General features: G+C 36.7%; 8 protein-coding genes, 2 long non-coding RNA genes and 1 other non-coding gene across 20 annotated transcripts; 5 read left to right on the plus strand and 6 right to left on the minus strand.

The window, feature by feature from the left end:
- Positions 1-10,311: 10,311 nt before the first annotated feature.
- LOC113324428 lies at positions 10,312-11,223 on the plus strand. Its single transcript, XM_026572745.1, has one exon. It carries the CDS (start codon positions 10,312-10,314, stop codon positions 11,221-11,223), a length of 912 nt encoding a protein of 303 aa, XP_026428530.1.
- Positions 11,224-43,822: 32,599 nt separating this feature from the next.
- On the plus strand, positions 43,823-49,888 carry LOC113321119 (casein kinase 1-like protein HD16). Of its 2 annotated transcripts, none has more exons than XM_026569001.1 (15): positions 43,823-44,574; positions 45,091-45,219; positions 45,321-45,397; positions 45,506-45,575; positions 45,676-45,731; positions 46,126-46,197; positions 46,355-46,449; positions 46,537-46,603; positions 46,707-47,055; positions 47,176-47,318; positions 47,740-47,914; positions 48,038-48,128; positions 48,328-48,485; positions 48,793-48,981; positions 49,431-49,888. In XM_026569001.1, the coding sequence occupies exons 1-15, from the start codon at positions 44,158-44,160 to the stop codon at positions 49,488-49,490; spliced, it is 2,148 nt and encodes a 715-aa protein (XP_026424786.1). In that variant the 5' UTR covers positions 43,823-44,157; the 3' UTR covers positions 49,491-49,888. The 2 variants fall into 2 exon arrangements, with proteins under 2 accessions (XP_026424786.1, XP_026424787.1); XM_026569002.1 differs by having other exon boundaries at positions 43,824-44,574; positions 45,324-45,397.
- An 18,672-nt stretch (positions 49,889-68,560) lies between these two features.
- On the plus strand, positions 68,561-72,312 carry LOC113322910. 6 transcript variants are annotated; one of them, XR_003347350.1, is made up of 8 exons: positions 68,564-69,202; positions 69,339-69,548; positions 69,653-69,704; positions 69,786-69,875; positions 70,065-70,394; positions 70,485-70,571; positions 71,873-71,941; positions 72,027-72,312. It is a non-coding gene; the product is annotated as an uncharacterized LOC113322910 (long non-coding RNA). The 6 variants fall into 6 exon arrangements; XR_003347349.1 differs by having other exon boundaries at positions 68,561-69,202; positions 69,786-70,394; positions 71,734-71,941; XR_003347351.1 differs by having other exon boundaries at positions 68,561-69,202; positions 69,786-70,394; positions 71,774-71,941.
- A 10,580-nt stretch (positions 72,313-82,892) lies between these two features.
- On the minus strand, positions 82,893-84,926 carry LOC113324429. Its single transcript, XM_026572746.1, has 5 exons — positions 84,921-84,926; positions 84,710-84,826; positions 83,938-84,467; positions 83,632-83,836; positions 82,893-83,445 (listed from the first exon to the last, which is right to left on the minus strand). Exons 2-5 carry the CDS (start codon positions 84,770-84,772, stop codon positions 82,912-82,914), a joined length of 1,332 nt encoding a protein of 443 aa, XP_026428531.1. The 5' UTR covers positions 84,773-84,826; positions 84,921-84,926; the 3' UTR covers positions 82,893-82,911.
- A 2,392-nt stretch (positions 84,927-87,318) lies between these two features.
- Positions 87,319-88,761, minus strand: LOC113324430. The gene is made up of 3 exons (XM_026572747.1): positions 88,501-88,761; positions 87,485-88,032; positions 87,319-87,354 (listed from the first exon to the last, which is right to left on the minus strand). Exons 1-3 carry the CDS (start codon positions 88,661-88,663, stop codon positions 87,319-87,321), a joined length of 747 nt encoding a protein of 248 aa, XP_026428532.1. The 5' UTR covers positions 88,664-88,761.
- Positions 88,762-93,828: 5,067 nt separating this feature from the next.
- Positions 93,829-95,762, plus strand: LOC113322679 (protein PHOTOSYSTEM I ASSEMBLY 2, chloroplastic-like). The gene is made up of 5 exons (XM_026570820.1): positions 93,829-93,964; positions 94,246-94,343; positions 94,686-94,854; positions 95,216-95,308; positions 95,456-95,762. The coding sequence occupies exons 1-5, from the start codon at positions 93,877-93,879 to the stop codon at positions 95,584-95,586; spliced, it is 579 nt and encodes a 192-aa protein (XP_026426605.1). The 5' UTR covers positions 93,829-93,876; the 3' UTR covers positions 95,587-95,762.
- Positions 95,763-95,780: 18 nt separating this feature from the next.
- Positions 95,781-98,111, minus strand: LOC113322678 (50S ribosomal protein L7/L12-like). Of its 3 annotated transcripts, none has more exons than XM_026570816.1 (2): positions 97,367-98,111; positions 95,781-96,214 (listed from the first exon to the last, which is right to left on the minus strand). In XM_026570816.1, exon 1 carries the CDS (start codon positions 98,001-98,003, stop codon positions 97,371-97,373), a length of 633 nt encoding a protein of 210 aa, XP_026426601.1. In that variant the 5' UTR covers positions 98,004-98,111; the 3' UTR covers positions 95,781-96,214; positions 97,367-97,370. The 3 variants fall into 3 exon arrangements, with proteins under 3 accessions (XP_026426601.1, XP_026426604.1, XP_026426602.1); XM_026570819.1 differs by lacking the exon at positions 95,781-96,214 and adding an exon at positions 96,221-96,472; XM_026570817.1 differs by lacking the exon at positions 95,781-96,214 and adding an exon at positions 96,485-96,874.
- A 5,388-nt stretch (positions 98,112-103,499) lies between these two features.
- On the minus strand, positions 103,500-106,317 carry LOC113320341 (metal tolerance protein 4-like). The gene is made up of 7 exons (XM_026568254.1): positions 105,940-106,317; positions 105,525-105,700; positions 105,100-105,298; positions 104,635-104,813; positions 104,387-104,537; positions 104,168-104,301; positions 103,500-104,091 (listed from the first exon to the last, which is right to left on the minus strand). Exons 1-7 carry the CDS (start codon positions 106,154-106,156, stop codon positions 103,909-103,911), a joined length of 1,239 nt encoding a protein of 412 aa, XP_026424039.1. The 5' UTR covers positions 106,157-106,317; the 3' UTR covers positions 103,500-103,908.
- Positions 106,318-111,315: 4,998 nt separating this feature from the next.
- Positions 111,316-116,671, minus strand: LOC113320276 (probable protein kinase At2g41970). 2 transcript variants are annotated; one of them, XM_026568209.1, is made up of 9 exons: positions 116,530-116,671; positions 116,391-116,440; positions 115,893-116,044; positions 114,798-115,054; positions 114,588-114,714; positions 114,220-114,493; positions 113,828-113,960; positions 112,052-112,138; positions 111,316-111,890 (listed from the first exon to the last, which is right to left on the minus strand). In XM_026568209.1, the coding sequence occupies exons 3-9, from the start codon at positions 115,981-115,983 to the stop codon at positions 111,765-111,767; spliced, it is 1,095 nt and encodes a 364-aa protein (XP_026423994.1). In that variant the 5' UTR covers positions 115,984-116,044; positions 116,391-116,440; positions 116,530-116,671; the 3' UTR covers positions 111,316-111,764. The 2 variants fall into 2 exon arrangements, with proteins under 2 accessions (XP_026423994.1, XP_026423993.1); XM_026568208.1 differs by having other exon boundaries at positions 116,391-116,664.
- A 2,516-nt stretch (positions 116,672-119,187) lies between these two features.
- On the minus strand, positions 119,188-120,223 carry LOC113321551. The gene is made up of 3 exons (XR_003346745.1): positions 120,177-120,223; positions 119,370-119,527; positions 119,188-119,290 (listed from the first exon to the last, which is right to left on the minus strand). It is a non-coding gene; the product is annotated as an uncharacterized LOC113321551 (long non-coding RNA).
- A 17,733-nt stretch (positions 120,224-137,956) lies between these two features.
- On the plus strand, positions 137,957-138,030 carry TRNAF-GAA. The gene has a single exon. It is a non-coding gene; the product is annotated as a tRNA-Phe (tRNA).
- The last annotated feature ends 4,963 nt before the right edge of the window (positions 138,031-142,993 follow it).

Below are 142,993 nucleotides of genomic sequence, written 5' to 3' on the forward strand. Positions count from 1 at the left end.
GACAGAGCTGGGCCTGCCGCCCCTAATGTTTCGTCGAGTATGGCACCTCCGACCATCACTAGGACACAGTTACTCCACCATTAGGACGAGAAACCGGAGGATCCAGAAGAGGCCGCCCCTATATCACCATTACTGATTTGATGGAAAGACAAGAGGTTCTTTCTAGAGCCCAGACGGACATGGCTTCGACTCAGAAAGAAGTACTTATCTTTCTCAAGACCTTAACGGAGCGGCTACCAGAGGAACCGCGCCATCCAGAGTCGATGAGGAACACCTCCAATACCCCTGGCACCGGCACCTCAGCAGGGCATACCTTTGCAGACGAATAAACTCACGCCAGAACCCCATTGGAGAGAAATCAACCGTCCAATTTCGTCACGCGAGAAGATTTAGAGCAACTTCTTCGGAATCGAATCAAAAGTGATAATGTAGACATGCATCAGCATCAACCCCCTTATCCGCCTGAAATACAAAGAATTCCTCTTCCAAGAGGATACGCTTATCCTCAATTCACCTTATACGACGGCACCGGGAACGCATGTGAACATATCTCTCGATTCCTGGAGTCCCTAGGAGAATACGAATACAACCACGTCCTATGTCTGAGGGAGTTTTCGAAGTCGCTTACCGGAAGAGCATACACGTGGTACAACAACATCACACCAAACAACATCTCCAACTGGGGTGACATGGTTACGGATTTCTACAAAAAGTACTTCTTCGTGTCTGAGCATGTTTCCTTCTTGGATCTAGGAGAGATGTTCCAACGAGATAACGAACATCCAAATGATTTTGTCAATAGATTCAGGGTTCAAGCGCTAGACTGTCACGACCCAAACGTGATCGAACATCAATTGGTGAATTCATGCATCAACGGTATGGCTCCCATCTATCGCGCCTTACTAGAGAACATGCGGTCCCATACGTTCTCCGAACTCCATGAGGCATCCAAAAGATCGGCCATGACAGCACCAACATTGTTAGAAAGAACCAGGCCAATTTGAGGCGAGGACGTACGCGAAACTCGAGGAAGTAGACGTATCGTCAACAAGCAATACAACACTGGTTCCTCCTCTGTGAGCGTAGTGGACGAAGGAGGGAAAAGGAAGGCCCTAGTGGCAGATCAACAACCTAAGCGTGCGACACCAGCACAACGGGCGTCTCCGCCACGGGGGGCCGCCGCTAAGGCTCCCATGCGTCGTCATGAAGCTGGAGAAACGTCCTGGATTTCCCGTTCCCGATCGAGGAAGTGATCGAACTCTTAGAGGCATGGATCCAAGACGATGTCATCATACTACCACCCCCCAGACGCCCACCGACGAGGCAGAGATGGAGCACCCTAAATACTGCCGCTATCACCCGTTTGTTCACCACCCGACCAGCGACTGCAATAGACTAAAGCATATCTTCAAGGAGAAGGTAGAGGCAGGGGAACTTCAGCTGGGAAATAAGGGAGTGCATAGAGATCCCCTTCCGGTCAGAGATTGCGGAATCTCTGGGGACTCCGTACACGAAACTGTACAATCCATGATGCAGCATGTGTGCGAAATTCTCTACTTTTCCAAGACGCAGCGTCAAGACATCTTCACGGCCCTCAATCTTGTTGTGTCGGGGAAACGATTTTTTACGGTTACGAAAGTAACGCCAGAAGCCCCGACTCTTTTAGGGGACAGCGCTGAAAAACACAACTGGGGACTGCTAACCACGACATATCTAAGGGGAACTGAGCTCGACAATACTTTGATCGATGCAACCTATGACTTCAATATCATTACCATCAAGACTCTGAGAGCTGCGGGAATTTTGAAGCAAGAGGCTACCCACTCCCCATCTATGGTCAAGAATGCAGAAGGAGAACCGATGAACGCATACGGCTACATTAGCCTCGAAATCAAGATGGGAGATGCTATAACGCGTGGAAAATTCCATATTGTCAAAGAACTTTAAAGTTATGACATGATCCTGGGGCGTTCTTGGGAATTCGACAACAAATCCAAATTGGGAGCATCCCCTCTGCCAGTGTCAACGCCCGAAAGATTTTCCAACAAGCCGTCCATCCTGATGCCGTATCAACAACTTACCAATTGAACTCGATTGCCCGAGGAAAGCCCATCCACGCTTGCTCATATATCCCAAACGCAAGTAAGTCTGGTCAAACAACCTTCTCTGCAACCAGTCACTTCTTCTCTTAACCCGTCGTGGGGACTCGATCCGATTATCAACACGGACACATTTGAGAGATGTGAGTGGGGTGCTGGGCCCTTTAAACGCTTCACCAAGAATTTGGAAGCTGCAGTCAAAGATGATGGGACCAAGAGTCAAACGGTTACAGAACACTCAAACTCGTTTCAAATTGGAGATGTGGTAGTCAAGGCGACCTCATTTCAAGTCGGAAACATAACAGTAAGGATGGTTGTTCGAACTGGTTCGCCCGAAGAAAGGGAAGATGAGACATATCTGGTGGCAGAGTCCTCTTAGGTGGTTACTGCAAACTCATCAATGCTGATAAGTTGGAAGGCGTAACGATTCAATCACGATGGCTCAAGCCCTTCAATACCTAAAGAGCTGTGCTGCTTTCTCCTCCAGCGTTCTTTTATTTTTTCCCTTTAGTATTTCCTTCAGCCATTTCCTTTTCCACTCAGTATTTGTATTTCCTCCAAGATGAATGCACCGTTTGCATTCCCAACTGGGGTTTCGATTCCTATTCAAAAATCATACCTTTCCTTTCTAACGAGTGTTCTGAATCTCAAAGGAAAAACACTAAATAAATCGCGAATCATCAGGAAACCATTACCCATCAAATCACGACCAGAAAAGCCGAAGCCCTGCAAAAAAATACTTTACTCGAAACTTTGAAGGGAAGAATATACAAGGAATCATCAGACGACAGGAAAGGTATGGAATATCAAACAACTTATTTTGATGAAGGCTTTTTCGAAAAAGAGGTTTTATTCAAAGAAGCTATAAGCGGGATGTTACTTGGCGAAACCATAACTTCGCCATGAATACAAAGAAGATAAAAATGAATCTGTGAAACATCAAAGCGGCTACACGCCAAAGAGAAACCGCAAAAAAGGAAACTGGTCATCGAAAGCAGACGCCCGGATCGCCAACGCCTCTGTCATAGCCCTTTCAAGCACTTTCCCCAACAATCTTTCGGACAACAAACGTTCCATTCAGAAGCCGCCTCCGTAACAACAACTCCAACATCCCACCCGGAAACCGCCTCAGCAGCAACAGTTTCCGCCTCCTGTCCAATACCCACTTCGACAACCGTCTCAGCATATGCCACCACAACTTCTCCAACGTCCCTGACAACAGTTTCGGTGTCCACTCCAAAAGCTGCTTCAGTTTCGTCAACCGCAGCGGCGTCTTCCTCGAAAGCTTTTTGAGCGGCTTTCGAGGGTGTCCCTGTCCATTCGCATCAGAATCAAGGATTATGACACCATCTCGGGTAGGGAAATTAAGCTGGCTCTTTCCTAGAAGTTTACTCAGTCTTCTGCCGCTTCAACCGAGAGGCGAGTTGTTCAGCCCCAACGCTGGGCTGTGAAGAAGTTTCATTTCCCTGAGGTATCTCAATGTGCTGGGATGCTTCATCATCTCCCCGCTTTTCCTCCATGTCCACCAGAGTCATGAAAGCCTGAGCATGCATCCGCACTCCACATAAATAGGTGAAAGGCATGCCCTGAATAATTTCGCCAGCTTCACGAAACAGAGAATTAATTCTGCCCGATGCCTCCTCATGAGAAGAAAACCAGTTTTCGTCGATCCCAAAGCTTCTCTCCGAAGAGTCAGAGGTACGGTTGTCACTGGAAGATCCCATTATCTACCACAAAATCAAAAGATGGGAAAAGTTCTCACCCTATCTGCACCAGCAATCTACATGAACAAGAAAACAGAGTGAGGAACCAGGAGAAAGCACGAGACGATACCTATAAAGAGGATAGACGTGATTCAAGACGATCTGTACGAACGAAGGATTCAAGATCGCCTCTTATATTCAGCAGAGTAATGAAATCCGAAAAAGGAAAACTTTCTATCAGTCGTGAATTAAGGCGTGATATAGGCTGGAAAAGATATTTGTCTATGCGAGTCAATTAGGGTTTGATAAAAAAACGTGGAAGTACGTGTTTGGAACATGCTGTCCTGCGTTATCGCTACTGCTCTACTGCCAGCCCCGGAACTTGGAAGCGAAATCGGCAGTATAACATGAGGAGGAGATCTAACACCTTTCATATGGACGTGATACTTTGGGATATGAATAAGGAAAGGATTTTCTACCCAAGCCACGCATGGAAAGAGGCAACCGGGATAGCAAGAGAGGCCAACAGTCCGCGCCACGCAGAGCCAACAGCCACGCCAAGCCAGCATCGTGCAAAGCCAGTGCCCATCCCAAGCCGATCCAATGCTAACGAGTCCATCCCAAGCCGATCCAATGCCTGCGTCTCCATCCCAAGCCGCACAATACCTGCGACTCCCATTCCAAGCCGACCAACGCCAGCGGATCCGTTTTAATCCAGACCATGCCAACGGCTTGCCAAACCAAGCCAGCAACGCCAATAACTCCGCGTTCCCTAGCCTGGCCAAGCTGACACCAACTGTTTGCATCCCGGCCAGCAACCATCTCTACCACTCTGCGGCCTAGCTAGCAGCACCACGAGCAGAATCTACGCAAAGCCACCAACACAAGAATCACGAATTCTCCTTACCTCCCGAAAAAGGTTAGACAGATCTTCCTGACCATCTCTTCATGACTTGGCATTTCGATTTTGTCCTTGTCTGTCACCATCTTATGCTTACCTCGCAACAAATCCCCTGTTCCGAGCTAAGCAGGGGACTTAATGTTGATGGTGGTTTTTAGCTTAGGGTTAAAATCGTAAAACCTTTGTCAAACAGTGACGTGACACTTGAGTAATAATGTCTCCACTAGCACATTTATTGAAACATTCAACATGTCTGCGTAAAATTACCGAGGTACCTTTTTTATATATATGCCATGCTCCACGGCAGGGCCCTCAGTACTCACTGGCATCATCTCTACACATGCCAACCATACATGATAGCCAAACATGCCAATGGCATGCTATGCCAGCCACATCTCCGCGCCAAAGGCATGCCGACCATGCCAGCCGCACCACCGTGCCAATGGCCTGCCATGCCTGCCACATCTCCACGCCAAAGGCATGCCGACCATGCCAGACGCACCACCGTGCCAATGGCCTACCATGCTAGCCACATCTCCGCACCAAAGGCATGCCAACCATGCCAGTCGCACCACCGTACCGATGGCCTACCATGCCAGCCACATCTTCGCGCCAAAGGCATGCCAACCATGCCAGCTGCACCACCGTGCCAATGGCATGCCATGCCAACCACATCTCCGCGCCAAAGGCATGCCGACCATGCCAGCTGCACCACCATGCCAATGGCCTGCCATGCCAGCCACATCTCCGCGCCTAAGACTATGCTAAAATCTTAGCTTGGCCGCGCCTAAGCCATGCCTCCATGCCGTTGGCTGCCAAGCGAAGGGTTGCAACAATCAACGGCCGCCCTTCCCTCTAAGATGCAAATCTCAGCCGTCCAAGTTCACCACCAAATGTGTGGCAACTTTTGGCCCAATGCCAAGCCCTAATTTTGGCCGCGCCTTGATGAGCACGAAAGTGCGACACATTTTCCCCCATAAATACATTAGCTGGGACTCATTTTATCACTAATAAACTTGTTTGTAGGTGTTTTTGGGCAATAAACGTTTTTGGAAGAATCGGCTCGAAAAAATGCTAAAGGCACCCCCGAAGGACACATGTTATTCAGACTCTCAGCTTTGGATAAGGGGTACATATTTACTAAGGGGCACCTAATTACTATTCAACACCCACCTGCTAAGGGCGCCTCACTTCCGGATAAGGGGCATCTCATCTTCTTTATTTGAATAACAAAAATTGGCAGGAAAGACTGGTTTTTGAACTGCCGAAATTAGAGTTTTGATTTTAGAGGAGACTGCGTGAGATTCAATGGCTGGAATTGATGGTATGGCTTTATGAGAGCAATATAGGAATGGTGTGGGCTTTGGAATCAACTAAAATTGTCTGGATAATCCACTCGAAGCAAGACAGGGAGTATGCTTTTCACGGGATATTTGTTCGGATTTTCTGCATTGAATTTCAACGAGACTCGGTCGGATTTGTTGCATGTTTTGTATTGATACCACCCTGTTACAACTAAACAGGGATGGTAAGTCTTTTGTTTTTGAAAGAGAAGGGAAGATCCCGTCGGCTAAATAAAACAGAATTTTGAAGATTTACAAAGATTTTGTTGGTGTTATTTTTAGAAGATTCGGAGGAGATATTATCCTGGGACTCTATTCTGCATTGATACGGGAAGATTTGAAGATTCAGAACACGTAATGAGATAAAAGAAAGAAGGTCACGTGAAATAGGGAAATTGAGATATTTTTAGCTATTCTCTGTGATACTTTTGGTAAATGGCGTGTGTCTGTTGCACGTTTGACTTCTACTGGGACTAAACTAAAACATGTTGGAGTGTTCTGATTAAGAGAATAACTCGTGAAGGATAGAAACAAAGAGACTTAATAGCTGCAGATGCGTCTAGGAAAGAAATAAATGAAATAATTCCCGAGAGTTAATGAGAAGATTTTGGAAGTGATTGCTACGAGTTTTGGATCCCTGTTGAGTATATAAAGACTGCTGGGATGTCATAGAGGGGGTATCGAGAGTTGGGATAGGCTACAGAGAAGAATAAGAAGCTGCAGAGCAGATTTCTCTGCTGCTGCAGAGAAGGAGAAGCTGAAGAACAATAAACTGATAAGAATTGTCGTTCTTGACCGTCATATCCAATCCATAAACGTCAGTTCTTCTACGACACCATATAACTATAGTTCTTCGCAACAGTTGCAACAGTGAGTTGTAACGACCGTTAAGCGTTGCAAACTTCTGGTTTATATTATTTTCCTCCCTTTTCTTCTTTGTAAACACCATTTGAGCTATAAAAATATATTTTGAGCGTGTTTTTCACTATGTGGAGCTAAACCTTTCTCTGGGACGACGGAGGAAACCAAAATTCATCATGTGGTAAATTCATTTAATTCTTTATATGATTATTTGCATTGAATTAAAATAGAAAAAAAAAATTCTTAATTAATTGTAATTTCGTTTGATGGTTTATGCTTAGGATTAATTCTTTTGATATGTCATGCTTAAGATTTACCATTAATATTTTAAGAATCTACCTTAGGCAAAGAAATAGAGTCAAAATTCTTATTGAATAAGCTATAACGGGTTAGAATAAATAGGTGAATCGCATGAGTTTGAATATTTGGTGGAATCCCAGTCCCAGTACCTCTTGCCTTTGTTTATTATTTTATTTGTACCTTTAAATTTAATCTCCACAAGTCTTAGAGTTCAAATCTTTATTACAACAACGACAATTAAAAATCAGATCACGCCTAAACTATGCCAAAACCCTAATTTTGGCCGTGCCTAAAACTATGCCAAAATCCTAGCTTGGCCACACCTAAACCATGCCAAAGCCATGCCGGCCATGCCTCCATGCCGCTGGCTGCCAAACGAAGGGTTGCAACAATCAATGACCACCCTTCCCTATGAGATGCAAATCTCAGCCGTCCAAGTTCGCCACCAAACGCGTGGCAACTTTTGGCCCAATGCCAAGCCCTAATTTTGGCCGCGCCTAAACTACGCCGAAACCCTAATTTTGGCCGCGCCTAAAACTATGCCAAAATCATAGCTTGGCCGCACGTAAACCATTCCAAAGCCATGCCGGCCATGCCTCCATGCCGCTGGCTTCCAAACGAAGGGTTGCAACATTCAACGACCACCCTTCCCTCTGAGATGCAAATCTCAGCCGTCCAAGTTCGCCACCAAACGCGTGGAAACTTTTGGCCCAATGCCAAGCCCTAATTTTGGTCGCGCCTAAAACTATGCCAAAATCCTAACTTGGCCGCGCCTAAACCATGCCAAAGTCATGCCGTCCATGCCTCCATGCCGCTGGCTGCCAAACGGAAGGTTGCAATAATCAACGGCTGTCCTTCCTCCTGAGATACAGATCTTAGCAGTACAAACTTGCCACCAAACGACTTGTGTAAATCTCTTGGCTATGGTGCCAACTCTTATCCACGGTGCCAAAACCCTAATTTAGCCACGCCAAAGCCATGTCGGCCATGCCTCCATGCCGCTGGATGCAAAATGGAAGGTGGTAACAATCAACGGTTGTCCTTCCTTCTGAGATGCAGATCTCAGCCGTACAAACTTGCCACCAAACGACTTGTGGCAATCTCTTGGCTACGGTGCCAACTCTTGGACACGACGACAAAGCCCTAATTTGGACACGCCAAAGCCATGCCGGCCATGCCTCCATGCTAATGCTGCCAAACGAAAGGTTGCAACAATCAACGGCTATCCTTCCCCCCGAGATGCAGATCTTAGCCGTACAAACGACTTGTGGCAACCTTTGGCTACGCTGCCAACTCTTTGGCCATGGCACATACTTAACTATGCCAATTCTTTGGTCACAACACCAAACCCTAGTTAGCCATGCCAAGAGCATGCACAAGCCATGCCAGCACCGTGGCCATGCCACCGGCTACTAACAGAAGGTAACCACAATCAACGGCTAACCTTCCTCTCAATATGCGAAATCTCGGCCGTCGAAAGTCACCACTGGAACGGCAAGCCTCTCAATCTTAACTTTCCAAACAATAACAACATGCTACACGTTTTCCACGAAAACACTCGAGACATCAAAACATGTTACAAACTGGGGGATGCTCATCAGGGTATTGGTCTGGCGGTTTACAGCGTGCGGCGTACACTACGAACGTTACAAGAAAGTGTCATAAGAGTGAGGCGGTTAGTAAATACAGGAAGTAATGGTAAAACGTTTCCTTCATTTTGGAAACATCAATTCCACGCGTTACCCGTTACCGCTTTCTTCCATTTCCTCAATCGTTTCCACATCTTACGAGACCAGGGTACGTTTTTGTTGCGACTTGTATAAATAGGTCTCACCTATTTCCACCAAAGGACAAGTTTTGGTCAGGAGAACACAACACTTAGAAATTACTTGTTATCTTTCCCATATGTTAGCTTTCCACTTTCTGATACAAGTCGTCAAACAACTACTATTCCCGAATTAGCTATTCTGGTCTCATCACTCTCTTCGCTTCCCTTCCTAGACCAACCCTTCTCCTTCACTTTGTGACCGAAGCAAGTCTGGAACGGAAATTTCTTGGTTTAGGCCGGATTTGTACAGATTGATCTCTCGAATCAAAGTACTCCCTTGCAGTACATTGTTTAGGGTTTAGATTCGTTTCTCACCCACACACTCGAAATTACCAAAATCAGCAGAAACTGTTTTCACCGTCAAACACTAGGTAAAATCAAGTCTGAACATTTATGGTAATTTGTTGAGTTACTTCAAAGAAGATTGGCAATTTGGGTAGGCCAATTTCTAAATTTTCAAGTAAGAATTACTTTGATTAACTTTGTTCTTTCTAGTATACCCATTCATAACATGTCAATATATAGATGTCCAAAGAAAGTAATACTTGCCTGTGAAAAAAAATAAGGAATTTTTTGTGGAGTGGCAATGCTGAAGACAAAAAGTATATTACTTTGGATTGGGAGCAGGTTTGTGTACCAATTGAATAAGGGGGTTTGGGTATTAGAAGAATGGAAGACATTAACAGAGCTTTACTGATGAAACTTCTTTGCAGAATCCTTAACTCTTAGGAGGTATCTTTTCTTTCTAGCCAAATTTCAAGATTCGAATGGTAATTGGATATCTTATTACAAGAAATCTTCTGTATGGCCTGGAATTAAATGGGTGCTAAATGATTTCTATGACAATATCAGATGGCTAGATGGGAATGGGGAAAAAATCTCCATCTTAAGTGGGTTATTCCTGAGGAAAAATCTCCTTGAAAGTAATATTATCAGTCTTTTTCCCTCAAATGAATACATTCTCAATAACAGTAATATGAAAGTTAAAGATTTGATACAGAATAAACAGTGGGTTATTCCTAAGGAAATGTTGGAATTCTTTTATACTTAAGACTTACATGTACTGTCGTTAGAAAATGATAAGATTGCATGGACTGGTACTCAAAATGGTGAATTCTCAGTTCAAAGTGCAGTGAATATAATAAGGAAGAAATAACCCAAACTTAAGTGGTATAAGAAAATCTGGCAACCTTGTGTTCTTCCTTACACTTCAGCTAACATTTGGAAAATTTCCAGAGGAGTCTGTCCAACTGATGAGAATGTGAAAAATAGAGGAATGCAATTGGCATCAATAAGCTTTCTTTGTAGAAAAGATCAAGACAATTTGGAACACATTCTTTGGAATTGTGATTATGGTCAAATCCCGTGGAAATGGATTGGTGGTATTTTCGCTTTTAAAAATCCTGAATCATTTGAAGATATAATGAATGCCTGCAATAGGAAAAGTTATGTTGTACAGGAAATTTGGTATATTGCAGCTTTCAATGTTATAGTGGACATTTGGTTTAGAAGGAACAAAGTTTACTTTGAGAATGTTACCCCTAACATTTCAGCAGCTAAGAAGAAAATATCAAGAATAATTAAAGACTGTGAAATCAGAATCAAGGGAGATATTTTTAACTCTACTTATGATCTGCAAATTTTAAAAATTTTCAATTTGAGTTGCAGAAAAGTTAAAAACTTCAGAATTATTGATTGCTTCTTTTATCTACCTGAACCTGATTGTACATTGCTTTGCCGTGATGGTGCTTCTAAAGGGAGACCTGGGAATTCTGGCTATGGATTCATTGCAAGAAATAATGAAGGAAATTTTTTGGCAGCTGAATGTGGTGGTCTTGGTGTATCTACCAACTATGTTGCAGAGATTATGGGTACTATTAATGCTCTGGAATGGGTAGTGAAAAATCTTAAAGACAAGGTAATTATAACCTTTGATTCTAAAGATGCTATTTCTGCTTTCAGCAAGAACAAACTTCCATGGTTTATCTGGAATCGTTGGATCCATATCTGTAGCAAGTTATCAGCTATTCACTTTAACCATGTGTATAGACAAATCAATGTCTCAGCTGCTTTCTTTGCTAAGAAAGGAGTAAATTTAGCAAAAGGCCAAGTTATGAAGTTCAATGAAAGACCTTCAAACATGAAGAGAATGGAATTCCCAGATATTACATATTACAGATTTGTGTAACTTTGGTTAGGGCGTATTTGTTCATTGTCCTTTTTCCTTGCTTTATTCTGGACATGTTGTCCTTCTTTAGTTTTCTTTTATTAATCTTTTGTAACTGTGATTATTTTGATTAATAAATTTTGTTTTTTTGGTTCAAAAAAAAAATTGAGAATATTTTCGGTTTTGGAAATTCCTTAGTGTCCAAACTTCCTTGGTCTATAAATATTGAAGTTTGCATTTCGAGCAAACTAATCCTTAGAGCCATCAAAACTACCTAGTTGTGTTGTTATTGGTGGAGCCGTCTATTGGGAGAGGGAAATACCTAATTAGGCGAAATCTCTTACTACTGCTCGTTTTAAAGACTTCTTTGGGATTGGGAAGCTCTACCAGTACCGTTGGTGGGAAACTAGATAATTGCAGTTTATGATTAGTTATCGATTGATTTGGTTGACTAACGGTTGTTGAACTTTTATTGCACCTAGTTTGTTTATGCTTGAGAATCTTCTCTTCTGATATAAGATTCAATCAAACTAGATCGAAGTATCGACGGGGATCTTTAGACTGTTTGCAGATCTGAAGACGTCTTGTGATAATCCATTGTTGACAAACTTTGTTCTGTGTGTGATTGATCACAAGAGATTCAAGTTGATTGTGTGCAGGAGTTTATTGAAGATCTAAGAAGATTTGAAGACAAGGAAGATTGCTTGTTTGAGTTCATAATCTTTGGTATGCACAAAACTTGATCGTTTGGGGATCCAACTATAATCGGTTTATATTTGTGATAACCTTGATTGATTAGTTGAGTAGATCGGCATCAATATATTGTCTTTGTGACTAAGAGTATTGATTGCAAAATCTAGACCAAACTACTTTGGTAGTTGTATTTCTAGATAGATTTAAGAACCCGACAAAGGAGTTTGTTGGGATAAACGGAAGAGCCTTTTGTCAAACTCATATCACTTGTTTGAAAAGAGTTGTTACCGAACAAATTTGTTGTTCCTTTACTGTTTGGAATACGAACCAAAGTAATTGTTTGAAGTGCGTGACTTATTGCAAGTTGGAGGCGCAGGGATACAGACGGAACTATGTGAACTATAAGTTTAGTTGCTTGGTCTCAACTATACGAAGTTGGTTTAGATTTTGTATAGCGGGTTAATCCTAAGAGTATTCAATTCTGGACAAGTTCCCGGGGTTTTTCTGCATTTGCGGTTTCCTCGTTAACAAAATCTTGTTGTGTCTTTTACTTTTCTATTTCCGCAATTATAATTATTTTTATTATAATTAGAAATAAAATACACAAACGTCAATTCCTAATTACTTGATAGCAATCCTATTGTGTTTGTTTAAGTCCGATCCTATTATCAAGTAATCATACTTCGTTATTGTATTGTCTCGATCTTATATCCATAGTTAATCATGCAAGTTATCTTGTCGTATTGTCTCGATCTTGTATCCATAGACTATCACACGAAGTGTGAACCGATTAGTTGTATTGTCTCGACTCAGTCCATAGACAATCACTTTCGGATAAAGGACTTATAGGTGGAAAATTTTAGATAGAGGTATATTTGGGTACCCTCGTCTTTTCAACAAATTACTTGTGCTATAAAATTCCTTTAGGGTGAGTAATTATGTCGTAAGTTTAGAACTTGTTGTTGATTTTATGCCAAAACATGCTTCTAAAATAAATTCCATCGGTTCCTTGGTTCTGAATTTTGGTTCGTCCACGAAAGTCCGTGCACCTGCTTCATGACCGAATGTACGGTTCCAATACTGACAAGTTTGGAAAGATTAACGTGTGACTCCAGGGTCTCCCTATGAAAAACACATATATACATCAAGGATTCTTTTTCCTCTGATATATGCTCGTTCCATATCGTCAAGATTCTCTTGTGATATCATGGAGTGCACAATGGATGGATGCAAAAAGGAAGACAAAGTTGAAGTTGGCAAAGTTATCGAGTTTCATGAGAACCCTCTTCTCATAACCTGCTATCATGCAGTTGATCATGAATACAATCTTCCAGTTCAGATGTCATCTCAATTGGTTGGAAATCTTCTTTGAGATTTTGGGGTTGTACGTGAACAACTTGAAATTGCAAAAAAGAATCTTGAGTTTCTGAAGACTGAACTGAAGAAAGCATATGATGAACTTGTTTCTATTCGATCTTTGTTTGCTAATTATGTCTCAAGTCCTTCAGTTTTGTTCTTCTTAAGTCTTTTTTATGTCTAGGAAACTTCTTATGAGAATTTATTCTTGTGTTTTAAAAAGGATAACTAGGGTTTGGAATAGCAAATATTGTGATTACACATAGCTATTGCCAATGATTTTCATCTTAAAATGTTTTAGATTTATTTATTTAAATTCTAAGTTATTTGGAAGATGATTTTGCAGTATTAATCTTTATGGTTTTATATATATTGCAAAAATATTATGGGATATGTGTGTTTACGTCCGTGAACTATGATTATCTCATATATGTCAAAAGGTAAGTCTATTATGTCTTTATGCAAATATTGATAAAAGATAGAATGAACTTTTGAATATTCCGCAGTATTGATCTTTCCTTGATCCACTTCTATGTGAAAGTACTGTATGGATCCGTAAGTTTTCTTATGTTGAGCGTTTCCGATTAAACTAATCATTAAGGTTCGCTTGTGGTTAATTTATTCGAGTTTTCTGGATAGAATTTCATGTTTCATGTGATTTGTTAATGTTCAAAGACATCCTTCTTTTATCGTAAAAGTAAGGTCACTCTGTTGTTCTTTCGGGAATGACATTTTATGGGGGAGAGTTCTTAATTGAACTTGTGCTTAATTGCCAAATCTTTGTGCGGAGTGCGGAGTGCGGCTGTGGAATATTGTCGGAGTTATCTTGTATCTTTATAAACTCCTTGATGAATACACTAAGTTTCGACTATGTAAAATCATCGAAACAAAGTTGATACGTTCTCTTTTAGTCATGAATAATCTCTTTGAAAATTTCATTATGATCCCGCTAGTTTTCTTACCTTTGCCAATTTATATTGACAAAAAGGGGAAAATTTATTTTGTAGTTCACACTACATACATATGGTTTACGGACCATTATGTAGGGGAGGGGGGTTTCATTGTGAGATGAAGTATTGACTAAAGGGGAGTGATACATATCATCGTGGTATTATTGTCAAAGTTGTGATACAATTGAACTTTGATGTTGTGTAATAATACTATGACACTATATAACAATAGTTGAGAACATTTGTTTTCTTATTGTTATGGATACGGATCTTCAACAACAATGATGCTGAGTTGAACACACTCAGAATCACTGGAGTTCTTGGAGTGACGAATAATTCAAGGAATTTTGAAGAACCAAGGTAATCAAGTATGTTGGATGTGAAGCTACAAAGTTTATTTATTTTGTAACCCATATGTATTGATAGTTTTGTCACTAAAATTGACAAATGGGGAGATTGTTAGAGCATTGCTCGGTCGAACTCGCAAGCGTTTTTATCTCAAGCTTGTTTGTCAAGTTTAGGTAATAAAAACTATAAGTCTTGATTTCTAGTCTACTTATAGCTATGTCTCGGATTCAGATAGAACGTGTAGTTGAGCTTTAGACTTCACGACGTTCATCTATTGAAGATGAAAATCTACTGAGGATAGCTTGGAGGAACTTCATCAACAAAAGGTATGTGAAGACTAAAAATTATCTATCACTAATAAGTCTATTCTATTCTATCACCTAATGAGACTAAGTCGCATAACTATATAGACTTTTATACTCTACGCATTTGATATTTCGAGCTGAGTTTAACTCGCTTATATCTTTCTCGAAATATGTTTTTGGAAACTATTTGCTTTAACTACGTTCATAATTATTCTTGACGAGTTTATTTCGAAAAAAAATTATTTGTTGGAAACTAAATAATGAGTCAAAAGATGATCATGTGAAAATTGCCTTGAAACATCTTACAAGATTTGTGTGAGACAGTTATTTGATGTAGACTCGGAATATTTCGTATTGATCATTCGATCACTTGAAAATTACTTATAAGCTAATAGTTTGTATGAGACAGCTATTGTCGTCTTCCAAGGATGTTTCAATGATTGAAATGGGAGTTTAGAAGAGATAACCATCGTATGGATATAACACAGTATGCAACCAGTATGCAAACTGTTGTAACATGATCCGGATCCGGGAACCAAGTTTGCGTACCAGTATGCGAATTTAATTGTCATAGTCCGGAAACCAAGTTTACATATCAGTATGCGAACGGTTTCACCTGAGTTAGGTCTGGTACGACAGTATGCATACCCGTTTTTGAACTGTCGGACATGACCAAAGTCCGAAACTCTAGTTTGCGTACCCGTTTGCAAACTGAGTTGGTTTAAGTTCTAAAATCGGTTAAACATGATTTCATACTCATGAACAAATACATTTAATAAATTAAGGAATGCAATCTTTGTAAACCGAGGCTAAAATATTCATGAGTTGATTCTCTTGAATCAAATCCGATTTTGTTTCAATTGTGTCTTGTATACTTATATGAGAATATAAACAATTGAACAACTCTATGAGTAACACAATTAGATTCATTTGATTATCATTTGATCTAGAAGTGTTAGATGAATGTGGTTAGTACAAAAGTGTTCATATGTCTAACTTCGGTTAACTGTTATTGAGCCAAGTCAGTATACACGTTTAGGTATGGTTACCCATATCTAAATGAAATTATATTTCATTTGTGTGTAACAAGCTAAGACCATATAACGGTGGAAAGATATTTCTTTGGTTTTAAGCAAACTTAGCTTGAATCTTAAATCAGGATTTCACCTAACGGTGAATATTGATTGCTTTGTTTCAAAGCTATCAAACCCTGATTTGAAGACTATATAAAGGATAACTCTAGCAATTGGAAAACCTAATCCCCACACCTCTTGTGTGATACTAGTTGTGTACTAGAGTCGATTCTCCTTTAACCTAAGTTTTTCCTAAAACCATTATAAGTTAACGACTTAAAGACTTCATTGGGATTTTGAAGCCAGACCCAACTATTTTCTCTGTAGTTGCGTGTTCTAATCTTACTACTTCGATCGTATTGAGTACTATCTTCTATAATATTTGCTCGAAATTTATCTCCGGTAGGTAAGATATAAAAAGTAATCACATAGATCTTCGTCTCATTCTTTGTGATTCCACAATAACTTGTTCTACTACCGTATAGTTAAGTTATTGTGAGGTGATTGATATTTCTAGGCTGTTCTTTGGGAGTATAAGACCGAATTATCAATTGATTCATGTTCACCTTGATTTATCAAAAGACGAAACAAAAACTTCGTATGTATTTATGTGGGAGACATATTTATCTCTTAGAATAGAATTTTATATGGGAGACATATTTGTTTATAAACTCTTCGACTTTGGGTAGTAGCAACTCTTGGTTGTGGGTGAGATCATTTAAGGGAACCAAGTGCATAGAGTCCTGCTGGGATTCAGAGGCGTAAGGAACGCGACTGTACCTTAATCAGTGTGAGACTTGGTTAGGGATCAGCTACATTCCAGTCTGAAGTTAACTTGTAGTAGGTTAGTGTTTGTAGTGGCTTAATACAGTGTGGTGTTCAAACCCGGACTAGGTCCCGAGGTTTTCCTGTATTTGTGGTTTCCTCGTTAACAAAACTTTTGGTGTCTGTGTTATTTCTTTTCCGCATTATATTTTCTATATAATTGAAATATCAGAGGTTGTGCATAGTTCAATCAATTGGTAAATCCAAACATTGGTTTTTGATTGAAATTGATTAACACTTGAACATTGGTCTTTGGTACCGTTCAAGTTATTTCTTATATCAATCAGGCTCACAAATCTCTATCTGTTCGATTGCAGATTGTATTAAGAAATTGAGTCATAACTCTTGGATATATTTCCTTGATTGAATCTAACTGTCTAGTTGATTCTCTTGGAATTATATTGGAGTTAGTCCATACAGATTGCCGAACGAAATATTGGGTGTGGTTGTTAGACCCCCGCTTTTTCAAGAATGAGGATATGCAAGGCATTGGAGCTGATTGTTATAAAAATTGGGAGATGGTTGTTCGAGGAGTTATAACTATTGTCGGGTTATGGTTGGATTTTTGTGTGGTTGGGATCTAGGAGAGTAAGGTGTTCCAAGATATAACCGATATTGGGCAGCGAAGTAGCAGATTCTGGACTGGCGTTGCATTTTGGGTTAATGTCGGGGTTGGTCAGATGTATGCGATGTAAGATAGAGAATGTTGGTAGTCCTTCATTGATTGCTTTCCACAAGAAAAGTTATACTTTCGGTGGACATGGTAGTTTCCACAATTCTGGTAGGGGGTCTGAGGGGGTTTAGCAAATTGATGGGTTAGGCATTTGTATCCCGAATATATAGTGTACTTTCATGTTTTGAATGTGGCCATATAATTTTGTCTTGGGGGATATCTTGGAGTAGGTAGATATTTATGATTTTTTGGGCTGCAAGATGGGGGAGAGAGTTTATTTTTTCTTGTATCCAGTTATGCGATATTGTATCGATGATATCAGCAACCGTTCGAATGGGTTAACATTACGTTGGGTAGTGCTGGATCCAATTATCTTCGATGGGTGTTGTTAGACCATTTCCAACACAATGGAATATCAATTGTTGCATGATGGGGACTAGGGATGTCCATTGCCTCCATTGAGCGCTAAAAGAAAATGGAATAGTATCGATGCCCTGTAAAATTGGTTGGTGATGGAGATATTTCTCATTGCATAGTCTCTCATAGATTGAATCAAGTTGATCATGCAAATTCCATATTCTTTCCAAGAGAAGAGCTTTGTTATGTTCACTATTTTTCCTTATGCCAGACCTTATTTGGATGTTGGTTTTGTTACTTTATCCCAGCCAATATGAGGAAGCTTTTTAATTGATGAGTCATGTCCCTAGAAAAAATTCATGGTAATACAGTCTATCTCTTTGTGAACATCAGTGGATAGGGTTTGTGTTTGCATAATTTGGTTTGTTGTGGGTGTTAGAGAGGTTTTAATGAGAACCATTCTTTCATCCTTGGGTTAAGCATTTTGCCATCCATCCCTTTGGTTTCCATGCTAGTCTTTGGATTAGAGGTGCAAAGGTTTGTATAAAGGCTATTCCTTGTTTGAATTGTACTCCTATATAGGTATGAGGGTTTGATGTGGTTGACATGTTGAAAAAATATTGTTGATCACTTACGTAGATTGGGTCTAATCTCGGGTGATGAATAATTACAAATTTGGATGTATTTATTACATGTCCCGTTGAAGATCCAGAAGAATGAAGAAGGTTCTTGAGATGAATGTTACTTTTGTTAGAGCATTGGTCGGTTTAACCCACTAGCATTGCTATGTCAAGTTAATTTTTCAAATTTAGATGACAAAACACATCCTTGATTTAGTATCATAAAAGGCATTTTCGGAATAGATTAGGTTTAAGAAGTAGAATATGAAATCAAAGCTACCCTTGAAGAATGGAGATTGAAGGATACACGAAGACATCTTGGATAACCTCATTAAAGGTTAATAATAAAATCTTGATTCTCTTGTTTACTCTACCTCTTTATCCATCGAAACAAGTGCTCACTTTATGGAACAATTCTTACGACGGTATATATATATATACACACTCGAGGATATTTGAGACCATGAATTTTGTGAGAATGACATTTATCATTAGAAAGGTGTTAATGTTATAGTGAATCAACATACGAATCCAACAAGACAAGAATCACTCAATTCCGAGTTATAACGAAGAAATTATGAGTGATTTATTAAAGCAACACTTATAAGTGTGGCTAAGGTTGATTTCGTGAATAGGAAATTGAATACGAACTTTTCGCAACAGTTCGCGAACCCAAAACGTGAATACGTGACTTCCTATTTTGGTCAAGTATTTGGTTGTTCCTTTTCCCAGACAAGGTAGCTTTGCTTCCAAGCAACCTAGCCTTGATCATTCATTATAAATAGGGGTTTCATGTAACCACAAATCTATCCCTTGGAAAATTGTGTTTGTGTCACATAAGTTTATTTTCCATATCTTCGTTCTTCACGAACAAGAGTGAGATTTCAAAATACTTTACCCGGGAATCATAAAACATTTATATGTGTTTTTCATAAACCCTAGATTTGACAAATCAAGATATCTCTAGGTAATCTTGTGAGGAAGATTCAATGAGGTTACGTAATCATAAACCCTAATTTTTGAGGAGTATCTTCTAAAGAGAATTAACGTTCTGTTATAGGATTTTCAAGAGTAGGTATTACATCTAGTTAGAAATCTGGAAGTATGTAACCGGTGTAACAACTTAAGCCAGTGAGTGTTCAATCTAGACTAGGTCCCGGGGTTATTCTACAAGATTGTAGTTTTCCTCGTTAACAAAAATCTCTGGTGTCTGTGTTATTTTTTTTTACCACATTATGTTTTTATATCTATATAATTTAAATATCACAGGTTGTATGTTTCTAAACCTAGATAGTATTAACTTAACTGTAAGAAACTACAATATTCATTCTTGTTGAATTCGTATCTTGAAATATAGATTAAAAGACTTGTTCTTGTTGGAATTCGGTTCGTAAACAGTTCGGATATATATACTAGGATCACCTTGTTAAAACAATCCTAAATACAGTTCTGAAACCGAACGTATCGATCGTACAAGGTTTTCTAGGTGTACTAGTTACCGTATCCTTTTTAACTTTGGGCAGAAGCTTTGTAAGTGATTAAGAGGTCGTCAGCTGCATTAAATGGATGATGGGTGGTGTTTTTTTTTTTTTAAATATATGAAAAGTCTTTGTAATCGATTTTGGTTTTGAAGGTTTTCCAGGTTAATAGACAGAATTTTCTCACAAATTATGAAAATATAGGATGATAGTGGGTCTCCTTGCCTACTGCCGCTGGCTGGGGTGATGTACCCATGTGGCATACCATTAATGTTGATTGAGTATGTCATGGTTGTGACGCATAACATGATTTAATCCACGAATATTGTTGGAAATCCAAGTTTGGGGAAAGAAGTTTTGATGAATCCCCAATCTAAGCTACCGTAGGCTTTTTGTATATCTAGTTTAAGTGCCATTTTTGGTTCTTTGGTGAAGCATGAGGTTCTGATATGGTGAAATAGTTCTCCACCAATTGCTATGTTATCGTGAATTGGTTTTTTTGCAGTACAAAGGCGCTTTCGAAGTGGTTTATTATAAAGGGGAGGGGCGGTCTAATTCGATTGACTGGGATTCTTGCAATGATTTTATAAGTGACGTTGCAAAGTCCTATGGGTACGAATTGGGAAGGCTTAGATGGGTGGTCTAATTTTGGAATTAACATGAGTTTTGTATGATTCATGAGTATGTGGATATTCAGATTGTTGAAGAAACTTTGTACCATAACAATCAATTGAGGATGAGTAGTTACACTGAAAACTTATAAAAGCTTATTGGTGTATCCATCTGGACCAGGAGAACTCTCGGAATTATAGAGTAGGGAGCTTGTTTGATTTCTGCTGTAGATACCTCTTTATTAAGTATTTCCATTTGTCTGGTAGTTAATTCTTGGGTTGATATCTGCGAAAAGATCATCATTTATGACTGTAGGCGGAGCCGTGTATTAATCAGAAAAATGGTGAATAATGAGTTGAACCACATCAATCCTTATTGTTAACCCAATTATTTCGTGCATCTTGGAGTTGTTTAATATTGTTACAGGCCCGGTGGACGGTTTTTTAGTGTGGAAGAAAGTTGTGTTAAGATTTGTATCTTTGTCATCAATATGTTGCGTGACATTGTAGCAGATTAGCGTGATTGCTTTTTAGTTATTTTCCTCGAACTAGCCAGAATTCCAGTCTGTTTATCGTTTAGGTAGCACATTGATGCTGAGCTATTCAGATTTTGGCTATCGATTTCTTAATCATAGATGGTAGGTGGCCAAAGGTTTCTTTATTCCATTCTGAGAAATATTGACTGGTTTTATGAGCTTTAGTTGAAAGTCTAGAGTTGGTTCGATATCATGTTGTTGAATCCAAGACGAATCCACCACTTATTTGAGTTGCGGTAAGTTAGCCAGAGATGTTCAAATTTGTAATTTTTTTTTCCCTTCCAATTTACGGATTTCACTTGCAACAGAATTGAGCGTGATCAGATGTTATTCTGAGAAGATGAGTAATTGTTGTGTGCGGATTTTCGGTACGCCAATGTTGGGTTGTCAGAGCTCTATCCAGTCTTTCTAGAATATTATCTCGCCTCAGTTGGTTGTTTGTCCAAGTGAAAGGGTCACCTCTGAATCCTAGGCCCATAAAATACATATGATCCATCAATATGAGGAGTGGTTGAGATTGTGCATATGTTACTTGTCTTCCTCCTCTCTTTTTCCCCCCTTCTGATTGATGTAAAATTTCATTTCAATATCCAGAAAAACGCAAGGCATAGTTGGGTTGATGTTGTTAAAAATTGATGGAAATTCTTGCCATAGGTTTTTCCTTATATTCGGATATGGTGGACCATACATGCCTGTACAAAGTCAAGGTTGCTCAGGGGGTGGTGGGGTGATTATTGCGTGGATATAATTTTTAAAGTGGATTAAAATTTGGATGTTTAGGTTATTGCCCTACATTAGGGAAAAACCACCATGCCTTCCTATTTTAGGGACATAAATGATTATGAAACCGAAGGTATTGGGCCAGGCCTTTCGTATGGTGATCATTTGTTAAGGTTTCGTATGTTGGGCCTGTGAAGGGAAACTAATCCCCTTAAGTGTTGGACACTGATTGGCTGGTTTATTCCTTGACAGTTCCAATCTAGGATATTCATTAGCGAATTGAGGAGAATGATTGAGATATAAAAGGATGGAAAATAAGGTAGGGTTAGATGATAACGGGACTAAGGGGTTGATAAAATTATTTATTGGCTTGGTGAGTTTGGTTAAAGGTGATAGTTGATAAGTGCATAATTCATATGCTTTTAGTATTCATTCCATACTTGTTTAAGATATTATTCTTGCATATTTTCGTATTATTACTCTTGTTTGCTCTTATTTGTCTCTATTAGGTGAATCATCCAAAAAGGAGATACAAAGTGCTAAAAATAGATAGGAACAGAAGTATTCCAAGTATCCAAATGCCCAAGTCCAAGAGAAGTGGAAGAAGTGCGACGAAAAGGAGCAAAACGCTCAAAATCAAGAGACGGGACAAAGACCGAGATTAACTCATTCAAATTAAGGATTTCTCATAACCATCTTGAAGAGAATTTAAAGAGGAAAAGAATGCAAAAAGAATGAGTTCATTCCGTGTTCCAAGGAAGAAGTTGTGGGCAAAACAAGTTTTTTATCGAATACCGAAGACATAAAAAAGTATGCAAACGGATTTTCAGTATGCAAACGGGTATGCATACTTATTTCCCTGGATTTTATTACAAAATTAAGTATGCGAGCGGGTATGCATACTTGTGAAGGCCAAAATTCACGGTTTAGGTCTTTCCTTCGTAATTTCGGGTCGGGTTCCTTAACCGACGGAGATACTTGATTGCCAAGCAATGTAAACCTATATTGTTAGAGCATAGCTCGGTTGAACCCACCAAGCGTTGGTATCTCAAGTTTGGTTGTCATATTTTAGTGAATCAAAACTCATTTAAAGAGTCGCTTGATGATGTACTAGAGTCAACTTCGTATAGGTTAGCTTGAAAGTATTAGGATATGAGACATTACAAGTATTGCGAAGACTTGAAGAAGTGAAGAAATAAGAAGCTACAACGACAACATCATCCTTCCACTTGAGGTTAGTGATATTTGACTTGAACTGTTTCATTCCCTAACGTATCTTTCAAGTCGTGCATATTGAAAACAAAACTGCGAAGTATGAACACTCTAGTTAGATATAGTATTAAGGAATATAATATGAGGTTTATTGCTTAACCATTAAACTTTGTATATAAGACATCAACATAATCTTTTAAATGATATTGTGATTATGTATGGGTATGAAGTGAGGATTTTATCCTAGGAAACAATGTTTTACATGTGTTTTAAGTAAGTAAATTCATGAACTTGTTTTGTGAATCGAAAAGGAAATCACAGGCGTTATTTGTATTATTATTCATTGCATATCTTGTGAACAACCAATATGTGTGATTAGTATAACCGCTCATGACTTGTTTGTGTTCTTGGTAAAACTATCCACAAAGGCCTGACTTTTGTATTGGTATGACTGTTATTAGTGAAACCGATCTTAAGTAATCACCTGAGATGGTACGATCGATTTTGTATTACTGGTAAGACCGACTCTGGGTAAAGGGGAACCGATCCTAGTAAGAGGTGCAACCTATCACAAAGGGGAATCGATCCTTATATGAGGTGCATCATGTTTTAGCAGAAAAGGGAACCGATCCTATGGACATGTCCAACACGTTTTTAGGCAAAGGGGAACCGATCCTATGGACATGTGCAACGCATTCAACTTAGATACCATATATATGTAGGAAATCGATCCTAGTACCTAGTTGTCATGAACCGAGCTTCATGACTATTAGACCAACGGGTTATTTTCGTAGTTTTTTTTATTAGCAGAAGGGTAGCTTAGGTGTTCATGTTTGTGAGTATGTTGTAGCAATATAAGTCGAGTCTGTTGTAAGGAATGGGTATGAAGAATAATAATCAAAAACTTGATTTTCCCTCCCAAACTTCTGTTCTCCCCAGTCTAATCTCTATCCTTAGAGATTCTGAGTTGTTTTTATGCTAATTTGTAATGTAGATCACTACAACTGGTATCAGAGCACTCGATTCTGAGTGACCGACCTGACTATCATGGTGAGACACAAACTCGAGTTGGAGGATTTGGATAAGCAATTAGATGATGTTCTTCAGGTTCATGAAGTAGTAGCTAAGGCTTTGAAGAATAACCCATCTCCTGTGATTTTATCCAGATGCAAGGAAACTTTAGCAGCAGAGACCAAAAGCCTACTATTATTGGAGTATCGGATGTATATGGGTGGATCTGTTGATGAGGAATGGAAATCTAATTCAACTGAAAGTTTTCAATTAATTGGATCTGTGTTGAACGAAGTGACGCTTTTGGAGAAAGAACTCGATTAAAAGCTGGAAGAAACTTCTGTTGATTCAATTTCAGTGAAGAATTTCATTCATAAATCTTCAACTCCTATAGAAACATACGAAGGTAATTATCGATCCAGTTTCAAAACCAAATTTTCAATTATTGATAGAGCTACGGATGGCACTTCAAATCGCAACTGTGAAAAATATGTACCGTTTCATCAAAATGTTTCTTCTCACAAAGCCGGGTCAATTTTTTCCTTATGTGATTGGTGTAAAGTGATTCCACTATTTTTGGACTATGGAGAGGGTAAGATTTTCGATTCCAGAATCGATTCAGTTAATGATTTTGTTAAGAAGAATTTCGTCAAGTTGAGAGAGGAGGATTTCAAACAGGTACTATTAACCCTAAATCACAGACTAATAATGGCTAACTGTTCTTCCAGTATTATGAATTCTTCTCGTAGCTTATTCGATCGTGGAAAATATAAATTGAAGTTTGATTCTAAAGTGAGGTTTCCTTATTGCATGGGTTTTCAATTTTTGAATAGATTATATAGGGAAATTGTTCAGAAGCTTGTTTATCAAAGTGGGTATCAATCAAATGGGTTTTCAGGTGATTCAATTGATTGTATGATAACGAATGAAGGTTTTGTTACTACTGCTTGGTAAAATGCTTGAGTGCGAAGTTATGAGAAGGTTATTTGATAGAGGAAAGCAGTTTGAAGCTATTAAAAGGTTGTATTTCGTCACACACCTGACACAAATTACTTCTATACTTGATATTTCATCTAGTGCTAAGTATACTAGACTGATATTTGATCGAGGAAGAGAGTTAGATGGGTCTAATTTATGGTATAAATATACTGATGACCTTGTTTTGAAGTTACATTCTGCTCATGCTAATTGTTTAAAATTGTTTATTGCGAACTCGAATGAGATTCTGTGTGTTATTTTACCTAGTTTGGATTATGGTTGTATATTGTTTGATCGTGGTAAATTATGTCAGACCCGTTTATGGAATTCCTATTTGGAAGTTTTAGCTGCGGGAAGTTCAGATTTATCTCAGAAATTACTGAACTTCAGGGGAAGTAATAATTATGAGCTGGTTCAATTGAATGCAAGTATATCTGTAATTGGTACAGCTGCATTGCTTGTGAAAATATCTCAAGGCGATCATGAAGATGGTGACAGATTGACTGCTAACGTCGCACACTCAATGGTTACTGTAAAGCTGAGATATGATTTACTTGAAATATCTATTATTATAACTGAATAGATTTCGCAAATGATTGTTAATATGGGTAAGGCAAGTTACAAAGTTAGGATTGATGAATACATACTCATTATCATCATATTTGATCGAGGCAAGGTGTTAGATAGTACATGGTGTTTTTATTTTTGTCGTTACTGTTGCGCTTTCGATCTCATATATCAATGCATAAAGCCACTTTCATTCAATAATTTAGCTATGCACTCTCATGGGTTATTTCACGTGTATCTTCATGCTTCTGTTTATCAACTTCTGCAGCTAGGGCCTGATGGTGATGTTTGTTTTTATCAATTTTCTACCCAGTTGCTTAAAGTATTGATTTCAGATACTTGGGTTGTGATTCCTTCCTATACATATTTTCCGGCTGGTTATGTTCATTCGCTTGGAGTTCATAGTGTGTCAGAATGCTTCGGAAAGGTCACAATAGATAGAGCTACTGAAGATAGAGATTTAATGGCAGTTAAGCATCTCAATTAGAGTTGTCCAACCACATCTGACCTTGCACAGTATCTTAATTCTTGTTTCAACCATGTGGTGGGTGTATTCATTTCTCATTCCACTTGCAACTTACTTCCTTGTAACAGTTTTTTGTGGGGCTGGGTATATGAAACAACAGAAAGTTATAGCTGGACCATATTTCTTACGAGGTTAGTGGGAACTCAGATCTCACACAGGGTGATTCAAATACTAGATGTGCCTACATTGGTGGATTTCTTGAGGTGGAAATTCAAACTGTTTCCAAACAGTTCAAGGAGTACGAGAAATTCCAGTGGGATTGACCGGGTTGTTATTGTGTTATTGGGATTACCTAGCTTTACAGTTTGTAATTGTGGTAAAGGGAGTTTCAGTTGGGTTTAGCATGTTACAAGAATTATTTTACTGGAAAGTACATGTCTAAGCGTGCTTCCTCTGCGAGTTCTCTATGTTCGTCTTTCGAGCTTTGATTGTTCAGTACTTTCACGGAAGTTCTATAAAACCCTTCCAGTTCAAGTTAGAGAAGAGCGTATTGAGGTAATTCGGTATCCCTGTTGGTTTGTTTTTCCCACTATTTTATATATTACAACATGTTGTTGCCGATGGTTGGGGGTTCATAGTGGCCCAGAATACCTAGGCTGGAAGGAAGTCATGGTAAGAGTGGTAGAAGACGTTGCAGCTTTGAAATCAACTCAAATATGCAGTCTTATTAAAGCTTTGGGAGCTATTACTGATAAAGACTGTATTGGGAGTTTACAACTTAAGAACTGTTTTAGTGTGAGGATATGTACAAGGTATTTTTGCTCTCTTGGTTTCGAGCTCAGGCTCAAAAGTGTCCAGCTTCATTCATTCTTGTTGTTGTCTACCGAGGAGTTCGGATGGAGAGAGTGAATGCAGAATAGGTTCAGAGAATCCGAATGGAACGAGCATGCACTCACATTAGATATTCAGTTAGAGGTAATATTGTCCTCTTCAGACCCCCAGGGGTTACTAGTCAGTTGTGGCAGGTTGCATTCTGTAGCATACAGGAATTCTCGACACTTATTGCAATGTCAACTTTTAGTTCAGCTGAATATCACATCGCCAAGGTTAGTATATACAAGTTTGAATAGATGAGAGCAATTCTGGTCACTACAATCTTACATATGAGTTCGGCTGGAGGTAACTACAGTTTATACTTGATATTTTTAAAGCACCACAACCTTGCGATCAAAATCCTCAGGCAGCCGAAGACCAATTCGATGGGGAAGAGTAAAAAAATTGATCTACATCTCAACAGTGAAGAAGTGGACATGAAAATAATGTTTCATGCCTCACCTGGAAGTAGAGAAGAACCTCTTGCATTGAAAGGTATACATACAGTCAATTTCAATGCTAATTCTAAGTTGTTACTCGAGGCTGCAAATGGCGTTTTTACTAGTATCTACCTAGCAATGATTTTGGAAGCTACAAGGTCTGTTTCAGCTTGGTGTGAGAATTCGTCTTATTACAGTTCATTGATTTTTGTTAGAGGAGCTATGAAAGGTGTGGTCTGTCTCTATCGGCTACAACTCTATGTGCAAAGTTCTATTGCAGCTGAAGAACAACTGCTTACTGTACATCAAATGGGATATACTTAGAAGAGTATTTCTTGCTACCATCTTCAAAGCGCCTATACAAACAGTCGCAGAGCCATTTTTAAAGTGGAGAGAAGTCGCATTGTCATTGTATCCAGAAGTGGCTGCAGCAGTTGTGCCTTCTTTAGCCGAGCTCAGCTCTTACTTTCATATCCTTGAGGACAAGGATGATTTGAAGCGGTGGGATTTGTCATGAACCGAGTTTCATGACTATTAGACCAACGGGTTATTTTCGTAGTTTTCTTATTAGCAGAAAGGTAGCTTAGGTATTCATGTTTGTGAGTACGTTGTAGCAATATAAGCTGAGTCTGTTGTAAGGAATGAGTATGAAAAATAATAATCAAAAACTTGCTTTTCTCTCCCAAACTTATGTTCTCCCCAGACTAATCTCTATCCTTAGAGATTCTGAGTTGTTTCTGTGCTAATTTGTAGTGTAGATCACCACACCAGTCAACCGAATTTTTGAAAGCTAGTGTGACTATGCACAGTACTCACATGGAGGTAGACCGAAACTTGTTTTGGTATAACCGTGAAACCCATGATTTGTGATTGAGTGTTCTTGATCAATCACATAGTTCTTTAAAGTCAGATGAACCAATTCTAAACTTGTTTGGAAGTGTGGCAAATCGGTTTCAAGGTTGTAAGTATGAAAGAGGACTTACAAAGTAAGGATGTCGACATACTTTGAACATGTGCAGTAACGCTAATCTTTAATTGTTCAAAGTTATTCCTTAATAGCTAAAGGAAGAAAATCCCAGGATCGAAACATAAATAAGTTAGGAATCTTTTATTCAAGGTTTTTTAATTTTATTTTAGGAAAATGATAATTAGTAATGTGCATTTACTAGTTGAAGATTTTCCAAAGAGATCGGTCATTATTTTGGACAGAGCATTTCCAGGAATTATGGAAACCGAATTTGGAATATATTGCATATCTTGAGAATATTTTCGGTTATGGAAATTCCTTGGTGTCCAAACTTCCTTGTCTATAAATACTTGAAGGTTGCATTTCTAGCAAACTAATCCTTCGTGACAGCAAACTTCCTCGGTTGTGTTGTTACTGGTGAAGCCGCCTATTCGGAGAGGAGAGTAACCTAATTAGGCGAAATCTCTTACCACCGCTCAGTTTAAAGTCATCTTTGGGATTGAGAAGCTCTATTAGTACCGTTGGTGGGAAACTAGATAATTGCGGTTTATCTTTTGTTTTCGATTGATTTGATTGACGAACGGTGGTTGAACTTTGATTGCACCTAGTTTTTTTATGCTTGAGAATCTTCTCTTCTGATATAAGATTCACTCAAACTAGATCGAAGTATCGACGGGGATCTTTAGACTGTTTGCAGATCTAAAGACGTCTTGTGATAATCCATTGTTGACAAACTTTGTTCTGTGTGTGATTGATCACAAGAGATTCAAGTTGATTGTGTGCAGGAGTTTATTGAAGATCTAAGAAGATTTGAAGACAATGAAGATTGCTTGTTTGAGTTCATAATCTTTGGTATGCACAAAACTTGATCGGTTGGGGATCCAACTATAATCGGTTTATCTTTGTGATAACCTTGATTGATTAGTTGAGTAGATCGGCATCAATATATTTTCTTTGTGACTAAGAGTATTGATTGCAAAATCTAGACCAAACTACTTTGGTAGTTGTATTTCTAGATAGATTTAAGAACCCGACAAAGGAGTTTGTTGGGATAAACGGAAGAGCCTTTTGTCAAACTCATATCACTTTTTTGAAAAGAGTTGTTACCGAACAAATTTGTTGTTCCTTTACTGTTTGGAATACGAACCAAAGTAATTGTTTGAAGTGCGTGACTTATTGCAAGTTGGAGGCGCAGGGATACAGACGGAACTATGTGAACTATAAGTTTAGTTGCTTGGTCTCAACTATACGAAGTTGGTTTAGATTTTGTATAGCGGGTTAATCCTAAGAGTATTCAATTCTGGACAAGTTCCCGGGGTTTTTCTGCATTTGCGGTTTCCTCGTTAACAAAATCTTGTTGTGTCTTTTACTTTTCTATTTCCGCAATTATAATTATTTTTATTATAATTAGAAATAAAATACACAAACATCAATTCCTAATTACTTGATAGCAATCCTATTGTGTTTGTTTAAGTCCGATCCTATTATCAAGTAATCATACTTCGTTGTTGTATTGTCTCGATCTTATATCCATAGTTAATCATGCAAGTTATCTTGTTGTCGTATTGTCTCGATCTTGTATCCATAGACTATCACACGAAGTGTGAACCGATTAGTTGTATTGTCTCGTGATAATCCATTGTTAACAGACTCCGTTCTGTGTGTGATTGATCACAAGAGATTCAAGTTGTTGTGTGCAGGCGTTTATTGAATATCTAAGAAGATTTGAAGACAAAGAATATATTAAAGATTTCTGATTGGGGTTCATAATCTTTGGTGTGCACAATACTTGTTTCGGTATAGAGGATCCAACTATAATCGGTTTATCCTTGTGATAAATTAGATTAATTAGTTGTGTAGATCGTCATCAATACAATTCTTTATGATTAAAAGTATCGATTGCAAAATCTTAACAATTACCTTTGGTAGTTGATCATAAGATAGATCTAAGAACCTGACGAAGGAGTTTATTGAGATAAACAGAAGAGCCTTTGTCGAACTCATATCACTTGGTTGAAAAGAGTTGCTACCAAACATATTTGTTGTTCCTTTACTGTTTGGAATACGAACCAAAGGAAATGTTCCAAGTACGTGACTTATTCATAAGTTGGAGGCGTGGGAATACAGACGGAACTAGGTAAACTATAGGTTTAGTTGCTTGGTCTCAATTATACGAAGTTGGTTTGATTTTGTATAGCGGCTTAATCCTGAGAGTATTCAATTATGGACAAGGTACTGGTTTTTTTTTGTATTTGCGGTTTCCTTGTTAACAAAATCTTGATGTGTCTTTTACCTTTCTATTTCCGCAATTATAATTTTTTTATTATAATTAGAAGTAATATACACAAACGTTAATTCCTATTTACTTGATAGTAATCCTATTGTGTTTGGTTAAGTCCGAACCTTTTATCAAGTAAACATACTTCGTTGTTGTATTGTCTCGATCTCGGATGCATAAACGATCACACGAAGTGTGAATCAATTAGTTGTATTGTCTCGACTTAGTCCATAGACAGTCACTTTCGGAGAAAGGACTTATAGGTAGGAAATTTTTTATCTTGAGGTATATTTGGGTACCCTCGCCTTTTCAATTGGTATCAGAGCAGGCAAACACGAAAAGATCTAACAATCTGTGTTTGGTGCGATCCAACCTATAAGAATTGAATCTATGTCTGATTCAGTTAACGTTATGCAAGAGTATGAATACTCAAAAGTTGAAGATGTTACTACTTCGTTGACTCATGATCCAGGAGTTGCGAAAACATCTATGTCCATCTCTGATGGAAAGGAAGATGCTGATAAAGAGTTGGTAAGACTCCTAAAGCCTATAAAATCTTTGTCTTCTAAAGTGCTGATATTAAAGATAGAGACAAATATTATTAAACAGGAGATCAGAGATAAAGACATTCAACTGAATATTCTAGCTATAGAGAATATGGATCTTACTATCAAATTAGAAGCTCTTGGTAAAACTATTTCTTAAGAAAAAGAGACACATCCTATGACTCTGACTAATGATGCTATTGTGATTTCTTCTGATGTTGAAGAAACTAAAAGTCCTTGATGGACTTTTACAGATTGTGATAAAACCGGTTTAGTCACATCTGAAACAGATCAAGATGATGGTAGTTTTCCTAACTACATCAAGTCAGGAGAGAATAAGAAACCATCTTCTATATCTACTGATGATCAAACGAAATCTTGTCCGAAGGAAACTTTGAACCGATTCCGTGAAAGTGATCTTAAGGAATACAATTTTCAGTCACTTGACAGGAAACTTATACTTCTTCAACATATGGTGGTAAAAATATTGAAGGAAGTTTCTTGTCTTAAAAAACTGAAAGACCATTCCTCAGTAGAAAGACAAATCATACACTACCCGATAAGATCAACTCAAAAGAATCAGAGAAAAGAGTTGATAATCGCTTATGGAAAAAGATTCCTCCTCATCCATATCGAAACAATCCTTGTTTTGATGAAAAACGACTCCAAAAGAAAGATAAAGAGAGAATCTCTGCCAAAAGAAACAATCAGGAATCTCCGATAATTGTTTCAGATAATCACATTGATGTGGATCATAAGGAAGTCCTTAGAATGAGAAAATCATATGAAAATCTCGTTGAAATAATTAAGAGAGATTTATCTATCTTTGAAAATTCTCACGTCAGTATAGTTTCTCCACATGATCATATCTCTAGAGTTAGAAAAGATCATCGTCTTGGGAGAAAATATTTTGGGCAGAAATTCCCAAGGAGAAACATGAACTATGTTTCTGACATTAAATGTAAGCCAGAAAAGGCTTACCCCAGTACAACCTAGTTGTAGGGAGACTGTGCTAACTCATCCATTTTGTGCTCGTAACCCTGGATGAGAGCAACACATAAAAACAAGAGCACAAGTGGGTACTGATTTGTTTGATCGATAATAAGGGATAATGTCCTTTAATAAAAAGAAAAGTTCCGTAAAATAGCCTATTCTCGGAAACCCTGTTTTCGTGAATCGAATATGTTCTTATCTTTAGAAGAAAAATCTTCTCTTAAGAATTAGAACTTCCCTGAAAAAGTCTCGAACTAAAAATCATGTCTCCTATAACTCGAAGTGTTACAAGGAGTAATAAAAGGGAAGCTCGAATAGTTAGAAACTATCCAGGTTTTGTCTCAAAACGAAGAATCAGGAAGATTGTCTCAAGAATCGTTTCTGACCACAACTATGATAGATCTCAAGATGAAATAAGTCTCTTTGCGATCGATGATTCAGATTCTACCAAGTGGTTTCCCATAGATGGTATACATGAAGCTATGCATGGGTTTGGAGAACTCATAGGAAGTCTTTTTTCCTTGTTACAAGATCGAGACAGTCTGAAAGATATAATGGAAGAAGCAAAAAGTGAGCTAGCCGATTTGAAGCTTCAAATTGAAATACTTGGAAAACAGAAAGTGTTTGCCAACAAAATCCTTGAGACATACTTAAACAGTGTGAATACTGATGAAACTTCAGTAAACAATAAAAGCACCACTAGAGATTAAGTTATATGCTGTAATACTTAATCCAGGAAAATATACATCATTTTTTGATCTCTTTCAATGATTGTATTAGGTCTATTATGAATAAAACTATCTTATTATGAATAAAATTATTTGATTTATAATTTTTCTTGTGATAGTTTTTGATTTACATATCCTGTGCTTGAATGCTTTATTATTGCTATGTATGTTTGTGGGATGTTTATTTTCGGTTTTACTATCTTGATATTCGATCTCATAATGTTGTGAACCCTTATGGTTTGGGTGACTTTTTGATTTAGCAGGATTAAGTTATAGCCCATGTTAGTAGGCTTTATCAAAGAATCATGAGGGGTTATGATAGAAACAATATGTGAAAAAGTCACAATATGTTGAATCGGTTTTGGTTTAGCATAAAAGCATATGTGTTTCGAGAGTTTTCAACTTTTGCTTGCAATAGTTAAAAATCGGTTTTCAAACTTTATTTGGTAAAGGTTGGTTGTTGTTATTCTTTTGTTTTGCATAAGGATGACAACATAATGATATTTCGATATCAATTCTCCCTGGAAGAAGATGCAAACATATTGGAGAAGATGATGCGAAATTTGAGGTAACAATCTTGTTAGTTAATTGTTTTCTTGTTTAAGAAAAGTCTGATTTCATTTCATATATTTATTGCTTTTGCTTAACAAAATTTTGGTACAATTGATGTTTTATTCAATTATGTGTGTATGGATGTGTGTGTGTGATTCAATTGGTTTCGGTTATGAAAAACTATTGTTATCTTGCTTTATTGTGTGGTATCAATTGTTTAGGCTTACAAAATTTCAGTGCAATTGCGGTGCTTTAATGTCTATGTTGTTTCAATTGCTTCCGGTTGAGGTGAATAATTATGCAACTTGATTTATTTTGGTTTGTATGAATTATTTATGGCTTAACGAAAGAAAAGGTATACGGGGTGAATTATTTAGTCCAATTCGATTCCGGATAAGAGAAACTAAGTTAATTTTGATTCGGATGCCTTAACAAGAAATGCTAGTTAACTAACCTAGTACTTGTCTTGTTTAAAAGTTAAAGGTCTAAGTTATATAGATAATTAGAACCTGATGAGAAAAATAGAGTTATCTTTATTTTTGTATTATCGAACAAGCGATTGTATTTGTACAATCGGTTTAGCAAAGGAACTAAGGTGCTTAGTTAATTTTTGATTTGCTAAACTATTAGGGAAAATTGCTTCGGGCAATTGTTTCCTTGATAACATATCAAAACATAATTACTTTGTAGTTTCGGTTTTGATATTGGTTATCAAAAATGGTGTGTGGAACCCTCGTGGTTAACTCTGTAGGTTGCAAGTCTATTTTGAGATTTGTAAGATCCTTTTCGGTTTGTCCTTTATTTTATCGTTTCTTTGTCATTTAGAATACAAAACAAAGCTTGACTAAGTTAGGCTAGATAAAGAGCGGTCCAGATTGATCCTCACAAAAGATAAATCCATGGTTGTAATTGTTTGTCATAGGTGATGGTTGTGATTGGGATTATAAATGCATCTAACGGTCAATATTTACTTACCATATCACTAATGTTCCATTAATTCTTTATAATAAATATTTTATTAATGTTCCTTAATAAATGTCAAATTAAATCATAAAAATTTGCCATATTAATTTTATTACTTACCATAATAAATATTTTATGAAATAATAATTGAATATATTTTTATCAACTATTATTTAGGATTAGTTTGATATTGTGTGTGAGTTTCACAAAAGTGTTTTTCAAATACGTGTTGTTGTGCCAAGCTATATAAAAAAGCAATTGAACGTCTGGAAAAATATAAACCAAAGTTAGTAATTTTTGTTGTGCCAAGCTATATAAAAAAACAATTGAACGTCTGGAAAAATATTAACCAAAGTTAATATTAAAAGTGATCAAATTGTTGTAGAAAATGACAAAAACAGACATATTTCTGAAAATTATTTTATTCAATGTTACTGTGTATAAAAATTAGTAATTTTTTCACTATTAAGTATATATGTAATATTAAATTCACCAAATTAATATTATTATTAAAAAAGTATTTTTTTTTCTTAACCACCACTTTTTAAAAATCAATATTTATATAACAATTCACTTATTTTTATTGTTCATAAATTAGAGAATCTTTCACTAAAATGGCATACAATAAAATATAGTTTGAAAATGAGAAATAATTATCTTTAGTGAATAAAAAATAGTGAATGAATAAAAATTGGTGATATATAGATTTAAGGGTAATCGTCGTCATTTATAAAATATAAATGGGAAGAAACATAATATATGAAATTAGGATGGACGATAGCTTTTGTTTTTGAAGTTTTAAAAAGCTCCTTTCTCCACCACTTTTAAAAGTTGGTAGATTTTGGAAGTGTTATGCATAAAAAGCACTTTACAAATTTTTTACCAAACACTAGGATGAAAAAATATTATTACAAATATAATTTCAAAGTACTTTTTAAAAGGAAAAAAAAAATTGTACCAAACTCAATTTGATTGTTTCACAATTATATGAGTAGACCATAGTGGTGGTGGCAAGTATTGGTGAGCAGTTGTGCGCAGTGAGTAATTTCGCATCGTCTCACATATTTCTTAATAATGGTTTAACGTTATTTTTATTCAATGTTGATGGATAACCAAGTCTACTGTTATTAGGTAAAGTGGTTGACCATTTGACTTACTAGCTAATCGTGGTTTCATTATTTTTAATGCAACGAATAAACTCACATTTGGAAAGCCAATGTCGTAGAATGTGATAAACCGACTCTCCAAATGTATTGTACCCACTTATCCACTGCGGTTATCCGACATTGTGGTTTTTTTAATGGGTATCGTTGCGGTCATCCAATAGAATCTCCCCAGGAAGTCACCCATTCCTGGATCACTCTCTCCTGAGCACGTTTAACTATAGAGCTTTTTGCCAACTCTGAAACTAATTGTGATAAAGAGGACTCAGTGTTAGGAAAGGACAAACCATTACCTATATTCCATCCGGAAAACCTTACCTGCCGAATCGGGGTACTACAATAACACCACCTTAAATTGTAGCTAGCCTCTCTCGGCTCTAAAATATATTCAAGCTCAGACTCTGATATTTCCTGTCACTCATGAGACCAGTACAAGGCACAACCCGTCTAACATCCGTTTCACCCTCGACAAGTAACCCGTCGTCGGCTCTGATACCATTTGCGATGACTTGATAGCCCACTGATACCATTCCCACTTAGCCACTGTGGCTATACGACATTGTGGGGTTTTCAATGGGCAATACTGCAGTAATCCAGCAACATATTCCCAGTAGGTAATCCATCCCTAAAATACTCTCTCGCCCGAGCACGTTTACCTATAGATTTTTTTTGTCAACTCCTGATCCAATTGTGCTAAAAATAACTTCGTGTGAAAAGACAAACCACTACCTATATTCCACTCGGTAAACCCTACCTGTTGAATTGGGATATTACATAGAATATCTGGGAGTTTTAAAGAACTGTAACTACATCTTATGTGAGTAGAATGAGTTACCATCTGAAATGGCTTAACATTTTAAAATATAACAGTTAAGTGAATGAATTAGTTTTTCTTTATGTTATGTTATTGAAAGTAAGAACATATAATATGATATGTATTGTTTTGTCCATTCTGAGTTTTAATCTTTTGAGACCATTCTTAAAGCGGACAAAATCAACAAGGATCTGAACACGGTTAATACCTACATAATTATTCTCGAGAAGAATGAGTTCAGGTGATGTAATTTTGTTACAGCCTACATAGTTTAATGTTTTGATTCCGCCAGGTCACTAAAATAAGGAGATACAAAAGAGCAATACCATTTCAAATCATCGATAAGACATCTTTGTTAAACTATAAAACATATCAAATGATGGTTTTTATTTTATTTTTTTTGGAATAAGCATGTAAAAATTAATTCTGATATAAATCCATGGATGGCTTGATGATACAACTTGGACAAAGAGAGACATATTTTGGGAGAATGCCAAAGTAGAAAATGCTAGAAAGTAGTCATATAGTACATGAGAAAAGATTTGTGGACTGAAAAATAGAATATATATCAGTTTTTACTTCATTTGTAACAATAAGAAAGGTAAACCTGATAACTAATAAATATTATATTTAACGTCACTACGTCAAAAAATACATAACCAATTAAAAACTACGCCCGCACCGTTACGACACGGGTTAAGCCCTAGTTTTGTGACAAAAAGGGGGAGAAATATATGGAGTAAACAAGTGATGCTGGCATTGATTTATATTGATTGGTATCACTAAGAATAAGGACATTGGTGCTTAAATGTTTATCTAACGAAAGAGTAAAATCATAGACTAAGGGGGAGTAACATATCATTACAAAGGGAATAACAAAGACGTGCGGATTTATAAAATCTACCTATCTTACCTTTAGGGGGAGTAATATTCTTTATTATCACAATGTCAACGACGACATTTAAGGATTGAAAAGAGTTCTTACCAAACAGATTTGTTGTTCCTTTACTGTTTGGAATACGAACCAAAGGAATTGTTCCAAGTACGTGACTTATTCATAAATTGGAGGTGTGGAAATACAGACGGAACTAGGTGAACTATAGGTTTAGTTGCTTGGTCTCAACTATACGAAGTTGGTATGATTTTGTATAACGGCTTAATCATGAGAGTATTCAATTCCGGACAAGGTCCTGGGGTTTTTCTGCATTTGCGGTTTCCTCATTAACAAAATCTTGTTGTGTATTTTACTTTTCTATTTCCGCAATTATAATTGTTTTTATTATAATTAGAAGTAAAATACACAAACGTTAATTCCTATTTACTTGATAGTAATCCTATTGTGTTTGGTTAAGTCCGAACCTCTTATCAAGTAAACATACTTCGTTGTTGTATTGTGTCGATCTCGTATCCATAGACGATCACACGAAGTATGAACCGATTAGTTATATTGTCTCGACTCATTCCATAGACAATCACTTTCGGAGAAATGACTTATAGGTAGGAAAAGTTTTAGCTTGAGGTATATTTGGGTACCCTCGCCTTTTCATATATAAATAGGTATTAAGCATTCAAAAGAATATCAATCATATCATATTAGAAGGTAGGTTTTATTCGACATCAAAAACCTAGGGTTTACCGCTTTGGGAGGAAACCACCATTATTCGTCTTCTTTGTAATATGAGTAGCTAAATCCTTTGTTGATTAAGGATGAACTCAATGTTCTAAGCGTGAAGCTTTATTATTAATACAAATTCATTGAGAATTTTTATCATCATCGTTTGTCTTTAACATATCTAGGGTTTATGAGTGATTCTTAGATTGATTTGGGATGCATACTTGATTACTCTATTGATTGTTCTATCGCTAGTAGAAGTTATGAGATAAGTAATCGTCAATTAACTCTCTACACAAGTATAAATCGCGAGACCTTACAGAGGTATTCTATGGAGCAATCGTGTGTGAAGACAACACCAACAAGTAAACCTTGATCTAAGAGTTTAACTAATGGGATCAACCTAAATTCACAAAACTTAAGGCTTTCGATTGGATTACACCTTGAGTGATCTACTACTTGGTGGTTTATTGGATAAAATCTGGTAGTCGAGAACTTCCGTATCCAGTGATTGAAGGAGTTTTGGGGATAATACTGATCTAGCTTTTATTCAACGGTTGGTGATGAATGGTTCTTGATAGATAAGTATACTAATCCAGCTATCGCTTGGTAACGGTGAAGGATTCCCTTATCATCTATTTTATTTCTTATTGTTTTTATATTTATCTCACAACCAAACGCCCATTTGTTATTTACTTTATTTTGCTAATACAAATAACCTATCAATTACAAATCTCTCTGTGGGAACAATCTCTTACTACCGCTATATTACTAGTTAATTAGTGGGAAATATCTTTATTAATTTGTTGAGCCTACGACAACCCATACAAGAGTGGGTAGTAAAGAACGTCAAAATGGGAGAAAAAGAAATTAGAGATAAAGATGATAGAAACGTTAAGGAAGATGTATAAAAGGTGCTTTGATATCTATATAGAGGTAATGAAGGTGCGCTAGTCTAAAGTTGGCAATTAATTGAAAGTAAGAGAGGAAAAAGGTCCAAGGTTGTTATATTGTCATAGAATCAGCTGGCAGTGTGGTTAAGGTAAATGAGGAGGAATTTTGGGAGAAAAAATATCATACAACACTAAAAGGATGAGCTGACAGACTGAAAACAGGCAATTGATTTAAGTTGAATAGCTATCTAGCTAAATATGTCTAGAAAACCTATATGGAGAAGAACTGTTGAAGTATATGAATTTACTGGTAGTAATGAAAAACCAAAAAGAGGCAGACAAGTCAGAGTATTCTAAGGATAACCCCTACGGGCTAGATATCTAGCAGCTAGATTGGTCATCCACGTCAGCTAGGGCAACCTCCTAAGTCCTATGGGCTAGATATCTAGCAGCTAGATTGGTCATCCACGTCATCTGGGACCACTATAGAACGCTGTTTGGTTCATCTTTTTAAATCTCAGCCGTTGGATCATAAAATTTATCTCCCAGCGTTCGACATTAAAAACACTTTTTGAGCGCTGAACCATTCAACGTTTCAATCTCGCTGCTAGTTGAAATGCGAGCACTTGCTAGGAGAGAGAACTATCTAATGCTAGAGTTAACTTTTTTTCCCACACTTTTTTCATGATTTGCAAGACTTTTGGCCAATCTGCCAGTTAAATCTAGCCCATAGGGGTTAGCCTAAGGACAAAATCAGATGCGGTATAAGAAGTTTTGAGCAGCTAAAAGATTGAGTGGCAACACAAACATGATATCAGAAAAGCCGAGAACTCAGGGAATTACAATTTACCGAGAACAGTTGATTAAAAACATAATTGTGTACTAATAGCTAGACAAAATTAGAAAGCACTCACTGAATGTATTATTTTTTTTAATGAAAGTAATACATATGAAATTATATCAGGAAGCAATGAGCAAAGTAAACCAAAGAGGCACAACGACCCTGACTCAGAGAAACTATTAAAATTAGTAAGACTATTTCAATAAGTTAAAACCACAAAATAAAGGATGCTTTGATATTAATTAAAATTATGAATTCAATATAGGTATAGTTGTGTTCAAAATAAAAATGCTGAAGAAAAAAGATTTCAAGATATGTAGATATTAGAGGTTCATGTAAAATTATTGGATAACTATGTAAGATGCAGTTGTAGATGGAAGTAACAATGAAAGAAAAAAACAAGCAGTCGTAACAAACTAATACTAGTGTGGTATTTTAGTACAAGATATATACAAAAGACATATTCATAGGGAGATTAGGACCAAGTTTGTAACAGACTAGAGATGAAATTACAATAGCACCTAATTACATAGAGCTGAAGCAAAAAAGTGGTAAGTCCAACAACTCGACAAAAAACTTAGATATTATTTATACATAAAACAAGCTTAAGCAGATTAAAACAAGCAACAAACAAAGTAAGGGAAATAGATAAACTATTATCCTATAACATTAATAGACTTTAAGGGGAATGAAACCAAAGTAAGTGGTAGATAGATCCACCGACCCTTGAGAGAAGTCACTTGGGAAACTGGGTGTGGCAGTTCTATATCCCGGAATTAGAACTGGCATTATTTGTTATCACAAGCAGATGTGCTGCAGAAAAAGCTTGATGCAAAAAACCTTCATTTGCAGAGAAATTTTGTTGAGTTGTGTCCTCGCAGATGGATACGGATGAAAAAACGTATTGATCCATGCAAGCTGATTTGAACTTTTTAGGTTGATAATGAGAATTCTATTGTTCAAGTTCTTCAGAGGAGACTCTTCTAGAATTATCAGTACCTGAAAAAAATTCATGCGTTGGGAAGATGCGATTGATGGATTTTGTCTTTTAAGGCTGGACTTTCACGAGTACTTGAATGTCTTCATCAGAAATGAGCTCACTTTCTTAAACGTATGAGACTAATAAACTGGAATGGCTGAATTGCTGATGTTGAGGAGATAACTGTGATGGAGACACTAGAGATGACATAAATTGCTTCTCTAAAACTTGATTTCCATCTATGTTATCATTGTCTCATAAAATCCAAGCATCTGAAGTTGTTCTTTCAAAATCAGAAGATGTATCACCATCTGAGAAAGAGACTGCAGATTTTTATCTTGGCCTGAGGATGCAGGAGACACAATACGGTATGAATTCTATTTACTTCAATCACTATCGGGTGCTTTTACGTCGAAATTGTGAAATATTTCTTCATAGTAGTCATCGTCATAGCTATCATCATTAATGGGATCAAAAACATGATCAGGGTTTTGCTGAGCAGGTTGAGGAGGGGCAGGGATATGCACCTCTTGATGATATTGAGAAGGAACATATCAATATAATCCTCATGTAGGTGACCTAAACAATGACAGAAGACGCAGAAAAGTCTTGGCAGTTCTTGAAAGACAAATGCAATCCAGTTGACACTATTAAGATCATTAAAAGCAAGAGTGCCAAATTTGAGAGGATTAGTAAGGTTAATCTGAGCCTAATTCTCATGGAGCTGTAACCATGGTGAGTCGGTATAGGATCATTAAAAACAATTAGTTCTCCCAAGTTCTGCGTGTTTTCCATAACATTTACTACCCTATTTTGTTTAGGATACATGTTGGGAAGGGTTATTTCAAAATCCTCAAAGGACATAGAGAAATTTTCAGAGAGGATATAGAAATTACATATTTGAATCATAAAAATGTCACAACATACTACTCTAGTTCCTTGCCGTAGTACTTTAAACATTTCATGTTTACATTCAAGATTAATAAGGTAAAAAATCTACCCATTTTACTAAAAGAAAGTTCATCGTATAACTCCCATCTGAAATTTAAAGCATTTCTCAAAAAGAAGGAATTTGTGTCCATTTTTGTTAAAAAACTACCTACGAATTGATCTTTCCATTGTTTAACAGGAATAAAAGCATCCATAACATGATTATTAAAACGACTATTGAAGAAAACATCTCTAGATCCACGACTAGACATAGAGAAACTAGAAAAACCAGAGAAACAGGAAAACAAACACATTAAGGCAAGATAACAGAGAAATAGTTGAGACTGGGATGAACAAGTATAATGAGGATTTTGGGGGTATTTATAGGGGTTTTGGGAGATAGGTTATAAAAATTAAGAATATAATGATTGCAATTAATTAATATAGAGATGAAACAGGGATAAAAAGAATTGCACGAAACATGGAGTTGCAATTGAGGTTTTAAGTGGGTACAGCAAATAAGAGAATCAAAGTTTACCTTTACTTTTGTAATTTCGCCACCTAATGTTTCTGCATCTCCAAGGTTGAATAAAAAATTTCTTCTGCAAAAGATGAGATGTCCAAGAGGAGGGACGGTAAAACCTTGGTAATTGATTTGTAGACCAGCTGCAACAAAGAGAGTTGAGGGAGAGATAAAGCATCATGATGAAGAAACTTAATTCAAATGGAGGCGCAGACTAAAACCCATAATTACAAAACCAACTAGGTTTTAAAATCCGAAAATTAAACTTTTTATCCAACATTAATGAAAGGGGGAAAAGGTTTTCGATATCGTGTCCACGGGGATTCAATCATACGAGATTGAATCGAGTTATTGGGTTATACAACACCGAAGAAATTAGGGTTGGAATTAAATGAAAACCAGTTGAATACTGATTGCAGAATAGAGCCACACCCAGAAATTATATGACCACATTGTGTAAGGGCCGGTGGATAATAATACTTAGCCGTAGGTAAAACGGGAGATCATGGTTGTATTGTTTTGTGAATTCAAGGTTTGCAGAGTTTCATTTTTGATGAGAGAGAAAAAATTGAGGGGTCATGTAATAGATGTCTTAGCTAACCAATCTAAAAACTTTTTTATGTAATGCTGGAATCAAATTCTATCTTCTTTTTTTTGCATTACACAAAAACTATAAATAGATAAATCAAGTATCAGGATTCAAATATTCTCTTCGTCTATGTTACATGGCTCTACTAACAATATTGAATGTTGTTAATGGTTTTAGTTAGCCTTTTATAAATTACCTATTTTCCTTAAAAAAGAATTCCATTACGGTGCTCTCATAGAAAATGCATATAATCTTACTTTAGTTCAATAAAATGAAAGCTCTAAAGGTATCAGAGGGCAAGGGAAGTCAACTTGAGGCACGAAGGAACAATAGCCCACCCAATTCAGCTAGCTCCCAAGCTTAATATTTTGGTAAATTAAATGATCCGAGCTTAATTATCTTTAATTGTCCACCCATATAAATATTTTGCTTGCATACAAAAAGAATATTGTTCCACGCTAGTTCTAGGGCAATCTAACACCACACAAGAAATACCTTTCCGAGGGAAAAGTCATATGTTAGATTGATTTCAGTATACCCTTCGAAAGCAAAAATAACATTCTAAAAGTGACAGGGTATTTGGATGTACATTCAAAAATTACTTTTCGATTTTTGGAAGTCGAAAAGTCAGAAGTCAGTTTGGCAATAATTTTTCAAATCGATTTCTAGAAGCATAAAAGTCAGTTTTTGTGAAGTTCGGATACACATCCAGAAATTGCTTTTTAACTTCCGGAAGCAGAAAAGTCAGAAGTTAGTTTGGGTAATATTGCGTTTGGATACAATTCTGCTTCACAAAAAGTCGACTTTTATGTTTCTAGAAGTCAAACAGCTACTTCTAGAGATGTATCCAAACGCAATAAACAATTTCAGAATGATTTTTAGAAGTAAAAAAGTTAACTTCTGGTGAAACAGAAGTATTTATGCTTCTGGTATCCAAATACGCTGAAGCGAAATAGTTCTGCTTCTGACTCCTGGTATCCAAACAAGCTATAAATATACCTTTGCTTTCGACTTATACTTCAGGAGAAACAGTTGCCAAACAGGCTCTTATCACGGATGCAATCCTCAGCTAGCCCATGAGCCCCACGATCGGTACGTGTTAATAATAATACCATCCCACACCCAACTAATTCGAAGAAGAAGAAAAAGAATAAAGTTGAGTTCAGATTCAATCTATCCCTCTATCTCTTCACACGTTTTAGAATAGGAGTTCCATTTCATTTTCGATCTCTTCCTTCAACCACATCGACATTCAAATTTCTTCTCTCTTCCATCGACAAAAAAAAGAACAAAGGGCAAATAAGTCTTCGTACAACCCTCTCTCTCTCATCAGAAAATCTAATTCTAGGGTTTTCTTTTGGTGTTGTTGCAGAGAAAAAGAATCGATTAATTTTTATTGTTTTTCCAGTAATGGTGGGAATTTTCGCGCGAAGGTGAAAAAAAGAAATGATTAGGTTAGTGGAAGGAAAAATTTCACTTTGTATGGATGAAATATGCCTGAACTCCGTAGTGGAGTACGTAAACGCCGTGCTCCAATATTAGATCATCAACGGCGTAAAAACACTGTTATAGATAACCTAGATAATCCTCAACCTCTGGTTAACAGAAACGCACGAACCAGAGCTGGTGCAGCAGCAGCAGCAGAGGCTGCAGAAATCGTTGGTGGTAAGGAAACAAACCTGAAATCAGTTTCAGGACCTAGAACTAGAAATCAAGCTAAAGCTGCTGTGGTTGTGATTCCCGAGGAAATTAAACAACAACCAGAAGAAGAAGAAGCTGAAGAAGAAAAAGAGCTTGGGTTAGAAAGTAGTAAGAAGAAAGAAATCATGGGTGATGATAGCGATGGTTTGAGTGCTAATAAGGTTGTTGCTCAAGAAGAAGAAGGAAGTACTGCTCCTTTTCCTGAAAGGGTATTCTACCTACTTTTTTAATTTATGATTTTTAAGTTTAATCTGGATTGGGTTTGATTTGGTTTTGCTTCTGTTGTTTCAATAGCTATGTTGTTTTGTTCATTCTATTGTTTTTAAGTACTTTTTCGAGGTTTATTTCTTCATCTGCAGTAGATTTTTGTATCATTCATCTGTGTCATCCTTGAGAAATGTTTAGAGCTGCGGAAATTGTTAGCATTGGTGCTTGTTCAAATGTTATAAAAGATATAGGTTGGGTAGGTAACATGCCTATGGCAGTTGGTGCTAATAGTTATTATGAGTGTTTGAGCTCATGTAATGGTAAACTGCCCTTTTTATCCATCACTGAGATTCTTGTTGCTGGGTTGTTTGTCTGTTGAGATATATGGCTACTTACTGTCATTTTTGAACTACTGCGATCCTTATTTATCTACAGCTTTGTTTTGTTTTATGGTTTTGCTGTTGTCCCTGACCTCAGTCATATCCTTAACTTAATCCTTATCATCTTTGTTGGTGCAGGTTCAGGTTGGAGGATCACCAATTTATACAGTTGATAGGAAGCTAGGTAAAGGTGGTTTTGGGCAAGTTTTTGTTGGCCGTCGTGTGTCAGGAGGTAGTGAAAGAGCAACAGGTGCTGGGGCCCTGGAGGTAATTTGCCTGGAATATCATTCAGATAGGTGATTGGTTTATACATTAATTATTAAGGTTTGATTTAATAAGACATTTGTTTCGGCTTGTTCTGTCATCAGCAGGTGGCTCTAAAATTGGAGCATAGAAGCAGTAAAGGTTGCAATTATGGTCCTCCATACGAGTGGCAAGTTTATAAGTACGGCTGGAAGTTTTTAATATACAGATTATATTTTTCATGTTTTTGTGATTTTTTTTCTTTCTTCACAATCCTCATTTGCTAAGTATATAATTTTTGTTTGGCTAGCACTCTTGGCGGCAGTCATGGAGTGCCCAGAGTACACTATAAAGGGAGGCAAGGTGACTACTATGTAATGGTAAGCCTAGAAACCTATATTGCTTTTTTTGTGGGGTAATTTGGAGTTGCCAAATTAAATTTTCTTTCCATTCTATTGATTTTAACTGCACTTTGATTAGGTTATGGACATGTTAGGGCCTAGCTTGTGGGATGCATGGAATTCTTCAGGGCAAGCGTGAGTTTTCATTTCCTCAGTATTGGACTGTTTTATATTTTCACCTATTTCGAGTTACTGTGTTTGAATATTTTACTTGTATGACGAATCCTTCTGATGAGCATCCAGAATGCTCCTGACTGCTGCTAGCGTACTTAGGAGGCCTGTCAAGGGAGGGTTCTGAAAAGAAAACTGTTATGCATTTAATATCATTCTTAAGTTTTACTGGTTATAAAATAAAAGGTTTTTGTGCTGGAGGAGGTCAACAAGAATTTTAAGATGGTCTGGCTAAATGGTTGTCTGATTCTTTAAATGTATAGATTTGTTAAATGGAGACTGTATTTATGGAATTGATTTTACTTGTTTGATTATTAACTTGTTATACATTGGCCTTGTATGGCTTTTAAATCTGCAGGATGTCTTCAGAAATGGTAGCTTGTATTGCTGTTGAATCTATATCAATCCTGGAGAAGATGCACTTAAGGGGGTAATAGCTACATGTTCATTTTGTTTTACTTTTGCTATTCCCTTATATTCTTATATTCTTTGAAGGAAGTAGCATTGATGTGATCCGGCATTTTTTTTATTCCGATAACTATTTTCTACGGTGCTTTATTTCTCATTATGCCTCTTCCTGATATTAGTTATGTTCATGGAGATGTGAAGCCTGAAAATTTTCTTCTCGGTCAGCCCAATACAGCACAAGAGAAAAAGTTGTTTCTTGTTGATCTCGGATTAGGTTAGAACAGTGCCCTACCTTTGCTGGAAATTCCTACTTAATATTTTTTCATACTTTTTTTTTTAACTGGCATATATGATCCTGCAGCAACTAAATGGAGAGATAGTGCTAGTGGTCAACATGTTGAATATGATCAACGCCCTGATGTCTTCAGGTAAGTGGCGTAATTTTCTTTGTCAATGATTTGTGAATTGCACTTTTTAACCCTTTTATCTCTTCCTTTTATGATATATATTGTATTCTTTCAATCAATGTAGGGGAACGGTTCGATACGCAAGCGTTCACGCTCACCTGGGAAGAACTGCTAGCAGAAGAGACGATCTTGAATCCCTTGCATATACACTTATCTTCCTTCATCGGGGAAGGTTACCCTGGCAGGGCTATCAGGGTGACAACAAATCCTTCTTAGTTTGCAAAAAAAAGATGGCAACATCTCCTGAAATGCTGTGTTGCTTCTGCCCTCCACCGTTTAAGCAATTTCTTGAAATAGTTGTGAATATGAAGTTTGATGAGGAACCCAACTACTCTAAATTAGTTTCTTTATTCGAGGGTTTGCTTGGACCAAATCCTGCTGTCAGGCCATTAAATACAGATGGTGCTCAGAAGGTTAGTTGTAACTATTTCCCGTAACGGTTTAGTTATTTTACCTTTCAGTGTCATATTTAAGATTATAATTGTTTTTAAGGTTGGTTTTTTATATTGTGTGATTATGGAATCATTTGCTAGATTATTATCCAAGTTGGTCAAAAACGGGCTAGGTTGACAATAGAGGAAGAAGACGATGGGCAACCAAAGAAGAAGGTCAGGTTGGGAGTTCCTGCAACACAATGGATCTCTGTTTACAATGCTAGGATGCCTATGAAACAGAGGTAATTTGCTTTCTTCTTAAGACTAATTACTCTGGAGTTTTGCATGCAGATTAAAAAATAGCGAGAGAAACCTTTACCCTCCCTTTATATTCATGTTTACAATACCCTAGGAAGAGTACAATATTCAACATAAACAAGGACTTTGCTGAAACTTTGACTTTTTGTGATACATAAAAAGGCCCCTAAAAAGCGTCGCTTAAATTGATTCGGAGGGATTATTATTGTGGTAACTGTTAACTAAAAAATGTCTTCAAATTCATCTATGAGTTGGTAACTGAAGAAAAGATCTTTGCCTTTCCCTTTCATCATTTCTCATTTAGGGCTAATCATTTTTAGAGATACTAAGGTGTTAGTCCAAATCAGCCTCCTCATTTAGCCCTATGCTTGTTGAATGTTGACATGGCTGTTTTCTTTCTACTAGGTACCACTATAATGTTGCAGATGCACGATTAGCAGCGCATGTAGAGAGAGGAAATGAAGATGGTCTTCTTATAAGTTGTGTGGCATCTTGTTCCAACTTATGGGCGCTGATTATGGATGCAGGAACTGGTTTTACAGCTCAAGTTTATGAATTATCACCACACTTCTTACACAAGGTATGGTTTATTGATTTGTTCAGTTTCACGTTTTCCTATCTCCAACTTCAAGAACATAAATAGAGTAACACTTAGATTAAATTTTTCTAAAATTTAAGGTGCGGAATGCTTTCATGATTACAGGAATGGATCATGGAGCAATGGGAGAAGAACTATTACATTAGCTCTATAGCTGGTGCTAACAATGGGAGCTCTCTTGTTGTGATGTCTAAAGGTTCGTCTCTCTGTGTCTTGTCAGATATCCTATGTCGGTTATTAGTTACTAGACACATAAATGAAATTAGTTTTTCCTGCTCTCAGATTCAATGGTTAAGTCTTAATACAGCGTATAGTTCACATATCTGTAGATTTTTTTTCCTTGTGCGCGGTCTTCAACTTCAGTTACTGAATTCTATATGATCTAACTGTAACAGGAACTCAATACACACAGCAGTCGTACAAAGTTAGTGATGCTTTTCCCTTTAAGTGGATAAATAAGAAATGGAGAGAAGGATTCCATGTAACATCAATGGCAACTGCTGGAAGCCGATGGGGTGTAGTCATGTCTCGCAATGCAGGCTTCAGTGACCAAGTAGAGTTTAAACTTGATATCGTATCATTATTTTAAATGCATTATCATTCTTCTGTCTCCTACATGCTCCGTTGCAAATATAAAATTATTTGAGATTATTGCCGCTTGCTACCAGGGTTTTTCGTGTCTTTTACTATTTGGGCATCAAATTTTGTTCGACTTCGAGATCCCTGGCAACCTTCCAAACTGTCATCACCTTTGATTTTTACTCATCAACTCTTCTTTTATTTCATTTTACTCATTGGTACTGCGGAAACTGCTCTTTTTATGTTTCTGATAATTCTTTCTTTTGTGTATTCTTTTTTAGGTCGTGGAGCTTGATTTTCTCTATCCAAGTGATGGTATCCATAGACGGTGGGATAACGGTTACCGGATAACTTCCACAGCTGCTACTTGGGATCAAACTGCTCTCATCTTGAGTGTGCCCAAGCGTAAACCTGGAGATGAAACCCAAGAGACCCTAAGGACATCTGCATTCCCAAGTACCCATGTTAAGGTGATTGACATTTATCTCACTAATTCTGACATGCGTATAATTTGTGCATTAACGTACAAGAAATTCTGTCTTACCTAAATTCTCTCGATCATCTGTTTTGAATTTGTCCAAACTACCAACTAGTTGTACTCCTCTACACCACTACATAAATCTCTTGTCTGTCATATATACCTCTGAATCAGGGTAAAGTTGGCTTAAACCATTAGAATAGAGCATTTTTTATATTTGTAGAGTCAGGGTAAAGTTGGCTATTAGAATAGAACATTTATATTTGTAGATTCCCTCTTTAGGAGAATGGTGATGTTGTTCGTTGTTGATACCTGATGGCTGATACGCATCTCTCAAGGTTAAAATACGCAGATTCCCTAATTTTTCAATAACAAAAGCAAAGTCGATTTTTTAGTTGACTGATCCAAGTGTTCTAATGACTAATGGGTTGGGATGTGCAGGAAAAATGGGCCAAGAATCTCTATCTTGCGTCTGTCTGCTACGGGCGGACCGTTTCTTGATTTTGAGGAGCCTAGAGGCCAAGGCCATAAAGATCTATGGTCATTATTGTGACTGACAGTAGGGAGAAGGAAAAGGTATCAACCTTTACTGGTGGAAGGTTCTGGTTGGGTTTGCGACCTTTTGTCTCATTTATGTTTTTTCTCCTGTTCAAATTTGTACTTCCCTTTTACTGGAAAAGGCTGGGTAGCACAGAAGCTTAAATTGTAGTTATAGAGAAATATCTCCCCATATGTTGTATCCTTATCTATCTATATTACAAAACACACATCACAGCTAACTTTGCCTTAGTAGTGGCTGAGATTTCTTATTGAATTCGGGTGCGTCTCGTCAGCTTTGCCTTTGTTAGTAGTGGCTGAGATAACCTCCTATAATTCAATCCGACGTTTCCTATTCTCAATCTCTGTTAGTAGGTGAAAAGTTTCTCAAACTCTTTCCTACCTAAACTATATCGAAATCTTTGTTAAACAAAAAATCAATTAAGCAACAGAATTCAAATATTCTAATAATCAATGCAATTAAGCCAGACTTCAATTTAGTTTTTTTTCTTTTTTGGTTAGGCCAAGCATTATGGTTGGTGTTTTCGCTTAGCTAGCTTCATTCTAGCGAAATTTAACTGAGTTGAAAGAACATAGTCTTCCTCGATCCATCTAGTGATGCCGGGAGGAAAGTTTGATACATAAAAATAAGATAAAACTTCAAGCTTAGCTTTTCTTGCTAGTTCATGAGCAACACTATTACTAAGCCTATTAACTACTTTGCAAAACCAAAGTTTATTTCTTAAAAACTTATTCTTAACTGTAAAAACAAGATGCTGATTGAACCAGTGAACTTTCGAGTCTTCACATGTAATGGAGTCCACCACATTAGCACAGTCCATCTCAAAGATAACTTTATTGAAGCTACATTCCTCCATCCATTCTACTGCTAAAACCAGAGCTTTGCATTCAAAATGTTCAGCTCCTACCTCTTCATCCACCTGTTCCTCCAGATTAAAGCCTTTCACTCCTACTACATGACCTGCATGATTACGCACTATTAGACCAATACTACCTCTTTTTTGTTTCAGACATATAAGAAGCATCAATGTTAAGTTTTAGAAATCCTTCTTCTGGTGGTACCCATTCCTTGATACCTGGATGCTGATTACTGAGAACATGAATATCATTATCATTAGGAGAACATTGTATTATAAGATGTTGAATTCTAGATATGGTGCTGCTCCTGTTAGGATGAATATCTTGAAAAATCAAATTACATCTGTCTTTCCATATGTACCAAACAATGCACATTAGCTTAATAATATACTTTTCATACTCTTTTTGAGGTTGTTCAACTGTAGTGAACCAAGAAACAATCCAAGCCTGCAAGGAGTTAAAACTTTGAGTAACAATAAGAATATCAACCTGTAAGTAGTTCCATATGACCCTAGCATAATCACATTCAATCAACAAATGTTCAATGGTTTCATTGCTGTTGTTACAGAACTTACAGTGAGGTTCTATATCAGAAATGTAGCTTGCTAATTTATTCCTTACAGGAACTATGTTTTTTAAACATTTCCAGAAAAAAATCTGTACCCTATGTCGAACTCTATATTGCCAGAGATTCTTCCAAACTTCTTTAGGAATGTAATCACCTGTGATTAAATTAGTCACAGTATTAGCATTGAGAGTATGATAAGCACTCTTAACAGTAAACTTACCTTTTCTACCAGGCTTCCAGATTAGCTAATCATCTCCATAAGAGGGTATATTCATGTTGAGGATAGCAGTAGAGGTCTCTTGGTTGAAGAGAGAAAATGTGAGCTCATGGTTCCAAATTCCAGTACCAGGCACAAATAATTCACAAACCAGAATATAAGAAGAGAGGCTAGATAGTCTTACAGTTGGGACAGGTAGGCTATTGAAACCAATAATCTAATTATCAATCCAAATGTTAATTTTAGTGCCACATTGAACAATCCACACGGAGTGTTGTTGCACAACTTCAATGCCAGAGTAAATACCTCTCCAAAGCCAAGAAGAGTCATCTTTTAGCTTATCAAGGTGGAGCAAGCTGCCATTCCTCCCATACTTGGCTCTAAGAATTTGCATACAAAGAGATTCATTGTCATTACAAGCTTTCCAGGCCAATTTAGTCAACATAGCAGTGTTAAACTGTTCAAGGTTTCTAAAGCCTAAACCACCTAAAGCTTTGGGTATACTTAGATTGGTCCATCCTAGTAAACAGAGACCTCTATTATCACTATGCCCCCACCAAAAATGTTTTTGGATTGAATCCATTTGGTCAGTCATAGTTTTGGGAACTCTAAAGAAGCCCATATGATAAGTAGGTAGGGCGTTGAGAACATGTTTTGCCATAGTGGTTCTAGCAGAATGATTCATAGTTTTACCTTTCCAAGTCTTAAGTCTGGTACCAAAGGACTGAATAAGGGGCTTAAAAGATTTAGTCTTATTCTTCCTATTAACAAAATGACTCCCAAGTATTTATCAGAATCTTTCCTTACATCCATTTTAAGTTCTCTAGCAAGTGTTTCCTTCCCACTAGGACTAATGTTGTGACTAAAGTAGACACTAAATTTATCCAGGTTAAGAACCTGGCGAGAGACACTACCAAAATAGTCAAGCACATTCATAATACCAGCAATATTATGCATGTATGCTTTTGTGAAAATAAGAATATCATCAACAAACATAAGATGGGTAATACATAGAGCATTCCTAGCTGCTTTAACTCCTGAAATTTGGTGATTAGTTTCAGCATTTAACAACAATCTAGATAGAAACTCCATACAGATGATGAACAGATAGGGTGATAGGGGGTCACCTTGTCTAATACCTCTTGAAGGATTGAAACCACGTAGGAGTACCATTCAAAAAAAAAAAAACAGAGATGTGTGTGGTTGAAATACACTGGTTTATGTACCCACAAAATTTCTCATCAAAACCAAATTTTTTTAGAATTCCTAGCAAGAAAGGCCACTCTATCCTATCAAAGTCTTTGGAGAGGTCAAGTTTTAAAGCCATAGTACCACTATGTCCTTCTTTGTGTTTCATTGTGTGAATCATTTCATGAGCAACAATAATGTTGTCATGAATATCTCTCCCTGGGACAAAAGCTGCTTGATAAGGGGATATAAGATGTTTTAAATAAGGTTTAATTCTATCAGCAAGAATCTTAGTGACTTTATAAATAGTATTACATAAACCTATTGGTCTAAAGTCAATAGTTTTAGTAGCACTGTCAGTTTTAGGAATCAAGCTGGGGTAGGTTTTATTAAATGTAGTTGGCATAAACCCTGTCTCAGAAAAGCTTTGAACTGCATTAATAACATCTTGCCCTACTATATCCCAATTATATTTGTAAAACCCTGGTTTAAAACCATCAGGGCCAGGAGACCCCCAAGCATTCATATTCTTTATGGTTTGAAAGATTTCATCACCGGTAGGGGTTCTATTGAGCTGAGTGTTATCACGGGTGGAAATAACATTTGGGATTATATCAAAAGTAATATCAGTAAAACTAGAATTAGAAGTTTTACTTACTTGTTCAAAATGGGAAACAAGCATGTTAGCAATCTCCTCACTATAATCAATCCAAGAACCATCATTAGCACATAAGCAATCAATATTCTTTCTAGACATTCTCCTATTATCAAGAGTGTGAAAATATTTAGTATTTTGGTCCATATCTGTGATGAAAGTATCACAAGATTTTTGTTTGTAAAACTCAGTTTTAATATTGAACCAGTCTTCTAGTTTCTTAGTGAGCTGGACAATGTTGTCATGCTGAGTATCAGATATATGATCATTTTGGGCAGCTTCAAGTTGAGTTTGTAGATTATCAATATTTCTATCAATATCTCCAAACTCAATCCTGCTCCAGTAAGAGAGTTTTTTCCTACTACTTTGTTGCTTAGCAATAAGTTGGAAGCCTGCAGAACCAGAAATATTAGTATTCCAAGCAATAGTTAACTGGTTTCTAAAAGCATGATGTTTCATCCACATTGCAAAATATTTGAAAGGTCTCCAAGAGTTTCTATTTGGAATTTGTGGAACAAGCAAAATAGGGCAATGATCAGAACCAGCCTGGACTAGATATTGAAGTTTTGCATGAGGAAAAGAAGTACACCAGTAGCTATTACCTATAGCCATATCAATTCTAGACTTTCTGCTACCTGTGCCAAAACTATTACCGGTCCAAGTATAGTGTTTGCCACTATAACCTATATCCATAAGACCACAACAATTCATTTTTTCTTGAACATACCTATCTTCCATAGAAAAATTAGCAGCCCCAGATAACTCATGCATATGGAAATTTAGATCACATATTACCAACCATGGTTGCATTATATTTTCACTAATCCTTAGGAGGTAATCCCAACGGTCTTTCTTTTTTTCAAAGTAAGTTGAGCCATACATAAATGTAATAAGGACTTCAGGTTTACTAGGATTTAATTTAGTGACCACATGAATCATATCATTAGAAACATCCCGAATCTCACAATTTATACCGTCTTTCCACATAAATAAAATGCCTCCATCCAGGCCAACTCTATCTATATGGACATAATTGCAGTAGTTCAGAGAGTTTGCTAGGGAAATCATTCTTCCACTATCTATCTTAGTCTCTTGGAGAAATAAGATATCAGGGGATTGTTGGGGATTGTTTCTTGACTAAGGCAAAAAGATGGTCTCTTGTGAATTTTTTAGCTAAGCCTTGAACATTCCAGGCCAAGAGTTTCATATTTTCAGAAAGAAAGTAAGAATAAAAAGAAAAATTAAGTTACAAAGGGAGAGTAAAAAAATTAGTTACCAGGGTTATAGAAGCCTCAGCCATTTCATGAGAGTACTCTCCAGCAGGTGGTTCTCCTTCTTCAGTCAAGTCATGCTCCATGCCATCAAAGTGTTCCAATCTATCATTAGATCCAGTATTAAGACCAATAATGTTTTGATGAATATCATGAGCTTGCAAAACAGGACTACGAGGAACTCTGGAATCAATATGTTCTTCAGTATATTCACTTCTTGACCTCTTTTCCTTCCTTTCTTCTTCTTGCTTCTCAGCTTGTTCTCTTTCTTCTAATTGCCTTTGACTAGCTTCACAAACTCTTTGCAACAACAAATCTAGATCCTCAGTTATTTCAACACCATATGCCCTTGCAAGGTTGTGAAAATAAGTTACGTATTCCTCATTTGTATATCTTCTGATTTTTAAGTCTAAGGCAGTGTTTTCACATTCCTCATCATCATGATCTATATTGTAACATTACTTGCAAAGTAAATGTGGCTGCCTTTCCCAATGGTATCTAATCCATGTAACTCCACCAGAAGTAGTGTTCCACCATCCTCCCCTATGCATAAGTTTCTTCAGGTCAATTTTGACTCTTGCAGTAATCATCGAGCCATAACCAGGTCGACAGTTATCTGGTTCTGTTTTAATTTTTGTACCTAGATCAATTAAAGCTTCATCAATTACCTGAACTGAATGATGCTCAAGAAGAATGTTCTTGAATTGGAAATTTCATTCTTGGTGAGTAAATGTTTGATCCTTCACAGCAATGCTTGGGTCGTACTTTTTGAGATTGAGATGGTATTTTTTAACATTCCATGGACCCTTCTTGAGAATTGCTTCAACAACTTCAATTGAAGTGAACTTGAACAGAAAGATATTCTTATTCAGAGCACGCATATTAAAAATTCTATATTATTTCCAGAGTTGTGTTACTTCTTTTCTAACTGCATCTGTCTCAAAAGTATCTTTGGTGAAAAGCTTTCCAATAAGAGTGTTGCTTAAATCTTCAGTAGCTGCTGAGATAGCTCCATTCGAACCAACTGATCTTCTTACTTGTCTAGTATTGATATCTCTAAGTTTAGTTGCCTGCATCTTTGAGATGATAAGAGAGACCCGAGTGTTTGAAAACGAAGCCATGTTTCTGAGATTCCAAAGTTGTGGTTTTACTTGGGAAAAGATGATAAGAATAAGCCTCTCTTTCTTTGCATTATATGCATGAAGATCGAATATATTATAACTAAAATTAGTTATACTGGTGTAACTATTTTGAGATATTTTGGGAAGGGATATCTTCTTTTGAGCCGGAAGAATAAACTTCACATTGACTTCTATCTCCTTCAATGCTAAATCATCAAGTGATCTGATGGATTTCATGCTCTCTCCCACTGCAGAAGCAGGGATTCGAACTCCGTAATTGCGAAACAAACTCCCATTTTAAGGAGTTTGGATGTAGTCTAGAAATTCTACCCAATAAAAAAAAAGTTAGTTTTTTCTTTTAATTTTTAATTTTAAAATACTAGGAAAAGAGATATATTAAGATTTCGAGAAGATTACACAGTTTCGAAGAAAAGTGGGTTGTGTGCCATCCATTCACCACAAATGGTATTCCTTATATGGTATTTTGGAGCCTTATCACCATAGATAAACAAAATAAATTCCTAGTATCATATTTGATAGGTGTAAACAACCATCCATAATCGTGCTACTAAATCAGCTACTCTGGTTATTATTATTCATCAAATAGGTAACAAATATTAAATCATCACTATAGATGAAAACTCTAACTATGATCTTAATGATTTCCCAGTTAGTCTCTTCGAATATGGCCAAGTTTTGGCTTTTCCCACGCACTGTGCTACCTCTGTGATGTTTTTACATCCCTTGTAGTTTCCTGCAGAGGCAGTCACATATAGCCCAGTTCCATTACTATCAGAATCCTGAATATAGGAAGCATCATAAAATATCTTTAAACAACTATTCAGAAGTTTTTTGGATCGTCGTAAGAACTGGCAGTAACTCAGATGAGCTGCAGTCTCTCTCAATAAAGAATGCGTGAGAGGTTTCATCAGATAATTTAGCTATATGCTTCAAAAAAAAAGATGATTTAACTACTAACCTAGCAGTATTACTGTGATGATTTTTCCCTTGAAATAACCTGAAACATCTCCTCCAAATTGTCCAGCCAGTAGTGAAGATGGTACATAATTCTTTGATTCACCATTATATTGTGTAAAAACTAATGGCTATTTTTATTTTAATAAGAAAAGGTTTAAATGCACATCCAGAATGTACATAAGTTGGGCACCCGTTTTTTTTAACCGCTTTCCAAAGTACCCTTTAGTTGATCGTTTTTGTTGTTTTATTTTTAAATAACGGTTAACATCCAGGTAAATAGTAGGTGGCGGTTATCTCACCTATTAAAATTCGTGTTTATCCCTGAACAAGATGGATAACTATATTGTGAAGGTACTTTTAAAAAATAAATTTTTTTCGAGGATAATTTTTTGTTGGAGTAAAAACACAGGGTACTTTATCAAATGTTTCATTTCGAATGATTTTACAAAGTGGTGATCTATTTTTCTTTTTTCTTTTTGGGATGTCGGTAATTGTCAATGAAGAGAATTGTCAGTAGTGTTTTCAAAAATGGAAACCATAGTGCATAAAAATCTTAGTTAAGTTAACCGCAGTATTTTAGTTGGTAACAAAAATACAATTAAAGATGCGGCTGAAAGAATTCTAAAAAATAAAACTTAGCATGATACATATAGAATATGTAACTACCACAATCATTAGCAGGCACAGTCGAAACTGTACTATACAAACTTCTAAAAGGTATTTTTATACCATGAGAGACCTAGTGTTGTCATTTGCAGGCCAGCAAATGAAGCAAAACTAATCTTTTGAGGGAACAAACTGGCGACACGAGGAAATTAAACTACATTGTTAAGATCATAATCACGGAATCATACCCGTACACGACAAGGTTAATTCATTTGCCGGAGAAAGTTACAGGTATCATGTGGATTGCAAGTTATTAAGCTATAAAACTAATCTGTGACGTATTATATTTGAAATACGTTCCTTGTACCTGAAATTTAAGTAAACTAAGAATTAACTTTTGCATTAAATATGATCATTCGCCTGTATTAAAGAAGATATTCAATCAATTTCATCCTGAAATCAGTTAATTTGAACTTAACAAATTGGTTGAACTAGAACGTAATTGATGGGTATAGTTCACTCTATCCATTAACATATGATTTGTCTTTTTCATATCCTAGGTATGATAAACTTGTTTTCACTTAAAAATTAACTTTGTGTATCGAATTTGTTCAATTTCTTAGCAATCATAAAACGCCATGTCATATTTATGGTTATTAAGGATGAAAATTTCATGTGATTGTATGAATTAGTGATGTCCCTTAACAAGATTTCTTTGCATATTGTTGAAGATACCACATTGTTTCATGTTACATACCTTCACAAAGAACTGATTATACTTATCTTAATTAGATTCTTCCAGTTAACTCAATCACCATAAACATTCATCTATGTTGGTTAATTTATGAAAAGGAAAGTGTACCAAGTACACCACCAAATTTTTCGTTCGGCAACCTGTATGGACAAAATCTAATACAAGTGCAAGCAGACCAACTTAATGATCCTTGAAAATATGTATATATAGTTTATATCTCCATATCTTCTCAATTAGAACGTATAGACTATGAATCCCATGAACCAGATTTTCAAGAAGATTAGTTGGACGATTTCAAAAATTAATATCCAAGATCAATCCAGTCGTATCCAAATAATACAACCGGAATTATGCCAAGTAATAAACTTGTTATCTATCTTTCAAGATACGAATTCTACAAGAAACTAGTCTCCTAATCGATCACAATTATATGGACGTATCTACTAAGATTGAATACGTACTTCTTGTGTAAATTCTATTATAAATATCAAAAATATAATGCGGAAAGAGAAAAATACAAGACACCTGAATTTTTTTCTAATGAGGAAGCCATAATAGCAGAAAAACCCCAGGACCTTGTCCATATTTGAACATCAAACTGTATTAAGCCGCTACAAACACTAGCCTAGTATCATACTTCGAAATGGAATGTAGTTAAGACCGAATCCATCCTACAAGAGGTTCAGTTACAGTCGTTATCCTTACATCTCTTGAACCTCGCAAAACTCTACGCAATTGATTCCCTTAGCTGACTTTCTTTACAACCTAAGAGTTGCTTCAACCTAAGTGAAGACTTTTTATACCAATTTTCATCTAACAGATAAGCCTATTTGGTTTCCCTTTAAATCAAAGATCAAGAGTTGGAAATCTATTTGCAATAACCAAAGCTAGCAAACCTCACAAATCCGGAACACTTACACTCATTTAGATGAGATGCATGGATTCTCTACCACCTCTCAAGAACAATCTTCAACTTATCAATTAAAAATAGTTTTCAGACATCTATCTTGAGGGATCAGAAAGTCTGAGACGAAGAAAACTTTGCGATTACTGTTTATCTTGCCCGAAAGAGATTACAAAAACCTCGATAACAGAAAAGCAAGATCAGGATACACGAACTATCAAGGTAAAAGATAGTTGGACCCGGCTTTACGAATACCCAAAGCGAAGTCTTTTGTCGTATACCTAATTATGTTTCTCAGAAGAAACCTAGGTCAATAGAAGACGACTCTAACTATAAATTAGGACACAAAGTGTCAGGGACTGAATTTCCAGTTGAAAGAACATCTCCCTCTATTTATAGTTTTTCAAGAGATTAGAGTTCAAGCTAAGATAACTTGAGATTCAAGCAAACACTTTCTCGGTTTAGATGAAACTTTGATTAGGGTTTCAAGTAAGCATGTGAGAAGTTTTTCTTGAAATCACATAGAAGAATATACATAGTGGTTCGGTTATAGAACCGAGTATAATGATCGTTCTAGCAAATGTTCGATCTCCACTCCAAGTTTATACCTAAAAACTTTGAGCTCATTCTCAGTTCCAGAACTTAGATCTCTAATCACCCAGATTTCAAGTTCTATCTTAGCTCTCAGCTATGGAACTCTCCAGTTGTCATGTCAGTCTATATTTTGTCATGTACATAGTTGTTCCAAATGTAATTAAAACTAGTCTAATACTTAATTTATTTAAACCAAGTTACTCATCGCTTGAAATATCATATTCTTCAATTTCTCTTAGATACACCAGGTCTTGTTAGCCAGGTTTGGAAGTTTGATACCTCAAGTATATTAGGAGAGGTATTAGTACCTCTCTCTTTCTCTCAAAAGAAGAGGTATCTTTGATTTCTAACGATATTTTGAGCTTGCATGTCAGTTTTTTTCTCATATATTAAGCCAGGCCTTTCAAATTTGCCAAGTATTATTTACAACTAAGTAGCTTTTCAAATTTATTTTTGACGTTTCTTATATCAATTTTTATTGATAAAATTCATGGTTTAAAATTTATTACCGTAAAGCATTTATTGTTTAAGTAAAAGGATATAAGGGATTTAGAACGGCTTATAGTAGGTTCAGAAGTTATGTTCACTCCTTTTCAGAATATGAAAATTTTAGTTAATGGGTAGGTAACGTCACCCCTTGTTAATCGTGAAACTTATTGATCTTTGGTAGTGGGATACCAATACACATGTATTTCATGTGGTAATTATGAATCAGGCAGTGGGCTGCATTAATCGAATTATTTTGGCTTTCTTTATATCAATATGAAAACAGAAGTTCTGTAACTTTTAAGTTGACGTAATTTTTTATTTTCTGCAACACTTTCATAAACTTTCTTTTTAGCTTCTCCTTCTCAAGTTTGAAACTTCCATTAACGGCTCCTCTTATTCTGCCTCATGTCAATTATTTTTTCGACAGGTATTCAGTTTTTTAAAATTGAACCTCAGTGTTCTTCATCCTGTCCATTATGATCTAACAATAGACAATGCCAAGATTTATATCAAGGGTGAGCTATTACTCTCAGAATCCTATCTCTAACACATTCCTCTACCGAATCCACCACTTATGCGTGAATATTTGATGCTGATAGATCGTGCTCCTGGTTAGATGAACTCTATTTTGTCGTTCCATGGATAAAGACATTTAATATAATAGCAATGTTGAAAACTCCTTTGGAAATAACATACCATTATATATTTTTGAAATATATATAATCAATTAAAAGTTGTAATAAGTCAAAAATTTCTTTAGAGCATATAAACATTTCTGCAGAAAATTTCCTCTAACTACATTTGGGATCGAGGTGTTTGATAAATGGGAATTGGCTATGTCACTTTTAATACTGGGCATGAGATTAATCACATTATTAATTCTAGATATCTGGGATTCGACCGAGATCCTAGCCCAGGTGAACTCAGGTTCATGGCATTCCGCAATTCATTTTAATTTAATGTAAGTATTATGCTTTTCCAGTTTTCTATAGTTCACGTTTAATAACTTTACATTGTTCATAATTATAAACTTTGTTTGGTTAATGATTTTTTAAGTAATACTGAAAGATATTAGTGTCTTCTTTCAAACTTTGAGCTTTACTGTCTTAGAGAATGAAATAGTTTTGAAAGATATTTTTGAGCATCTCTCGGTCGAATTTTCAAGTTTTTCCATCTCAAGCTTGTTGTCAATGTTAGATGTAGAAAACTATATCTTGATTTCTAGTCTATCGAAGTCAAGTCTTGGACTAGGATTTGAGTATGGTAGTTGAATATAAGACATCACTAAATAAACCTCGTAGATTGAAGACTGAAGATCTAACTAAGACATTTGCGATAACTTCATCATCAAAGAGATATGTGAAGACTGACTTATTCTATTCATTCAAAACATTTACCATTCCATCTTATGAGACTATGTCGTATGATTTTTAGTAGATTTAATATTGAAAAAAGTAAATTTCCAGTTCAAGCTTGTCTTGGATAAAATCTCTAAATATATTTCAAGCAATGGATGTTCTTAGATCCTTAGCAATCTTATCTAGAACAATTTATTTTTCACAAACTATTTTTGTTCAAGTTGATCATTTGGAGATTTACCAAGCAACGGTGCATACTGTCTATGAATGTTGGGAATATTTCGAATTAAATTATGAGACATTTCGAACTGCTTGGTGCAAGGTACACAGACTTTTAGATATTACCTGGTCAATTTTCACTAAATTTGTTGGGAAAACCCACTAAGTTTCAGTATTACCAAATGTTCACGAACTATTCTATATGACTATGTTCACATTTTCTACAACTCTCAGAAACACTTATAGGACAATTTTATTCACAAATTCACTTTCGAATCGTGGATTATTGTTTAGTATTGAGTGTTATTGAACATTTCTAGTAGTTGTAAGTTCAAAGGCATACTTGCCGCTATGGACGATCATTGTGCACAGCTCAGAACCCTGGACCTTAACGCATATTCTTCTATGTAATTTCATTGTGGACTCTTCACATGCTTAAATGAATTATTAATGATAATTTCATCTAAACTGGAAAAATATTTGATTGGATGTTAGCTTGAGTTCAAAGCTACCCGGAGCCTTGAAAATCTATGAATAGAGAGACTCTTGCAACAAGATTTCTTAATCCCTGACAACTCTTGTGTCCTAGTTGCAAAGCTAGAGTCGTCCTCTATACCGTAGGTTCTTCATAGAACTGTGCTCTAGGTTACGACTTTGAAGACTTCACTTAGGTATTCGTGAAACCTGGTGTAAGCACATGGATTTGGCCAGATCCGAAGACATGAAAATTGGGGCTTCGAGTAATGACCAACCGAAACCACCATTGATATGACGTGGTCACAAAGGTGATGCGCCCTCAGTAAACGGTTGTTGTTGTAATAAAGCTCATATTACAAGGAGGTTGTCCACTTGAGATCCACACTAAGCCAACTTCTCCTGTAAAATGAGGTTTGCCCAAGATAAAAAAAGGAAGAGCTAATAAAATATTTTAAAAAAGAGAAAAAGAGCTTTTCAGAGAATTATAATGTGTATTGGGATTAGTCTCCTCATAATCTTATATATTAGGGTGTTTACATTTGGGTTACCTCCACCACCGTCTTCCCTCTATCGGAATTTGTTTACTGTGTATTGGGACTAATCCTCAATACCACTACGCAACCACAAAATCATGAATTCGGGTTACCTCCACCACCGTCTTCCCTCTATCGGACACTGCTAGCATGTCATCTCCACCACCGTCTTCACTCTAGTAACAGATCGCAAAATCTCTTTACACCAAACCCTAATCAATCACCGTATTACCATCTTCAATACTCATTCACATTAAAACCCCCTCTGTGTAATAACTTACTCAAAATCACCATCACTATCTTCTCAGCAGAAAACCTTCAACATCAACACGAACCCTAATTTCTCCAAAATCTAAAAATCCATCACCACCATCTTCTCAATCTCTGCCTACACCGAAAACACCACCAGAAATAAATCTCTATGAATTATACCTTTTTTCTTCGTTTGATTGATTCCTTCATCAATCCCAGATCGGCAACAGTTGATAGAGCCGCCGTTTCCAGTTTCAGATGGAAGAGAACAGCGAGGGCGCCACAAATAAGGGAAGTAATGATACTTGTCGAATAGCACCATCGGCAACAATTTCATGTTTCTTCCACCGTAACATTGAGCAAGCTCCTCTACTTTTACCCGAAGACATCACCAACTCGAGACCTGAACTAAATAGCTTAATCTATCTTCACTACCGTATCCACTTCACCCGAAAGCATCATTCCACTGCCATCCGAGGACGCTACTTCTGATACAGCTCTGGATTCTTGTTAGGACTTTCGGCTTCGATTGAGAAGAGAAGACCCGATGAGGTGATGAATAGCCACAGTAACGAAGAGTAAGATAATGCTATGCAGAACAACCTGAGCTTTCACCCGATACCACCATCAACACTTCATCGGCAACCTGTACAGACTCCATAGTGAAGAGCTTGCAGAGGAAATTTACCTTTGCACAAAAAAAACAAGAGAAGAATTCCCCTTATTACCTGAATTGAGTTGTATTTTCTACAAGGATCGAAGCTGCAAATAAAAAAGCCAGCCGGAGGAACCATAGGCCAGATACACGTCCGACGAAACGAGACGATACAAGAGATGATACCCTTTCTGGACAGACAAAGGACATAACAGCAAGCCGTGATAGGAGCAAATGCAACAATAATCGATTAGTGAGACGCATTATAGTCGGTAAGAGAAAACATCATTTTGGTTACCAATGAAGCTGGAGCTACTGACATCGACCTCCTCTCCTTCTTTGTCTACGTTTTACACCTCCTCGACAGCACTGCAGAAAGGGATGGTGAACACCTTTTCTCAACATTGCACCTTAGATTCAATTCGCTCTTTCGGCAAAATTAGAAGTTGTAAACGAAAGGTTAAGCCTGTAACGAAAAGGTGCTGCTTCTCGATAGGTATGTCCAGGCGACATGTATCCGTAAAATCCTTAAAAGATTTTTACCCCAGGTTCACAGCAAAAGTAACTTTACAGTGAGAGAACCATCCGGAACAGCTACAAGTCGGATGCGTCTAAGAAAGTCTTTGTTTAACTGGCTGTTTGTTTTGGTTCAGCGGCAAAGAACTAGAACATAGACACACTGTTGTATTAACAGTGAATTAATGAAAGAGATTATAGAGTACTCAACGGCGTCGAAAAGAGAAGTACGGTTATATGAAGCTGGCATTCCTAGTCTAACATCGGATGTTCTATGAGTCATAAGAGTGGCCTTTCAACCAAATGTAAATAACTCAAAGACGACGGCACGATTTGAAACTACTGTCAACAGTTCTCATAGTGTCACCATTTCTGTATTTACTAGTGATTACCACTGAAATATCCCTTCATCTTTTCACCAACAAAAAGTACAAAGATAACTGTGCTTGATCCGGCAGTAAGGAAACTCGAGTGTTGCAACACTGAAGCCATACACGTATAGCGTATTGGTGTAAGAATTTGAAGAAGGAATTTGAAGAACATTAAGTAAACTGGAGCCAGAAGTGAGCTGGAGTAATGAGAGGTCGACATATACATACCAAACACATACATACCAACTCCACTCCACACCACAGATCCACATACGAGTGAGCAATGGTCTTACCATCTCAACTCTTGCCAGTACCACCAAGCCGATAACAGGGTCATTGTCACTTTATTCTCACTATTACGAGTAATGAACAAAAGTAAAGAATGCCATCCGACTCCTCTACTCCAAGATACAACCTCGGGTCTACTACCTCCCGCCATGACAGTGTTCATCCCACTAGCTCAACTTTCATCCCAAGCATGGAAGCTGACATCTTGAAAGATGAGCAAATACGAATGCTCAAGTTCCACCTTATTGTTAACTTACTGTTAACACTAGCTCAACTTTCATCCCAAGCCGTTACTGACTCGGCCCGACATTCAATTTTGCCAAGCTTGAGACTACCTAACACTGCTCCTACACAGCGGGTTACTCTTACCCAAAATGCAAGGCAGGATAGTTACAACTAAGAAACACACTTTCAGATGGAGAAAGAGATGTAAAGCAAATAGACGCCCCGTGACACAAGTTTATTCTTCTTGACACGAGATGGCAGAAGACAAAGCCGATGATACAAGTTTACTCTTCTTCTCGATGACACAAGAGATGGCAGAATAAAAAGCCGTTGACATAAGTTTACTCTCCTTTTAATACCCAATGGCTTGTGACGAGACACCATGTCGTGAAAGGTGTGAGTCTGAAGGCTCCAAAAGCACCGGATGGGATGGAAATGACTAGCAAATAAACATTCTTATCCCAAGAAGCGGAGAGTGCGGGCTTATGACAAAGACGCCACGCTGAAAACCAAGACAGATGACTGCGGGCTTTGATGAAACATCACCAGCTTCCACCTGTTATAAGCGCAACATTTGCTGACAACCGAAAAAAAGACGAAATGACGAGTCGACAACATGTGCAACTACTGTCAACAGTTCTCATTGCCAAAGCCAGCAGTGATCCGAAGCAGTGAAGAGTAGCTTACTCGGGTTCTCCATCCTTACAGCTCTAACTCGTCATCATTACCAACATTGATGCCAGAAACACCATAATATGCCAATACGCAAACCTTCACTATTAATCAATTACCGATGATGACAAACCACTACAGAATCACACCATCTTCTCGAGAATACCCATGCTCCTACTCTTCTCGACTGCACCATCGAAACAGCATCCATCTCCATCACGAGTAACAGCAGCAACCCATTCAAACAAATTTCAACTCCACTGAATCGAAATAACCACCATCAGAATCCACTCCCACTATCCACCGGTGGAAAATGAATTTTTTAAGTCTGCTGGAGATTTATAGATAGTGAAAACTACAGGGAGACCCATTCTCCCAGATTTTTCCACTGTCAAACCCACGGACAGAAAAGTTCAGGCGCGCACCCATTTTCCCGTCAAAAATTCGTAGCAGACCCATAATTTATGAAATTCTGCTTCTCAGTTTTTAAAAGGCCAAACTACCTTTTCTTCGAGCGACGAACAGAGAGAAGCGAGAAGAAAACAATGGTGAACTCCGATTCTTCGTTTTTAACATTTGGATTTTTCCCTTTGTCAAATCTTTTCCCAAATCCTTTTCTGAATAATCTTCTCAATAAAACTAGGGTTTCTGTTTCAAAATCTGCGGTTTAAATCTGGGGATTTCGGGTTTCTGTTGTCTTCGATTATTCGAGAAGTAAAAAGAAATTAAAATTGAAGTTGAAAAGGGTAAGAAGTGTGTTGCAGTATTTCGATATCAACTGAATTGAAATTTTTCATACCTTATTTGTCTCCATGTTTTTGATCTCAATCGGAAATTTATGATTAGATTTGAATTAAAGATGTTATGCATAATGTCTTATGCATAACATCAGTTTTGTTTAGATGCATAAGACATTATGCATTATTTTGTTTTAGCTGCATAATGTCTTATGCATTACTTTTTCACTTTTCTGGTTATGCATCAGTTTTGTTTAGATGCATAAGACATTATGCATTATTTTGTTTTAGCTGCATAATGTCTTATGCATTACTTTTTCACTTTTCTGGTTATGCATCAGTTTTTTTTAGATGCATAATACATTATGCATTATTTTTGTTTTAGCTGCATAATGTCTTATGCATTACTTTTTTTCACTTTTCTGGTTATGCATCAGTTTTTTTTAGATGCATAAGACATTATGCATTATTTTGTTTTAGCTGCATAATGTCTTATGCATTACTTTTCTCACTTTTCTGGTTATGCATCAGTTTTTTTTTAGATGCATAAGACAATATGCAACTAAAACAAAATAATGCAATTATTTTGTTTTAGCTGGATATTGTCTTATAAATTACTTTTTTCACTTTTCTGATTTATGGATTTTTATGCACGTGCATAATGTCTTCTGCATCATTTTGTTTAGTGCATAAGACATTATGCCATTATTATTTCTGCATAAAACATTATGCATTATTTTTGTTTTAGCTGCATAATGTCTTATGCATTACTTTTTTCATTTTTCTAGTTATGCATCAGTTTTGTTTAGATGCATAAGACATTATGCATTATTTCGTTTTAGCTGCATAATGTCTTATGCATTACTTTTTTTCACTTTTCTGGTTATGCATCAGTTTTTTTTAGATGCATAAGACATTATGCATTATTTTGTTTTAGCTGCATATTGTCTTATGCATTACTTTTTTCACTTTTCTGATTTATGGATTTTTATGCACGTGCATAATGTCTTCTGCATCATTTTGTTTAGTGCATAAGACATTATGCCATTATTATTTCTGCATAAAACATTATGCATTATTTTTGTTTTAGCTGCATAATGTCTTATGCATTATTTTTTTCATTTTTCTGGTTATGCATCAGTTTTGTTTAGATGCATAAGACATTATGCATTATTTCGTTTTAGCTGCATAATGTCTTATGCATTACTTTTTTTCACTTTTCTGGTTATGCATCAGTTTTTTTTAGATGCATAAGACATTATGCATTATTTTGTTTTAGCTGAATAATGTCTTATGCATTACTTTTGTCACTTTTTCTGGTTATGCATCAGTTTTTTTTAGATGCAAAAGACATTATGCATTATTTTGTTTTAGCTGCATATTGTCTTATGCATTACTTTTTTCACTTTTCTGATTTATGGATTTTTATGCACGTGCATAATGTCTTCTGCATCATTTTGTTTAGTGCATAAGACATTATGCCATTATTATTTCTGCATAAAACATTATGCATTATTTTTGTTTTAGCTGCATAATGTCTTATGCATTATTTTTTTCATTTTTCTGGTTATGCATCAGTTTTGTTTAGATGCATAAGACATTATGCATTATTTCGTTTTAGCTGCATAATGTCTTATGCATTACTTTTTTTCACTTTTCTGGTTATGCATCAGTTTTTTTTAGATGCATAAGACATTATGCATTATTTTTTTTTAGCTGCATAATGTCTTATGCATTACTTTTCTCACTTTTTCTGGTTATGCATTAGTTTTTTTAGATGCATAAGACATTATGCATTATTTTGTTTTAGCTGCATATTGTCTTATGCATTACTTTTTTCACTTTTCTGATTTATGGATTTTTATGCACGTGCATAATGTCTTCTGCATCATTTTGTTTAGTGCATAAGACAATATAAGGGAAAATTTAGCTGCATAACTTTTTTTCTGTTTCTTCTACTTGATTTTTTCTTCTTCGCCTGTTTCATCCATTTTTGTTTAAATGTATTCTAGGGTTTAGTCAAAAATGATTTACTTCTTTGAATCATCGATTTTAAATGATTTATTTCTTTAAATGATGGAGAAAAAATCTTTGCAGATCCGTTACAGAGATTAATGGAGGAATAGGGAAAGAAACCGGCGTAGAAGAAAAAAAATTATGCCCAAAAACGATGAAGGATAATAGAGTCTTTCAGTACGTTTTAAATATTTTTAAATAATTATGGGTGCGACTGTATCAGAAATTAATTGTGGGCCTGGCAGTAAGAAATTTTTTTTTTGGGCCTGTGCCTAAGTTGATAAGACTTCCTAGGACTTTCTTTATAGATTGGGCTTCCAAAGGCAGCCTTTTTTATAGAAAAAAACACTGAAAACTAAATCAAGCCCGGTAGCACACCTAACGCTAGGGGATACTTTTAGGAATTATAAAAAATTCCACGTGTATTTCTATTAAGTCCGCCAGAAGCAATATTTTCTATGGTCCTACTTTAATTAGTCAGCGGTGCTAAATGGTTTCCGTAAACCTTCTAGAAACAAATCTTCTTCTTTCATCACTTCTCTCTCAGTTATCCAAAACTCATCTCTCTTTTGTTTTTTCTTCCGAGTTCTGCAACTCTTCTCCATCTATCTTCATCTCCTCCAAGAAATTAGAATTTGAAACCCAACTTCAACAATAATAGTGAAATAGAAGAATCAAGATAATCATCGTTTTTTTTATGATATCCCCAAACCCTTTCTTCATCTCCTCTACCAAAGTTTCTTTATCACCTACACAACTAAAACCCTATCTTCTAAATTATGTGCATCGTCATTAAACAAGCCCTTTACTCCACCTCGTTCTTATTGATGTCTTCTATTAATTTTTTCGTTTTCTGGAAACAGAAACAGAACCATTTCTGTAACCAATTTCTTAGAATTGTAACATCAAATTCAATTGTGAACCATTCTTAAATCCATTTTTTTGCCTTTATCTGTTAGGGTTCTAATCAACTATTCTTCTATTTCGTAAATGGAACCCCCTTTTATTTCAACATCAGTAGTATATCGGAGAAGAGTACCACAAAAATCAGAGAAGATGTTCTGGTTATTATCATTGGATTTATTTGTGTTATGTTTTATTCGAAGTAATACATCTACAAAGCAGCCATCAGGGTAAGCAACCGAAATTGAAAACCCTAATTTTTTGATTTCTTGCAATAAATAAAGTTGATTCATTTCTATCAAATTCGTGCTTTTATTGGTGTTTTAATGGTGAGTTTTGATCAGTTTGATTGTTTAATGAACACAGGATCAGCTGGAACACATGATTCTTGGGGACCTCAAATTAAGGGTCTTACTTGAGACACCAAATGATGAGATGAACATCATTAGAAACGATTCATTTAGTTTATTGATGATCTCAGTGGAGTAAGAAATGGAATTGACTATTGAGGTTTGTGCATTTGATAATTGTGGAATGGGCTAGAGTTCGATACCCACTAGAAAATCTGAATACATGGTAATTTCTATCACCCCCTCTTGTGAATTCGATTTGATTTTTGTTAGGTACACAAAAATAATGTGATTTTCATTCATTTTTTGAAAATTGGTGTAATGATACAGGACAACAATATGGCAAAAGATGCATTGGCATTAATTGATCATTTAGGTTGAGGTAAAGCTCATGCTTTCAATCATTTAAGTTGACAACCCCCTTATTTTCATTTGGATAACTTGCGGTATAATCTCTGCTCAGGGATGTTGAAATTCTTCAAATGGGTTTCTTGGTATGAAACTCAAATTGGATATTCTCCCAATTATGGAGCTCATGGTCTGAAATATTTTGGTTAGTCCTATTTTCTGTAGGCATGCTTCGTATGATTTGGTTGCTCTGAATTTTGGAGATGCTTTAAATTGAGACCGTATGCTATGTTCCAGTTGTACCGAAGAATTTGTGACTTATTGGACTTCTGGTTTTGTAAATATAGAATTTGTGATTGATAAGTTACATTACTGAGAGCTCCACATGTACCAGGGGCCATCAATTATTTCATGGAATTCCTCATGTGGTCATTTATTTTGCATCCAAGTGATGATCTGAAAATCCTAACTATTTCTTCTTATCTGATATATGATATCGGGCATGCCAAGCTTGCAGGTTTGCTTCCACATTACAGGTTATGTAAATTTCATTTTTCTTTTCCTTGCCTCGTTTTAAAGTTAATCAACATCTGATTTGTTGTATCGTTCTTATGTCTTATTGGATATGTTATTTGTATTGGTTTCTGTTTATCTTGCAATGCCACAGACTCCCGTTTCACTCCATCCTTGATTGACAGGAGATATTGCGATTGGACCCCTAATGGTATTGATGATGAGTTTGTGTTTTGTGTTAAGAGTTTCTTCTTTAGTTTCTTGTAGTGTAGTGTTAAAAATTCTTTAATGTTTGTTGTAGGAAGAGAAAGTTGAGGTGGAGGATACTGTTGCAGAATCGATTCTGGATATTGTCCACGATTAATATGCTCACTACAAGAAAACTAAGGTTAATCTTAACACTGTTTTCCGCTCTTGCTTATTTCAGTTTTGTTGTGACATTGTTTGATTTTCCTGTTCCATTTACTCAAAGTGTACGATTGAAAATCAACTGATTCATAGTCTTACTTGCTCTAGTGACATTCTTCAATATGAACCTTCGTATGCTTTCACATTTGTTCCAATTGAAAATGTATTTTACTTTAATATACTTGCTTTATTACTGAAATCCTAAAAAACTTCAAATGGAAGAATGCAAACTTTGGGTAATGTTAGATGGGTTAGGCTTGTAACACGGAGGTTGAGGTAATGACTAAACCTTGCTTATTTGCATAATTCTAGCTGTGTATCTACCAACTATATGGTTTAACAGTTAGACATCAACGAGAAGATGAGGGTCATTCTAGTTGTTTCGGTAAATGTTTCACTTCTATGTCGCAGACCTCTTTTCAAGTATGCTTTGTTTTTCCAGCTTCGGCATTAACATTCTAACACAGCATAAACACGTATGCAGAAGAAATTGATTCTAAATACATTACAATTCTATATTTCAGTTCTAACTTCATATGTATGTATGAAAAAAATCTTTAAAGGGGCTTAGTCTGATAAAAAGGTCTGTATAGTTCGTCTTCCTTTAGATTAAACTGTTGATCCATAGTATTTGATAACTTTTATAACTTAGATACTTGTACATTTTCTGCGTCTTGAACCACATTGAGCTTCTCTCTTTTTCTTTGATCAAGCTTTCGTTGGTTGAGTATGACATACCTAAATTCCCACCAAGTCTATTAGCTGATGCAGCTATCCTTTATATACTATTATTTTCCAATGCAGATCCTTGAAAAAGTTAAACTTGCATATGGCGTCCATTAGCATTGTTTTACTTTACTGCGGGGATGGGGTCTCTTAGGAGACCACTTGCTATTGTTGCTTCTTTCATGACTGTCATTAGCATTTCTTTCCTAAATGATAGATATCATCGTTTTTTTCTCTAGTTCTTTCATTTGATATATAGAAATCAAATTATATGTGTTGTGCATTGTCACCAGCATACCATTGTTGTTAATCTTTGACTGCTATTTTGCAAGAAGTATATGTGTTGTGCTATAATGCTCTTACAATTGACAGAACTTCAATCATTCTAATTGCATGCGCTTTTCTTCTCTTATTAGCTTGTCCAATATGCTTACGATTCTGTGTTGGGTCATCTAGTTAGAGCCATTTGCTGGATATTATGGAGTCATTGGTCACCACATAAAAATAAATGGCATTGTTCTAAACTTCACCGATTTCCAACTGTACTTATTTCAGGTACCCATACAAAGTTATTTGTGCGGTCACTTCTAATGGATATGCTCTTCTTTTAGAAAGAATTCCATGGTATTCATCAATAGATTGCATGTTTTCTCTTTACTTTGATTATCTCATTTGTCTTGATTTGGTTGTGCTTATGTCCTTATTTCAGGTCGGAGACGAAGAAGGGACAAAAGAGATAGCACCGTGGAAGATGAAAGTCCAGTTTTCATGCAGGTGCATCCTGGAACGAAAATAACAAGCGATCGGTATTGCAATTGAGAGCACAAGGTTGAAAAAACTTTAGGAAGCTATTACGAATTTGTTTTGCTATGTATAAACAATTAAAGTGGGTGTATATTCAAGTTTTCATATATTGTGAACTTGGGTAGTAGTTAGAAATTGAAGTGTAAATTAAATCTAGCTTTTAATGTAAATATTTACTTTGTTTCCATATTGATTTGGGTTTCAATTTTGATCTGATTTTCATATTAGTTTAAGATTCATCTGAATCTGATCGGATTTAGCTGAATCAAATTTTCCTTTTTTTTTAATAAAACATGATCAATATAAACGACTGTCTGTATCAGTAGTATTTAAAAGATGTTGATGGTAGACGTAATTTGAAAATTTAAAAGAATCTCAGAAGCAGTCTTTTGAGAACTAAGACTACGATTCTAGGGCTCCCAAAAACAGTCCTTTTTATCGATTTTAAGTGCTTTTTTGGTAGAATTTTTTTTGCATTTTCCACTAGTGATCAAACTGTCACCCTCACCGTCATCCGAGAGAACTACCACCTTTTCCCATTAGCCGCCTCATCTTGTTTTCCTCTCCCCCGTCCTCAATACCCAAAGCAATAATCACTGTTAAACGTTGAAAGAAACTTCATAGATGTTTCGGAATTAGCTTCTTCGAGGTTGTGCAAACTATGGACGAGCAAACCCAAAGCCAACAATGAATGAAAGTTGTAAAAAAAAATAATACCCGATATACTAACAAGGCGAGAAAGGCAAAAGGAATGATCAACCCGTGAAGACTTAACACTAGGGGTTTCAGAATAAAACAATGCTACTTCCGATGACACGAGTCATTCTTAACTTCGGTTCATACTGAAACAACCATCATTTGATGCGAACTTCTACTACAATATTCTTTGTTTTATGAATAAAACAATGCTACTTCCGATGACACGAGTCATTCTTAACTTCGGTTCATACTGAAACAACCATCATTTGATGCGAACTTCCATTATCTTATTCTTTATTTTCTGAATAAAACAATGCTACTTCCGATGACACGAGTCATTCTTAACTTCAGTTCATACTGAAACAACCATCATTTGATGCGAACATGTGTTCGGAATCAGCTTTTCACAAAAGAAACTAGGATTACATCCCGAAAACGCCGGCTGAGAGCATCTTTCTAAAAGGAACATGACCCCACAAAAGGTATCTAAAGACCTACCGGATGTGAGGACTATAACTCATAGCTCATAATTCAATTCAAACAAGCGCAAGATTGGAAAACTAACAATGAAAAACATGCATGCACATTTTCCCGCTCACTCTCTTCTTCCCATACCACAGTATGTGAACCTTCGGACCTCCCCAACCCCACTAAAGGCACAACTTAATCATTTAAGATTCATACACAATTTACCGAATGCCATATCTGATGATAAGACTATGCAAACCAAAAGGCAAGAGCCAACATAGTACATTACCATCAACCTACCCGACAGATACAGGGGCACAATCAAGCTTGATGATCATACTCCGAGATACAAGAAAATCTCCAGAAACTCAGTTCCACCGAAAGGAAACCTAACACGATAGGGTGCGAACAACATCTTCTTCGGAAAACCCGACAATGGAAAACCATAATATACAATACAATAGACTATATAAATTCTAGCAATCACATCCATAACATTCATTAAACATAAAGTAAACGTTAACATCTTCATAAAAGCAATTCGGAATCCATTATGACGAGGAGTTGAACGCCAGAAGCCGTTGATTGGTTAAGCCTCGAAATCTTGGGAGGAGCAACCAATTGAATGAGACAATTTACTGAATCCTAAAATAAAATAAGGGGGAGGAGATGGAACCAATAATGAAGAACAAGCCAGCTGATTCACCCATCCTTATGCCATCAACTCAACTCTTGATAGAACCACTAATACGTCACATCCTAATGACACCGCCAACATCAACTTCGACAGTCTATGGCCCGGGATAAGCAATCACTCCGAAGGATAAATCAAAAAATTAACATAGAATATCAACAACTCCTTCGACGAAGCAATGAAACAAGAGCTTGACATACACATCGAATCATCTTCCCGTTATCATACAACAATTGAGAAAATCATGAAAACTGAATCCTACTAATAATAAATAAAGAAGTGAAAGAAATACAACTGACACAAGAGGAAACCGTGAGGTGATAACACATCATTGTGAGAAGATACAAGGGGCTGAAGCAAAGAACAAAACCCGAAAACCCGAAGACGGGAGAGAAAACAAAGATGCACCTCCTCAAGAGCATTGAATGCTGTCGAGACTGTTAGTAACATTGCACATGGAAGAAGCAAGAGTAGGGTGGGCTCTGACTGATGCATACCCGGAGCAATCAACAATAAGGACGCGGTCAAGAAAGTGATGCTCCAAGAAAACCAAGAGACCAAGCGGTTAAAGGTGTTAGATGCTTCCCATTAGCATTCCTACAAGAGCCAAAACTATATAGACAAGTGACTGAGCAATGAAGAATCTATGTATAAGGATCTTCGAGAAGATGAAGATACATAAATATGACTGTTTGCTAAGACTGGCAAGCCTTCGACAAACAACCAAGGGGCTGGTAATATAACTACCCCAAAAGTGACCACGAATAAGAAGTAAGAACGGGGAATTCGGCTGATGTATATCCAAAGCTATCAAGAATGAAGTCAAGAAGACGATGCTCGGAGAAAAAAATATCCAAAGACATGATCAAAGGGGCTCCGAGAAGATCAAGGAAATCACAGACTCAAGAGAAATGAACTTCAACAAAGTAACTCCACATGGACTTATCGCGTTGTACTTTTTTCCCTTCGTCAAAGTTTTGTCCCACTGGGTTTTCCTTATCAAGGTTTTAATGAAAAAACATATGCGAGTCCAATTGTGCCCCAAGTCTTCTCAAAGGCTTGGCTCCGACCGATATACATTCAACCCGAAGTTATGACCAAGAGGGGGCTTCAAGAAGACGAAAAGACGAAAGCAACAACACACATTGGATTGATAATTCCGAGGATACGCTCTTACACAAACTGTGACTGATTGCCAAGCCTGCAAGTCTTGACAAAACATTCAGGAGGCTAATGTAAGCACATGGATTTGGCCAAAGCCGAAGACATGAGAATGGGGTTTCGGGTAATGACCAACCGAAGCCACCATTGACTATGACATGGTCACAAAGGTGATGCGCCCTTAGTAAATGGTTGTTGTTGTATAGTAAAGCTCATATTGTAAGGAGGTTGTCCATTTGAGGTCCACACTAAGCCAACTTCTCCTATAAAAGGAGGTTGCCCAAGATGAGAGAAGGCACATCTAATATAATATCTTAGAAGAGAGAGAAAGAGCTTTTTAGAGAATTGTATTGTGTATTGGGATTAGTCTCCTCATAATCTTATAATAATATTAGGGTGTTTACGCCTGGTTAAACTATATTTTTACCTGATAGTTCTTTTTATAAATTTTATTTTGCTAATTATTGAAGTTCACGTACTTTATTCAGGAATAAGATAGATAAGAATCACAAAATTCTCTTCGTCTCAGACTTTGTGATTTTTCATGATAGATATCTAAACTCTTATTTGATTTTTTTGAATTGTTCTTGAGAGGTTGTTAGTAATCCAGCCTTCTCTGATAACGAAGTGTAAGTGTTTTGGATACGCGAGGTTTGTTTGACTTTGTCTACTGCATACAAATTTTCAAACCTAGATTGAAACATATCAAAAGGGAAATCAAATAAGTTTGTATGTTAGAGGCAGATACGTATCAAAAGTCTTCACTGAGGTTGAAGCAACTCTTAGGCTATAAAGGACGTCACCCAAGGGAATCAAGTACATAGACTCTTACGAGGTTTCAAGAAACGTAAGGATGGCGACTGCAAATGAATTTCTTAGACGGTTAATTTGGTCTCAAATACATTCTAGTCCGAAGATCTATAGTATGCTAGTGTCTGTAATGGTTTGATAAAGTGTGGTGTTCAAGCTGGACGAGGTCCCGTTTTTTTTTTTTTTTTCTCGTTAACAAAATTTCTGGTGTCTTGTATTTTTCATTTTCTGTATTATATTATTTACCTTTATAATAGGAATAACACAAGTAGTACGAAATAGATCTAGATAGTTTAAGTCTTTATTATTTGAGATTAAAAAACAAGACTTGTTCTTGTCAATTCATATCTAGAAAGATAGATTGCAAGTTTTATGATTTTTGAGATCGTCCAAGAACTCTTCTACACAATCAGGTACACGGACCTTTGGTATATACATATTGATTGTGGAAGAGGAATAGACAAAACTCTATATACAATCTTCTTCAAGGGTCTTTGCTTTGAACTACTTGTGATTATATTAGGTTTTGTTCATACAGGTTGCAAAACGAAAAAAGTTGCTGGTGTATTTGGTACTCTTTCCTTTTCAGATATGATCCATACCACCGTACAAGGGACTTGGTCATTTCAACCCTTAGGATTGATTACTGTCAGGACTATTTCAGTGAAGCCTATCAGGACTACATTCTCTCAAATTGGTTCTTCCAGCTCAGAAGGAGCTGTAGATAACCTAAAAATTGTTAATGATATCTCAATGAAAATTAATAGTAATCCTGAAGATAATAATCTTCTAAAGCTTAGGAGGCTCAAGCCTAGTGAAAAAATTCCAAGTGAAAACTTTGTATTCAGGTTTTTAAACTACATACTTGGAGGCAATCAACCTGAGAATTGGTCTGAAGATACAAGAGCCATTGTCATGGTAGCTGAGTTTATTGATAAAGGTAAAGTCGCTGACCCTCATGTTGCTCATTCGGTTAGCCAATGAGGAAACCCAAATCTTTTGTTAATGATCCTAGCAGTGAGAGACCAATACCCGCTGCCCCTATCAGACTCAACAACTTTTCCAGAGATAAAAGAGCTATTAATCATGAAAACCTCAAAGCTTATCAAGATACCTTCTTCAATTATTTCGGTCAACAAGATACTATTTTCAAGCCGAAGATTTTCCTTTCCATGCTTTAGTTAATTTTCCTCATGTTGATGATGTCTTAAAGATCAACAATTATATGGCTTTTATAGAGCGGAAGCTGAGATCACTTAGAGGCACCACTTTTCAGGTTTCAACATTTAACTTTTTTATTATTCACTTGCTACAACGTTTTCACGTTTTATTTTACCTAGATGACTAGTTCTCTTGCCAACATGGTAGGCTGATGAATAATTGTAGCTAAGAACTAAAATAAAGCTCAAGATGAGGTTCAGAGGATATTAAGCCAACATTCTGTAAGGGAAAAGATAAATCCATCTCAAACTTGGTATTGACACTTGAAAGATGATTAGATTCATGTACTGAATATCGGAAAAAAACATATCTTTTGAAAGGTTTAACTGATGCGAGATCTGATTTAGCTGATCTCAGGTTACAGGTTCTTGTTATTATAGATACAAAAGAAATTTTGAAGTAAGGTCTCGAAGATGTGAGAGTAAGCTTACTTAGACTAAATCAAAAACAAGACTCATAAAATTATTCTTAATTCTGTTAGATTTGAGTTAGCTACCTCACGTGCTCAAGCAACTGATTACCATACTGAGCTCACAAGGATTTCAGTTTTTCAGAGCTTTATTTATGGTAGTCTTCCTAGTACCTATATTGTAGATGGTGAAGATATTCTCGTTATATCTGCAGGTACTTCTCGTTACTGCTAGAGAGGTTGCTGATTCTTCAGCACCTAACGACCTAGTTACGTAATTCGGCATATTATTCCGAATGTTACCAAATCATACTTGATTCTCCAGCACCTGACGACATAGTTAGGTAATTTGGCATATTATTCACGAATGATTCAAAAATTTTACCGAATTATACTTCTAGGAATTACCAATAGGTACCATTATAGTGTTCTTAGTTAGTGGCAGGTCCACCCATTAAAGCCCACTAATCAGAGGTCCATAATTAAGAGAAAACATGAAAATGGACCAAATTTTTTAAGCCCAGGTCCTGTACACGTGCGGGACAAAGTGTACGAAATTTCTAAATACCTAAACTACCCTTCCAATCCTACATATATTAAAGCAGTCTATTTCAAAATTTCTAAAAAAAATTTCAGCCGATTATTCTTGGGAAAATTCTGCTCTCTTTCTTCTTCTGGATTTGGAACTAGGGTTTCTGAAGATTTCTTCTGCGATTTTTAACAGGTATGTTGCTTAATCTTTTCGTTTTCTTCTTTCTGCTACAGTTTAATGGAGATAGGTTGTGTTCTGTTTTTTTTTTTATGATTCTTGTTCGTTTTTATTCAGTTATTTGGTTAGATTGTTAAGTTTTTAGTTTATTTTAGCTTTCGATTTGATTATCTTTCTGTTTTCTTTTCAAAATCAGTTTTGTTTTCACTTTCAGATCGTATTATCCAGCAGTACATATATGACATACTCATTGTTTGTGCTACAGTTTTTGAATCATTATAAGATTTGAATTTTGGATCATGGAGATTGGTTGTGTTCTGTTTTGTTTTTTATGAATCTTGTTCGTATTTATTAAGTTATTTGGTTAGATTGTTAAGTTTTTAGCTTATTTTAGCTTTTGATTTGATTATCTTTCTGTTCTTTTTTCAAAATCAGTTTTGTTCTCACTTTCAGATCGTATTATCCAGCAGTACATATATGACATACTCATTGTTTCTGCTACAGTTTTTGAATCATGTTTAAGATTTGAATTTTGGATCATGGAGATTGGTTGTGTTCTGTTTGTTTTTTATGAATCTTGTTCGTATTTATTCAGTTATTTGGTTAGATTGTTAAGTTTTTAGCTTATTTTAGCTTTCGATTTGATTATCTTTCTGTTTTCTTTTCAAAATCAGGTTTGTTTTCACTTTCCGATCGTATTATCCAGCAGTACATATATGACATACTCATTGTTTCTGCTACAGTTTTTGAATCATGTTTAAGATTTGAATTTTGGATCATGGAGATTGGTTGTGTTCTGTTTGTTTTTTATGAATCTTGTTCGTATTTATTCAGTTATTTGGTTAGATTGTTAAGTTTTTAGCTTATTTTAGCTTTCGATTTGATTATCTTTCTGTTTTCTTTTCAAAATCAGTTTTTTTCTCACTTTCAGATCGTATTATCCAGCAGTACATATATGACATACTCATTGTTTTTGCTACAGTTTTTGAATCATGTTTAAGATTTGAATTTTGGATCATGGAGATTGGTTGTGTTCTGTTTGTTTTTTATGAATCTTGTTCGTATGTATTCAGTTATTTGGTTAGATTGTTAATTTTTAGCTTATTTTAGCTTTCGATTTGATTATCTTTCTGTTTTCTTTTCAAAATCAGGTTTGTTTTCACTTTCAGATCGTATTATCCAGCAGTACATATATGACATACTCATTGTTTCTGCTCTTAGATTCTGTTTCTTGCATAGATCTCTCACTTTTTTTAGTTTGACCCATCAGTACGTATGTGAAATACTGTATTTTAATACTGTTACATCTTTGTCACATTTGCAGGTTCAAAACATGTCTGATGCAGAGTGTTCCAATCCAAATACCTACTGCTATGCATACATTTACTATAAGCATCATCATTTTGCTCACCTCGTTACTTTTAAGTCTAGTATTGATGACCTGAAATTTCTTATTTGTGAAAACTGGAGAACCTTGAACCCTTCTGAGATTATCATCACTTATGTTGAGAATGGTGTCAAAGTGCCTGTGATTGCTGACTTTCAACTTCATGGTCTCGCTGCCTTGCATTTTTCAAAGAAATCGGCGTTCTTTGAGCTGCATGTGGATTTTCTTTCTGCTGGTGGATGTAGTTCCTCTACATTCAGCGACGTCGACAACAATTCAGAACTGATTAGGGCAGATAGAGATAGTTATGAAACTGATGGAAAAGAAATTGTTAAACCTCTTCTGTCCGATGGGTGGGAGAATGTTTTTGATGATCCTAACAAGCTTTTTCGTGGTGGTGTTGATGCTGTTCGGTTGGCCTGTCAAAAGTATTGTTTGAAGACTGGGTATCGCGTAACAAAGGTGAAGAATGATCGTGAAAGGTTCACAATGAAATGCAGTAAAGTCCCATGCACTTGGATGATCCATGCAGTTGCTATTGATTCTACTTGCGATGTTTTTAGGATAAAAAAGTATGTTGGGAGGCACACTTGTGGAGCTGGTGTGAAGTTGAGAAGTCCTAAAGTATCGAAGAAGCTGGTACACAACCTTATTCATGATCGTGTGATGCACAACCCACTTATCAAGCCTCGCGAAATTGAAGATTATATAAAAGTTGGTGCTGGTGTTAATATCAAATATCACCATGCATATCATGGTTTGGAACGGTCACACCATGAAATTTTTGGGAATGATGTAAAGTCTTACTCTGATCTGGTTTGGTGGGTGAATTCATTGAAAGAAACAAATCCTGGCTCTTATGAGGATTTTCAGTTTAACGATGCAACTCAGACATTTGAAAGGTTATTCATCGCAATAGGCGCTTGTATTGAAGGTTATAGACTTTGTCGACCAATGATTTTTGTTGATGCAACTTTTCTGACCGGGAGATTTAGAGGTACCCTTATGGCTGCTACTTGTCTGAATGGGAATCAAGGCAAGTGCTCTTTGTTACGTTTTAATTGTTATTGTTTACAAGTTATTCACTGCTTTTAATCGTTGGAACTTTTTGAGTATACCATTTATGTACTGAAAAGTTATTGTGTCTAACACACATTAATTCATATATGTAAGCATAAGACCTTTTTTTGAGTACAATATGTCTATTATTACTGGAAATTCTTAGTCTATTTTCCAGTACAATATATGTTACGTCTATGAATATAGCAACATATTTAGTGACAGTATATAATATATGTACTGTTTGTTTTTTCCAGGTTTTTATCCGCTAGCCTTTGATTGGTCCCAGGAGAGGATGTTGACAATTGGGATTGGTTTATGTGCAATCTTAGCAACATTGTTGATGACCGTCCTATCACCTTTATGTCTGATCGTCATGAAGGATTGTTGAGGGCTATTCCTAAACACTTTCCTACTTCCCATCATGGCTATTGTTACTACCACTTGCAAGGAAACTTACCAATCAGGAAATCGGACGAGAAGTACAAAGAAGTTATGGCTTGTTTCAAAAAAGCAACTTATGCTCTCACACCAGCAAGATATGAAGAAGCACTAATGGAAATGGAGTTAATGGGAAGGCCTGGGGTTGCTGAGTATTGCCGCAATATGCCTAGGGAACATTGGTCCAGCGCGTTCTTCACTGGCTGTAGATTTGGTCAGACTACATCAAGCGTTGCTGAGTCCTTCAATAATTGGATTCGGAAAGACAAGAGGTTGCCTGCCCGCCCTCGTTGACATGATCAGGTTTGTGTGTGTGTTTTTTTGTTGGTGTTTTCTTTGTTTTTGGTTCATTTTTTTTTGTTCAAAATTTATTACAGGTGTTCTTTTTGTTCCATTCATAGGTTACGCGTTATGGAGTTGATGAATGAACGTCGCGAAATGAGTCTTTTGATGGACCCAGAGAAGCTCACTCCTACCTACGAGGCGTTACTTAAAGAACATATTCAAATTGGTCGAGTTTGGAATGTTACTCAGTCATCTGCGTATGAGTATGAGATTCATTCGCCTAGGTTAGCTTTATCCCATAAAACAACTTTTACTGTACTATAGCATACATGTAGGAGTGAATCATATGTTTGTTTTTTTGTATTTGTTTGCAGTGCTGCATATATGTACTGTTTTAAGTTATTTGTGCTGAAAAGCTTTTTACGCATCTGCAGGTCTCACACTGTTGATCTGCTGAACAAGACTTGCACCTGCCAAAGATGGCGTGTTTATGGTTTTCCATGCTCTCATGCTACACAGCTATATCTGCCAAGGGTGATCGATACGTAGATTATATCGAAGACTACTTCAAAGTTACAAATTTTCAGCAGCTGTATTCAATTGCTATCAGACCAATCCCCAACTACAACAGGCCAGAGCAGTATCTGCCAGAGGATACTATTTTTCCACCCCATCCACGAGTTCCACCAGGTAGGCCAAAGGGAAATCGTATCAAGAATGCATGGGAGAAAGCTAGGAAGTCCGTCCGTTGTTCCAACTGTAAGAAGAAAACTCACCACAACAAGGCAACGTGCACTGTCATTCCTTCATACCCATGAGTTTTAGATTTTCAGTTCTCCCTTATTAGTTCTATTGGTCACAATGCAGATTCTGTTTTGCGCATCATTTTAAATACTTTTGTTCGCTTTTTTTAGAGTGCTGAAATTATGTACTGTTTGATATCTTTCTGGGACAAGGTACTTTGTGCTCATTTAAGACTCTTTTAATGGTACTTTGTACTGCATTATCCACTTTCAATATTATTGGTTTTCAGGTTGATTTCCAAGTTTGTTCAAGACTTTCTGAGCACAACTATTATGTACTTTCTGTTCAATTAAGACACACCAAACAAAGAGACCAGCTCTGAGATTCATGTTCTCTCCCATCATGATTAACAAATTTAGAGAGTCATATTCTTCAATTGACTCTAATAGCTGGTCTATGTTACATAATACAACCAAAACACTTCATACTATGGACTTTTACCATCCAACATGTCAACATTTTTATAAAGCCAAACAACTGTACATAGATTAAACACAAACACCATAGTTTCGAGAACAATTGTTATCAAAATAAATAAGAATAATTACTAAACTTTGATATTGTCTAAAACAAACTAGCAAACTCTGAATATGTTCTCTATGATAACTTCTACTATGCATTCCTAATTCATATAAGCACTGTCTTAAAAACCTTTTGGAGCATGAATATTCCAGCTCTCCTCAGGAGGAGATGTTGCTGAGAGTATTTTGCATGCTAAAGAGATCCTCTTCTTATGTATTTTGTCCTTTAGTTCTTCTGGGTCTCCCAAGCTCATTCGCACTCCATCAATTACTTCCTCCTTTGCAACTTTCTTCATGATGTGCATGATATATATTGCACAATCTGGATAGTCTCCCTGTTGAGGTGTTGGGTAACTAATCATCTTTACTCTGCTTACAAGTGGAAGGCGCAGGCTCGACAAGCGTTCATTAATTGCTAACAAGCAGTATTCTGCCATAAGATTAGCATTATCGAGACACTCATTTTTGGATACAGCTTCCCAAGTGTTGTAGTGGAAGAATTCGCCTTTCTCGCATTCATACACAAGAAGCGTCCAATGCACGTTTTGGTGTGACATTGGAATAATAATCTTCCTGGTTCCTTCCTCCATATTCCTGATGGGTAAGAATACAGCAGTGTTTGCTGCTACTTGATGTACTGGGTCACTTAAATAAAACTGAAAAAGAATTAAATTTATCAGTGTAGTAAATATGTACTGAAAATTATAGTGTAAAACACATATATGAAAGCATAATATTTGTTACAACATAAAAAAAATTGTTTCGTTTTAGTTTCGCAGATATGCTATGCCCTTTACAAAGACATGATGCATGTTGTTTATAAGATAAATTGGAAAACATACCCAGCCTGTTGGATCAATGTGGAGTACTGGAATGTACTTTCTCTGTCCATTCACTGGTTGCTCATTATGATATGCTTTTTTCAGTTGGTATTGCCAGTAATTTATAAGATCTCCCTCTAAAGCCCTGTTATGTAGCAGATCTTCAAAGGTCTCTGCAGATAATATGTGATGACCAATCACAGCAGGAGCTTTCCAAGCACTGTTGCTGCAAATTCAAATAATCCAAATCAATTATAAGTTTGATTCTAACGAAGAAGTACATAAAGTTTTGTTAAAATGAAAGGGACATATCCAAGAGAGACTCACATTGAGGTAGCTTTGTCAAAAAAAGGAGAGAGAAGCGCTCTTTGTTGTGAACTCAAATCCTTATAGAACGGAGATTTCCTTAGGCTCAACAACTTGCGTGCATTCTTCACTTTTTTAGTAAGTTCTTGCAGATTTGGATCACCTTTAGCTTTTCTCTTTCTCACATTCTCGCTATCCTTTTTCTGAACTTTCTCTGTTGGGCAATCTTTTCCAACTGGGTTTTCAGTTCTGGACTTTGTTTTTCGCCTTTTATGTCCCGACAGTCCTTTGCCACTAGCAAACTCAGGATCAACTCTTTTCTGCGGGTGGCTCCGAGTTACTGGCTTCTGAGGGGTGTATGTGATTTTTGGAGTAAGTTTCTTCTCCTTGGCTGAGATAGTCGGCTTTTTCTTCTCCTTGTCCATGACTGACGTGGTCGACTTCGCTATTGGTTTGACTTCATTACTCTTTGTAGCCAGCCTATCTTCGAGTCTCTTGGCAAGTGTTACGTCATCTTCCTCTGATGTTTGACTAACTCCAGGTTCGTTATCCTTCAATATACCATAAACGTAAAAAAAAATGAGAGACTAAAAAAGCAAAAAAAAAATGAACAGAATAGAACATATGTATTCTTGGATTCTTTTCAGTACAGAAGTTATGTACTTTTAGTTTCACTGAGTACATAACATATGTACTGTTGGTTTTTCCCATGTTATTGAACATATGTAACATAAGTGGTCCATTAAGTATTGATAAATTTGTTACTTTTCACTTTTTTGGTAATTATAATTACCTTCTGTAGCTCAGAAAGAAGTTGGAGAGTCTCAGCATATGCTTTAGCTTTTTCGGCGCTCATATTCTTCTTCAGTCGAGCTTCCTCTGCCTTTTCAGCATCTAAAACTGGATACTTCTGTTTGAGAATCGGCAGCATTAGTACATATGCTAAAAGCATCATTAAAAACAAAACATAAATTCATTAAACAGAAGTAGATTTAGGTACTTACAAGACTCTCTAATTTTTAGTAGGCTGTTGCTTTCTGTCATTCTTCATTTCTTCTTCCTTTCTACTTCATTGAATGGAATGGGATCCCAAGGTTTCCTTATTCCCTGCATTTGAAACAAATCAGACTACGAGCTATTTGACCAAAAATTGATATACGTACTGCTGGTTATATGTATCAGAAGGATATATGTACTAGGTTTAGAACATGTTCATACTTCTTGTTCAGGTTGCTGAAGATCAGCTTTCAAACGAGCTTTTTCAGCTGCAGCTAAAACAATTGCAGAGGCTTCATAAGTGTAGGTGCAGTATCGATTTGAGCTTGCTCATCCGAGGGATCCGTTTGAGCTTGATCTGATGCTCCTCTAGCAGCTGGAGCTTCATTATGCGCAGGCGCAGCTGCAAGATGGATTTGAGGTGGATCAGGTGCACCTAGATCAATTGCAGGCTGCTGCACCTCTTCTCCATTTTGATCACTTGGTCCTAAACCCAAGTCAAAAGTTGGTCTTGAAACTTGTGATGGAGGATCCAGATCTTTAGCATAAAATTTGTCGAAGATTTGAGAAGATTCCATTTTTTCCAAGCTTGGTAAACTACCAGTCGACGGGTACTCCAGACTAAGAATTCCTAAGGATGGATAAGGATCTCCCATAATTTCAGCTTGTAGATATTTTGAGTACTCATCGGTATAAATACCCTTCCCATGGATGGCCAGGTCAATCAGTTTCTCCATCGGCACGGTATGCAGTTCTTTGAGACTCGGCAGCTCACAAACCAAAGGCATAAACTGCATATTCGGCAACATTTCTTCAAGCGATGCACCCTACATAAATGCAATGCCAAACCGTATTATTTTATAGGATGACAAAGTATAAAATTGGTAACTAGTGTAACGTTCAATTCGCTCACCTGTCTATCTCTAAGAGAACCAATTTCCACTTCAATATTACCCAGAACTTGTGTCGCTGCTGTTTGTTGGAGTTCAGCCTTTTCAGTCTGTTATTCAACATAAGGTGATATGTTTTTAATCAGTATTGCAGATATGTACTTGTATGTTTTTTCAGTATAGTAGATATGTACTGACAAGTTTTAGTTTTTTACAAACTAAACTAATACTAGAAAGAATATAACTTACCCGTGATGGTTCTGGCATGCTCTTTTCCTCTTGCAGCTCTTTCACCTTTCGCTCCAAATCAGATCTAGCCCAAATTTTAAACTGTGAAACTTCAATATCGAACTGTGTGAGATTTTCTTCAGAGCCCCCCATAACAGGCATTGTTGGAGTAGCATTTCCCTGTTCATTCGACTTTTCTTGGGTATCATCTGGAATTTCCTGTTCATCCTATGTTACCAAAGGAGTAGTTGCTGATGGAACGGTGTCATCCAAATCATCATGCCCTTCTTCAGAGCTACTGCTAGATTCTTCTTATCCCGAGTTTGGTTGTGGAGGTGGGTAAGCTCTGTGATATATATCATTCAAAAGCTCTTCTAGGATACTCACATCAATGGGGAGTCCGTCCTCTTTCCTGCTCTGTAATTCACACCATTTTTCTGCAATTGTCAGCCTCAAATCTTCATTCTTTACTTCCAAATCCTCGAATTTTTCTTGCCAATCTACTGTCAATGGCACTTCTTCAACTGGAAGCCTTTGAGCAATTTCATTCAACATTTCTTTTTCATACATATTATATTCATCCTTAAATTCTTTAGAGAACTGGAAAAGTACATATAACGCACACATATAACCAGTTTTTGTATCAGTATAACATATATGTACTCAAATAAATAGTGCATATGACACACACACAATCATTTTGGTCAATCATAAAACTGCTTTTCTGATAGTGTCTTACCTAAAACAAATCATTTAAGTATAATTATTTATGAAAACACAAATAATTATACTTAAATTCATCAACTTTAATCAGTTTTTTAGATATGTACTGGTGCATCATTGTTTCCTAAACCAAAACTACAAGAAGCATAATGAAATAAAACTTATCCTAGTAATATGTATTGTTTTTCTTAGGGACTTACTGTGTATTGCGAAGCCTCCATATCCTTTAGAAACTCAACAGATATTTCTTTGATGTTCCACCTTGCCGCTCTTGGAAGGTATCGATCATCTGGTAACGTCACTGGTTTCACCAAGTGAGTATGCTCCGCATACAACAACTATGACAAAAATAACATCAATAGAATCAAATACAGAAACTTAAATGACAGTAGAGTAAATATGTACTTGGAAAAAAAAAGCTTGTACTAGATGATCGATACCAACAAATAGACGACACAACCAGTGATGTCCTCGGGAGTGTTGTAGTTCTGATTGATTTTCTTCTCTAAGAAACTATGTATCAGGTCAGGCCAAGATACATTCTTTGACTTCTCAAGATCATCAACTAAACCAAAGTACTTTTCTTTGAGTTTATGAGCATCTTTTATTGTAAAAAACAAAGTAATACACATAAACAAGCATAATAGCTTAACCATATCTTCAATTGTTTGTTCAGTTTCTACTCTTGGTATCCTGTACTCCATATCTTCATCATCTTCACTATCGGTTACTTGTTCATCATTGTCATCATCACTGTCTTCGCCACCTTCAAATTTACAATTCTTGATACCAGTACGCTTGAGCAGTTTCAAGATGGCATCTTGTAGCATTGGTCTTGTAACCGTGTTGCTATCACCAAAGTGTCTAATGTAGAATGGTTTCTGCCTCCATCCACCACCTACCATCAAAAAGGTGTCATCAGTTCTTCTTCCTGCCATTCTTGGAATTCCAAACATTACACCCATTTTTTCTGGTGTCGACGTGATAATGTGTGTTTCACCTCTTCTAACAAACTCAAATGTGAGCTCATTCTTGACTCGACCCCTTTTGTAACACTTCAAGTACTTTTTCACTGCAGCTTCCAACTTTTCCCAATGACTTTCTGAGTACTTAGTGTGCCAGAACATCAAAAACATCTGTCCATAAGAAGATTCGGCTATCTTTTCCAATGTGGCTTCACTCAAAGTATATTTACTCGCCTTCATTCTGGCAACCAGGCTATGTAATGCTGTGAAACCAGACCTATACAACTTCCTAACAGATTTTGGCACAACCTTACCTGCAAAATTTAATTGGTTTTATTTCAGTACAACATTTATGGACTACACATTCATCATCTCAGAAACACAATCAATCACTATTGGCCTTATGTACTTCATATCCAAAGATCATTATCACATAAACAAAGAAACAGATGAATTTAGAGTACATAAACACTACAATGTCTCAGTTTTTTAGTTATGTACTGCCAATTATGTGCCAGAAACACAAACAGTGGTAAATAGACACATAAACAATGTTACCCATTCACTACTGGACTTATGTACTGCCAAAAAACAACCTAATTAAGAAAAAACCTCAGTATTTGATATATGTACTGCTGGCTCTATGTATCAGAAATAAAATGAAACAAATTGCATATCACTTTTGATTCTTATTCTGCAGTTTTATAGTTATGTACTTCCAATTCTAAGTGCTAGAAACACAAAGTAGAAGTTGCATGTAGATAGGTTTTCTGAATCAGTACCTTTTTTCTTCGATTTCGGTGTTTCAACCTTTTTACTCTTTTTTCTCTTTGATTTTCGTCTTGAAATTCTTGAATCGTCTTCTGATGTTCTAGGAGCAGTGCTATCATCCATTATTGTTTCTTCTTCTTGGATTGTTCTTGTGATTTTTCTTGTTTTAACCATTATCGGAAGAGAAGAGAAATTTAGGTTTAGGGTTTTTCAAACTAGCAAAAATCTCTGAATGATTTTTGAGATCTGTTGTCTCAAAAATCTCTAAATGAATTTGGGATAGCTAGGATTCTCTGAATTCTTTGTGAAGAGAATTTTTTTTTCTCTTAGAAAACGAATGATTTTTCTGACCGTTTCAGCGGTTTTGTACGGGAATAGATAGTGGGTGCATTCTTCACACATGGTAACTATTAGGGTAAGCTCGTCATTTTGCTCTTTTCAAAATATTATGTACCTAGTGGTAAGTCTAAAATCCAGTTGGACCCTACTATAAATAACCTTATGGGCTTAGGACCAAACAAGAAATTTTCCATTATACTTCTCTCTAGAACTAAGTACGCGTGTTTTGTGGGCTTCCCGAATAATCCGCGGATTATTCACAAATCCAAATAATTCGGCTGAGTGAAACAACTATTGATTCCTTTCCAAAGGTTTTTTTGTAAAAACATTGCATCTAGTGGGATACGAAGTAGAAACCACCTGCCCACATGTCCAACCATCTAACATTATTCTGTGTGTTGATTTTTTTGATTTAGTTTCTATATATTTTATATTTAAAATACAGATATTAGGTTATAGTTTCCTATAATATTCATCTAACCACTTTTTTTTTATGTTAGTTTTTGTTTGGATGAACACATACTTGTTATATAATAAATTTATACAATTTAATTGGTTACTTACTAATTTATACAATTTAATTGGTTACTTATTGTTACATAATCATGTTAAAATATTGATTTTTTCCACCTTATAAGTCATATAAATATATAAAAATTAGACTCATAAGGTCATAATACTTATCAATTTATTATATATGCATGCAGAATTTTGGTTGTCGTATTTATATTTCAAAAACGAATTATACACGTATGTATGCCGTTCCGAACTACTATCGAATTAGAACCGTTGACCGACTTTTTGACAAAATACAAATTGCACGAATCTGTATAATACTCATACATTTGTCGTCTCAAACTTCTCCCCGTACCCCGAATTTCTAACTAGGCCCAACGGTTCAGCCGAAGAAACCCTAGTTTTTAGTACCTCAGCTCTTGAAGCAATTGAAGGTTTTCATGTTTCCCTTCTCTCCTCTCGAATATGAAGTTCCTTCTTATGTATTTTGAATCGAGATAAAGATAATACCTCAGCTCCATGTTTTTTAGTACGCCTTTTTTTAGTTATTTTGTATTTTCACTCTTATGTTTTACTATGAGACATTTAGGGTATATTATTTTGTCAGTACGATGCTTCATTTTGTCACATTTGCACTCTTTTGATTTTTTGTTTTTGGGTTGTGAGTTAGTTTTACCTTGTTTTCAGATAAAACATTTTCTTAGGCTTATTTTTCCTTATTTGGACTAGAGAATCTGGTCCAACTGTTACTTTTCTTTACTTGAATATTTAGGTGATAATGATAACTTTCATGACTTAACTTTATTCTGTGGCTTAACTTTATTATTACTTTAATATTTAATCACCAATTATTTTTGGTATTTTTCCACCTTGTTCTTTTTCAAAGTTTATGCTCAAGATTATATGCTCTTATTTTGCCGTATCTTCTTTTATTGTTGTAATGTGTATTGAGCATTGTTGTATCTCTACTAGGAATTACATGTTATCACCTGCAGTGGTGTTATGCTAGGTATTATCTATATGTTTTTTGTCCAATGTACCATTATGCGTTGTCTAGTTATTGGCCCGGATATATTAACGGGTTGGTCTTACCCCGGCTTGGTATGTCACCGGTGGAGATCTGTAGCTACAAGCTTTTGGTCTTGAGACCTGGACAACCATTTATTTGGTTTTTTTCTTCTCCCATATTGCATGTTGATCGACTATTCGAAAGTCAATTTTTTCGAGATTTAATTAAATTAATTCTTTGAAAAAGATACTTGATTAGGGTGGAGAATGCCTAATAAATACTTCTAAGTCAAAGCGATAAATATTTTCGTTGAGCGGTCACTAGATTAATATAAATTGAAAATTTCTAGCTTACAGATAAAAAATAAAAGTAGTAGCTGAATTCTTCAGGTTTTTCCTCATTACAAATATAAAAGATAAAAATAACATGTTTGAATATTTTTTCTCTTCCCAAGGGAAACTAAAACTTCATACTCTTTCATGAGGTGTGGGTTTCGAAATCCAAAGCTCATGGCTTCACTGATAGTATTTTTTTCAGGTGATAAATATTATATTGATAACCGAACTCTTCACTAAGTTTGTTCCTTAATTTATACGATGCTCTCCCCATCTTTTGTGAAATGGTGTAGGGACTTTCCCATGAAGGTGATAATTTTCTCTACTTAAATTTAGTGTTGTTAGATAATACTTCTCTCAAAGTCATATCTCATAGATGAAACTCCCAGGCTTGAAATCTCTCTGGTTCCTTGTCATGCCACATTGCTACTTTTCAAGTTGAATTAATGCCTTATTTCTTTTGAGATCAATTTATTCCAATATTCTTAAGATAACATCATCATCCATTTATGAGTTCACTAGTTATTTTTCAGTCGGGGATTTTAGCTCTATTGGGAATTTGGGAGTACAACTTTCATTCAAATGCTAAGGAAAATGGAGATTCAAGGTCGATATCCTCTTCGTTGTGCCCATAGCACCTCATGCAGTATTTCCCATATCCCTTATACTTTCAAAATTCATGAGAGAACTCTTACTTGATTCTAGTTTTATAAGGCACATTACTGATATTACTCCTTCTAATTAACAAATTGGAGGAGATAATTGCAAGGTATGTGATGGAGGAGTACTGGAAACCAATAAACACATCTTTGTCAAGTGCTCTTTCTCTAGAGCTATCTAGAACACTATCCCTGGAACTGAAAAATTTATTGAATATTATGGATCATCAATCAATGACTGGATCAAGTTTGAAGAAACACCCTTTGAGGAAAAGTGAATGGTCAGAATGGCAATCGCAATGTGGGAAACATGAAAAGAAAGATGTACGTTGTTGTGTGTTTCATAATACCAAGCATATAATTCAGTTGAAATTATCCGAAAAATTCAGAATCTAGATACAAGAAACATATTAGGATGCAGTTACATTCCAACTATAATAACTTACATGAGAATCTCGTGTCATGGATTCCTTTAAATAAGATTATTTTGTTAATTGTGATGTATTTTATAAATCTCCTTCAAATTATTATGGCATATGTATAACTCTCAGAAATTGTGCAGGTGGATTTGAACATGCCAAATGTGGATATGCAGATAGATACATAAGTGTAGAGAATCAAATAGTGGTACTCTGTGGTGTGTTATGTTATGGGACAAAAAGTTAACCAGTATGAGTATATGCTTTTGGATGGATTCAAAGAAGGCGATGTCTAATATTAATGAAAATGAAAATGTCAAAAATACTATTTGGCGGAATCATCCAACCTTGTCAGATATCATAGAAATTGCTAAAACTTTACCATGATTGTCTTTTAGATTTATTAGAAAAAAATGTAAATATGCCGACAAATAAAATAGACAGACATGCTAGAACTTTTAAGGTTTCAAAGTTATAGAATTATGTACCCCGACTTCATTTATTAGGAGGTTGAGGAGGATAAACAAAATGTCTTCCGCTTAATTCATCGATGATGATGCGTCTCTCTTTCGCATTAAATAAAAAAGAAAGTTGAAACCATTAAATTGCGAAGGGCTGTATTAACTCTCCTAAAGGATGCGACGTTCTATGAAGAGACTGTTTGTTTTGTTTTAAGAGTCGCTAATCTTGTATATAAACCCCATCCATGATTCATTCTAAAAACAAGAAAAACAAACAACACAATCTGATTTCACTGACACCCATTGTGGTCATCGTATTGAGAGAGAAATAGAGAGAGAGAGCAATAGAAAAACACTAAGTTTGGAGTAACTTCTATTCACAGAAGAAAGATCGTTATATCCTGAGAGACATGTCGCAAGTAAGATCATCAACACCACGGTAGGGCGAATTTCGATATATCTGATTACCTAGAGTCTGTTAGGATACCATTCAACAAGTTATTTTTCGACTTCTAGGAGCAAAAAAGTCAGAAGTTAGTTTGGGTGCACAATCTCAAAATGATTCTATAAGTAAAAAATTTAACTTTTTGTGAAACAAAATGTTTTTTCTTCTGGGTTTGACTTCGGCTTCTCGTATCCGAGCACCATCTTAGTAATTTTGTTGGTTATTTTTACCGTCTATGAGTACAACAATGTCTAAGTTCTATCAATGATGGTTTCAGTTTAACGGAATTTAAAATTACCCAAATGATGAGATAACTTTTTTTTCTTCTTTTGATACAATCAGCAGGGCTAAAAATCCAAAACCAAAACAAAAAGAACAACAACAAAAAAAAATGCCCAAAACCACGTAATGAGATAGTTACTAGGATATAAAAAGTACATCCTCTATTTAACGAAACAATTGACAAGATTTTGTAACAATTGTATTAAGATCCTAATGCATGGATATGCCATTTCCCTATTAATTACACGGGTAATTTTCTGTCGCCATTATATTACGGTACATTTCCTATTAACTAGCATATCCTTAGCCAAAAGGTGTTGCAGTTCCGAAAAAAAAAAGTGGTCTATGTGTTAACATTAATTGTCTCTCCTATCAATTGCTCGTATGAGGACTAGTAGCGAGACAGTTGTGCTGAATGGTTCAACGCAATCAAAATCACCTTTTCACGGAATGGTTCAGCGCATCTAGATTTATTTTTTGATACGACGGCTGAGATTGATTGCGATGAACCATTCAGCGCAACCTAAATCTACTTTTCGTTGAATGATTCAGCGCAGCTTCCTAAATCTACTTTTCGATGAATGATTCAGCGCATCTAATATGCTAGATTAGACCTACCATAGGACTTAGGAGGTTGTCCTAGCTACGTAAACTTCCAATCTAGATGCTAGATTAGAATACCATGGGACTAAGCCCAGTTGGTTAAATATGAAGCTTTTACTAAACAGTCCAGATTCTTCACCCTCCCCTCTTGCAGATTCTTACCACAAGATTTTTGTAACAAATGCTTCTCCCTAGTTTAATCGGTGGAGCTGGACCCTACACCACCCTTCTGACCAGAATTATCTTTTGGCAATGATAATATAAACTTGTATGTACGAAAATGAACGAGAGTAGGAGGTAAGAGAGGTTCGACTGAGAAATGGCTTCTCAGCATCTCTCTTCTTTTTCGGCTTCAACCATTCCCTCTCACCTGATCTCTCTTTCTGGAACTTCCACTTCTAAGACCTGTAAGTGTTCTCTCTCTCTCTCTCAACTGCTTCAAATGAAATTCAATGATATATGTTCATTTGATATCTGTCTGGCAGAAGAGAAGATTTCTTTGCCTTCCTTGGTTTCAATTGAAAAACCCGAGCTTTATAATTTCAAACTATGGTTGTGATTTTGTTGTCGTAGTCGAATTAAATCATCAAATGTCAAAATAATGTTATAATTTCTGTTACCTTAATGGTAAGTTGATAGCTGATAACAGAAATGGATGGAGACTAGAAAATGATAATTGTTTTTGCAGATAATAATGCCAAGTCAATTGGGTTTCATGCACGAGCTAGTCTGGAAGAGAGGAGCTGCAATCATGGAGATGAAGAACCTTCAGTAGAACAACTTAAGGTGAAAAGTTAGAATATCCCACTCCCTTTACTAACTCCCACTACTTGCCCCGTCTTAGTAAATGGACAAGTATATACTGAATGAGATAGAGGGTCTTTTAATTTTGCCTCAAAGATAAGTATGCACCACAGACTGAGTCTGAAGAAGGAAATCCTTTGATAATTATAATACATGCACAGATGAATCTCAAAAGGTTTATCTTTTATAATATAGAATCCTGTTTCCTTGGTTCTTAAATTTGATATGCCCTCTGAAACCTAATCTGACAAAGTGTCTAGTTATAATACTTTTGATGAACACTTCCCTTTTTACCTCAAGTATTAACTACCTTTTCTACTGCAGAAAGAGCAACAAGCATCAGCTTCTCGGCGTAATTTTATTGCGTCAGCATGTTGTAATCTAGCTTTGATAAGCACTGCCGGCAGTTACGTAATTGTACCCAAGGTTAGCGCTGTGGAAGGACTAGACAGACCTGGATGTCGCAATTGTGGCGGTAGTGGTGCCATTATCTGTAAGTATATGGTTTTCAGTTTTCAGTACCGTCATTTTCCGTCTGTTTGATTTGCATTTCGTAATATACAACTACCCCTTTCCTTCCACACTATAGAAATCATTGAAAACCTAGCAAACCTTTCATTTGCATTCTGAAATTTTGTGCGACTTCACAAGAAATTGCACTCTTATCTTCTATGGCGCCTTCAGTTGATCATTCCCATTAGATGCTCAATTACACCTGATACGTCAAAGTAACCCTTACATAATGTGTAGAACCCAATCATAATTTTGATGTTGGATTTTCATCGAGCTTCTTAAGCCACATTAACAATTAGCTTGGAGAAGGCTTGTAATCCTCTACTGTTCTGTGCTTTTAGGTGACATGTGTGGTGGTACAGGAAAATGGAAAGCTCTCAATAGAAAAAGGGCTAAAGATGTTTATGAATTTACTGAATGTCCAAATTGTTATGGTATGTCCTCTTTCCATAATAAAAATGAATATTCTGACAAAACTTGGAGTAGTCATTCTCCATTTCTTCACCTTCGCTCTGGAATCTGTTTGTCAGATCATTCAGGTGCTGTCCTAAGGTTTACCTGGTTGTCCATGTCTTCTGCAGGTAGGGGGAAACTTGTGTGTCCAGTTTGTCTAGGAACAGGTGTGCCTGATAATAGGGGATTACTGCGCAGACCCAATGCCAAGGAATTGCTCGATAAAATGCACAATGGACGGTTATTGCCAGGTTCCTAGTAGTTGGATCCATAAAGTTGAACCCTGAGTTATTTACCAGTATAAACTTGTAAACATACTTGAGAACTGGATGGTAAAGAAAGTAAATTTTGGCACATTACATATCATCCATGTATTTACTAACAGATTATACTTTTGTCATGATTGGTAACTATATACTTTGTTCCGTTGGAAAACATCTGACTGAGTTCATGGATAGGAAAACCAAAGGATTTATTATTAAGAAGCTTCAGCACATACAACTTCATGTAGAGATAAAAATAAATAAATTCAATGAATCCAGGTTCACCTAGCCATGTTATGTTGCTGTCAATATTTCTAGGTTACTTGGAGAGTTTACTTGTAAGTTATTCCACTCCCTTATAACAAGATGCTTTTATCAAAAAATTACAGTTGCTCCAATGGGTGTATTGTTCTATCCAAAAAACCAAAAACGGTTTGTTTTACCACTCGGCTAAATTAGATAGACCACTTAAGCTTTTCCATGACCACCTTGGTATCACCTACAATTTGTATGTGCAGGAGCTGGCTTTTAGTCTAGGCCCAAGATACAACCTCCAGTGCTGCAAAACACTCTGCATGTTCAGTTGAGTTGGCTGGTCATCTAATGGTTCTGCAACCATACTACCTGCATTATCTCAATAGTTTAGTTCAATTCCACATGATTTTGAAGATTTTATGATAGAAGCACTTGTTCAGGAAAGATGAGTGTTGCAAGTTGCAACCAACAGTGAGCATGATGGTTTTAGACTTCTCAAACTCAAATCAATGCCAATCTTTTTATCTATAGTACAATTTAGATCTGGAGCCTTACCACATAAAACCAAGTCAGACCTTTATTTCCACAAGAACCACAAGGTAATGCCAGCAAGCTCCAGGCACAATTCTAAGGTGAAAACCAGGTCTTGAACAATATGAGTATGAGGAGTAAATTGCCACTCAAACAACTCCATGGTAAAGGTAAAAGAAATAAGACAACTTTAAAGCAGGATTGGCATCTAAATAGAATTATAGCCGCAGTGACAAATCTTAGCAAACAATTTTATTTCTGCATTGTCTTAGCAGATTTTGCACCTTACATCCAAATGTTGAATGATAGAGTTGAGTTCACAAGCTGTCGAGAGACTTTCAAAACAGTATTTCCAAGTGAAGTTTGTGATTCTTCGTAGTATCCCATGTTTCCTGATTCCAGATTTTGGTGCCGAGATTCTATGCACATAAGAATGACTAGGCTGGTGGTAGCAAAGACAGTTATTCTTCCAAGAGTAACATCAAAACAGAATTATAGCTGCAGCGACAGCCATGAGTAAGATTTGTTGGAAATTCGAAGTCCTTGTATATAAAAGTACTTGTGGTTTCAATCTAGACAGACTACATGGTTTATTCAAATTCAGATTAATCGAAATTCAAACAGATGACAGGATTTATTCAGTTTCAAGTTTTATAAACAAAAGTTCAAAACTTTTGTAGCTCAATTTCCTACACCTTAGATTGATCCCTAATTAACGGCTTTTAATGATGCTCAAACCCTACAATGGAATCTCAAGTTGTGTTAACTTCACAGTGCTAATAAGAAAACTTTAGGAATTGAAATGTAAGAGCATCTCAATGCAAATTCCATAGACAATGCCAAAATCTCAAAATCTCAGCTAAGAATCAACATACAGCACATCTGGTGCATTTTTATCTCCAAGGAAAATTTCTATAATCAAATTCTACAAGTTAATGATAAACAAAACATTGTCAAAGCCCAAAAATTCAAAAGGATTGAAAGAAAAACCTTTTTATTCCATGATGACTTTAGCACCAAGAGCTTTCATTTTCTCGATAATCTGCTTGCCTTCTTCTTTGGTAACACCTGCTTTTATCACCGTCGGAGTCTTCTCCACTAAATCTTTAGCTTCCTTTAAACCTAAATCAGTAAAACTTCTAACCTCTTTAATAACCTTAATCTTCGAAGCAGCCTCAAATGCTTCTAATTTCAATTCAAATACAGTCTTTTCAGGTTTGTTTTCCTCCTTAGCAGATGCTGCTGAAGGTGATTTCATTTTCATCACTCCAACAGTCCCAGGTTTCATAACCCCAACTACAGGTGCTTCTTTCATACCTAATTTCTTCATTATAATCGATGAAAGTTGTGAAATTTCTAGTAATGTGAGTCCAGAAACTTCATCAACGAGATTAAAAACACGGTCAGAAGGTGGACTACGATGTTCAGTTGGATCGAAATTTGATGGATCGTAATCAGCTGGAAGTCTTCTTTGATCGATCATTTCTAACTCTTCTTCTCCTTCTTGTCTAGCTGGGAGACTGAACTGTCTTGTAAGAAAACCCATAATGGAGGGTTTTGATGTGATTGGAATCGAGAATTTGTTGAATCCATTTGAGCAACGAAGAAGAGATAATCTCGAAATCATACTTATTTATTGATAGTGATCTAGAATCACAGTGGAAGGATGGGAGTATAAGTTATGAAGGTTTATAATGAGGGACGATGAAGGTGAGAATGGGAACCCTAGTTTTTATCTTTGTTTTGGTTCCGGTGATGGCTGGGAATATAAATTTTGCTATCCACATGGGACTAAATCGGTCCATTTTCGTTGACCAAAATCAAAAGGGACGCCGATTTTTTTTTTTTCGTTTCCTAGCAATCCAATGGAGCAAGGTTTGAATAACTGGTGAAGGCTCGCGTCATCGTCACTAAGCGCGATTATTCTAATGTCGTTTATCACTCATGTTTTGGGCATAATACGCGTTATTTAGGGAAAAAACATGTTTTTCTATACTTCCTCAGTCCCTAATTAGTTGAGCTATTTGGTTTTAAATTTTGTCCCATAAATAGATGAGCCATTTCACTAATTAAGGGGATATTCCTAAAACTACCCTTTTAATAGATTATTGTTACTATAAGAAATATATATAATTTGACAGTCATGTTTATATTCGTTACGCAAGTGTTTTAAAATACTTTTCAACGGTATTAAGTTTACGAAAAACCGTGCTATAGTTTAAGAGATATATCATTTCGAAGTTTTACAAGTTATTATCCATAAGGGCATACTTGTAAAAAATACTTAAACATACTCCTCTTCTTTCCTTGCCTTAATAATTGTGCAAACTACAAATGACTCAACTAATTAGGGACGGAGGGAGTATATTAATTAAAATAACGAGTGTTATAACGGTTAAATAGAAAATGAAAAAGAATTATGATCAAAAATTCCTATATAATGGTTATAATGTGCGTGAAAACGGAATTGACGGCTCTAATAACGTTGTTATAACGGTTTTTACATATTATTATTTGTTTCTTTACTAAGCAAATTCTTGGGGTGAACAATAATCTGATCCCAGAAAAGAACAATAATTTGTCCACCGTACACTTCTTGTACGGAATTCTTAATACCCTTTTTCACAAAATGTATAAACCTTGTTCTTTTCTGTAGAGATCTAACTTTTTCTTTAGAAATTAACTTCTTCGGAGACGATTAGAGTTTACATACAGTACTTCAGATGAATTCGACTTCTGAACAAGTTTGAGCTTGTTTGCTAATCGATTTGCTCTCCGTTGAAGTTTGTTGACATATCTTATTTTATGTTTTTACTTGAAACACTTATAGAGTTCATGACTCTTAAGAGTACAATAAGAACATGTCAATGTGGAGGACGGTTCAGACACCATAGATGAGCATGTTGCTAAACAAATTGAGGTACCTGAAACATGTGAGATAGAATTTTCAATAGACATGGAAAAATCCATTTTATCCTCCAAAGTGGTTGAAGAAGTTTCTCCCGGTAGGATATCAAGATTGATGTACGCATTGCTACAATTATCAAAATCAATATTTTCACCAAGGAGTGCAACACTTAACTTTTCATCTTCATTTGAATCATAGTGATCAGATATTTCATCAAGAGTTACAGCAAGACCTTTGTTCCTAGTGTATTTTCTACGATTTGGACACTCATTAGCAAAATCACCAAAACGTTTACACTTGAAGCACTATGGCATATCCTCATCATCAGTGTAGACGGTGTCCCTATTTTTAGGAGGGGAACGGTCATGAGGTTTGAATGATGACCTGGGTTTATCTCTGATGAACCGTTTACTTCTCTTCAAAAGAAGATCTCTAAACTGTCTTATGATCAGTGAGACTGAGTTGTCAAGATCTTCATCTGGTGAAAAAGTCTTCGACTATATAAGACAAGATGGTATACAAAGGCACACACACAATTTTCCACCATAAATGATCCGAGCCATCGAAGACTGGCGGTACGTTTATAGAGATATCGCTTCTGTCCATAGAGTCAGATTGCTACAAACACAAACTTATGAGGTATTTACGTGTTTGCCTGATCTGATACCAATTGAAAAAGCAGGGGTTAAACAACCACACCCAATATTTCGTTAAGCAATCTGTATAGACTAAACTCCAATATAATTTCGAGAGCACCAACTTAAAGCGATCTCAATCAAGAGATATATCAAAGAGCTTTATCTCTATTTCTCAATGCAATCAGCAAACCAAACATATAGAAATCCGTGAGCATGATTGATATGAGAAATAACTTGGATGGTACCAAAGACGGATGCCCAAGTGTCAATCAAGTTATATCCAACAAATAAGGTCGAATTTATCAACTAATTGAACTACGCACAACCTGTTGTATTTTAATTATATAAACAAATATAATGCGGAAAAGAAATAACACAGACACCAGATATTATGTTAACGAGGAAACCACAAATGCAGAAAAACCCCGGGACCTAGTCCAGTTTTGAACACCACATTGTATTAATCCACAACAGACACTATCCTACCACAAGTTAAATTCAGACTGAAATGTAGTCGAGCCCTAACCAAGTCTCACACCGATTAAGATACAGTCGCGTTCCTTACGCCTCTATAACCACTCCGGATTCCGCGCACTTGATTCCCTTAGCTGATCTCACCGACAACTAAGAGTTTCTACGACCTAACGTCGAACTTATAAGCAAATCCGTCTCCCACAGATATGTTTATTCTTTATTCGGTTTTTGTTCCGTCTTTTGATAAATCAAGGTGAACATGAACCAATTAATAATCCAGTTTTATACTCCCGAAGAATCTTCATGTGATGAGTTAACCTAAGTTATCCATATGAACACTTTTGACTTAACCACATTCATCTAACACTTCTAGATCAAATAAGATGATCAATCAATCATGAAAGATAACCGAGTGAATCTAATTGTGTTTCAAATAGAGTTGTTCAATTGTTCACTATCTCATAGAAATACATATGAAAAAATTGAAACAAAATCGGATTGATTTGTAATCGTACAAAGTACTTATACAAGTTCATGAACATTAACCCACGATTTGCAAAGATTGCATTCCTTAATTCATAAACGTTTAAGTTCATGAGTATGAGAATCATACTTAACGATTTTAGAACTTAACCACTGTGTTCGCAAACCAGGTACGCAAACAACAACTCTGTACCTTGGAATGTCCAGCCGTTCGCAAACCAGGTGTGCGAACAGCCGTCCCGAACCCAACTCAGGTAAAACCGTTCACATACTAGGTATGCATACCGTGTTGTATCCGGACATGGTTAATTATTCTAAAGTCCCATTTCAATCATTGAAACATCCTTAGAAGACGACAATGGATGTCTCACACATACATTAGCTTCAAGTAATTTTCAAGTGATCGAATGATCAATACGAAACTTTCCAAGTCGACATCAAATAATTGTCTCACAAAAATCATGTAAGATGTTTCAAGGAAATTTTCACATGATCATCTGTTGACTTAATATTTAGTTTCCGACAAATAAATTGTCTCCAACTAAACTCGTCAAAGATAATGATGAACATAGTTAAAGAAAAAAGCTTCCAACACATATTTCAAGAAATAGATATGCGAGATAAACTCAGCTCCAAATATCAAATGTGTATAATGTAAAAGTCTATATAGCTATAAGATTTAGTCTCATTAGAAGATAGAATAGAATAGACTTCTGAGTGATAGACAATTTTTAGTCTCCACATACCTTTTGTTGATGAAGTTCCTCCATGCTCTCCTCGGTAGATCTTCGTCTTCAATCGATGAACGTCGTGAAATCTAAAGCTCAACTACACATTCTATCCTAATCCGAGACATAGCTATAGGTAGACTAGAAATTAAGTATATAAGTTTTGATCAACTAAACTTGACAAACAAGCTTGAGATAGCAACGCTTGCGAGTTCAACCGAACCGTGCTCTAACAAAGTCAAAGTAATTATGCATTGGATCTTTAAATTCTCACAACTTCAATTTAACAGGATTAAGTAGAGATTGGATTAGTATTTCACTTTTGAAATCTTTTGTACGTCCATGTCGTTAGTTTAATTGGTTGATGTTATTTTTTAGTCTTGATAATCAAGATATATAAATACACTTCTTGAGTGGATATGGTATACTCAACCAAAACCTTCCATCGAACATGGTTCTTCACTCTTGAAGAATCGTTAGGATATACTATACATTAGGAAAACCTGAATACGTGATATTTTTTCCCTTGAGTAAAAACTAAACCCTAACAGAAAGAGTATTAGAGACGGCTGAATATTAAGTGAGATAAACACAGATTTAAGTACCACATTATCAAACATATATGCAAGTTGGATATAAACAATTTTACGGTTACAAAATTTTGTTAAGGGATGCTGACCGAACTTGACTAATTATAATTAACCACTAAACATGATTAGTGCATTAGAAACTAGTTAAATACATGGTTAGGGGGTGATTCTGATTTAATATTTAAATTCCTATTTTGTCTTATTATCATATCCCGCAGTTAGTTTCCATATCCCCAATTACAGCGTTCTAGATAAACCATATATATAGTTGTTATTCTAGTGAATTTACGAGGTTTAGATAAACCCGTAGATTTCAGGATATCTCCGTGAAGATCAACTAATTTCTATCAATTCTACCCTATTTATTCTAGGTCCGTTTATTCTATTTTGATTCCGCTGTAAAATTTTGTCAAGTTTGACGCTTTTATCTGTATCAACGTTGTTGACCTTGTGGTCGGTTAGATCCGTCTAGGAAATTTGATATCATGGCTTGTATGTCATTTGTAATCATAGATCTCAACTCTTCTTTAAACTCAGGTGTTGGATGTCTATAAAGGAATTCAATCTTCAGATTAAAAAGCTTCATTAGTCTTGGTTAACTCGTTCTGGTTGTTAGTAACTTCCTTCTATAACTGTGGTAACTCATTGATCCACTTGATCAAACCGTTTAGAGCAGCTCTATTAACCATGGAAGTCTCTCAGGATGAGGGCTTTGATACCACTTGTAGCGATCTATACCACAAATGCATTCAAATCTACTCTAAGATAAGGGAAACAAAAGAAGATTATGGATGAGAAGGGAAAGATAGAAGAAGGAGGAGATGAAGAGTGGATGAATAGCAAGGCTGAGAGGAGGATAAGGTTTCGCTTGGATGATTCATAACCACAACTAGAGTATGCTGACACTCTTAGAGCATCTCCAATAGAGGATGAAACTTTTGTTTTTCATGACATGTAGGATTTTAGACCATCTATTAATATAAATCCATCTCTAATATGGTTGGATCCTACAAACTAGGAGGGATGAGAAAATAAATATGAAGGTGTTGAAAAAAAGTTTTATTTACACCTTCACTTGCACCTCCACATCATATTTTCAATTATTTTATTTTTTAGAAATTAGTTAAAATAAAAATAAACAGTTAAGAATCCTAATTGGGAGTACCAACCAAAGCCGTGCACGAATAATTTTAAAAAAAAGTTAAGATTTTATCATATAAAATATTCTAAGAATTATTTAAATCCTTCACTATTGGAAATAATTTTTTAACCATGGGATCCTATATATATATAATATATGTGTAAAATCTTCTAAATAAAAGTTTTAATTAAACTTCCACGAAGAATTTTTTACACCCACTATCGGAGATGCTCTTCTCGTTCATGAACATGTGAAGAGAATAATTAAAAATAACACTAGTAAATGACTAACTAGGATAAGGGCTAACCAGACATAACAGGGGATTGCCCTTAACAGAATAATAATAGGGGCCAATAGCTGGTCTATGATATACAGTTATCCTAAAATCTGAAAATGATTCAAGTATCACCAACCTTTACTTCATAGTGTCCGTATACGGTGGTCTCCGAGTTGAATGGTGACCCCAAACGAGGGTTCTTTCTTTATTGAGTAAAGTACACAAAGATATGAGTTGCTGTTACACTTGCACATGTAATTCTCGACTAATTCACAACATACGCGCCTCATCAATTAACGAGGACTGCTATCGGGTAGCCTACTAGGAACAGAGTGCTCTGGCTTATGATCGCACTCAAAGTCAAGATGGACAAACGCTCGTTCAACTTCAGGCAGTTCCTCAATTTTGATTTGTAACGACTCTCCAATAGCATGAGCTTCTTTCAATGGTAAATCCTCTGGCAACTCAATATCAACCTATAAATTATTTCAAAAGTTAGCATCAAGCTATGTATGCACATTTTTGTTATACTAATACATCTAAGTTGCTAACCTCTACAAAGTAAAGAACGCCAAACGTGTAGGCTCGGACGGTGTCAACACGTTTGATTTGAGGGTGATGCCTAATGACGAGATATGTCAATTTTTGCAACATTTCGGGTGGTGCTGTTTGCCCCACCAATGACACTGCAGTGTTCAAGAACAGACTTGGTATAATAAACTGATAAGATAACATATGAGGTCATTACAAAAAAGAAAATCAATAGTTTACCTGCATTTTCCATAACAGTTCTAGACCAATTTGTGATAGTATGTATTGCCAGAATAAGAGCACCAACAGGGTCAATCCACCAATAAAACTTATCACCAAGGACAGCAGCAACTAAACCGACTATATTTGTAACCACGTCAAAATAGTGATCCTGGATAGTGAACATGAATGTGAAATTAGAAAAGTTTATTTTCATTGTCACAAACAAGCAGTGATAAATTCGGGGAGTGGTAAGTAGTTAAGAAAACCTCTGCATAAGCACGAACAATTTGGTTTCCCGAACTTCTACAATAAAACCATAGAATAAGTTTTATGGCAGTTGCAGACAACATAATTGAGTATAACCACAACAATTGTTCTGAGTTCATATGTTTTGATGGTTCATTTTTTATTAGTTGCTCTACTGCTTGAATCAATACTTGAAACCCTGTAAACATTGTGAAAGAACGAAATCACTATGCCGTTTTAGGTAAAATAATAATAACCACATCTGTGAACACATGAACGTTTCAGCGTAAATCTTTGTTGAGTTGTGTTGTTGACTTTAGCATAACCTAAGTTTATGTTACTCAGTAAGAATTATGCTGGACAATAGATGTCCACATGTGTCTGTTGTAGTAGGTCAAATGTAGACATCTAATGTCCTAACACAAGAGACATAACAGATGAAAAACCAACACTTATATCTTCTTGTAAGAGTAGAACATACGTACCAAGGGTGGCCATTATAGCAGCAAAAACAATAATTCCAACTGGTTGTACCCGCAATTTTCCAATTGGATATTTGTAAATGTTTATGTTTTTCATTGACACATGAGTGAACCAAAGAATACCCCCAGCCATTAGATCTAGCAATGAATCTAGAGTTGAAGCAGCAATAGCTAAGGATCCACTTCTTATTGTTGCAAATATCTACAGTTCATAATACATGTTAGTCTTTCATTGACAACCCTGATTTCAGACTTATGAGGGCATTGGAAGTGGCCTAGAATTAGATATGGTGACTTATGAGCAGTAGCAATCGCACAGTTGAACGACACAACTAACCAAGTAGGCCGGCCATAAGGTTAGTTTACCAGTATCATAGTTGCTGACATAGCAAAAGGACATTATAAAGAAATAGTTATAGTGAGATCACCTTAAATGCCAACAAGATAATATTTGCATAATTGGAGATCATCATAGCCTTTTCGTGTTGGTGCTCTTCCACATTATGGTGATCCTCATCATCACTACTGTTTGATATGCCTATGGAATCAACTTCTTCGAATGACCTCAAAGTAGCAAATTGTCTCTCATAATAATCCTTCTCTCCTGCAAAGCCAAGGTCCAGAGCTTTTAAGTTTCATAAATGAAAGAACATAGAGGCTCAGGTGGAATTCTTCTGAACAGACCTTGAACAAAAGATTTACATGCACAATCTTGTAAAATATCAACTGAATAAGAGCATACAATGTCTAAATTCCAAAAATTTAAAACCTTAATCATATTGGCTTGAACTAATTAAAAAAAATAAAATCACATCGAGATTCTAACAAGGATTAAAGCCGTACCTTCGATGAGACCAAGAGTTTTAGAGATGTCGATGTTAAAAGGGGTCTCAGGATCAACACCAGACCTGACTTTATGAGGTAATTTAGATACAAAATCCCTTCCAAGTGAATTCACCGAATCACGCCTAATGAGTAACTTTCCTCCTCCTGTAATTACAGATTCTAACCCTGTTTCCACCAACAATGGCGTTTTAGCTTCCCCATTAACTCTCTCCATTCCTCGAAAACACGAACTTCTCTCTTCTCCCAAAGATTCCTGAACAAAACTCCAGGAAGGATCAACTCAGGTGAAGAACCAACTCCATTAGCTCTAAACCAAGCAAATGAAAAAAGAGGAACAGAATGGGAAATGATTCTTAACTGAATCGTGCAGTAGGAGGTATGTATAGCATATGTTATATTATGTTGCCAAAGGTTTTATTGAATAATCATTATAGACGGTGACGTATTATTATTAACCGATCAGTTTCAAGCCTTACAAATTTGACTTGGTCTGTTTTTTGTTTTTTCACAGCCAATTACGGAATAGACAACAACTGTACTTTGCCTTGACTCTCTCGTGACGCCTGAAATGCCATTGAACAAGGCCGTAAAGAGGGCTTTCTATTGGTGACTGGGGAGGGGACCAAACTTAATATCTGACAGGTCTTAGTCGGATTTTGATGTATGCTGCTTCTGTCTAGAGCTTAAACTGTTGCACAATACTTGCTTCTTCAATCATTGCAGACTCACTAGGTGTCTAGCTTCAATTGCTCTTGGGTGCAATTTGATTCTATGGGTCACCATGTTCAAGCTAGAATTATTGCAGGTGGAAGAGAAAAAAACATGCAAGTCATTGATGTTGGTTAAACTTCAACATAGATTTCACTAACAAGCTGGTTAGGACAAGATTAGGAAATTGATGTAATCCTAAGGGAATTAGAAGTCATCTAGTTCTAAGAAAAGGAAAGACATGTAATAAGGTAATAGGACTAGGAAAAGAAATTCATAGTTCTATATATATATGATCACCAAAGTTGTGGTTGATCATATGAGCAAGATTAGAGCTTGTGTTTAGTTTTGAGAGATTTTCTAAACATTAATAAAGAGAGTTGTCTTTATATAAGCTAAGTTTCATCTTGCAGTTGTCATTAATTGGTATCAGAGCTTGTTTCTGAGCCATGGCAAACGAAACCACCATTCTGGGTGCAAAACAGTTCACGCCACCATCAATACAAGTTCCAATCCTCAACGCCACAAACTACACAGTATGGGCCATGAGAATGAAGGTACTGATGAAAATCTACAAAGTTTGGGAAACAATTGATCCAGGTACATTGGACCCAGACAAAAACAATGTTGCCATTGGATTACTCTTTCAAGCAATACCAGAATGTCTTGTTCTACAAGTTGGTGAACAAGAAACTTCAAAGAAAATTTGGGATGCAATAAAGGCACGTATTCTCGGAGCTGATCGAGTTAAAGAAGCCCGTCTGCAAACCTTAATGTCTGAATTTGAAAGAATGAAGATGAAAGATACCGATACTATTGATAGCTTTGCAGGAAAGCTATCAGAGATAGCCTCAAAAGCTGCGTCACTTGGACAATCCATTGATGAAGATAAACTGGTAAAGAAGTTTCTCAATAGTTTACCAAGATCCAAGTATATTCATATCATAGCTTCTCTCGAACAAGTCTTAGATTTAAAGAAGACTAGCTATGAAGATATAATTGGAAGATTGAAAGCATATGAAGAAAGAATCCTTGATGAAGAAAACAATGAAGAAACTCAAGGAAAACTCTTGTACACAAACTCTTACCAACAAAACTCTGCGACAAGAGGAAGAGGTCGTAGAAGAGGTGGTAGAGGAAACAGAGGCCGAGGAAGGGGAGGAAGGTTTAACTCACAAGATAGAAAAACAAGTCAGAATGATCAAAACCAAGGGAAAGAAAAGAAGGATAGATCAAACATTATTTGTTAGAGATGTGATAAACCAGGACACTTCTCCTCTGTATGCGCTGAAAGAATACAAAATATGGAAGAAACAAACAAAAATGAAACAAGGGAAGCAGATACAACTCTTTTCATGCACGAAGTTGTATTCTTAAACGAAGGGAAACTAATACAAAGAACTACGAATCAAAGGATGGAGAAGAAGGAATCTGGTATTTAGATAATGGAGCCAGCAATCACATGACCGGTAAGAGACATTACTTTTCTGAACTCAATGAGAAAATCAAAGGACAAGTGAAGTTTGGGGATGGATCTTCTGTAGAAATTGAAGGGAAAGGATCAATTCTATTTCAGAGCAAGACCGGAGAACAGAAGCTTGTAACAAACATCTACTTCATCCCAAACTTAGAAAGCAACATTCTAAGTTTAGGACAAGCTACAAAAGTTGGATGTGATGTTAAAATGCGACAAGATTATCTAACAGTTCATGACCCAAGTGGAAGACTTTTAGTTAGAGTCTCACGCTCACAGGATAGACTCTACAAGATAAGTCTCATGATTGGAAGGCCATTGTGTCTGAATATGAGGCTGGAAGATCAGACATGGAAGTGGCACACAAGGTTAGGACACATAAGTTTCAGAACCTTAAAAACTATGTCTCTAAACAAGATGGTTCGAGGGCTACCACAACAAAACGGAGTGGTGGAGAGGAGAAACAGGACTCTAATGGAGATGACAAGAAGTTCTTTAAAGGCTATGCAGGTACCTAATTATCTATAGGGAGAAGCTGTACGACACTCCACATACCTAATAAACAGGATACCTACGAAAGCTCTGAAATACATGACTCCATATGAAAGTTTGCGAAAGAGAAAACCAAACATATATCATTTAAGAGTGTTTGGTTGCAAAGCATACGAAAAAGTTGATTCTGCAACTCTTAAGAAACTGGATGATCGATCTTAGACTCTTGTGAATATAGGAATTGAGCCTGGATCCAAAGCTTACAGATTATTCAATCCAACAAAGAAAAGAGTAATAGTGAGTCGAGATGTGGTATTCGATGAAAAAGAAAACTGGAACTGGAAAGAAACTAATGATGGACCAAGTAGGGATCCAGGAATGTTTCGCATGAGATGGGGTCAAGTAACTGATGAAGGCGAAGGACCCATAATCATCAATACCAATGGAAACAATGATGTTAATCAAGAAGAAGAAGAGAATAATGAAAACACTGAGAATAACGAAGAAGTAGAAGAAGAAGAAGATGAAGAGGAGATCGATGAAATAACTCAACCCATTCCACTGCGAAAATCAACAAGACAGATACAAAATCCACAGTATATGGAGGATTATGTTCTTCAAGCTGTAGAAGAATGTGAGATTATGCTACTTTCTGTTAATGATGAACCAAGGAATTTTCAGGAAGAAAAGTTCTCGACTAAATGGACACAAGCATGTAGAGAAGAAATTATTTCAATCAACAGAAACAAGACTTGGTTTCTAGTTGATAAGCCAGAGGCAGCATCAAACTCATGGGAAATTCACCACTTAGACGTTAAGACAACATTCTTACATGGTGAATTGCGAGAAGATGTGTATGTTGAACAACCAGAAGGTTTTGAAGTAAAAGGACAAGAGCATAAGGTTTATAAGTTATCAAAAGCTCTATATGGTCTAAGACAAGCTCCTCGAGCCTGGAATACAAAGTTAGATCAAATCTTAAGAGAAATCAGATTTGTTAAGTGCTCTAAAGAAACATCAGTATACAGAAGAGAAGAAAAGGGAACGCTTCTTGTGATTGCAGTCTATGTAGATGATCTATTTTTGACTGGCAACTCCCTTAAGGTGATCAATGAGTTCAAGAGAGAAATGTCATCAAAGTTTGAGATGTCAGACCTCGAAAAACTCACTTATTACCTTGGCATAGAAGTCCATCAAGGAGTAGATGGGATTCAGATTAAACAAGAAGCTTATGCAAGGAGAATTCTGAAAGAAGCAGGACTTGAAACTTGTAATCCAACTAAGATACCAATGGAGTTTGGACTTAAAGTTTTAAAAGCACAAGAAGAAGCTGAGATTGATCCAATGAGTTATAGAAGAAATGTTGGATGCCTTAGATACTTGTTACACACAAGACCAGATTTGGCTTTCTCTGTAGGAGTAGCAATCCGTTATATGCAGAGTCCACGCAAGTCTCATGGTGATGTAATAAAGCAGATATTGAGATATCTAAGAGGAACAATCAGCTATGGATTGAAGTATGGTCGAGGAGGATCAAAAGGAATTGTTGGGTATAGTGACAGCAGTCATAATATTGACCAAGATGATGGAAAAGGTACAACTAGTCATATATTTTATCTAGGAGAAGCACCTATTACATGGTGTTCACAGAAGCAAGACACTGTAGCCCTCTCATCCTGTGAAGCTGAGTTTATGGATGCAACAGAAGTAGCTAAACAATCAATATGGCTTCAAGAACTGTTGGGTGAAATCAAAGGAAGAGAACCTGAAAAAGTTCTCATCAAGATTGATAATAAGTCTGCAATTGCACTCACTAAAAATCCAGTGTTTCATGGGAAGACGAAACACATTCACAAAAGGTATCATTTCATACGAGAATGTATCGAGAAGGAGATCATCAACGTTGAACACATACCAGGAACTGAGAAGAAAGCAGATATATTGACAAAGGCATTAGCTCGGATCAAATTTGAAGAAATGAGACAATTGATTGGAGTACAAGATATGTCACGGGTAAGGTTGAAGCTTAACGGGGAGAATGTTGGTTAAACTTCAACATAGAAGTCACTAACAAGCTGGTTAGGACAAGATTAGGAAATTGATGTAATCCTAAGGGAATTAGAAGTCATCTAGTTCTAAGAAAAGGAAAGACATGTAATAAGGTAATAGGACTAGGAAAAGGAATTCATAGTTCTATATATATATGATCATCAAAGTTGTGGTTGATCATATGAGCAAGATTAGAACTTGTGTTTAGTTTTGAGAGATTTTCTAAACATTAATAAAGAGAGTTATCTTTATATAAGCTAAGTTTCATCTTGCAGTTGCCATTAATTGATGCTAAAAGTCTTGGTATATCTTTCTCTGGCATTCTCTTGTTGCATTGTTCAGGCGTAACATGTCTAGATGTTGTGAATCACGGGACTCGGTCACTGATTGGAATTAAGTATTTGTGTTCTATAGTTGAATATCATGGATGATTACATACCCCAACGGCAAATTATTAGTTTATATTTGGAGGAAGTTTCTCGTATGCTGTCGCCGACAGAGATGGCGTAACCAACTCTTCTGTATATGATTTCCTAAAGCTGCAAGATTTCAACTGAATATGAGGAATCTCAAGAGAGACTGTTTCAAGTTGCAGTACTCATAGAAAAAACAAGAAAGAACAAAATGAAAAAGAACTGAACTAAAAAAGAACAAAAAACTTTGTTTCCCGTCAGGGGTTAACTTTACAATCAGATGTTCTGCATACATTCCAAAACAGCACATCAGCTAACACTACTAGTGTAATGAATACAATTCGAAATGGTTTCGTTCTAATCACCACAGAAAAGGATACCGGAACATTCAACTCTTGAACAAACCATGATCTATGGTACTAAGAAAATCTATCACCCAGTATTCGTATATTATGAGTTGTACCTAAGAGACTTCTTCTCTTTCAGACACTAAGAGCAACATTTTTTTTTTCTTTCTTATTTCTATTACAAACAGTTGAGCAAATAACTGCTATTCTTTTCTTTAAGTGGACAGTGGACATAACTGCTATTCTTTCTCAAAGATATCTAAATCAAGAGAGAACCGAATGTGACAATTGAAGATACAGATGATAAAAAGAACCCAAATAGGAGCAGTGGTAATGAGTTTACATGTTGGGATCAGGTCCAGCTGGTTTTGAGGCCAGAAGAGGTTGGAGAGCTTTAACAACGATTGTCATATTTGGTCGAAAATCTGACTCGTACTGAACACACAATGCTGCAACTGCTGCCATCTGATTCAGTTAACATAAACATGAAAAACCAATCAAAATAAGAAATGTGAAAAGACAAATTTTCTCAAAGCAGCATTTCTTACATGCTTATCATATAGATCACAAAGACAAACTAATCCTACAAAAACAGAATATGTATAAGAGAGAGGCAAGACAATGACCTTGGCGATCGCCTTTGGTGGGTAGTCGTTGTTTAGCTTTGGGTCTACACACTGCTTAACCTTGTCCTCACTCAATCTTGGAGTTGCCTGTATTAATTGACAAATCAGAACTAGCATTAATCATCATATACTAAATATATAAAGTATGGAAAGCGCCCAGATTAATCAGAATCAATTGTGTGTTTGATAGAACTTAATTGGATTGATGTCACATTTCAATAAGGATCAGATCTACTGGATTTCACAGGCAGTTTATGTAGTAGCAATATTATTCTGTTCATAACCTCCAGCAACCTTCTGAAAGATTACAAGACTACTTTTCTTACACAAAGGAAAGCTAAAAAGATGCAAAAATCTGCTCCATCTAATGATGGGTTATGAATAGCGGATCACCTATGGAACACGCCGGGTATGGCGATTCTTTCTTGTCCCAATGGGCTCAACCGAAATGGGATTTAAAACACAGTAACCAGCAGTAGTTGAAGAAGAGCCTTCACCGCTACCGCTGGGATCTCTCCCACGATGATGAACCCTTCTGTAACCATTATTTGTACCCATACTAGCATGCCTTCTCTTCTCCAATTCCTGTCGTTAGGCTCTTCTAAGATTTTCCTTCCTTAGTATTGAAGTACTCAACTTTCCTCTACCAATTCTTTTAGTAGTCACAGGTTGTGGAATAGCGTCAAGACCCATCAGCTTTGCAACAACACCAGGTTTACACCAAATCACACTTTCTCCAGCTATAGTTGAAGGCAACAAACTAATATTCCTCTCAAAATCTATATCAAATCCATCTCTACAAGTCCTACCCATCCCTCTGACTCTAATGCTGTTACAAATACTACTACTACTACCACACACTGATTTACGACGACATTCCAAGCCTCCTAAACCGGGTCTAAAGTTAGACCGGTACATTGCATCTCTTCCGTCCAATGAAAACCGCGGGTACTGATTTAACGCATTCCTAGCCGATCTTAGTACATCAGAGTTGTTTACACAAGACATTCTCCGTCTATAGTCACCATACTCATCCAATTTTGCTTTCCTAGCAGCAGCTTCTTCTATCTCTAAATGTAATATCATTTCTTCTAGTGTTGGTGACCTACTGCTGCTAGCTACATTATTCATATTAGTTGTAAAAGTATTACAACTGTTGTTATCTAATAAGAAAGGAGGACTGTGGTTTGTGACTGATAAATTTGATGGTGGGGTTGTCATGAAATGATGCTGATGATAGGGTTTGATTTTCTGGTTCAGGGTTGAAGTCGAACCGTCATCGTTGCAGAAGTTTCTAAGGCTTTTCTTCATTTTTGATCCTAATGAGTTCTTGAGAAGAAAGAAGGATAAATCCTTCATGGAGGATTTTGGGTAATTTTATATTATAAGCTTGGCATTCTTAAAAAAAATTGATGAATGAGATTTTAAAGCGTGGGAAGAAGATTAAAAGACGATTTTCATGTAGTAGTAGTGCTTTAAGGTTGCACATCATGAATTGAACGTGAGTTTGAATTGAATGAGGAGCGGTTAACAACATATGACTCATTAATATCACTCACATGACTAGAGGCAGAAAGAAAAAAAGCTCCCTTCACAGGTTTCCCAACGCAATGGAATTTGGGTCGGTCTCAACAAAAAACAATATGTCCAGTGAATGTGGCTAAGGGGTTCGGTTTAAAACCAAGGAATGTCTTTCTATGGAAAATGAACAATGCTTGGGCTTAAAAGAAAAAGGAAAAAAAAAACTGCAGAACAAATGATGGGTTGAACACGTACCCAAGTAACGAGACTCTGTTGTCCTTTAGGCATGGTATGATCGACTGGCTTTCTTCCTGTCAAGAGCTCAAGCAGAACAACACCGAAACTGTAAACATCACTCTTCAGGGTTAACTGCCCCGTCATGGCATACCTGGATAAATAAACAATGATATGTTAATCCGCAATGCCTCCTAAGAAAATAATTATGTCTATCATCTAGCTTTTATCAACTTCTTAAGCACAAAACCCACAATGTGATGAAGCAATTCTCAGGTCCAGAACAATTTAACTGTTCTCCAAGCTCAGGTTTGTTAATTGGCGTAAATGTTTCTTCAATAATGATACTTCATGTGTATATTATGTGGGATATAACAACATAGAAAGGTAAAACGATGTTAAGGTAAACGTACTCTGGAGCATGGTATCCAAAGGTTCCTAAGACACGAGTTGAATGTAAACGAGCTGCTGTATCTGGGGACTGATTGGTCAGATTGAAATCAGCTATTTTTGCAGTAAAATCGTGAAACAGAAGAACATTACTAGACCGGATATCCCGATGCACTATAGAAGGTTGGACTCTTTCATGGAGGTACTCAAGACCTCTCGCAGCACCAAATGCAATTTTGACTCGTTGGGGCCAAGTGAGAACTGGACCAGGTTCTGCACCTTGTACTCCTTTCCTACCTGTGCAAGAAAAATAACCTCAACTCTGATCAAGTAAAAGCCTGCAAAATTAAAAATATTTAAAACTGGGTCAATCCAACTATGGATAAATTACCATGTAAGATGTCATGTACTGTGCCCATCGTTGCGTACTGATAAGCAAGGATACGATTATTGGCATCCAAACAGTATCCCAGCAACTCAACAAAGTGCTCGTGTTTTAGTCTAGAAACTGTTGATAACTGCACCGACACATGTTTGCATTTAAATCATTGCATATGAATATAGCACAGAGAAGTAGTGCTTCTGGAGACTTTGAAGTTACCTGAGATGCAAAATCAGAATCTGGTTCTTGTGATGTATTGGCATCTAGTTTTTTTATAGCAGCAACATCCCCGGTAGGCAACTGTCCGTAGAAAACCCGTCCATATGACCCTTCTCCAATTAAAGATTTTTGTCCAAAATTGTTTGTAATTTTGTTCAAATCCTCCAAGGCCAGTGCTGGTATTTCTATAGGTAAGATCTTTGGAGGACCATTAGCCCTGGTTGGTTGGGAACTTCTCTGTTGTCCTCTATCATTCCCTAAAATAAAGAAATCCGGTGCATAGTTATACCCACCAAAAAGTAGAGTTTCGTGATAGATTACAAATGTGAATGAATCACCAAGGAACTGATTCAATTTTCATCTCTAATAAACATCTACCACGGTGCCAAATGACTGCAAGATCCCTCAAAATCAGAGCTTACTCCCTGTTAAGTTTTCAATACCAGTCTACTTAAATTACATAAGCTAAACAGATACTAACGTTGCAGTAATAGTTGAGCGGACGTCATTCTACTAATGACTTTCTAATGTAAGACTGCAATTTTGGTTGAAGCAACATTTAAACTGTGTTTTGGGTTTGAAAAGTTCAGCAGTTTTACATGGGCGTGGCAGGATATGTTGACACCAAGACGAGTGGTATCACATTGTGAATATGTGTAGCTTTAAGAACTCATTTCCAATCCATAAGCCTCAACGATTTTTGTTTCAGTTGTTCTCTTGTGCTAGGCAACTTAGCCGGGGGAGGCTCATATAAAGGATATATGATGGACTATCTTCGTTTAATGGTTGACATAATAGATAGAAGGTCTCTTCAGAGCTATGGATTAGGTGACTGAAAGACTAAATCCTAATTAGATGATAGTGTGCATATTCTTAAGAATCTAACACCTACCTTCAGGTTCTGACAAATCAATTGATAATTCCTGGGTAAATACTAGATATACCAAAGAAGTATAACGAAACAAATTGTTTCCTGGAGGATCTCAATACCAAAGGTTAGTGATAGAACACGAACTATTCCTAGATATTGCATTTTCGTTGCTACTCTATGCTAATAAAAAAACGAAAAGAAGATTAGAAATGTGAAAACCTTACCGTACTGATTCCCCCCTTTGGGTGGGGCTGTGTACTGGTTATTAGCAGGGGGTCCATGGTTCTCCTCTTCCGTTCCCGCACAGCATAACATAGTGAAAACAGTACAGAAACGAAACTTAGACGTGGTTCAATTCACGTATCAAGCACCAAACCTGTAACATAAAACAAAACAAAAAAATTAGTTGTTCATATGGACCATATCAAACTAAGCTATCAATTTCTACACTACCCAAAAACATAGCTAAGAGAAGACCATAACAAAAACAAAACAAAAAAACTTCTACAAAATTCACTTCAGAAGAATCAATATCGAACTCGAAGCTTAATTTTGATCAAAAGCAAGATAATTGATCAACAATACACACAACAAACTAGTAGATAATCTATTGATGAAATTAATCAAAACTAAAAAAATCTTAATTGGCGAAAAATAGTTTGAAAAGGAGAGAATGAAATGATCAGCGATGGAAGAATAAATGAGGGAATTTTGAGAAATACCTGACAGATTAGGATCGGATCAACAAGGAGAGAAAGGCTGTCAGTTGGGCCTGATTGTTTAGGGGAAGGCAGGAATGAAAAAAAGATGTCAATGAGTTCCGCGGGAAAGTAGTTTTTAAGGTCATAACCGTTTACTTACTTAACAACCATTTTTAAGAAACAGGTCAGCATTCAATCTTCATTCTTCTCATCTCTCCGTCCAGCAACTCTTTACTTGTCTCCACGTTGCACGTTCCTCCTACTACTGCTATCAAATAAGCATCTCTTTTTCTTATTTATTGTTACTGCTGCTCGACTCCCAAGTTTGTTTCGCTTTTCTTATTTATTGGTATTTTGGATATAATCACGGGGAATCGGAGATTCCCGATGAACGTTCGGCTCAGTGGTTCCTTTTTTTTTTGTTATATTGTCATTGTTATCACCAGATAGTAAAACTCCCCGATTGGGTATACCTAGACTAATTGATTTTGTTCCCAATCAAAACAATGTGATAAGGGGTATCTAAAAACAGGGACGTCTTAAAAAATTTGGGTGCTCTAGAAGAACATAAAATATGAAGTTTTTTTTATATATTAACTGCATCACTGTTTGAGTTGGAGTTTTAGTTTACGGGGAAATAAATTCACATGATGAAAGGATTAGCTCGCATTTGGTTCGGCCACCAATTTTTTTTGAGTTCCTTGGCTACATTTTGGATCTAGATTTGTGATTTGCATAAAATTCCCCAAAACTGGTTATTGATATCAGTAATATTTATAGCTGTTATAAATAATTAGTATCGATTATAACCACAATGTTACGTAACACAAATTACTATGACCGAATGATTGTCACATTGAAACACATTGACAACTATAAAAGGAAAAAAAAAAAAAAAAGGTTTGGGCCCCCGGCAGATGGGTCCTAGGCGGGGCTGTCTGTACTGCCTATGCTATAAGACGGCCCTGTCTAAAAGGTCTAGAGTAACGTCATACCATTGTCATTTTTTCTCAAGTTATGGTACGTATCTTTCATTTATTTTATTATCTTTTTTAACTTTTTTTTTGAAGCATGAATTTTATTAGAAAAAGTTTAAATTACAACTTGTCGTGTATATTTGGTAGGAAAATTTCTTGTTTGGTCCTAGGCCCATATGGTTATTTATAGTAGGGTCCAACCGGATTTTTTTTTATCCGGAGGTCCAAAATTAATTAAAACATGGAAATGTCCATAATACCCATTACTACCAAACGTGTGTGTCTACACTGCTTACAAATTTGAGTACATATCTGGTACACTGCTTACAAATCTGAGTACATATCTGCTACACTACGTACAAATCTAAATATGTATCTGCCTCACTGCTTACATATAGAGTATGTATCCAATAAACCAATAAAAACAAATGCTGCTTGTGTTGGTGTCAGTAGTTGCAGTCTTGCAGACTTCATGAACGGGACTAGGTGTACCTTGTGAGTGGTGGTTGTTACAACATCACAGTATTCAAATGGGTCGGCAAGTACAGATGCAGCAACGAGACCACTTATGTGAGCCATATCCATCATGAGAAAAGCCCCAACAGAATCTGCAATCTTCAAGAAACATAGCAGGAAAGGGAATTAGGTGTGCGTAATGGGTTAACTAGTCTGATTCTCTGATCACTAAGAATCACAACTGTTGACAATCAAAATATATGTGTATACCTTTCTCATTCGAGGATAATAGAAATCACGAGGATAAGCACTAGCACCAACAATGATGAGTTTTGGTCGAAAGAGGGTGGCAGTTTTCTCAAGCATATCATAATCAATAAGGCCTGCAAGTGAATTTGGTAATGAATGCAAATTATCAACGAATTATAAATGAACAAAAATAGACCACATAGTCATTACACAGTATAAGAATGCAGAGCAGCACCTGTTGATTCATCAAGACGGTAGGGCATCGATTCAAAATAAATCGAAGTCCCAGATACCCGTCTTTTAGGAGTCATAAATCCATGTGACAAGTGACCTCCATGAGGAAGATCCATACCCTGTGCCAGTTACATGAACAAATTAATACAGCCCCATATTTTGAAAGGAGAGTTGATTACATCCCTTAGAGCGTCCACAGTGGGAGAGTAAACCCAAATATTTGGTCTTTTGAACAGACGTAGTGGAACGTACTATCGATCAAATTTTGATCAACGACTAAAACCCAGAGTATATTTGGTCTGGGACCAAGACTAAACCCAAATATAGTCGAGCGTTGGTATACTTCACGCCCCACCACCAGGCGGACATATAGTGCACGTCCCACATCAGGCGGACGTATATTCCACGCCCCACATCAGGCGTTGGTATAGTCTACGCTCCACATGGGGCGTACCAAAGTCTACGCCCCATTTTATTTTTTTATTATTTTGTATGGGGCGGGTATTATACCCCCGCCCCATTCTTTATTTTGAAAACCATTTTAGTGGGGCGAGCTTTATACCTCCGCCCCACTTCTTTCATTTTTTTTTTTTTAGGATCTACCCAATCAGGCGTTGGTATAGTCTACGCCCCACACCAGGCGAACGTATAATGTACGTCTGACCAAATTTAGTCTTTCCACCGTAGCGTCACACACCATACTAAACCCAAAATTTGATCTTTTTTTCCCTCTTTGGTCTTTGGTTATACTCGCACCACTGCAGTTGCTCTTAGGGGTTCAAAACTGATTTCAAAAAATTGGATAGAAAGAGAAAGAGGCCTCAACTTACCATAATACGGTCATGTGGGTTGAGAAGTGCAGTATAAACTTCAAAGTTAGCAGGAGAACCAGACAGAGGTTGGACATTAACTCCCCATTTCTTTGGGTCTAAGTGAAATGCAGCCAAAGCCCTTTGTTGACAAAGTGTCTCTAGCTCATCAATGTACTCATTGCCACCATAGTACCTACATTGCAGAATGAAATGATCAAATGCATTTCAATAAAAATACAGGGAAAAAGTACAACATTAAGCACCATCTTTACCTTTTACCAGGAAGCCCTTCTGAATACTTGTTTGTGAGACAAGAACCCACAGCTTCCATCACTGCGCGAGATGTAAAATTCTATGAAGCAATGAGCTCCAAGCTGTTAAACTGACGATTCTTCTCACTATCAATTATTGAACGTACTTCAGGGTCTGCCTCACTCAAATTACGGTCTATAAAACCTCTTCCATTACCTAATACAACACAAAACACAAAAAGACATCAGGCATGAAACTCGTTAGGTATTTCTTCCAGTCAACGAATGCAGGTAAAACACATAATTGATAATTCTTATTCATTCACTTTGGTATCTAGCGAACAACCCAGGCTCACAACCCAGGCTATCGTTAGGCTTTTGAAGCCTACCCAAATCAGATTAGTACTAGGTTTGATAATAGATAACCAATCTAATACATAGACCAAAACAAACAGCTCAAAGAAGGGTAAAATGAAAGAACAATAAACAACCGAAAATCTTACGAATTCCAATTAGAACATTTAAGAACACTAACCGATTCCTTATTGGTTTGATACTAGATCATACCATTTACAAATGCTCAAGCATTCCGATTACATACAGGAAACGGGCATCTCAAAAATGCTTGCAAGTGCTATTAAAACTCATTCTAAAATTCAAATAACAACAAATGCTACAACAGAAACAAAAAATCATTCAAAAATTCTTCTTTTTAGATTACCTCCCATCTCAGGAATAGGAACTGATACAGAAGATGGTGGTCTTCCTGTAACCAAGCTCCCTTCTATTGAATAAGACGCCGCTTTACAAGTCTTCACGGAACTAAACCTAACTTGAGAAGGTAATCTATCCGCAGTAGTAGTACCCAACTTGGGAAAAAAAGTTGAAGAACCTTTAGTAAAAAGATTGGGTTGTTGTACAGCAGCACCCATTATTGCAGCTCCACTGTATGCCTGCATCTTCTTCACTTCTCCTTAAACATAACAAGGAGCACTTCCTATCAGTATGCGATATATGTACTGAAGATTCATGAACTACAAATCAACAGTATGACAACAACAGGTGACAAATCTATGAAAAATAAGAGAATCGAAAGACATATTATAGTATTTCACATAAGTAATGAAGGGTAAGACTAAAAAAGGAGCAAAAACACAGCAAATAGCACTTCCTATCAGTATTATATATACATACTCATGGATCGAACCAAAAAAATTGGAAAAACTTCAAATAAAACAAAATTAGAAGAGTTTTGTATCAGTACGCCATATATGTACTGTCAATTCATACACGAAAAACAACTGTAACAAACCTAAAAACCATAAAAGCGTCAATCAAATCGATTTGATTATCAGAATACAATCAAAAGAAGAAAAACCGAACAAAATAATCAAACAAGATGATTAGAAAGCATACCTGGAAACAGAAAACAAATATTCTCCTCGTAAATCATAACGATGCACCATCTTGTTCTTCTTCATTCAAAATAAGCTAGGTTTCTGTCAATACAGGATATACGTACTGTTGTTTCATACAAAAAAACAAATCTAAAAACAACAAAATGGAACTAGTATGATCAAATCTAATAACGAAATGAACCAAAAACGTGATTATTCATCTAGATCTAGTAAATAATCAAGAAATCAAACATGGAGATCAAAATCTTAATCAAACACCACAACGATTAGACAAAAAAAAAACAGTTTGTATCAGTATGCCACATATGTACTGCTGATTCATGAACTAAAAAATAATTGTATGTAAAGAATCTATCAAAATAACATAATCGAGAGAGTCTTATTTCAGTATCGAAGATATATACTTATGAATCAAACAACAACAAGTGATAAAACTAAGAACAAAACAAAATCAAAAGCAATTTGTATCAGTATGCAACATATGTACTGTTGGATAATACCCCTGAAACAACAAACAAGCACGATTTTGATAAATAAAGAAGCGAAAACAACAAGATAATCAAATCGAAAGTTCAAATATGTTAAAAACATCATAATCTAACCAAAAAATTGAATAATTACGATCAAGATTCATAAAAAACAAACCAAAACAAAAATAAACGCAAAAAACAAACAAAAAACGAAACAATAAAGTGAAAACGTAATCAAAACGACCCGATCTTCACAGATTCAGTTGAAAAAAACAAACAAGAACAGCAAAAAGAGATATTACATAACATACCTTTAAATCTTCAAAGAGATCTTCAAAAAAACTCTAGCTCGTAATCCAAAAGAAGGAGCAAAAATTGAGCAGAAGTAGAAAAGAGGAGGAGACGGAACTCAGATTTGGAAAAAATGGTGATTTTTTTTTAAAGAAATATATATGTACTATCAGTGAATGGGTAGTTTGGGTATTTTTAAAAGTGGATTATGACATCCCGCACGTGTACCGGACCAGGGGATAAAAAATTTGGTCCAATTTCCTCTTTTTCTTTTTATTATGGACCTCTGGTTACTGGGCTTTAGTGGGTGGACCTGCCATTAACTAAGACTACCATAATAGTACCTATTGGTAATTCCTACTATTTGGTACCCACAGATTCCTGAAATAAAATGTGACTGATAAAAGATGGGATTGTCTGGTCCCAAATTTTGGTTGAATAGTTTCCTGCTTGGCTTCCATCTGATGCATGATTTGCTAATCCGTCCGCTGTTTGATTGCCTTCCATGTAGTTGTGTTGTATAGCGACTTGCGGGATTTGCCTAAGCCTACTTTTTATTTCTTCAATCATTCCTGATATGTGCCAGGTGGTATGGTGGTTGATGTGATGAAACGCTGGAGGTTCTCTGAGTCCCTTTCAAAGAGAATTCTAGGCCACTGTATCTCTGTTGTTGTTCTTGAGGCCAATAGTAATGCCCATGTTTCTACAGTTAGGGAAGTGGTAATTCCCAGTGGTTGATCCATTGCTATTAACGTTCGTGCATCAGAGTCTCTACAGACGAATCCCGCTCCTACAAATCCGGGGCGGCCTATGGATGCTCCATCTGTGTTAATCTTAATCCAGTTGATGTTCGGAGTGGACCAACCTACCGATATTGTTGCTATCCTTCTTTCTGATGTTGGGTGATTGAATGTTGGTGTATCTCCTGGTATGATTGGTTGTGTTTCTTTTTGAAAAAAAAATATTTATCTCTTAAATATTTAGTTTTAATTATTTTTTTCTAATGAAAAGTCATCATGGTCCTATGCATATACAGTGACGATTTTTACAAAAAATTTCAGAAAATTTGACGCTTCAAAAGCCGAATCTTATGGTATGTTATTTTAACCCCGACGACTTTTGCGATAGTTGTTATTATCTAACAACGATACTATGACTACACCGGAATTATCGTCATGGTTGATATTTTAGAACCATGACAATTTTTTCCATATTTCAACTAGAATTAATCAAGTGTTTTCCTTAATAGTCGTCACAGTCATGGCGACTTTGTATACTTTTTTGCATAAAATTTGATGCTTGGAAAATCGTCATGGTCTTTTATTTGAACCGTGACGACTTTTATAATATTAGCATTCATGATTAACAACACTACCATGGCGACACCAGATATCCGATTAGTTTTAACCTGTGCTAGTTGAAGAAATGATATATATATATATATATATATATATATATATATATATATATATATATATATATATATTAGTTCTATCCTACAATTTATAGGATTGAGTGGCGTAGTATATTTTTTACAACTTTTGAGATTTCGGCATAACACTAAAGTTGTACTTGTTACTACCTATCGTTTAACTTTCTATATGAATCCATGTTTTGTGTTAGGGTGTCGCTCGGTCAAACTCGCAAGTTTTTTTATCTCAATCTTGTTGTTGATGTTAGATGTACAAAATAATATCTTAATTTCTAGTCTGCTAAAGTCAAGTCTCTGATTAGGATTAAAGTATGGTTGTTGAGTATCAGACATCACGGAATAACCCACAAACATTGAAGACTGAATAACAAATGAAGACATTTACGAGAACTTCATCAAGAAAGAGATATGTGAACACTGACCTATCCTATTACTTACGGCATTTACCATTTGATCTTATGAGACTATGTCGTATGATTTTAGTAGATTTAATATTGCAAAGAATAAATTTCGAGTTCAAGTTAGTCGTGGTTAAACTCTCGAATAAGATTCAAGCAATGGATGTTCTATATCGTTAACAATCTTAGTTAAAAATAATTTAGTGTTCAAGAACTATCTTTACTTCAAGTTGATCATTTTGAAATTTCCCAAGCAAAAGTGTATATGCATATGTCTACCGGGAATATTTCAAATCAATTATATAAGAAAAAGAACTGCTTGGCGATCACCAAAAGTCAACTTGAATTCTGCAGACTGTAGAGCTTCGCAAATCCGGTTTGCAAACCCTTTGCATCTGAGATCGGGAATTAGGTAGGTTCACAAATCCGGTCTGCAAACCCGTACCATCTGAGTTTAGCAAATTGTCAAGGTTTGGAAACTATTGTGGCTTGATATTTGCGAACAACCAAGGTTTGGAAACTCTTTTGGCCTAACTTCGCGAACTTTCAAAGGTTTGCAAACTTGCCCAGTTCAAGTACAGCAGAAGCACGTGAACTATTTTATACGTTAATGTTCGACTTTGCTACAATTCTAAGAGACACTTCTAAAGAAAACTTTATTCACTAAATCTCTTGTGTTTGTGGATCATTGATTAAGTCTTGAGTACTACTGAACACTGCTATGTGCTTGTAAGTTCAAAGGCTACTGAGCCAATATGAATCATCATTGTGCATGGTTCCGGAACCGTATACCATAATGTATAGTCTTCTGCATATTTCAAGGTGGACTTCTCACATTCTTCTGAGAAAGAATTTGCTTGGATCTCAAGTTATTTTAGCTTGAATTTAAAGCTACCTAGAACCTTGAATAGAGAAACTCTTGCAACAGGATTTTCAATCCCTGACACTCTCTTGTCCTAGTTGCTAAGCCAGAGTCATCCTTTATAACTTAGGTTCTTCATAGAACTGTATTCTAGGTTACGTTTATGGATACTTAACTGAGGATTCATGAATCCCGGTCAAACTATCTTTTACCTGATAATTTTTGTATTCGGATCTTGTTCATGTTGATCTTTGAGGTTTTAATACTCTCATATCATGATTGGGATAGATAGAATTCACAAAGTTCTCATCCTCTCAAACTTTATGATTTCTTTACTTCCGTATTATAATTGTTATTGTTATAATTAAAGTATAAACTCTTTGGTTCGTTAGCCGTAAAGAACAAAGTTTATCACTCATTTTATCATAGTAAAATAGTAGCCTCCGGCTAAAATTTTGATGGAGGGTTGGTCTAAGGCAGCTCATCTAGCCTTTACTGATAACTTCATGATACGTGGGTGTCCTGCAATCTGTTCAAGTCCTTCTTCTTTCACTTTTATTCATGACCTCAATATCTTCTTCGCTTATGATAAGAAGTTGGTCACGTTCCCAAGAAAGGGTGTCTTCTTATATTTTTTCTTGAGGAATGGCACTGGGCATGATGTTCATATCTGTTAGAGCATTGCTCAGTCAAACTTGCAAGTGTTTCTATCTCAAGCTTGTTTGTCAAGTTTAGTTGTCAAAACTATGAGTTTTGATTTCTAGTCTACTTATAGCGATGTCTCGGATTAGGATAGAATGTGTAGTTGAGCTTTAGATTTCACGGCGTTCATCGGTTGAAGACGAAGAAATACTAAGGGGAGCTTGTGTAACTTCATCAACAAAAGGTATGTGGAGACTTGAACTCATCTATCACTCAGAAGTCTATTTCTATTCTATCTCTTATTGAGACAAAAGTCGTATATCTATATAGACTCTACATTATACACATTTGATATTTCGAATTGAGTTTAACTCGCTTACATATTTCTCGAAATATGTGTTGGTAAGCTTTCACTTTAACCAAGTTCATCTTTTATTCTTGATGAAAGTAAAAAAGATGATCATGTGAAAATCGCCGGGTAACATCTTATATTATTTATGTGAGACATTCATTTGATGTAGACTCAGAATGTTTCGCATTGATCATTTGATCACTTGAAAACTTCTTTGAAGCTAATAGTTTGTGTGAGACAGCTATTCTCATCTTCCAAGAATGTTTCAATGATTGAAATGGGAGTTTAAAACAATTAAAAATTGATTGGATATGGCACCAGTATGCGTACTTGTACACTAACTGTTGCAAGTGTATTCCAAGTCCGGGAATTTAGTATGCAGACCTGTATGCGTACTGATTTCAACTGAGTGCGATCGTGAATGACAGTATGCGTACCCGTTTGCATACCCGAGTGGGTTAAGTTCTAAAATCAGTTAAATATGTTTACATACTCATGAACAAATACATTTATTTAATAAGGAATTCAATCTTTGCAAACCATGGTTATAATGTTCATGAATTGATTCGAGTGAATCAAAACCGATTTTGCTTCAATTTTGTCTTGTATACTTCTACAAGAATAAAAACAATTGAACAACTTTATAACTAGTTTCATTTGAGTCATTTGAACTAGTTGTGATTAAGATGAACAAGGTTGATATTAAAGTGTTCATATGGCTAACTTCGGTTAAGTATTTTTGAGCCAACTATGTGTACACGTTTAGGTACGGTTACCCATATCTAAATAAAAGTACATTTCATTTATATGTAACAAGCTAAGACAATCTAACAATTGAAATATATTATTTTGAATCTAATCAGGTTTTCATCTAAAGGTGAATATTGAATGCTTTATTACGAAGGTAGCATTAATTGCAAACCCTGATTTGAAAATTATATTAGCTTGAGTCAATTGTCCTTTAACCTAGGTTTTTCTAAAACCATTATAGGTTAATGAATTAAAGAGTGGAATCGTCTCACACCATTTGTACTGAGAATAGTCCGGAGATGTGGTATAATGATGTATTTTCAAAAGTTGTTGTAGATAGTGGTTTTAAAACAGGGTTATTTTCAGACTTGTGAAGATAGATTTTTTTTTAAAACTTAGAAATGTAACAAAATTAAACAAAGTGATGTGAATTTTTATGGAGAAAAATAGAGGTGAAGATTCCACCATTCAACAATATTTATGTAATGTTATTTAATTTTTAATTATGCAAATTAAACAATTGATTTGATTCTTAATAATTGCCAAAAGCAGATTTCCAAAATATCAAATGTTAGTCGCAAGCATAATGCATCAAGAGTATAAAACTAAGCATGCATTATCAAGAGAAAATACAATTGATTAATAAAAACCATTTAAATCATTTTTTTTCAATGCAATTAATCATATAAAAATATTGCAAAAATTAAATAAATAACAATTACCACATAAATATTGTGTGAATGGCTTCCTCCGTCACCCCTGGGATTGGGTTTAGCTCATCATGGTGTAATGCATCTCAAAATATATTATTATTGCTCCAAAGTTGATTACAAATGAGTAAACAATGCAACAGAGAAATCGCGACAGCAGTTCCTGTTGCGAAGACGATGTTGAACTGTTACAGAGAAACAATTGGTGACGGAAATTAAAGTTTTGTGGTTGAATATGCTGTTGCAAATCGGATGAAGGAACCGTGGCCGATTCCTTGTTCTTCAGAGCAGCAGCAACGTGTATTTCTGTCAAGTTTTCTCTTGATGATTTCGACCTCTTCTTTTGATTCGCTCGGCTCTAACTCTCTCCCAATGACTTGCCAACCCCCTTCTACTCGACCCAAGGGGTCCTTTTATACCCTCCAGAAGCCTTTAATCCCTCTCATTAACTCGTATAAATCTTCATAACTCGGAATATTTTTTTTTATTTTCTTAAGCAAAAGTTTCCTGAATTAGATTCTTCACGCGTTATATATCCCCCAGCACGTTCCAAATCATCTAGTCATCACCCAAGATGTTGCTCGAACCCTCACACATCATCAGAACACACATTGATCCTCCCAGAACTCACGATTATCCCTTTCCTGCACGTGCAACTCTGTTTTCTGCCCGTGACTTCCCTAGCTAATCCTAGCCAAATTCGATCGACCAGAGCGCAACCAATAGATTTATACATGTCCCAGGAACAATCCCACCAAGTTTCAGCCATTGAATCTCTTTGTAGATCGTTCAAAAATCGAAACAAAAATCTGCCAGAACCTGTTCTTGGTTTCCCGCCATTTCTCAAAATTTGAATTTTTGAGAACAAAATGTCCTCCCCCTAATCCTCAAGTGTTAATACTTATTCCGATTGGTCTAACTGGTCCGGTCTTTTTTTTTTTTTCCTTTTTTTTTGGGTAACTCAGTCAATCTATTTCACCCTAGCAAAGGTAACAACTTGAATTGTGTGCCCCACCAAATCACTTGAAACAAAAGAAAACTAAAAATAGAAAGTGAAAAGGACTCGACGAGATATGGCGAAACTATCATGTTATTTCTAACACCTGAGCTCTGTGCTTTTATGAATAGACTAATGATTAATATTTTTCATGGTTGTAGTAATGAGGTTCAAACTCTCGGACTTGTGAAGGTAATGAATTTTTAGATTTATAAAAATTATATACACAAAAATATTAACAATGGTGCAAGAGGTACTGGGGTTTAGGATTCCACCGAATTCATTTCTTAAGGTTCAAATAATGATTCTTTTAACAATTATAGCTCAGTAAATATATAAAATATATTGACTCTTATTTTTGCCAAGATAAATTCTCCAAATATTAGATGTAAATGTTATGCATGAGGCATCAAATCATCTAAGCTAAGCATGCCGCATCAAATCAAATGACAACTAATTTTTTCAAATCATAATTTCAATTAAAATTAGTGCAAAAGTCATGAGAAGAATTAAATATAATTACCCAAGTGTGAAATAAGGCTTCCTCCATCACCCCAGTGTTGGGGTTTAGCTCATCATGGTGTAATTCATCTCAAAATATATTATTATTGCTCCAAAGTTGATTACAAATGAGTAAACAATGCAACAGAGAAATCGCAACAGCAGTTCGTGTTGCGAAGACGATGTTGGACTGTTACAGAGAAACAAATGGTGACGGAAAATAAAGTTCTGTGGCTGAATAAGCTGTTGCAAATCGGTTGAAGAAACTGTTGCGAAGATGAAGAAACTGTTGCGCTTCGGATGAAGAAACCGTGGCCGATTCCTTGTTCTTCAGACAGCAGCAGCAGCAGTTTCTCTGTCAATTTTTCTCTCAATTCTTGTGGAGTCTACACTCCTCCTATAGACCCCAAACTCTCTACAGCCCTTCCCTGTGATATTATAAACCTATTTATACACCTAAGCCTCATTGAATCTCGCCATAACTCCTCAAAAATCTTCACAATGAAGAAAAATATTTTTGAGAATAATTTCTTATTTCTTCCTCTGTGTACGTTAATTGTCTTGGAAATCTTCATAAAATGATTGATACGCATCCTAGGAGAATATCTGGGCTTAACTACACAAACATGCAACATCTTTTACGTGATTTTCTTTCCAAAAATGAAACGATATTCTTTTCTCTGTTTTGATTGGGAATTGATTTTCTGGACAAATTTGATCGATCCCAACCACCATAATATCTTCATATACTCATATCACATATACCCATTAAGTCTCAGCTCTTTAATCTCGTTAAAACACCTTCAAATGTCGAATTGAAAATCTGCCAGTAAAGGAAAGAATTTTCCCGCCAAAACAAATTTTGAATTTTGAAAGAAGGTCGCCCCTTATCCAGTGGTCGCCTCTTATCCAAAAGCGAGAGTCCGAATAACACTTGTCCTCCGGGTGCCAAAATCAACTTTTCGAGCCGAATTTTCTTAAAATATTTATTTCCAAAAAATACCTACAAATACATAAAATAACAAAATTAGTACAAAATCGAGTGCCAACAATACGGACATTGAGGACAAATTAGACACAAAAATGTGTCTATCAAATACCCCCAAACTTATTATTTGCTAGTCCTCGAGCAAAATTTATTCTTGAAAAGTGACCGAGTTAATCTCGGGTGGGTTTATCAGAGGTGTACCCACAAAAACCAATACTCCAGACCCTAGCTATCTACGCATAACCTTGGAAAGCACTAAAGAACCTCCTTGGTTGGCATACAATTATTGACTCTAAGAGGAAGAACCCTGATGCGAAATTCCAATTGCTGTACACGAGTTTGCACTCAAGCATACTAAAATCCATATAAGTGACAGAGCTCTACTAAGATAGTTTCACGATGGACATCATACTCGGAGTCAGACTAATCACATGAAAAGATTAAGAAGATGGAAAAAGAAAAATGTAGATGGTTGAAAAGTGAACGGTGTTTCCCATATCTGTCTGAAGGCCTCTGCCAAGATGAACCTAACCTAAATGACTGAGATACCGGTCTGACTAATATTAACACACTGGCATATACAAGGGAACCAGTGGTCAATAACTTAAATCTAGATCAACAAACTGGCAAATACAAGGGAACCAGCAGTTGACTACACATAACAATAACCATTTTTTTTTTTTTAAACTTAACGGCATGAATAGATCTTTTGGATCCAAGCGCATGCTTCTTGTCAGCAGATTACACGATAGTTCCCACGGGTCCTGCATTCCACGCTTGCTTAGGCGACGGAAACAGGGAGAACACACGCATATTGCTATCCAAGTGTTAATACTTATTCCGATTGGTCTAACTGGTCCGGTCTAATAATATTTTTTTTTTTATTTTTTTTTTTATTTTTTTTATTTTTGAAAAGGTAACTCAGTCACTCTATTTCACCCTAGCAAAGGTAACAACTTGAATCGTGTGCCCCACCAAATCACTTGAAATAAAAGAAAACTAAAAATAGAAAGTGAAAAGGACTCGACGAGATATGGCGAAACTATCATGTTATTTCTAACACCTGAGCTCTGTGCTTTTATGAATAGACTCTATAGATGTTTCCATCTAGTCAGGTTGGTTCCTCAACTCCTAAAACAAAAATGTTTCCATCCACTTAGATTGGTTAGTGCTATCCTTAATAGGCGTAAATTTCTAGGCTCTGGAGTTTATTTATTGCAACTTAAAACTAACAAAAAGTTTCTTCCCCACCCCCAAACTTAAATCTAACATTGTCCTCAATGTTCTAAAGATAAAATTAAAAGCATGAACAAGGAGAAACTGTTACCACTTGAAGAAAAAGAGTTAAGGAAAGATATTACCATGTTGCATGAGATTGGGTTACCTCCCAAGAAGTGCTAAGTTTAAAGTCTTCAGCCAGACATCAAATACCACAAAAAGTATTGTCACCTTCCAAAGTCATATACCAATAGCCGAAAGAGCTGCGGGTCCTCGGAACCAAAAAGAGCTGACACAAATATAGAACTACCATCTTGAATTATAAAAATGAGCAACCAGAGCCTAACTTGATCTAGGGATTTTCTCAAGGCAACTAGATTTATCTGGGGTGTCCCTTTGGGCTCTATATGAGTGTCTAGGAAATTATGTTCAACTGGATGACTTGTTTCTAAGAACTGGATTTCCTCATGGAAAGTATCGGGAGGATCAGGTAGCAGAGTTTGAAGAAACTCAAGTAAGACCTTAGATGCACAAAGCTCGAGTCCCAAGTTAGGGACTTCAATTAGGGATGCTTGCCGATCACTAGAATCATCATTACCCCAAAACTTAGGGTGAACACTATCCTCAAATGGACCAAAATCTATGGGATGGATTCTAGGGTCCATAAAGTCAACACAATGTCTAACTTCTCTTGGGGATTGGTCATCTAAACGAACAACATCATCGTAAAAGGATTATCGAAGAAAATCTCTATCATAGGCTCATCAACTAAGGTGTTCGTCATGCTTATCTCCTCCGAATCAGTAAAGGGTTCCTCTAATAAAGGATTATTAAACATACTGCAGGCTAACTGATCAGGAGCTACAGTGCTAATCATGTTCACCACTTCTAAATCATCTATTTCAGAAGACTTAATGACATTACATTTAGCTCAGAAGTCATATTACCAAAAGATATGTTCATAAGTCCGGTTCTACAATTGATGACAGCATTAGATGTGGCCAAAAATGGGCGACCTAGAATCACCGGGATTTGAGCACCTTGATTCTGAACAGGCTGGGTATCTAGAACAACAAAATCCACTGGGTATATAAACCTATCGACCTCAATGAGAACATCTTCTATGACACCACGAGACACTTTGACAGACCTATCAGCTAATTGAAGTGTCAAATTGGTCGGTTTCAGCTTACCAAGACCTAGCTGGGTGTACACATGATACGGGAGTAAGTTAACACTAGCTCCTAAGTCAAGCAATGCCTTATCAACTACATGATTACCAATAACACAAGATATGGTGGGGCATCCAGGGTCTTTATACTTAGGGGGTGTTTGGTTCAGAAGAATTGAACTTACTTGACCAGCTAAAAAGGCTTTCTTATGGACATTCAGCTTACGCTTTCTTGTACAAAGATCTTTAAGGAACTTGGCATAAGCATGCATTTGCCTAATTGCTTATAATAATGGAATGTTGATGTTCAACTGCTTAAATGTTTCCATTATCTCGTTGAAAATCGACTCCTTCTTTGTTGGGGCTAACAACTGTGGATATGGGGCTCTAGGCACAAAGGCAGTCCTATCATAAATTTCTTGGGAATCCTTAAATATTGTTTCAGTTTCCTCAGCTGCGGGTTCCTCTTGGGAAGTAGAAGGTGGAACTACAGTATGTTCACTTTCAGGCATGGTGACCTTGTTGTCAATTTTCTTTCCACTCCTAAGGGTTGTAATAGAATTCACATGATTGTACGGTTTCTCTCCTTTAGGATTGGGTTGAGTTTGACTAGGAAACTTACCTTTTTCCCTCAAAGACTCATTTATATGATTAACCTGGGTTTTCAACTCGGAAATATCCTGAGAGTTAGCCTGACCTATTCTCTTATTTTCTTCTATACCTTGAGCAACAGATTGTTGAAACTGCATAGTGTTACGAGTTAACAAAGCAAGAGACTCTTCTAAACTCATAATCTTCTCATCCGAAGGGTACTGAAATTGTGCCGGGGCTGAAGGATTCTTAGGATAGCCAAAACCTGGGGGAGCTTGAGAGTTACTAGACTGACCTTGATTCTGGCCCTTAGACCAATAAAGGTTGGGATGGTTTCTCCATCCAGGGTTATAGGTTTCTGAATAAGGGTCAAACTTCTGACGGTTATCGAATCTAGTGTGGTTATAAAGAGCATTGGATTGCTCTTCAACATTATGGTCTTCCCTAAAAGGCTCTATTCTACCACTAGTACCACTAGAATGACCTAATTCCAACGCTTCTAACCTTTTGGCTATGGCTTCTATTTTAGCATCTGACTCATAGGATCCTTCTACCCTATTGACATTTTCTCTACTTAGAAGAATTGTTTTCTGGGGTTCCCTATTATTTTCCCATTGTTGGGTCTTATTGGCGATTTCATTCAAAAATGTCATCGCCTCATCAACAGTTTTATTCTCAAACCCACCTGTGCATAAGGACTCAACCATGGTCGTTGGTGAATAGTCTAAACCCTCGTAGAGGATCTGAACTAACCTAACCTTCTCTAAACCATGATGAGGACATTGAGAAATTAAGTCATTGAACCTTTCTAAATACCTATATAAAGGTTCTCCCTCTTGTTGAGCAAAAGTACAAATTTGTGTCCTAATAGACGATGTTTTGTTCCTTGGGAAAAACTTATGTATAAAGGCAGATGTAAGTTGTTCATAGGTTTCAATTGACTCAGAATCCAAACTATACAGCCAAGATTTGGCTTTATCTTTTAAGGAAAAGGGGAATAACCTAAGTTTCAGTGCATCATCACTAAGGTTTTTAATTTTCAGAGTACTACATATTTCCTCAAATTCCCTAACATGAAAATAGGGGTTCTCATTCTCTTTTCCTAAAAAGGTTGGGAGCATCTGTAAAGTCCCAGGTTTGAGTTCATAATTTGCCTCGGTTTCAGCTAACTTGATACAAGACGGACGAGAGGTCCTAGTTGGGTTCAATAAAGCTTTTAAAGTTGCCATTTCTGGCACTACCAAAGGACTAGGAGAAATTTCTTCACAAAGACGCAGATTCTCAAAACTGAAGTTTCCAAAAACAGGGCTCTCAAAAGAACAATCTTCGAGCTCCCTGCTTATATCAGAAGAACTACTAGGTTTTTTGCTAATCAATCGACCTAGAGTATCTCTTTTCCAAGCCCTATTAACAAAATCGGGCATACCCTAAAAAAAAATCAAAAAAGAAATAAAAATCCTAACAGGAAGGTTCTAGCAATCACACAGCAGGGCTGACTCGACTTTACCACAGCAAACCTAGAGATTTCTAGCAAACAACAAGCATGATGGCTCACTTAGATTGTTTCTAGACTAGCTTCTATATCTCGAAAGGGAATTCGTTACAATTTAAGCAAACCCCTCTGGAATCAATCCGAGTCAAAGTAAGTTGAATTGAGGCGAGGGAAGCTCAGTGGAGCTTTGATACCCAAGGCCTCACCGTAGTACAAGGCGGCGCAGTCACACATTCAACTCATAGAAACCGTCATGAACTTCGAAGTATGCTAAAAGAATAACCAATATCCTTCAAAAAATTTTCCTAACAAGCTCGATACCCTATAGGTCTCTTTCTAATCAGATTTTAAATCTTGGGTTCGCGTTAGGTTTTGTTCTCCTAAAGCGAGCAAGAAGGGAGCGGTGATGAAATACGAACCCTTATCTTGTTTAGGCCAGGCCTTTCCCTTTACTAGGAAAATAAAGACAGTCCAAATTCGTCCTCAATCAATGATCACCTTAAGGAATACAGTAACTCGCTTACAGGAGATTCGCGAGTGTTTCGATTGGACTTACCTCCCGTACCATACGGGGGATGAACCGTTGTCGTCGAATCGGTCCACGACTCCTATGCCGTGTGCGAACCCGAGGGGCCGAGGTGATATTGTAATCACCGTCCTTCCCTGCACACAGTTTGTATTTAACTACCCTTCCGTAGGGTTTAAAAAAATATAATAATAAAGTCCAAGAGTCCAGTCCAAAGTCCAAATAAAGTAAAGTGCAAAAGAAAAAGAAAAATACCCTAAAAAAAATATATATAAAAATCTCTCTTTTTTTTCTCTCTTTTCTATATATAAAACAAAAAAAATTCCTCTTTCGCTCCTTTCGGTTTAAGCTTTTCCTTCCAAGGTCCCTAGTACTCCACTACGAACCTGCAAATCAAAGAAAAAAGAAACGTAAAAAGGAAAATAAAATAAAATAATAATAAACCTAAAAAAAAAAAATCTACCTAAGCACAGGTCCGCGTCGGCGGCGCCATTTTGTTGTATTTTCAAAAGTTGTTGTAGATAGTGGTTTTAAAACAGGGTTCTTTTCAGACTTGTGAAGATAGATTTTTTTTGAAAACTTAGAAATGTAACAAAATTAAACAAAGTGATGTGAATTTTTATGGAGAAAAATAGAGGTGAAGATTCCACCATTCAACAATATTTATGTAATGTTATTTAATTTTTAATTATGCAAATTAAACAATTGATTTGATTCTTAATAATTGCCAAAAGCAGATTTCCAAAATATCAAATGTTAGTCGCAAGCATAATGCATCAAGAGTATAAAACTAAGCATGCATTATCAAGAGAAAATACAATTGATTAATAAAAACCATTTAAATCATTTTTTTTCAATGCAATTAATCATATAAAAATATTGCAAAAATTAAATAAATAACAATTACCACATAAATATTGTGTGAATGGCTTCCTCCGTCACCCCTGGGATTGGGTTTAGCTCATCATGGTGTAATGCATCTCAAAATATATTATTATTGCTCCAAAGTTGATTACAAATGAGTAAACAATGCAACAGAGAAATCGCAACAGCAGTTCCTGTTGCGAAGACGATGTTGAACTGTTACAGAGAAACAATTGGTGACGGAAATTAAAGTTTTGTGGTTGAATATGCTGTTGCAAATCGGATGAAGGAACCGTGGCCGATTCCTTGTTCTTCATAGCAGCAGCAACGTGTATTTCTGTCAAGTTTTCTCTTGATGATTTCGACCTCTTCTTTTGATTCGTTCTGCTCTAACTCTCTCCCAATGACTTGCCAACCCCCTTCTACTCGACCCAAGGGGTCCTTTTATACCCTCCAGAAGCCTTTAATACCTCTCATTAACTCGTATAAATCTTCATAACTCGGAATATTTTTTTTTATTTTCTTGAGCAAAAGTTTCCTGAATTAGATTCTTCACGCGTTATATATCCCCCAACACGTTCCAAATCATCTAGTCATCACCCAAGATGTTGCTCGAACCCTCACACATCATCAGAACACACATTGATCCTCCCAGAACTCACGATTATCCCTTTCCTGCACGTGCAGCTCTGTTTTCTGCCCGTGACTTCCCTAGCTAATCCTAGCCAAATTCGATCGACCAGAGCGCAACCAATAGATTTATACATGTCCCAGGAACAATCCCACCAAGTTTCAGCCATTGAATCTCTTTGTAGATCGTTCAAAAATCGAAACAAAAATCTGCCAGAACCTGTTCTTGGTTTCCCGCCATTTCTCAAAATTTGAATTTTTGAGAACAAAATGTCCTCCCCCTAATCCTGTACGGGTTTCCCTTTAGCTTTCAATCCAGATATTGATTAGCATATCTCTCTTCCGACAAAGTAGCGGCCGCACCACCGGCTGGTGGTTTTGCTTCGTGAACTTCTCTTTCTTTAGCGGAGCGATCAAGAAGCTCGGCTAGGTAGAATCTCCACCCATCAGTCGATCCCCTGCTCTAAACTCTCAGGCAAGTCACACTATCCATTAGAGCTTTTGACTAGGGATAAGCAAACATCCACTAAAAGCGCCTTGGCGGCTGCTCTTCCCTCCCTAAGAACTCTCTCCCCGCTGGAAAAGATTCATTGACTATGTGACTTCTGTTCTTTCTTTTCACAAAAATTAAAGTGGGCAGGTCCATCTAGGTACTCCTCGTAGAAATGCTTTGCTCAAGAGAGCTTCTTGCTGGCCTAAGATCGGAGGATGATGTGAAGAAATGTTGTCTTAGGGACGGAGCCGTTACCAATGCATTCCTTCGAGAGCCTGGAAGAGTCTCTAATCCTGGTATTGGGTCTCTAGCTAGCCGGGAGGGTCTATTCTAGTTGTTGTAGATCGATTCTGGAAAGATGCCACCCTAATTCCTGCACCAAAGTCATCCTAATTAAAAATGGCATCTTCTTTAGGTTGTAATGTAGTTCAGTACCGGAGGCAGTGCCTCTCAAAACATAGTCCGTAGTGGTGGATCGAAGGAGAACCATGCTCTTCACAGAAGGTTGTGACTAAGCTATCCTTTTCTATCCTTTGCGTCACGTTGATTAGGAAAGGAACACCTATAGGACGAGAGTACTATGTCAGAGTCAGCTTATAAGAACTATAATACTTCGTATTAAAGACAGGCTCGGAACTCGGCTTTACATATAAGGGTATCTTTAACCCGGTTCACTAGAAGCTGACACGAGGGACCAGAACGAACCACTTCATCTTTCCGCAGGTCCGGCTTGAAGTCCAGGCATAAGCAGTCTATGCGGCAGGCCAGAAAGACAGCGCTAAAGGCGTCAGTTCAGTTGCAAGCCTAAGCCAAGAAGGAACGAAGTTACTGACGTCCAAGGAGCCTCCTGTATTGTCTTTCTGGTTTTCCTGTACCCCTACGAAGCAAAAGAAGAAGGGGTGCGCAGAAACCAAGAAAACTAAAGCATCTGAACGGCAACAGCTAAAGTAGTTGCTTTTAGTGTTGTAGTCCAATTTGAAATGGATGGAACTGGCACTAAAAATAAATGAAGAAAGGTACACGTAATATCATATAGGCTCGACATTTGGACATAAATGAAAGGACCGGCTTCTTTCAATGAAATTGGCTCGTCTTGTTTGAACGGATAAAGTAGGGCATGCTGGACTCTGCTAAAGAGCCACTATTAGTAGCCGCCTAGTCTTTCCCGTCTATCTTTTTTCCGATCTAGCGAGAGCGAGTCTTTGTCCATTGAAATTACATAGATAGATAGCCCATAGAAGTAATGTCATATAATAGAAGAGTCTCGCAATCCAGTTCCACGGTCCCGAAAGATTCATGGAATTCAGACCTTAACTTGGAGTATAGACAAGTGGCAAGGAACCAGTTTTTGATACCGGCATGCAAAGGTTCGAATCCTTTTACTCCAGATTGACTCGCCAGAAAGTTGAACTCTTTCTCTTCATTTAGAAGGCCTCTCCAATGCAAGCTATAGCTCGAAGCTGTCTCTACTGGATCGCATCTGTTTTGTATCTAGTTCGTAGCCGCAGACTCGTATAGAAATAAATGCTTTATCTTAAGAGCACTTGAAATGAGAGAGCAGGTAGAATTTCCTATAGTGGGTCGTTTTATCTTAAGAGTACTGAACTTGAACTGAGAGAGCAGCCAACCTGGCAATCCAATTCCGATCAACAAAACTTGGAGGGATGGCTGAGTGGCTTAAGGCATTGGTTTGCTAAATCAACATACAAGATTATTGTATCATGGGTTCAAATCCCATTTCCTCCGGTTGAACGGAAAAAGAGCAAGCTACTCCTTGTAAAGCGCTCGAAGAAAACTTTAGGAAAGAAAGTGGCTTGGGTAGCTCAGCTGGTTAGAGCAAAGGACTGAAAATCCTTGTGTCAGTGGTTCAAATCCACTTCTAAGCAGCAGGCGAGACGGATTTCCTCAAGTTCCTGCAGGGTGAGAGACGAGGTGTAGCGCAGTCTGGTCAGCGCATCTGTTTTGGGTACAGAGGGCCATAGGTTCGAATCCTGTCACCTTGACTGTAGATCCTCTCCTTTCAGTCGAGTCACTAAACTATCTTGTAATATCGTAGAATAAGTATCTTCTTTCGTGAGCAAGAAGTCAGTAAACTCCCATGCTTTCCGTTGGTCAACAACCAACAAAAAAAGAGAGTTTTCTTCTTCGCAACTCCTACATCTGTCTGTCTAGGGGGAATCATAGGAAAAAAATAAATTATGTCATTCCGAAGAAGTCTTCTACAGAGGGAAAGCTTCTTACGAATGAAAGTGAAAGTTAGTGGAGAGGAAAGATCTCCAGAAATTCTTATCTCATTCCATTCCAGCGGCTCGACCAGTAATCAATGGCGAAAACTCAAAAATCTATGGTTTCCCGGTAGAACCCCATTTAGCCCAAGCGGGAAGGTAGCACAGCTTGCTCATAGTGCAGGCCCCACTTGTGTATTGTTTTTGGCTGAAGAAGCTTCGGACAGGTTAGAGTTCCTACCTTCTTCTGACTCCATGGACCAAGATCTGCTTTCATTATGTGGGCAATACCGCTCAACTTTAGTAGATCATGTGGATGTAGAAAAAGCTTCTCATTTTGATGAAATGGAAAGATCTTTCTTCAATTTCCATTTACCAAGTTCGTATCTTTCTTTCGTATGTGAATTCGATAGCGCCAACTAATGCAGGAGTCCATATAGATCGGGAAGATAGAGTCTCAAGGTCGGGTCGGACGACTTGAAAGCTGAGTCTTCGTTGTCTTGCTTTCCTTCCTAAGTTGTTTAATTTACTTACTTCGTTGACAAGAATAGATTACAATCAGAAAAAACAGAGTCTTTGTCTAAAGAAATGCGTTGAGAAATGGCAGATGTATAGAACCCTTCAACGAGATAGTGCTTTTTCAAATCTCTCAAAATGGAATCTGTTACAAACATATATGCCATGGTTCCTTACTTCGGCAAATGGTTCTCTTGGGTCTACAGAGACATAGATTTCGCCTAAACGGATGACTAGAATTGGTTTCTCAAATAGCTATGGTCCTTCTGAACTCAATAGGAACGGCTTCGACCACAATAGGCATGAATGAAAGGATATGAAAAGGTCATTAGAAGATAGAAGGCGAAGACCCAGGCTCAGGAAGAGGAACATCCGAACTAAGATGGCGAGATCAGCATGCCGCGGTGAATGAGAGATCTTGGGAAGAACCTTACATGCCTTGATACCAGTACTCAATAGTCACGAAGGCATGAGAACCAAAGAAGAGCATGAGAAAGGAGAAGTAGACTATCCCTCTCACGTTAGACCACTAGAAGGAGCACCTAACGAATCAACTACAAGAAGCATACACAGCACGCCGCTCCTTACAGTAGTGAACATCAGCATGAACCGTTGGGACTCGAAAGCATCGCTAAAGCACACAGCTGAGGGCTCAAAGCCATCACCCTTTATTATAGACGTAGTTTTCCTCTTGTTTATGTATCTATGGCGAAACGCCGGAGCTTATCCGTAACCAGAACATCCAGTCAAGATAGAGACTGTTATTAGCCAATATAGTTAACGTATGCTTAAGCCTATCTATCCGTTTTTGTTATAGTTGAACTCATATGTTTACTCCAGTAAAATAGTAGATAATAAAATATAAGGAAATGCGGGCTCATCACCCCTAGAACTGCCTTCTTTTCAAAGGTAGAAGCCTTAGAACTGCTCTGTCTTTTCGACTACGGATGTAGCTGTAGCATTCCCATCCCAGCTTATTATACTCCGGGGTTGCTCCAATCCCCTTTCTTAGATAGTATAGAGGCAAGATTGCCCAATTTCCATCTAGTCTTAGAGTTCCTAGAGTTGCTGAGTTCTGAGTTAGTTGCTAGCTTTACTGAGTTAGCAGTTAGTAGCTTTGCTTTTGTTGCAGTAGTTGACTTGCTTTGCAATAAAGATATAGATTTTTTAACAATGGAGTAAATGGGTTAGCTAATTGGTTTGCTTACAGATCTTGAGTTCAATCTAATTGCTTTGCCTAGTGAGTTATCTGCTCCCCTTCGTTATTTGCTAGCTTTCCCCATTGCCTTTCTGTATACTTGTCGAGTCACTGCAGATCCTCTCTTTCTCACTACTTCGCAGTCCTTTCATCCAAGCCATGTTCATGGGATACGAGAGCGTATAGCTTTAGGACGTGGAATTAGCCAACTCAGATGAATTTAATCGAGGTCCTGCGGATCCCACCCAATCTAAATACAGTTATAACGCCGGTGGACCAGACGAAGGAAGTAGTACCTTTGTAGCTTAATAGAGATCTTTTCGGCTTAACGGGACAGACATGCATGGGAAAGGCTCTAAGCTAAGCTTCCTGAGAATGGCTATCATCAATAGCTTGCCCCTTCTTTTTAACCCATACCTCGCACTGCGAAACATGATCGTCTTTTCTTGGTCCATCAGTTATAGGTTCGATTCCGGTCAATGGGCTAGTCAACCTATCAGACATGAGAAAGCCGCGATCATAGATATAAGCCAATTAAGTCTACGGCTGAGATCAGTTCATATATATATTGACACTCTCTACCTGGGCCCGCGCGCGTTATGCGACGAAAGAAGGGAAGCTAACCGCATGGTCTTTCTCCCTGTCGACCTCAATCCGACCCCATGCTTTTAAGATGGTGTACACAGCTAAACGCTTAAGTAGTTCCGTGCTCTGTCTTTGAGTGCGCTCTACTTTTCATCTCTTTATCGGGCTCTAAGCTAAGCCTGCCGCTAACGCTTTGCGGGTCGCATTCGTCTGATCCACCAGTTTCACACGGATATAGATCTCCTCAGCCAACCTATACTGGCGCAAGGGCTAGACTCGAATGGGTAAGAAAAGAGTGTTTTTATTGCGTAGTTTAAGAATGCATGGGTGGGCCCGTATGAGGACTCTAACGAGGGAACCGGTGCGAAGCCGATGGGCGCCCACTTCATCTTTGTCACTGGATATGTGCCGCAGCCTATTGGTTACAAAGAAACGAATAAATTGCTTTCGCCACAAGGAGATCGGCCGATGGCAGCTGCTTCAACGGCACGACCAGGCTCAGAACAGGAAGAGCAAAGCATGAGTGAAAGGTACGAAATTTCTTCTATCTTCCCTTAGCGTTGCTTCCCTACCTCTCTTTCAAAAGGCGATTCTCGTTCCTCCCATGTCATGTCAACTATGCAAACTCTTAACTAAGCGCGGTGTAGTTCCCTAGTAGACGTGTGAACAGCTAGGAATTGGCTTCTCTTGCTCTCTGCGACTCGAAGTACACGTACGTGTTGGAAAAAAAGAGTGACTACTCGGTCCACTTTTTTATAGATTTTTTGGAGTATTCTAGGCTCGCCGGCCTCTATAATGAGTGGTTTTGTACTCTGGGAACGTGAGCTTCTGCATTATGAATCGTTTGGATAGAAGGTTCCGTTCCTTCGAACACTTCTGACTAAACCTATGCCTTCTCTGTTCTGGACCATGAGAAGCTAGTGCAAGCTGAGTTTCCTCTTGCCCTGGGCCCTTACCCCACGATGGATGAAACGCGAAAGAGAAACCAAAGACTGGTCAGTCAACAGGAGATTAGCACGAGCTAAGATAGATAGAAAGAAACGAATGGATTAGCTCCAGTTGTTTCGCTATATCTAATATATTTCATAAAGTAGGAGTCCGCAGAAGCGGCGTAAGCACCTGTGTTCCACTGTCAAAGGACATACCAGATATGGCTGGCCACAGAAAGACAAGGTGTAAGCGGAAACTCCCCTCCTTAGCCGTGCATAGGTTCCGACCCTGAATTGTTCGTGGTTTGATTACGCGAGTGGGTCTTCATCAGGAAATTGAACTCACGAAGTATGGGGGACTGATTAGGAACTTCTGTAGAGATTAGGCCTCCTTCACATCTAATGTTGAGAAAGAACAGCTTCTATTAGTGGCGTCTATTCAGGAGAGTTTGGTTCCACAAAATGAGAATAGATTGAAAGATAAAAGGGATGGCCGTAGCACCCAGTGCCCATGTCCCAATTGGTAGAGGCTGGCTTAGCTAAGGCTAGATCCGGGATCCCCTAATAAATTTGAGTTGAAAAGCCCCATAATGAAGTGACTTCTTCCTTGGTCCCACCTTCGCCTAAAAGGAGGAGAGTCACGCCTTTCTTCGATCTTGAAACACATCCGAGCATCGAATTGTCTTATGTAATCAAAATGAGAATTGACTTATGTAATGTAGTTTTCTTTCTTTCGACGAATAATAGGTACCCACAACCCAGGCAGAGTTAGTGAGCCGTGTAATAGGCGACCATTTCGCGCGGTTCGGGGGGCACTTGAGTCAGCCGACGGCGCCCGGCTGCGTCTTGACCCCTATCCAATTTTTGGGCCAATTCCCCCTTCGTACTACCAAAAAATGAGATTCTTGCCGAATCTGAGTTTGCTGTTCCAACCATTACCAAACTAATACCTATTCCGTTTAGTACTTCAGGGGCTTCTGTAGCGTATAATGTCAATCCCGTAGCGGATCAATTCCAACGAGCATTTCAAACAAGTACTTTTTGTAATCGACTCTATTGCTTCTTCAATAAACGCTGGTTCTTCGATCAAGTTTTGAATGACTTTCTAGTCAGATCCTTCCTGCGTTTCGGATATGAAGTCTCATTCGAAGCTTTAGACAAAGGTGCTATTGAGATCTTGGGCCCTTATGGTATCTCGTACACATTCCGACGATTGGCCGAGCGAATCAGTCAACTTCAAAGTGGATTTGTTTATCATTATGCCTTTGCAATGTTACTTGGTTCAACTTCATTTGTGACCTTTTCTCGTATGTGGGACTCTCTCTCTTCTTGGGTAGATAATCGATCGTCTTTCATTTTGATAGTGAGTACTTTTTATACTAATAAGTAAAGTAAA

The sequence above is a fragment of the Papaver somniferum genome, chromosome 11 (genome assembly GCF_003573695.1).
Source record: "Papaver somniferum cultivar HN1 chromosome 11, ASM357369v1, whole genome shotgun sequence".
Taxonomy (NCBI): domain Eukaryota; kingdom Viridiplantae; phylum Streptophyta; class Magnoliopsida; order Ranunculales; family Papaveraceae; genus Papaver; species Papaver somniferum.

Excerpts from the sequence above, each read along its gene's own strand:
- LOC113324428 (XM_026572745.1), top strand. The coding sequence starts at position 10,312 with ATGCAATTGGCATCAATAAGCTTTCTTTGTAGAAAAGATCAAGACAAT.
- LOC113321119 (XM_026569001.1), top strand. The coding sequence starts at position 44,158 with ATGCCTGAACTCCGTAGTGGAGTACGTAAACGCCGTGCTCCAATATTA. Across the intron at positions 45,220-45,320 it reads CAGGTGCTGGGGCCCTGGAG|CAGGTGGCTCTAAAATTGGA; the intron begins GTAATTTGCCTG and ends TTCTGTCATCAG. Across the intron at positions 47,915-48,037 it reads CACCACACTTCTTACACAAG|GAATGGATCATGGAGCAATG; the intron begins GTATGGTTTATT and ends TCATGATTACAG.
- LOC113324429 (XM_026572746.1), bottom strand. The coding sequence starts at position 84,772 with ATGAGCGCCGAAAAAGCTAAAGCATATGCTGAGACTCTCCAACTTCTT. Across the intron at positions 84,468-84,709 it reads TTCTTTCTGAGCTACAGAAG|GATAACGAACCTGGAGTTAG; the intron begins GTAATTATAATT and ends GGTATATTGAAG. Across the intron at positions 83,837-83,937 it reads TTTGACAAAGCTACCTCAAT|CAACAGTGCTTGGAAAGCTC; the intron begins GTGAGTCTCTCT and ends TTGAATTTGCAG.
- LOC113324430 (XM_026572747.1), bottom strand. The coding sequence starts at position 88,663 with ATGGTTAAAACAAGAAAAATCACAAGAACAATCCAAGAAGAAGAAACA. Across the intron at positions 88,033-88,500 it reads ACCGAAATCGAAGAAAAAAG|GTAAGGTTGTGCCAAAATCT; the intron begins GTACTGATTCAG and ends TAAATTTTGCAG. Across the intron at positions 87,355-87,484 it reads ATGATGACAATGATGAACAA|ATGCTCATAAACTCAAAGAA; the intron begins GTAACCGATAGT and ends TTACAATAAAAG.
- LOC113322679 (XM_026570820.1), top strand. The coding sequence starts at position 93,877 with ATGGCTTCTCAGCATCTCTCTTCTTTTTCGGCTTCAACCATTCCCTCT. Across the intron at positions 93,965-94,245 it reads AACTTCCACTTCTAAGACCT|ATAATAATGCCAAGTCAATT; the intron begins GTAAGTGTTCTC and ends TTGTTTTTGCAG. Across the intron at positions 94,344-94,685 it reads CTTCAGTAGAACAACTTAAG|AAAGAGCAACAAGCATCAGC; the intron begins GTGAAAAGTTAG and ends TTTCTACTGCAG.
- LOC113322678 (XM_026570816.1), bottom strand. The coding sequence starts at position 98,003 with ATGATTTCGAGATTATCTCTTCTTCGTTGCTCAAATGGATTCAACAAA.
- LOC113320341 (XM_026568254.1), bottom strand. The coding sequence starts at position 106,156 with ATGGAGAGAGTTAATGGGGAAGCTAAAACGCCATTGTTGGTGGAAACA. Across the intron at positions 104,538-104,634 it reads TTGTTCGTGCTTATGCAGAG|GATCACTATTTTGACGTGGT; the intron begins GTTTTCTTAACT and ends TTCACTATCCAG. Across the intron at positions 104,302-104,386 it reads AACTGTTATGGAAAATGCAG|TGTCATTGGTGGGGCAAACA; the intron begins GTAAACTATTGA and ends TGAACACTGCAG.
- LOC113320276 (XM_026568209.1), bottom strand. The coding sequence starts at position 115,983 with ATGTTATGCTGTGCGGGAACGGAAGAGGAGAACCATGGACCCCCTGCT. Across the intron at positions 115,055-115,892 it reads CAAAGGGGGGAATCAGTACG|GGAATGATAGAGGACAACAG; the intron begins GTAAGGTTTTCA and ends TCTTTATTTTAG. Across the intron at positions 111,891-112,051 it reads CACCAAAGGCGATCGCCAAG|ATGGCAGCAGTTGCAGCATT; the intron begins GTCATTGTCTTG and ends TAACTGAATCAG.